This window comes from Anomaloglossus baeobatrachus, chromosome 4 (assembly GCF_048569485.1).
Source record: "Anomaloglossus baeobatrachus isolate aAnoBae1 chromosome 4, aAnoBae1.hap1, whole genome shotgun sequence".
NCBI lineage: Eukaryota > Metazoa > Chordata > Amphibia > Anura > Aromobatidae > Anomaloglossus > Anomaloglossus baeobatrachus.
In genome coordinates this window covers 596770262-596914440 of record NC_134356.1, presented here as the reverse complement: position 1 = coordinate 596914440, position 144179 = coordinate 596770262, and the positions used below count along the sequence as shown (strand labels likewise).

Genomic DNA, 144179 nt, shown 5'->3' with positions numbered 1-144179 from the left:
AAAGTGGAGAAAAAGTGGAGAAAAAGTGGAGAAAAGGTGGAGAAAAAGTGAAGAAGAAGTGGAGAAGAAGTGGAGAAGAAGTGGAGAAAAAGTGGAGAAAAAGTGGAGAAAAAGTGGAGAAAAAGTGGAGAAAAAGTGGAGAAAAAGTGGAGAAAAAAATGGAGAAAAAGTGGAGAAAAAGTGGAGAAAAAATGGAGAAAAAATGGAGAAAAAGTGGAGAAAAAATGGAGAAAAAATGGAGAAAAAGTGGAGAAGTGGAGAAGTGGAGAAGAAGTGGAGAAGAAGTGGAGAAGAAGTGGAGAAGAAGTGGAGAAAAAGTGGAGAAAAAGTGGAGAAAAAGTGGAGAAAAAGTGGAGAAAAAGTGGAGAAAAAGTGGAGAAAAAGTGGAGAAAAATTGGAGAAAAAATGGAGAAAAAGTGTAGAAGAAGTGGAGAAGAAGTGTTTGTTCATGCCAGATGGGAGATAAATAATTTTTTACCGGCGCTGTCATTTACTGTAACGTGATCATCGGTGTACGGTGTATACCTGTGATCACGTGAGCGGGGACCGGAAAAACCGTCCTGAATCATGATCTCCAGGGTCTCAGCTAGCCCTGAAACCCCGGAGATTTTCTGACGCTAGGGGGCACTATTCACTTATTTCTGCCTGCTGTTTATAAACGGCAGATCAGAATAAGGCTACATTAACACGACCGATCCATTTTTGCGGTCTACAAAAAACAGTCCGTTTTTTTCACGGGTGCATCCGTGTGGCATCCGTTTCCGTTCCGTAGACGTATGTCATCTGTTTGTCATCCGTGTGCCTTCCGTTTTTTTTGTGTACTGCAAAAAAACTGAAGATGGGTAAATGCATAAATTTACCCAAGATCCATAGCTTCATCCTACATGAGGCGGTCACATGTTCACTCCAGTGCCATTTTCTACTGCTTTTCACAGCGTAGAGCGCTCTGGTGATTTTCTTGTGCTTGTGCACTTCATATCAGTCTTTTCTGTCATTATAATGGCAGAAAGACACATAATGTCCCACTCTCCTGCATTTTGTAATTTTGCACCCTTTGGTGCCTTTCATGTGGCACTAAGGGGTGCTTAGCTTTGTATTTAGCCAAAAAAATGAAAAAAAAATATGACGTAGGGTTCCCCCTAGTTTTGTAGCCAGCTAGGGTAAAGCAGACAGCTGCAGCCTGCAGACCACAGCTGGCAACCTCACCTTGGCTGGTAATCCAAAACTGAGGGCACCCCACGCTGTTATTTTAAATTAAATAAATAATTAAAAAAAAAAACACGTAGAAGTCCCCCCAAAATTGGATCACCAGCCAAGGTAAAGCAAACAGCTGGGGTCTGATATTCTCAGACTAGGGAGGTCCATGGTTATTGGACTCTCCCCAGCCTAAAAATAGCAGGCCGCAGCTGCCCCAGAAGTGGCGCATCCATTAGATGTGCCAATCCTGGTGCTTCGCCCCAGCTCATCCCGCGCCCTGGTGCGGTGGCAAACGGGGTAATATATGGGGTTAATACCAGATGTGTAATGTCACCTGGCATCAAGCCCTGGGGTTGGTGAGGTCAGGCGTCTATCAGATACCCGACATCACCAACCCAGTCAGTAATAAAAAAAAATAGACGACAAACACATTTTTATTTGAAAAAACACTCCCCAATACATTCCCTCTTTAACCAATTTATTAGAAAGAAAAACAAATCCAGGTCTGGTGTAATCCAAGGGGTTGCCATGACGATCCACACTGTCCCAGTCAATGAAGAGCAGGATGTTCCCCATTGGCTGGGAGAGCAATGCAGTGACCTGAGCTAACATCAATGGGTCAGCCCAGGTCACTGCAGGGCATGACAAGTGCTGCTGTCAGCGAGGTACATTACCTGCACTGATCTCCTGCACACTGACAGCACCTGTCACTGAGTTCAATGACTGCCGCCTTCACAGCCAAGTATCGCGAGAGGCCCGTGACGTCACCGCTAGTCAGTCTCGGGTCGGAAGCGAGAGAAGGTGATGTGACAAGCGGCGGCCATGGAGGACAGTGACAGCGCTGAGGTCGGGACTTCATCACCGCAGGTAAGCCAAGCGGGACCATGTGTGCAGAGTGTGTGTGTGTGTGTATGTGTGTGTGTACGTGTGTACATGCCGCGGGTAGGAGGGGGCGGAGCGAGCTGAGCGGGGAAGTGTGGGCTTCCTGCATGTAACTAGGATAAACATCGGGTTACTAACCAAAGCGCTTTGCTTGGATACCCGATGTTTATCTTGGTTACCAGCTTGTGGCAGGCTGCCAGCGATGGCTCCTGCACACTGTAGCTGTAAAAAGCCCTGCTTTTTGCTGCTAGAACCGTTCTCGAACGTATCTAGAACTATCGAATTTTAGCAAAAAAGCTCGAGTTCTAGTTCGATCTGGAACAGCCCCCAAATCACTCGAACCGCGAACTGGAGAACCGCGAACCGCACTCAACTCTATGTTTAAGTGATAAATTTACTGTAGTAAAATGGAAACATCAGGCATTTAATCAATTAATCAAGCTGTTTAGATAGAACATAAAATATATTTATTGGAATACAACTTTAGAACATAAAAAAAACTTTAATAAATTATATGGCTATTTTCACACTGCATCTTTTCTTTACCACAAAGATGCAACGTTCTCGGCTCCCCCCCCAAAAAAAATCGCTCCTGTGGCAAAAATGCATCAAAAAAGCATTCGTTTTTGACTCGTTTTTACCACATTTTGTCCAAAGTGTTTTTTAAGTCACATCTATTGACTGGAAGGGCTCAAAAATACTGCCAAAAACGCAGAAATAATTGACATGCTGCATCTTGGCTGTATTTTCAAAAACGCAGCCAAAATGCAGCCAAAAAAAGATGGACAGTGTAGACAGCAAAATAGAAATCTCATAGACTTTGCTGGGAGAAGGAAATGCATGCATTTTGGTGCATCTTTGTGACCTCAAAAATACACTAAAAACGCAGTAAAAGGATGTAGTGTGTGAATACAGCCTAAATATGCAATAAAGTTTGCAGTAAGTGGAAAAAGACAGTTTTCAACAAAAACGTACTGAATAACATTTGTGCAGTCTATGAATTTGTTCTGAGAAATAGTATGGCCTGCATCAGATCCTCCTTTATAGATGACCTCAATTCTGACCTAGTTATTTTAAGGCTGAAGAACAACCTCTCTACACTAACTTAGGTTGGTGACAAAGCGTTGACCACATGGGCAACATTTCTAACAATCTCAGGGTATAAAGGAATTGCCTCATGCACAGTCAGTTTTGATGAACAGTTGAACTCATCTACTTGTTTGAGAGCAAGTGAAAAATGTTGCTGAAATCTGGTCAATGTGTTTGCTATGGGAGTGGAATATTTTTCCCTGCGGTAACTCTTTACTGCTCCAGGTCGTCCAAATACTTATGAAAATTAAACCTCTTATCTGATGAGGCTGAAGATGTGGCAGCAGTAGCCCTGGATGACACAAGTCCTCTTGCGCCTGGCAGTCCTGTAGGCCACTCATCCTAACTGCTACCTCAGTCAGAGGGTCTTTTCCTTTAGCAAGCTGTTGATCATTCAGTAATATACGATGACTTGGGTCCAACATACACAGCTGCTAGAATAATTTATTTTCTAACATCAGTGTCTCTCCATTTCATTGATGCAGCAGTGCCATCTGAGATTAAACCTCCTCTTTGGGACTGGCAAAACAGCACGTTCTTCCTCTCCTTCAAGAAAATGCCTGGAGTTAAATCCTTAGCTTTTAATTTTTTAGTCACTGTAATGGGTGAAGAAGCAATTCCTTTAACTAAGCCACCTGTGTCCATTGACCTTCATTTAGGGTTACCTGAGAGCTCCCCATGTCTACAAGAAAGGGTTTTAGCTCAAGCAATAGCTCAATCATTAAAGAAGTGCTGTCCCACCGAGTAGCGTGATCGACAATTGCCCCTTTTCTAGCACGTCTCTTCAAGATGGAATCAATTTTAGGGGTTCTCGCAGCAATAACCAATTTCCTCACTTTGCCACTCAGAGTTCCAGCATGTCCCTCTTACAGACAATCTCTTAGGCCTCTTTCACACGTCCTTGTCTCCGGTACGTGTTTGGTCATTTTCCTCACGTACCAGAGACATGGGCATACGTAGACCCATTAAAATCAATGGGTCTGCGCTCACGTGCATGTTCTGCCATGGACCATGTGTACGTGTGGAGCATACGTGTGTCCGTGTGCTCCACATGTTAACATGTCCGTTTTTCTCCAGCATCACGGGTGTCACACAGAACACAAACGGACCACACGGAAGTGTTCCGCGTGACACGCGCCGGAGAAAACACACGTGTTTGAGAAAATAAAAAAAAAACTTTACTCACCTTCTCCAGCCCTCCTGTCTCTGCCGCTGCTGTCACTTGCTTCCGACCGCCGCTCATTATGCTCATTGAATATTCACTTCACTGCGGCCGGAAGCTGCAGCAGCCGGGAGTCAGCATGACCGGAGACCGCAGATCAGCACCACGGAGAGCGACGCCAGGGACAGGTGAGCAGAAAGTTCCCGTTCTCCGTGTGTGTTCACGGATAACACACACGTAGGCCATAAACACGGCTCACGGAGGACAAAACGCACCTCTGACACGTCCGTGAAAAACGTGCGTGGTTTTTCACGAAAGTGTTTAACACTAGAAGTCCCAGAGAGGGGTCATTTAACATTTCTACCATTGAAACCCTATGAAGCTCGAAATTCCTGGGACTTCTAGTGTTAAGAGGCCTAATTGCCGACTGCTGTGTGTGCACAACAGAGTGCATGTGATAAATAGGAGAGAGAGGTGAAGCAGCTTCAACAAGATCATTAATTCTAAAGTATCATTTTGCTGTTCTTCTGTAGTAATATCTGTTTGTTCCTTAGTTACAGGAACAAGACTGTGGCTCCATCTTAAACATACTCAATTTGATGTTTTCTTCCAGCTGCTGCTCACCTACATTATTTTCATTCATAAATTTCATTGTACTTATGTTTGAAGCACTGACAGTTACAATAGCAAGAACCTGTTCTAACAGTTCTGAGATGAGTGCAGGCGTTCCTTCCTTCCCAGTGTGTTTTTACCCTTATCTGTAGAGGAGGAGCTTCACTACTTATCATGTACAGCACAGATTCATCTCAGCTAAAAGCCTAGATTTTTTGATCAGGAATAGAATAAACATTTATAGCACATTTTCATAACTTTCCCAAATGCTTATGAAAAATATTTAACACAGACAGCATTGAGCTACTGTACCCAATTTATTATATATCGTCAGAGTCGGTTCATTTTATACCAACTCTGACTCCACCAAAATGGACACCAACTTAGACTCCATGACTCTGAATCTGTCTCCACAGCCCTAGCTGTAACCGCACTAACCCGAAGAATAAATTAGTCTTTTACCACAGTGAACCATGCAAAAAAAAAAACAAAAAAAAAACAATAAGTAAATTGCTAGTTTTTGATCATTCATCATCTGAAAAATCTGAATAAAAACAATACATTTTATGTTCCTACAAAATGATGCCCAAAAAAATCTCCAACTCATTGCACAAAAAATAGGGGGATTTACATGGAAACCCTGGCGTAACTGCTCAGCATAGAACAAAGTATGTGCTCCCAGCCATATACTGAAAGCAATCAAAATATGTTCGGTACCCCAAAATGTTATCAATAAAACCCCTAACTTACCCCCAGAAAACCGGCACCCACTGAGGTCCATCATCTGTCACCAGAAATATAGGGGGGTGTTCCACGTTACTGGTATAGCAAAGACTCTGGAAAAGTGATATGGCTCCCACTCCTCAAATAAAATCCAGTGACTTCTACGCTCCCAAATCTTAATGCCCCACTCTTTCTAAGCTCCTCTGTGCCTAAACTGCGGTAAGTAGCCACATGTGTGGCATGATTGTAGTGGGGAGAGTGCAGTCAGGGCCCCCATCAGGGCATTACTACCGTGACTGGTGTACCGGGCCCGGTGAAAAGAGGGGGCCCGGCCAGGCCCGGGGTAATTACTTAGCTTTATTAAGCCCCAGGCAGGATGGGCCCCTTCTCTTCACCAGGACCCAGTCACAGCAGCAGCAGAGGGGCCCCGCAGTGTCGCTTCACTACCAGACATCACTAATTTGCATGTGAGGGGATGGAGCATGAAAATTAGCCATGTGCTGGAGTAAAGGCAAGGTCAGTGGAGCAGAGCAGGGTGTTGGCGCGTCATCGCTGGGCCGTGCAGAAGAGTGGTGAGGTCATCACTTTGAGACCTCATTACACTCCTGCAAGTAGCAGTGGCGAGGACGCAGCAGCTAGCGGGGACAGGTAAGCGCTGTGAGTTGAAGACGATCACCGGGGGGGTGGAGTGGCCCGCCCACTTATCCCAGCCCCGGGGGGGTCACTGATCCCTGCCCGGAGCCAACCGCCGACCGCAGGCCTGCCAACCCCAGCCCCTGTCTTGCTTCAGCAAGATTACTTTTTATGCGGCCCATGGGCACATTCCCGGGGAGCTCAGTACTTGGGCGGCAACTGTGGTTGTCGGCTGCCGGCCCTTTAAATCACAAAGTGTGGCCTGTGCCAGCGTGTTGGTACGTACTTGTGGGCGGGGTAAGCATGCGATGTGCTGCGTTCCCATCCCACAGAAGAAGAGGAGCGGCAGGTTTACTGCCCTCCCAGCTGTACGTGCTGTGTGACTCTTGCCTCCCTGCTGTGAGCCTCCTACCTGCTGTGAGCTACATGCCTCCCTGCTGTGAATGCTTCCCCCTGCTGTGAGTCTCCTGCCTCCCTGTTGTGCAAGCCTCCCTGTTGTGCAAGCCTCCCTGTTGTGCAAGCCCACCTGTTGTGCAAGCCTCCCTGCTGTGCAAGCCTCCCTACTGTACCTTGTCTCCTGCTGCTGTGAGTCTCCTGCCTCCCTGCTGTGTATGCCTCCCTGCTGTGCAAGCCTCCCTGCTGTACCTTGTCTCCCGCTTCTGTGAGCTTTCTGCCTCCCTGCTGTGAGCCTCCTTGCTGTGCATGCCTGCCTGCTGTGAGCCTCCTGCCTTCCTGCTGTACCTGCCGCCTCCTGCTGTGCAAGCCTCCCAGCTGTGAGCATCTTAACCTCTCTGCTGTGTACCTCCTGCCTCCCAATGCTGTGAGCCTCCTGCCTCTATGCTGTGCATGCCTCCCTGCTGTGAGCCTCCTGCCTCCTACTGCTGTGAGCCGCCTGTCTCCCACTGCTAGCCTCTTGCCTCCCTGATGTGCATTCCTCTCTGCTATGAGTCTCCTGCCTCCCTGCTTTGTCTGCCTCCCGATGCTGTTAGCCTCCTTCCTCCCAGTGCTGTGAGCCTCCGGCTTCCCTGCTGTACCTGTCTCCCGCTGCTGTGGGCCTCCTGCCTCCTTCTGTGTCTGCCTCCTGCTGCTGTGAGCTTCCTTGCCTCCCTGCTGTACCAGCCTCCTGCTGCTGTGAGCCTCCTGTCTCCCTGCTGTGAGCCTCCCGCCTCCCAGCTGTGAGCCTCCCGCCTCCCTACTGTGCATGCCACCCTGCTGTGAGCCTCCTGCCTCTCTGCTGTGAGTCTCCTGCCTCTCTGCTGTGAACCTCCTGCCTCTCTGCTGTGAGCCTCCTGCCTTCCGGTGCTGTGAGCCTCCTACCTCCCAGTGCTGTGAGCCTCCTGCCTCCCTACTGTACTTGCCTACCACTGCTGTGTATGCCTCCTGCTGCTGTGTATGCCTCCAAGTTTTGTGTGCCTGCCTCCCAGTGCAGTGTGCCACCCTCCCAGTGCTATGTGCCACCCTCCCTCCAGTGCTGTGTGCCACACCACCCAGTGCTGTCCTGTTCATGTGCCCCTCTAGTGTTGTTCGAACCACCGCTAACCGCTAGTGCTGTCCATGCCGAGCAGTACTGTTCGAGCTCCAGCCTCTCCTGTGATGTATATACATGTCCCATTCCCCTCCTGCTGTGATGTGTGTATATGTCCCCAGCCCCTCCCGTGATGTGTGTATATGTCCCCATCCCCTCCTGTGATGTATATACATGTCCCCAGCCCCTCCTGCTGTGATGTATGCATATGTCCCCAGCCCCTCCTGTGATGTGTGTATATGTCCACAGCCCCTCACGTGATGCATATATATGCCTCCAGGATCCCCTGTGATTCATATATATACCTCCAGCCCCTCCTTTGATGTATATATATATATATAGATATACATGTCCCCAGCCCCTCTTGTGATGTGTACATATATGCCCCCAGCCCCTCCAGTGATATATATATATATATATATATATATATATATATATATATATATATATATACATATACATATACATATACATATATATGCCCCCAGCCCCTCCTGTGATTTTATATATATATATATATATATATATATATACTATATATATGACCCCAGCCCTCCTGTGATGTATGTGCCTTCAGTGTCTCCTACATGATGTACAGTGCAGACCAAAAGTTTGGACAAACTTTTCATTCAAAGAGTTTTCTTTATTTTCATGACACTGAAAATTGTAGATTCACATTGAAGGCATCAAAACTATGAATTAACACATGTGGAATGAAATACTTAACAAAAAAGTGTGAAACAACTGAAAATATGTCTTATATTCTAGGTTCTTCAAAGTAGCTACCTTTTGCTTCGATTACTGCTTTGCACACTCTTGCCATTCTCTTAATGAGCTTCAAGAGGTAGTCACCGGAAATGGTGTTCAAACAGTCTTGAAGGAGTTCCCAGAGATGCTTAGCACTTGTTGGCCCTTTTGCCCTCACTCTGCGGTCCAACTCACCACAACCCATCTTGATTGGGTTCAGGTCTGGAGACTGTGGAGGCCAGGTCATCTGGCGTAGCACCCCATCACTGTCCTTCTTAGTCAAACAGCCCTTACACAGCCTGGAGGTGTGTTTGGGGTCATTGTCCTGTTGAAAAATAAATTATGGTCCAACTAAATGCAAACCGGATGGAATAGCATGCCGCTGCAAAATGCTGTGGTAGCCATGCTAGTTCAGTATGCCTTTGAATAAATCCCCAACAGTGTGACCAGCAAAGCACCCCCACACCATCAGACCTCCTCCTCCATGCTTCATGGTGGGAACCAGGCATGTAGAGTCTATCCGTTCACCTTTTCTGCGTCGCACAAAGACACGGTGGTTGGATCCAAGGATCTCAAATTTGGACTCATCAGACCAAAGTACAGATATCCACTGGTCTAATGTCCATTCCTTGTGTTCTTTAGCCCAAACAAGTCTCTTCTGCTTGTTGCCTATCCTTAGCAGTGGTTTCCTCACAGCTATTTTACCATGAAGGCCTGCCTGCTGCACAAAGTCTCCTCTTAACAGTTGTCTAAAGATGTGTCTGCTGCTAGAACTCTGTGTGGCATTGACCTGGTCTCTAATCTGAGCTGCTGTTAACCTGCGATTTCTGAGGCTGGTGACTCGGATAAACTTATCCTCCACAGCAGAGGTGACAGCTCCAGCCACCACAGTAAGGGTTAATGAATTAATTAACCAAATATATTAGGGTAATTTTCAAGCTAATAATTTTTTGCGGTCCCCGAAGGTTAGTAGAAATTTCCAAATGGCCCCCAGCAGAAAAAAGGTTTCCCATCCCTGACCTAGATGCACGGGAGTGTGCTGAAATGCATCACGGCTCACTGCTTAGTGAAGACTGCTTAGAGAAGATCAGGTTATTTAAGAGCAGGTTATTTAAGAGCATTCACATACTTCAACTCCAGCTTGAGACCGTGAAGAAGGAGGCTTCCTTATACCGCCGAAACGCATAGTCTGATCGGCATGTATCCTGCACTTTACCAATTGAGCTCTGGAATTTTTTAAACTTGCTCAATAAAATTAAATTTTAGCCCTACCACCTGAAGTCTTCCTACCTGCCCTGGAACTACCCATAAGATTACTCCTATTGCTGGACGTGTTCCCAGTCCTGTTCCGTGCAACCAAGCCAGACCAGGTACTACTAAAGCGAAGCTCTGAGGTCAGCTGGTCCACTGCTTAATGTTATATATATATATATATATATATATATATATATAAATATATACCAGGAGGCCCCAAGGATGGGACATATATACCGGGAGGAGGACATACTTGAATTTTTCAACCAATGTTGTCCTAAATGACTGATGATGATAAATATAAGCCACCTGTGTGTAATCTAGTCTCTGTATAAATACACCTGCTATCTGATAGTCGCAGTGTTCTGTTTAAAGCCCAGATAGCATCATGAAGACCAAGGAACACAACAGGTAGGTTCGTAAGGCTATGTGTGCATGCTGCGTTTTTTTGACGCTGCGTTTGTGCGTTTTTGGCCGCTAAAAACGCACAAAAACGCCCCTGCGTCGAAAAAACGCATAAAAAAGTATGCGTTTTTACCGCAATTTGGTGCGTTTTTGGCTGCGTTTTGCTGCGTTTTTCATCTGTGCGTTTTGCTGCGTTTTTCCAATGCATTGCATGGGTGGAAAACAGAAAAACGCAGGAAAGAATTGACATGTCCATTTTTTTTTTTCAAGCTCAAAAACGCAGCTTAAAAAAACAGTTGTGTGCGGACAGCGAAAATGAAAACTCATAGACTTTGCTGGGGAAGCAAAGTCATGCAGTTTTGAGGCCAAAAACGCACCAGAAAAACGCGCAAAAACGCCGCGAAAAACGCACTGTGCGCACATAGCCTAATCCTGTTGTGGAGAAGTTTAAAGCCGGATTTGGTTACAAAAAGATTTCCAAAACTTTAAACATCCCAAGAAGCACTGTGCAAGCGATCATATTGAAATGGAAGGAGTATCATACCACTGCAAATCTACCAAGACCCAGCTGTCCCTCAAAAATTTCATGTCAAACAAGGAGAAGACTGATCAGAGATGCAGCCAACAGGTCCATGATCACTCTGGATAAACTGCAGAGATCTACAGCTGACGTGGGAGAGTCTGTCCATAGGACAACAATCAGTTGTACACTGCACAAATCTGACCTTTATGGAAGAGTGGCAAGAAGAAAGCCATTTCTGAAAGATATCCATATTAAGTGTCATTTAAAGTTTGCCACAAGCCACCTGGGAGACACACCAAACATGTGGAAGAAGGTGCTCTGGTCAGTTGAAACCAAAATTGAACTTTTTGGGCACAATGCCAAATGATATGTTTGGCGTAAAAGCAACACAGCTCATCACCCTGAACACACCATCCCCACTGTCAAACATGGTGATGGCAGCATCATGGTTTGGGCCTGCTTTGCTTCAGCAGGGACAGGGAAGATGGTTAAAATTGATGGGAAGATGGATGGAGCCAAATACAGGACCATTCGTGAAGAAAACCTGTTGGAGTCTGCAAAAGACCTGAGACTGGGATGGAGATTTGTCTTCCAGCAAGACAATGATCCAAAACATTAAACAAAATCTACAATGGAATGGTTCACGAATAAACGTATTCAGGTGTCAGAATGGCCAAGTCAAAGTCCAGACCTGAATCCAATCGAGAATCTGTGGAAAGAGCTGAAAACTGCTGTTCACAAATGCTCTCCATCCAACATCACTCAGCTCCAGCTGTTTGCAAAGGAAGAATGGGCAATAATTTCAGTCTCTCGATGTGCAAAACTGATAGACACATACCCCAAGTGACTTGCAGCTGTAATCGCAGAAAAAGGTGGCGCTACAAAATATTAACTTAAAGGGGCTGAATAATATTGCACGCCCCAATTTTCAGTTTATTGTTTTTTATAAAAGTTTAAAATAAGCAATAAATTTCATTCAACTTCACAATTGTGTCCCACTTGTTCTTGATTCTTCACCATAAAATTAAATTTTTTATCTTTATGTTTGAAGTCTGAAATGTGGGAAAAAGGTTGAAAAATTCAAGGGGGCTGAATACTTTCGCAAGGCACTGTATAATTCTCCAGAATTAGTGGAAACAGAAGTATCCGTTGAAGTGTTCCAGAGTTATAATCTCATTAGGGAACACTGGTCAGATTTCTAAAATTTAGACTGATCATTGAGGTCACAATTGGCTCTGTCACCAAGGGGTTAAAACATGACATACCAACAAGAGACAAAAAGAGCAGCTTCAAACCATAATAAAAAAACACGTAAAAAAATAAAACTCAAAAATGCAATGAGAAAACATAACCTAAGTTACATAATGGGTGTAGAATATCTGTAACATCAAAAAAATTACCAAAATTCTCACTCTGGGAACGTAGGAATATAGCCCAGAGCTGCATTCACTATTCAACATGCTTCAGGGCTGAAATCTCACAGGGTTTCTTGCTGGCTCAAGTTTCAATCATGTCAGTAGTGATAAAAGGTCTTAAAAAAAATGTCGCCAGGTTTAAGGTTTAATTTTGGAGAATTTTAAGAGCGTAATAGGTTAATCAATCACTTCTTATAATATTTTATAGAATGGTGACTAGGACATATTAGTATACTAATTACTAATCTCCTCTCCGGATCAGTGCAGTGTATTCCCAGAGTTATGTACCTATCTATAAAATGGTGTCTGGTAGGCACTAAGTCGTGGTTCAAATACCGGTTGGGAGTTCGCAGTGAACTCTGGGAATGAATATGAACTAGAAAACGTTTCTTATCAGCAGGAGACAGAGATATATTTGTATAGGGACATTATTTACACTAAAATGCTTTTAACAAGAAGTTGTAAAGATATTGTAGATTACAGATTATTGTACAGGAAATACCAGATATAGACCCAAAATGTACTTCTACCAGAAGAACAAGAGGATAAGACATTGAAATTTAACATTCCTCCTTTCCCTTGTTGACTTTTTGGAGCATCGATAAGACCCAATACACATTAGGGGGTTGTTCCCTCTTATCAGCTTTTGTTAACAAATAAGCATGGGGTTCTTTAGCCTCTACTTCTGTAGACATTGCTCAAATAAAGGGATTTTACAGTTTGGGAAAATTTCTTGTCCCAGTGCTACAGGCTACGTGCATACATTCAGTATGTGGTGAGCTTTTACCTCAGTACTACAGGCCACATGCAATCGTTCAGTATTTGGTGAGTTTTTACCTCAGTGCTACAGGCCACGTGCAATCGTTCAGTATTTGGTGAGTTTTTACCTCAGTATTACAGGCCACGTGCAATCGTTCAGTATTTGGTGAGTTTTTACCTCAGTATTACAGGCCACGTTCAATCTTTCAGTATTTGGTGAGTGTTTACCTCAGTATCTGTAAGGTCACGTGTAATTGTTCAGTATTTGGTGAGTTTTTACCTCAGTGCTATAGGCCACATGCAATCGTTCAGTATTTGGTGAGTTTTTTTTACCTCAATATTACAGGCCACGTGCAATCTTTCAGTATTTCGTGATTTTTTCCCTCAGTATTACAGGCCACATGCAATCGTTCAGTATTTGGTGAGTTTTTACCTCAGTACTACAGGCCACATGCAATCGTTCAGTATTTGGTGAGTTTTTACCTCAATATTACAGGCCACGTGCAATCTTTCAGTATTTGGTGAGTTTTTACCTCAGTATTACAGGCCACGTGCAATCTTTCAGTATTTGGTGAGTTTTTACCTCAGTACTACAGGCCACATGCAATCGTTCAGTATTTGGTGAGTTTTTACCTCAGTACTACAGGCCACATGCAATCGTTCAGTATTTGGTGAGTTTTTACCTCAGTACTACAGGCCACATGCAATCGTTCAGTATTTGGTGAGTTTTTACCTCAGTACTACAGGCCACGTGCAATCTTTCAGTATTTGGTGAGTTTTTACCTCAGTACTACAGGCCACATGCAATAGTTCAGTATTTGGTGAGTTTTTACCTCAGTACTACAGGCCACGTGCAATCATTCAGTATTTGATGCGTTTTTACCTCAGTACTACAGGCCACGTGCAATCGTTCAGTATTTGGTGTGTTTTTACCTCAGTATTACAGGCCACGTTCAATCGTTCAGTATTTGGTGTGTTTTTACCTCAGTACTACAGGCCACGTGCAATCGTTCAGTATTTGGTGTGTTTTTACCTCAGTATTACAGGCCACATGCAATATTTCAGTATTTGGTGAGTTTTTACCTCAGTACTACAGGCCACATGCAATAGTTCAGTATTTGGTGAGTTTTTACCTCAATATTACAGGCCACATGCAATCGGTCAGTATTTGGTGTGTTTTTACCTCAGTATTACAGGCCACGTTCAATCGTTCAGTATTTGGTGAGTTTTTACCTCAGTATTACAGGCCACGTGCAATATTTCAGTATTAGGTGAGTTTTTACCTCAGTATTACAGGCCACATTCAATCTTTCAGTATTTGGTGAGTGTTTACCTCAGTATCTGTAAGGTCACGTGTAATTGTTCAGTATTTGAGCTTTTTACCTCAGTGATTGTAAATCAAAACCAGGAGTGGGTGATAAATACAGCAGTGGTGCCCATGTTTCTATTAGGCCTTATGCCCACAGGGCGTTTTTTCTAGAATTTTTCCTTGCTTTTTTTTTAATCAATAAAAAGCAAGGAAAAATCATTCCAGCAAAGTCTATGAGAATCGTGACTTGCTGTGCCCACGTTTCTTCTTTTTAGGTTGCTTTTTTTTTGTTGCTGAAAAAAGAAACAACATGTCAATTGTTTTAGCGGTTTTTCCTGCCTTTTCCCCCATTTGACATCAATAGAGTCAGTGAAAAACGCAGGAAAAAACGCATGTGTAAGGCTATGTGCCCACGGTGCTTTTTTTTCAGCACAAAAAAGCATGTCTTGGCAGGAAAAAGCAGGAAAAAAGTGCTTGTTTTTATGCGTTTTTGTATTTTTTTCATGCTTTTCCACATGCTTTTTTTGTGTTTTTTTTATCATGGCAATCGCGGAGGTTCAGGCGCTGTACCCCTGCACTCGTCGCCAGGTCTCTGGCTGATGTTAAATTGCCGCTCTCGGCAATTTAACCACCTGAATGCTGCGATCAGTGCGATCGCAGCAGTCAGAAGGCAGGGAGAGGGATCTTTTACCTCTCCCTGGCGATCGGGTCCCTGGAATGCGATCACGGAGCCCGATCACTGCCATAGTAACCCTGGGTCATCACCATGATGACCCAAGGCTACTGAAGTACGGATCACCTCACAGACAAGGGCATCTACATCACTGGAGTTTCCTCCAGCAAGGTTCCGCAGTAAAGACTGCGTGGCGTAGGTACAGGGAACCCCGGTGACATCACTGGATGAATTGAGTTCAAGCCAGTAGATCTGCAGGAAACCCTGGTGATCCGCTGGCATGAACGCGATTCACCTTGTGACGCTGATCGTAGCTCACTCTCTGCCTGCACTTACAGCGTTTGATCATGTTCCATGATCACGCTGTAATTTCAGATGTAGCAGAGCTGGAATCGTTGTGGGACCATGTGTGGATTACGTCAGACCTTCAGGGGTGTTTTGGGGTTAATAAAGTAGTGAAAGAGGGTGTTTCTTTTTCTTTTATTTGAAATAAAGAATTTTTCCGGTGTTTATGTTTATTTACTTTCACTTACAGATTAGTGATGGGGGTGTCATAGACCGGGCGGTGGGTAGAATCAAAAGAAGCAGAAGTCCAGCCTCAGGGAGAAGTAGATAAATTAAAACTTGAATTTATTGGTTGCAAATAGCAAAATAAAATCTTACAGATTGTACGGGGAGCACAGAAACACAAAGTGAAAAGCGTGTGGGTTATCCTGCGCGTTTCGACCAGAGGGTCTTATTCATGACATGCTATGGACCTCTGCTTCTTTTGAGGACAATCAGGAAGAGCCGGGTAAAGCACCGAGCTTGTCACATCTAATGGATGCGACAATCCTGGGTGGCTGCAGGTTGCTATTCTTAGCCAGGGGGTCCCAATAACCATGGGACTCCCCAGACTGAAAATACCATCCACAGTTGCCGGGCTTTATCATGCCTGGGTATCAAAATTAGGGGGGACTGCATGCTGTTTTTTAAAATTGTAAAAAATTATTTAAATAAAAGCCGCATGCGGTTCCTCTTATTTTGATATACAGCCAAGATAAGCGCATGGCTGGGGGCTGCAGCCTGTAGGCGGCTTTATCTGTGCATGTATCAATACAGGGGGGGGACCCTATGCCAATTGTTTTATTTATTTTATACCACAAACCCGGAGACAGCGCCTGTGATTCATACCAATCAACAGCGCTGTCTGGGGATGGGGTCTTACTGCAGCCAATCAGATACGCCGGTGGCCAGGGAAAGCAGTGAATATTTATTAGAGAAAATTGTCGAACTCCGAAGTAACGCTGCGGGGACTCAGTAAGTATGTACTGCTTTAACCCTTTTACCTCCTTTTTTTTTTTTTTTTTTTTTTACAGTGGCCAATCACAGCCATGCCATACTTGACATAGCTATGATGAGCAGGGAGAAGATGGTTTTTGCCATCCGATCATTTACCGATCCTTGGCAAGATCTTTTGCGGTAAATGATTGGATGTCCGATCCCGATCCGGCCACAGATCATACGATTGTTTCCAATCATTGATGCTAAGATAACTCATCTCTATTGCAGGAAACCCCAGTGACGTAAAAAGGAACACAAAAAAGCAACATGGGCATTATTACACATGCGTTTATTCCTTCGTTTTTCATTGACTCCATTGAAGTCAATTGGGAAAAAAAAAACAGGAAAAAAAGCTAAAACAATTGACATGCTGCTTCTTTTTTCAGCAACAAAAAAAAGCAACCGAAAAAGAAGCAATGTGGGCACAGCAAAACATGATTTTCATAGGCTGGGATGATTTTTTTTTTTGCTTTTTATTGATTAAAAAAAGCAAGAAAAACGCTGGAAAAAACGCCCACAAGGCCTAATGCCCACGTTGCTTTTATTTGTGCTTTTTGACATCACGTCATCGTTTTTGTTTTTTTTTTTTTAAATTATATTGTAAACATTTAACATGTTGACTGGGGCCTTTATAGTTTGAACTAAAGGTCTTGGTTTTTTTTTTACAAGTTTTGTAAGCCATTCACTGTTTGACTTTGCTAGGACATCCACTTTCCCACTGCAGAAAGATGGACACAAAATTGTTTGGAAATGGCCTTATATCTCTTTTCATAGATTATAAGCTTACGAGCAGGGTCCTCACTCTGTTTTAATATCTATTGAATTCTGTATTACTCTGTAATTTCTTTATTGTCTATAAAAGCATCCACTGAATAGTAAAGTGCTGCCCAATACACTAACAAGCAAAAGGGTAACAATGTTTTGGACCTTTGACTATCAGGCTTCATATTTCACCAATCTTACAGTTTGAGTGTGAGACTACCTTCATTTTATAGACAATCATCTCGACTATATCATACATAAATTTGACTTGCAACTATTTAGCATATGATTAGTTATGCAGATTCTTGTCATGTTACTGCATTGTTACCATTTTGCTCCTGGTAGTGGAAAAATCTTTTTCTTCCTGTATACTTCAAATTACAACTTGTTCTCACATTCCCTCATAGCTCAGTGTGTTATTAGGTTGATTTCAAAGTGAAAGGTCACTGGTTAAAATCAATCTACAGCCATGAAGAAGAAAAGAGTCATAGCATCATCCAACTTATCGATAGCCATCTCTGAACCAACAAAATTGCCAAACTGCATGATGTGAGTGCCGTGAAAGTTGGAAGCATATGAAATCAAGTCCGCTCATCCATTCAAAAGGCAATAGGTGGCCTTCCAGCAAAATATCAGAGTAAATAAATTTGTCTCATCACAAGGTCTATTAGTTCTGGCTCCACAAACACGGCAGTGGAGGCGGCTCGTTTGCTTCATAATATTGAGATCAAAAATGTCCTTGCAAGCACCGTTGACTTGAATTTGCAAAATACTATGAAAAGTGGACAGTAGAAGATTGGAAATGGGTGATTTTGAGCTATGAGACGAAAGTCAATAGACTAGGCTTTGATGGGTGCAAATGGGTCTGGAAGAGACAAGGGAAAAAGGTGCTAACAGATCGAGAAATGGAAGGAACCATCAAGTTCAATGGAGGAAGGCTGATGATATGGGGTTTCACAGCCAAATGCATTGGATACCTGACAAGGATCAATGGTGGCCTCAATCCTGTGCAATACTTGCGTATTCTATAAGATGAGTTACACTTGAGTACTAATTGTATGAAAAGTATAACGACCTGAAGCATACGTCGAGATTGGTTTAATGACACTGAAGTAGAGGTGATAGATTAGCCCCCACAGTCCCCAGACCTCAACCCAATCGAACAATTGTGAATTGAGTTGAAGAAAAAGCTGTACACATACCCAAGTGAGTCCACCAGTATACATTGACATTGGGAACGTGTAGAAGAGATCTGGAATCAGAATTCAGTAGAGTATAGGGTGCTTTACACGCTGCGACATCGCTACCGATATATTGGCGGGGTCACGTCGTTAGTGAAGCACAACCGGCACCGGTAGCGACATCGCGGCGTGTGACACCAAGGAGCGAAGATCAATGATCGCAAAATCGTTCAAAAATGGTGATCGTTGACACATTGCTCCTTTTCATAATATCGCTGCTGCCACAGGTACGATGTTGTTCGTCGTTCCTGCGGCAGCACACATCGCTATGTGTGACACCGCAGGAACGACGAACATCTCCTTACCTGCGTCCACCGGCAATGCGGAAGGAAGGAGGTGGGCGGCATGTTACGTCCCGCTCATCTCCGCCCCTCCGCTTTTATTGGTCGGCTGCTTAGTGACGCCGCAGTGACGTCGCTATAACGCCGAACACAGAGGGATTGTTTGGCGGTCACAGCGACGTCGCTGGTAAGGTATGTGCGTGTGACGCTGCCGTAGCGATAATGTTCGCTACGGCAGCGAGCACCAAATGTCGCACGAACGACGGGGGTGGGTGCTATCACGCTCGACATCGCTAGCAATCGCTAGCGATGTCGCAGCGTGCAAAGCACCCTTTATACTTGAATTTGATAGAGAACATACCCACAAGGATTCAAGCAATGTTGATAGCGAAATGTGGACTTACAAAATACTAACAAAATAATAAAAATTAAAATTCATATTTTTAGAATTAACACAGTAATGGAGTGACGTGACAAGAATCTGCATAACTAATTATATGCTAAATGGTTGCAAGTCAAATTTATGTATGAGATAGCCAAGATGATTGTCTATAAAATAAAGGCAGTCAGTCTCACGTTCAAAGCTGTAGTGGATGGTTAGATATGGAGCCGGAATGTCAAAAGTTCAAAACAGTGTTACCTTTTGCGCATCAGTATATATTGGCGCTATAGAAATAACAATGCTTAGAAATTTTCCCAGACTGATGAGCAGCCACAATTGTTTCACTAAGGTCATTGCTGATGTCTTTCATCCTGACATCATGTTAACTCATGCCTCAATGTTTGAGACCAGCAAACTTCCAAAACGTCTGCTTTTATACAATAATTGAACAATTACTCAAAGACATTTGAGTAGGAGCAACTGGCTGGTAATTACTTTATTAACTTCTTATTGAAGCAGTTTAACCCTTTCACGACCGGCCGATTTTTCGCTTTCCGTTTTTTTTTTCGCCATTCTTTTTCTGAGAGACGTAACTTTTTTATTTTTCAGTCAATATGGTCATGTGAGGGCTCATTTTTTGCGGAACGAGCTGTACTTTTAAATGAAACCATCAGTTTTACCATATTGTGTACTAGAAAATGGCAAAAAAATTCCAAATGCTGAAAAATTGCAAAAAAAGTGCGATAGCACTATGGTTTTTGAGATATTTTATTCACTGTGTTCACTATATGGTAAAACTGATGTGTGGGTGTGATGCCTCAGGTCAGTGCGAGTTCGTAGACACCAAACATGTATAGGTTTACTTTTATATAAGGGGTTAAAAAAAAATCGGAAGTTTGTCCGAAAAAAGTGGCGCACGTTTTACGCCATATTCCGTGACCCGTAGCGTTCTCATTTTTCGGGATCTTAGGCTCAATGACGGCTTATTTTTTGCGTCTCGAGCTGACGTTTTTAACGGTACCATTTTTGCGCAGATGCTACGTTTTGATCGCCTCTTATTGCATTTTGCGCAAAAGTTGTGGCGACAAAAAAACGTCGTTTTGGCGTTTGGAATTTTTTTGCCGCTACGCCGTTTACTGATCAGATTAATTGATTTTATATTTTGATAGATCGGGCGTTTCTGAACGCGGCGATACCAAATGTGTGTATATTTTTTATTTTTTTAACCCTTTAATTTTTAATGGGGCGAATGGGGGGTGATTTGAACTTTTAGGTTTTTTTGTTTTTTTTTAATTTTTTAAAACTTATTTTTTTACTTTTTTTTTTTATTTTACTAGTCCCCCTAGGGGGCTATTGCGATCAGCATTCCGATCGCTCTGCAGTATCTGCTGATCACAGCTGGAAGGCTGTAAACAGCAGATACGCTGTCTTTCTCTTTTGCTGTGCCCCGGGCACAGCGAAAGTGAAACCAATTCATGTGTAGTACAGGAGTCATCACATGACCCTGTACTACCATGACAACTATCGGGAGTCACGTGATCGCGTCACGTGACTTCCGGTTTCGGCGGTAAGTAAAACTTTACCGCGATTGCGCTTATAATGGCGCTGTCATGTATTGACAGCGCCATTATAAGGGGTTAATCGGCACGAGCAGATAACGATTCTGCTCGTGCCTAGCAGGCACACATCTCAGCTGTGAAAATCAGCTGAGATGTGTGCCGATCGCGGCATGCTGCCGCCGGAGGACCGCGGGCAGTAAGATTATGTCATTTAGGACGTAATTTTACGGCCCGCGGTCGTTAAGGGGTTAAGGCTAGTTTCACACTTGCGTTGTGCGGCATCCGTCGCATTGCGTTGTGTGATGGATGTAACGGATGCGTTGCATATAGTGGCACAACTGATGCGAAGGAACCTGCAAAACAACGGAATCCGTTGTAGCTTTTTTCTCAGCAATTTACTTAACTGAGCATGCGGAGTTGTGTAAAGACGGATCCGTCACAGGAATCCGTCAAATGACGGATTCCACCTCCATAGGCTTCCATTATAAAAATGACGGACACCGACGGAATCCAGCACATTGCATTTTTTTGACACTCTGTTAAGCGCAGAAAAATGCTACATGCTGCGTTCTTTCCGCCTGGCGGATGCAACGCAACGTCGGCCAGCGGATACAATGCAAGGCCATCCGTTGCAATGCGTCATCAATACAAGTCAATGGGAAACAGCGCACATCCGTTAACGGATTGCGCTGTTTATCAAAGTGGCGGATTGCAACGGCTGCCAAACAACGCAAGTGTGAAAGTACCCTTACACATTTGTTTCTGCATTTTGGCCTAATTTTTGGTAAATATATCAAGACACTGTAATTTGTCATATGTTCATCTCACATTGTATTTCCCAAATTTTAAAGACCTTTGTGAGGACCAGATGTTTTATTGTGCCCTGATATGTACACCCAAAACTAAGTAAACCATACTTCAGTCAACTAGCAGTCAACAGTTATGAGATAAATTCTCTCTTTTGATCCTTCCATACACATACTGAAACTGTTGGCAGTATACAGGAGACCTAACTTCTCTTTAGCTAGGTTTTTCTTTCCCGGAAAAAAGTTTAGTTTATTGCCCTAGCACTGTAACTAAATCTCGTTGCCAGGCCGGCTGCTCCCTCGTTGCCACTCTGGTCCTCACAGCTACACCCGTGACTCCAGTTTATGTAAACCTGGAGGAATGCTTTAATAAAAAGCCATTTAAAACAAACTTTTGCTTGTCCCAATGAAGTTTCTTTTTGTTTGTGTTTCTCACTCATACTGCCTCCTCCGCCCTGTCCATTCATAACACATGAGATGGTGTTTCTAATAATAGTGGATCAGGGTGTATCAAGTGGCCACGTATATCTATAAATGACTTCCACCACCCTGCACAGATCATTGCTGTTCATTTCATTACAACCAATTATAATGCAAAGTTAATAGATCTGTTTACAGCGCTGTATACCTTTACATTCCTGACAGTTTATGGACTAGGGTATACAGTATATAATACAGATCCTGTATCATGTTCAGTTGGAGTCAGGTTTCAGCCTTCCTCACCTTGGCCATGTTTCTGAGTACTGAACACTTTGTAATGGGTAAAGATGAGCGAACCTTTGGAGATTTGGTTCGCTGGTAGCAAACAAACCGAACCTACACGTGTCCGAACCTTGCCCTCGGAAACACTAATTCGGTAGTTTGATTCTCCGCCTACATACAGCCAGCCATAAATAGATCACTTCCGGGGGAGGGTAGGCGGGCATTTTCCAATCTTTTTCGGGTTGCACACTACATCTAATCAGGCTGTTATTAGCCCCAGTGTGAGCCGATCAAACACTGCAAGTGGCTCTCACAGGACGGAGCACCGAGCGTATTAATCACCTTTTTGTCCTATGAAAAGCACCCACTTTATTTCCCAATACTAAACAACAAACCAGCCCTGGATAAACCCCAGCTGGATAAAGAACTGAACATGCACATTCTTTTTAATCAATTATAAACATCCTTTTATTAAACGCTTTATTACATATATACAAAATCATTTAAAACAGGAAGAGAGCCACCTAGGGGGGACACAATCGTTTCCAGGTATAATTTAACTGAACAGTAGGGTGACCGGATCTCATGGGGGGGGGGGGGATGTCGGAATCTTGTTTGTCTGGACCCCACAAAACGATTCTCCTTTCCAGATATTGAGATAGCCAAAATTTGAGCTCGATCAAACGACGTTAACCCGTGCCGCTCGTTGCTGAAAGTTTGAAAAAAATCCAAATTTTTGGCCAAAAAGCTGACATATGGAGCCATAACTCCAGAACGGTAAATAATAAAAACACGCTTAATATCTCAAAAGAAAGCTAATGTTGTTCTTCAAAATGTATATGTTACACACAGGGTGCATATAATTTCTATTTTAGGGATGGTGATTTTACTTCATCGTACAACCAACCTTTTATTTATTCAGTTTAGTTTCTAAAGTGCCTTTGAGCTGGTTAGATCGAACAATTATCCAGTGAAGATATTTTAACGTTTTTTTTTAAATTTTCCAAGTGTGTGTGTTATTGTTTTTATAGCTATTATAGTATTATTTTAAAAGATATTTGAAAATATTTTATTGAAATTAAAGTTTGTAATATATTTTGTTTCGTTTTTCTAGTTAACTGTTATTTACCTATTGGACACTAAAATGGCATTCACATCAGGTGTACAAAGCCGGAACAAGGATAAAATATTTCTTGTGGGCTATCCCATTCACTAGATCACCGGTTGTAAACTACCCTCAAATCGTCAAGTCTTATGTGCTTTATTTTATAATTTACGTACTGTGAAATTAACTGTAAGAGAATCAGCAAAACTGACCATACGAGAAGTGTTCATTTTTTGGGGGAAAGCTCGAATCCCGACTAAACATGAGCAAGATGCAATTACTAAGCTGGGAAAACTTCACGCCAAGTGGAGAAGTCTTCAAAAAGACCGGAAGAAAACATCGGAAACGACCAAGAACAAATTTAAACAGTTTGTTGAAAAGTTGAATGATCTCTTTGATATTGCTCAACAAGATGCCTTGGCTCGGATGAAATCGGAAGAAGATATGGCGTTTCTCGTGAAACAGAGGCAGAAGGGCCGCCCAGGTTCCATGGCTGGAGTGGATCTCAAGTTGTCTCGAGCTGAAGAAATCAAGGCGCAAAAGGAACTTGCAAAAATGAACCAACAAATCCAAGAAGAAACTTTTGATATTGGTGAGTTTATTTTATTATTATTATTCTAAAAAGTAGATAAACAAATAAGTAAATAGTTTCATTATAATTGAAAGAAAATTGTACATGAGAGCATAATTTGGCATCTTTTTGATTGAGTTTATATTCTTAAAATAATACCTATTGATAATTAGAAGTAGGTAATTTAGTATGTTAGTTTTACCTATGTATTATTACTATTCTGCTAAAACGACAAGTTTTTATAGTCTTTTTTTTTTTCTCTGTCGTTTGTTGCTTCTTAGAGACGGATGATGAAGACAAGCTCGAAGAAGGAAAAGAAGAAGAAGATACTGAAGAGGACAGCATCTATCAGGAACTTGAGAGCTTGGAGGAAATGGACATCCCTGAAGAAGCTGCAGAAGATCCAGGATCATCTGAGAGCAAGAGGATAAAAGCTTCATTTGCAAGGGGCGTTAAAGAGATTTTAAACATGAAATTATCCATTGTGTTAGATCACTGTAAGGCAGGGGTCTCAAACACGCGGCCCGCGGGCCGCATGCGGCCCTTCAGGTGGCTTCTTGCGGCCCGCTGGCCCGTGGACCCGGTAAAGATGGCGACCGGTGCAAGAGGCCGCAGCCTCCAGCTATCTATTTCAGTTTACAGTTTTGCCTTTGCCGGGCACAGTAAGTTCTCGCTGCAGAACACAATAACAGCCGCCTGCCAATCAGAGGCAAGCACCTGCTCCATATGACCTCAGATGCTTACCTGTGATTGGCCAGTGGCTGTTGTACAGTGAGAACTGCTCTGAGTGCTCTGCACGTGCCGGCAGAAAGTTCAGCAGTGACAGGCAGGAGCTGTGATCATTATCGGGTCCACATGCCTGCGTGCTGCTGAGCCGACGGAGGATAGGTGAGCAGAATGTTTTTGTGTGTTTCTGCCGCTGGCTAAGCCTGCACAGGGTGTGTGTGTGTGTGTGTCAGCTGAGGCTGCACAGGGTGTGTGTGTGTGTGTTTCTGCTGCTGGCTGAGGCTGCACAGGGTGTGTGTGTGTGTGTGTGTGTGTGTTAGCTGAGGCTGCACAGGGTTTGTGTGTGTGTGTGTGTGTCAGCTGAGGCTGCACAGGGTGTGTGTGTGTGTGTGTGTGTGTGTGTGTTTCTGCTGCTGGCTGAGGCTGCACAGGGTGTGTGTGTGTGTGTGTGTGTGTGTCCGCTGAGGCTGCACAGGGTGTGTGTGTGTGTTCTGCTGCTGGCTGAGGCTGCACAGGGTGTGTGTGTGTGTGTGTGTGTGTGTGTGTATGTTAGCTGAGGCTGCACAGGGTTTGTGTGTGTGTGTGTCAGGTGAGGCTGCACAGGGTGTGTGTGTGTGTTTCTGCTGCTGGCTGAGGCTGCACAGGGTGTGTGTGTGTGTGTGTGTCCGCTGAGGCTGCACAGGGTGTGTGTGTGTGTGTGTGTGTCAGCTGAGGCTGCACAGGGTGTGTGTGTGTGTGTTTCTGCTGCTGGCTGAGGCTGCACAGGGTGTGTGTGTGTGTGTGGGTGTGTGTGTGTTAGCTGAGGCTGCACAGGGTTTGTGTGTGTGTGTGTGTGTGTGTCAGCTGAGGCTGCACAGGGTGTGTGTGTGTGTGTGTGTGTGTGTTTCTGCTGCTGGCTGAGGCTGCACAGGTGTGTGTGTGTGTGTGTGTGTGTCCGCTGAGGCTGCACAGGGTGTGTGTGTGTGTTCTGCTGCTGGCTGAGGCTGCACAGGGTGTGTGTGTGTGTGTGTTAGCTGAGGCTGCACAGGGTTTGTGTGTGTGTGTGTCAGGTGAGGCTGCACAGGGTGTGTGTGTGTGTGTGTTTCTGCTGCTGGCTGAGGCTGCACAGGGTGTGTGTGTGTGTGTCCGCTGAGGCTGCACAGGGTGTGTGTGTGTTTCTGCCGCTGGCTGAGCCTGCACAGGGTGTGTGTGTGTGTGTGTGTGTGTTTCTGCTGCTGGCTGAGGCTGCACAGGGTGTGTGTGTGTGTGTGTCCGCTGAGGCTGCACAGGGTGTGTGTGTGTGTGTGTGTGTGTGTGTTTCTGCTGCTGGCTGAGGCTGCACAGGGTGTGTGTGTGTGTGTGTGTTAGCTGAGGCTGCACAGGGTTTGTGTGTGTGTGTGTGTGTTAGCTGAGGCTCGTGACAAAAACAGAGATGGAGCTACAAGTCCTCTTGGTTCAGTAGTTGTTGTGACTATCGTTCTCTTAGGTCTTCAAGGGGACAAAACAGTTGTGTCCTAGCTCACACTTTTAAGAAACTGCATTTCTGCAGGAAAACCTGTTGTGCAGTGAGAACTGCTCTGAGTGCTCTGCACGCGCCGGCAGACAGTTCAGCAGTGACAGGCAGGAGCTGTGATCATTATCGGGTCCACATGCCTGCGTGCTGCTGAGCCGACGGAGGATAGGTGAGCAGAATGTTTTTGTGTGTTTCTGCCGCTGGCTAAGCCTGCACAGGGTGTGTGTGTGTGTGTGTGTGTGTGTGTGTCAGCTGAGGCTGCACAGGGTGTGTGTGTGTGTGTGTTTCTGCTGCTGGCTGAGGCTGCACAGGGTGTGTGTGTGTGTGTGTGTGTGTTAGCTGAGGCTGCACAGGGTTTGTGTGTGTGTGTGTCAGCTGAGGCTGCACAGGGTGTGTGTGTGTGTGTGTTTCTGCTGCTGGCTGAGGCTGTACAGGGTGTGTGTGTGTGTTAGCTGAGGCTGCACAGGGTGTGTGTGTGTGTGTGTGTGTGTGTGTTAGCTGAGGCTGCACAGGGTGTGGGTGTGTGTGTGTGTGTTAGCTGAGGCTGCACAGGGTGTGTGTGTGTGTGTGTGTGTGTGTGTTAGCTGAGGCTGCACAGGGTTTGTGTGTGTGTGTGTGTGTGTGTTAGCTGAGGCTGCACAGGGTGTGTGTGTGTGTGTGTGTGTGTGTGTTAGCTGAGGCTGCACAGGGTTTGTGTGTGTGTGTGTGTGTGTGATTACTACAAGAAGACATGCATGGGGCACATTAATACAAGAAAGGGACCTGCATGAAGCACATTACTATAGGAAGGGGACCTGCATATGGGGCACATTACCACAAGAAGGGGACCTGCATGGGGGCACATTATTATAAGAAGGGGACCTGCATGGGGCACATTGCTACAAGGGGGCAAGGATGCGCACATTTTTACAGAATGGGGAACAGGATGGGGCACATTACTACAAGATGTTGGCCAAAATTACTATGCAGTGCTTATTGTAAATAAAACTCTATTACTTACAAAAAAAATGTGTACGTTTTATATATATATATGTCACAAACCACCGGGGGGGTCACTCAGAAATCCCCCGCGCTGGCTACCAGTACGTCACAATCGGGGGGTAACAAGTGGGGGGTCACCCCTCCTTTATACCTCCCGACCGACAGACAGAGCACGAGACGCGCTCTCTAGCGCCCCTCTTATAGTCAGGCCAATTATGGAATTGCCCGACAATAAGCAAGGAGGCCGCTATACTACTTATGCCGATTATTGAAGGGTCCCCGGTGAGAGTAGGGTATATATTCCCCCGACCTCCGCGGGCGGAATATATAAAATCTCCCCGAATCTCACTGGCCTCCCCACAATAATCCTTGGCACAATTCGCTGCCACCAACCGATTTACGGTAACTATTAGCCGAACACACAGACGTGGGATTCAAGATCGAGATAACAGAACAGCCCAAGATTAATTATATAATTTAATCAGCCTAAAGCACACTAGAAACTACAATATATACAATAGGGAATCTACAGAATATACATATGTCAGAGTACAGTTACAATCAAAGCATGGGTTACAAACAGGCATACACAGTTCCAGCAGTTACCTTGTTGCGTCTGGCCACAGGGGGGCGCTGTAGACCAGGTTTCCAGGAACTCCCTCACAGGTCTTTCCCAACCAGGCCCCCGAGCAGAAGAACACTGGAAAATGGCCGAAGTAGGGTTATCAACCTGGGCAGATCCAGGTCCCCTCCTACCTTAGTGACCTCACAGGGAAGCACTGCCACTCCCCCTGCATGGATCAGAATTATCCAGCAAAGGGGATATTGGCCATAACTTTGCCTGGGAGCGTCGTAGGCGGACGCCAATGCTCTCATTGTGACAGTTATGAATTTAGCTACAGAACGAGGGGACTCATGACCTGTCTGCCAGTTCCCCATTGGCTGATATCACGCCTGGGGCATTTCCCAATGTCCTGCTCCCATAAAAAGGGTGTGCCGGCATCGTCTGCATGCGGAGACACCATTTTTATGGTTGCCATATTTATCGGAAATATGGCTTGCGAGATATGAACCATTTTTTACTGGAGTCGTTCTGTCTGCTAGTTCCATAGCCTTGCTAATGAGATACAACTCTTGTTACAGGGTGACGGCAGGGAGTCATCCTGTGTCCTTTGTCCTAAAGCCACCTAATTTCCATATCACAGGACATGGCCATGGAGTTTGTTGCTAAACCAGTTGTGTGAAGGAAAGGGGGGGGGGGGTGACACCAGGAGAGGGCTTCCTGACATACTTGAATATCATGATTTATCGTCATATCTCCGGATTTACCTCACACCTCCCCCCTTTTGAGGGCGCTAGGGGGCAGCACACTCCGGTGTTCCCCCGTGCGCCCGTCCGCGACCTCTCCTTGTCGGGACAGCCCGTCTGCGTTACCGTGGTCACGGCCCCTTTTGTGGCGAATGGTGAAGTTGTATTGCTGGAGCGCAAGGCTCCATCGCAACAATCGCCCATTCGTCCCAGAGACGGTGTGCAACCAGCTGAGGGGATTGTGGTCCGTCTCCACGATGAAGTGGCGCCCGTATAGATAGGGTTGCAGACGCTGCAGGGCCCACACTATGGCCAGGCACTCCTTCTCCATCGTGGAATAGGCAACTTCCCTTGGTAACAGCTTCCTGCTCAGGTACAAGACTGGGTGCTCTTGGCTCGCAGAGTCCACCTGGCTGAGCACCGCACCGAGGCCGAAGTCACTGGCGTCGGTCTGTACTACAAACGGCCGCGTGAAGTCGGCTGCCTGTAGCACGGGCGGGCTGGACAGGGCGTCCTTTAGGGCCCGGAAGGCTGTCTCGCAGTCCATTGTCCAATCGACTGCAGAGGGCAGCTTCTTCTTGGTGAGGTCCGTCAAGGGCTTTGCCAGGCTACTATAGCATGGAACAAACCTCCTATAGTACCCAGCGGTCCCCAAGAAGGACATCACCTGCTTCTTGGTCCTGGGGGTAGGCCAGGATGCGATGGCCTCCACTTTCTCAGGCTCGGGCTTCAGTGTTCTCCCACCTACCCGGTGACCGAGGTACTGGACCTCGCTCATGGCCAGCTGACACTTTCCCGGCTTGATGGTCAAACCTGCCCGGTGGATCCGCCTGAGCACCTGTGCTAGATGCTCTAGGTGGTCCTCCCAGGTGGGACTGAAGACGGCAATGTCATCCAGGTACGCGGCCGCGTACCCTTCAAGTCCCTTGAGCAGGGTGTTGACCATCCGCTGGAAAGTGGCAGGGGCATTCCTCATCCCGAATGGCATCACCGTGGACTCGTACAGTCCAAATGGGGTAATAAAGGCAGAGCGTTCCCTGGCCTTGCGAGTCAGGGGGATCTGCCAATATCCCCGGCTCAGATCCATGATGGTCAGGTACTGAGCCCCGGCCAACTGATCGAGCAGGTCATCGATGCGTGGCATTGGGTACGCATCGGCGACCGTGACCGCATTGAGCCCCCTGTAGTCCACGCAGAACCGAGTGGTTCGGTCCTTCTTAGGGACGAGGACTACAGGCGAGGCCCAAGCGCTGTTGGATGCCTGGATCACCCCCAGCTTCAGCATCTCGTCAATCTCCTGGCGCATGTGTTGCTGCACCTCCAGGGAAACCCGATATGCTGAACGCCGGATCGGGGGATGATCCCCAGTGTCCACGTGATGGACAGCCAAGTCAGTCCTTCCAGGCTGGTTGGTAAACAACCCCCGGAAGGGGAGGAGGGTGGCCCACAGCTGGGACCGTTGGTCCTCCAAGAGCTGGTGGCCAACCTCCACATCCTCAATGGATCCGCCTGCCCTAACCTGGGCTAGCATATCCAAGAGGGTTTCCGCTTCTCCCTCCTCGGGCAGGTTGCACACGGGGAGCGCACATGCCTCCCGCTCATGATGTGCCTTCATCATGTTCACATGGAAGGGCTTCCGCCTTCCACGGGCAGGGTCCAGGGTGACCAGGTACGTTACAGGGTTGAGCTGCTGGTACACGAGGTATGGGCCTTCCCAGGCTGCCTGAAGCTTGTCCTGTGGTACGGGGACCAGTACCCACACCTTTTGACCCACTTGGTAGGTCCTCTCACAAGCGTTCTGGTCGTACCAACGCTTCTGATCGGCCTGGGCTTGAGCCATATTGTCGTGTACCAGTTGCGTCAAGGCCTGCATTTTGTCCCGGAAGCGCATGACATACTCGATAACCGACACTCCAGGGGTGGCCAAATCCCCTTCCCAAGCCTCTTTCACCAGAGCCAGGGGGCCCCGCACACGTCGCCCGTACAGGAGCTCAAACGGTGAGAATCCTGTTGAGGCCTGTGGAACCTCCCGGTAAGCAAATAACAGGTGTGGGAGATACCGCTCCCAGTCACGCCCATGGGAGTCGACCAACATCTTAAGCATCTGCTTTAAGGTGCCATTGAACCGCTCGCACAGGCCATTAGTCTGTGGATGGTACGGGCTGGCCACCAGATGTCGCACCTGGACTTGCTTACAGAGGGCCTCCATCAGCTGGGACATGAATTGGGTCCCCCGGTCAGTGAGCATTTCCTGGGGAAAACCCACTCGGGAGAAAATCTCCAGCAATGCGGTGGCCACCTTGTCAGCCCGAATGGACGACAAGGCCACTGCTTCTGGGTACCGGGTGGCATAGTCCACTACCGTCAGTATGAAGCGTTTCCCGGAGCTGCTGGGGATGGCCAGCGGGCCGACCAGATCCACAGCCACCCTCCTGAAAGGCTCATCGATGATTGGCAGAGATACTAGTGGGGCTTTGGGGTGTGGCCCCGCCTTCCCCACTCTCTGACAGGTTTCACACGAACGGCAGTAGGCAGCCACATCGGCCCCCATTTTTGGCCAGTAGAAATGCTGGTTTAACCTGGCCTTGGTCTTAGCGATCCCTAGGTGTCCGGCCATCGGAATCTCATGTGCGATCCGCAACAACTCCGTCCGGAACGGATAGGGTACCACCAACTGTCGGTCCCTGGGCCACGCCTCCGGTGAACCCTGCTGGACCGTGGCCCGGTACAGCCGTCCTTGGTCCCAGACCACTCGCTCCGGGTCCGAGTCCGAGGGAGGCTGGGCCGCCTGCTCCTTAAGAGCTTTCAGGCTGTCGTCAGCTTCTAACGCTGCCTGAAACCCCTGACTAGATGTGGCCAGAATCGACGAGACTGTCACATCTTCGGTCAGTACCCCGGGACCTGTGTCCTGGCCTCCACCTGACTCGGCTGCCACTTGGTCAGAAGGGGAAGAGCTATCGGACCTCCGGGAGGCCCCTTGGCTTCCAGCACTCCCACTGCGGGTGACAGCGGCCACAGCCGCTGCGACCGTGGGTCGTGCCTGCTCCTCCTCCGTTCCTGACCAAGTCGCCGGTTCAGGCAGACCTACCTGGCTTCCTGACACCCCGGTTGTGGGGGAACCATGCACCGAGATCTTACCTGGGAGCACTTCCGCTCCTGGACCGGCCCCAATCTCACCTGCCTGTTCCCCTCCTGCAGCAACAGAACCCCGCTGTGAAATCTCTGGGGACCCCACATTTGCTGTGGTAGCCCCCACCCCACACACTGGTCCTCCCCCTGCAGCACCCTGCTCTCTGCTTATCCCTGCAGAGGGCAACAGATCCCAGCTCACAGGCTGGTTACTTGTAGAGGCATTGTCACACCTTTCTCTGACCCCCTCCCCTGTCACAGCTGCAGCTGAGTGTGTGTCTATGGTGTCTATGCAAGCAGAAATATCAGAGTTCACTCCCTCCTCCCTTACATCATTCATAGATAACACATTAACATTGTTAGGAGTCATGTCAGTACGGGCTGAAGGTTCAGCCCTTGGTTGGGGCCCAAACTGGGAGGTTATCTGCCCCAAATCTGTCCCAAGTAGCACGTTTGCAGGGATCCGATCAGTTACCCCCACCTCCCTCACCCCTCGCCCTGCGCCCCAGTCCACATAAATGTCAGCAACAGGCAGCGCCGGGTCAGTGCCTCCAATCCCGGAGACAGCGAGGGTTTTTCCAGGGATCAAGTCTTGGGGGGACACCATCTCAGGCCGCACCAGAGTCACCTCCGAGGCGCTGTCTCGCAGTCCTATGGTCACAGACCGGCCGACGGTGACAGGTTGGAAGCTGTCCAGGGACCTACCACCACCCCCACCCACACAATACACCTTGGGCGGCCCTTGGGACGGGGACGGAGCCGGGGCCTTGGGACGCTGAGGGCACATGGCCTTGAAGTGTCCAGGTAGGTTGCACTGGTGGCACCGTCTTGGCTCTGCCACGGGCCTGGAGAGGGGAGTTGAGGGGGACACCCCCTGCAGTCTAGGGGCAGGTGGGGCAGTCGCAGAATTCATCTTACCCCCTCTCCAGGTGCTGCTGGTGGCCGCTCTCCTGGCCTCAGGGGCCCGGTTGTTGGTGTAGTCATCGGCAAGGGCAGCTGTAGCCGTGGACCCCTTTGGCTTCTGGTCTCGGATGAACTGGCGGAGATCCTCAGGGCAGTTCCACAAGAGTTGCTCCGTGATGAACAAGTCCAGGATCTCTGGTCCGGTGGAAAGCTGCAGGCCTTGGGTCCAGTGGTCGGCAGCTCGGGCAAGTGCCCGCCGGTGGTCAGCCCAGGAGTCCTTTGGTCCCTTCTGTAGGCTCCGGAACTTCTTGCGGTAGGACTCTGGAGTGAGGTTGTACTGTTGGATCAGGGCCCGCTTGATGGTGTCGTAGCCCTGATCTGCCTCAGCAGGCAAGTCCCCAAGGACATCCAGGGCCTTACCCCTTAAACGGGGGGTCAGGTATTTGGCCCACTGGTCCTTGTCCAGATGGTGCTGCAAGCAAGTCCGTTCAAAAGCAGTCAAGAAAGAGTCCAAGTCTCCATCCTTCTCCAGCACTGGGAAGTCCTCAACACGGACCTTTGGAAGTTTGGTGTCTCGAAGGTCACATGTGGCTGATGAGGGCCGGAGCTGAGCTAGCTGCAGCTGGTAGTCACGGTCTGCCTGTCGCTCTCGCTCTTCACGCGCTGCCTGCCGCTCTCGCTCCGCAGCCTCACGCTCTGCGTGCCGCTCTGCCCTGCGCTCTGCCAGGAGTTCCTTGTAGCCCTTCTGGTCTCCAGCCTGGAGAAGGGCCATAGCCATTTGAAGAAGGCTATCCGAGCCTCCCAGGCTCGGTGGAATGGCACGTGGTGAACTGCGGCACGCTGCAGAGCTAGGCGATTCACTGTCCCTTTCAGAGCGGAGGGCTGGCATCTGGCTCGTTGAGGAACCTTGGGTGAGCTCCTCCTCATCTTGTCCAGCAGTGCCAGGTTGCGCAATGTCCTCGGCAGAACGGTCTTCTGGCGTCGAGCTCCTGGAGGACTCGTGGGCAACCTCCTCATTGCTGTCCACAGCACCGTCCTCCCTCTCTTCGGCTCCTGCCTTAGCATTGGCCAGTTGCATAGCTCTGCTCCTGGTGCCATCAGCCATTCTTGCAGACTTTTGGTCACTGACACAGAACTGACACCTGATGCCTCCACACACCTTACAGTATCTGCACTCTGACACTCTAGTGTTGAGCTAGTCTGAAGACCCCAGCAGCCACAGCTGCTGCAGGCAGTCTTTAGTGTCTGGGAGTATGGGTCTCACACTCACACACACTATTATCTCGATCCCACCGCTATGCCACCAATATGTCACAAACCACCGGGGGGGTCACTCAGAAATCCCCCGCGCTGGCTACCAGTACGTCACAATCGGGGGGTAACAAGTGGGGGGTCACCCCTCCTTTATACCTCCCGACCGACAGACAGAGCACGAGACGCGCTCTCTAGCGCCCCTCTTATAGTCAGGCCAATTATGGAATTGCCCGACAATAAGCAAGGAGGCCGCTATACTACTTATGCCGATTATTGAAGGGTCCCCGGTGAGAGTAGGGTATATATTCCCCCGACCTCCGCGGGCGGAATATATAAAATCTCCCCGAATCTCACTGGCCTCCCCACAATAATCCTTGGCACAATTCGCTGCCACCAACCGATTTACGGTAACTATTAGCCGAACACACAGACGTGGGATTCAAGATCGAGATAACAGAACAGCCCAAGATTAATTATATAATTTAATCAGCCTAAAGCACACTAGAAACTACAATATATACAATAGGGAATCTACAGAATATACATATGTCAGAGTACAGTTACAATCAAAGCATGGGTTACAAACAGGCATACACAGTTCCAGCAGTTACCTTGTTGCGTCTGGCCACAGGGGGGCGCTGTAGACCAGGTTTCCAGGAACTCCCTCACAGGTCTTTCCCAACCAGGCCCCCGAGCAGAAGAACACTGGAAAATGGCCGAAGTAGGGTTATCAACCTGGGCAGATCCAGGTCCCCTCCTACCTTAGTGACCTCACAGGGAAGCACTGCCACTCCCCCTGCATGGATCAGAATTATCCAGCAAAGGGGATATTGGCCATAACTTTGCCTGGGAGCGTCGTAGGCGGACGCCAATGCTCTCATTGTGACAGTTATGAATTTAGCTACAGAACGAGGGGACTCATGACCTGTCTGCCAGTTCCCCATTGGCTGATATCACGCCTGGGGCATTTCCCAATGTCCTGCTCCCATAAAAAGGGTGTGCCGGCATCGTCTGCATGCGGAGACACCATTTTTATGGTTGCCATATTTATCGGAAATATGGCTTGCGAGATATGAACCATTTTTTACTGGAGTCGTTCTGTCTGCTAGTTCCATAGCCTTGCTAATGAGATACAACTCTTGTTACAGGGTGACGGCAGGGAGTCATCCTGTGTCCTTTGTCCTAAAGCCACCTAATTTCCATATCACAGGACATGGCCATGGAGTTTGTTGCTAAACCAGTTGTGTGAAGGAAAGGGGGGGGGGTGACACCAGGAGAGGGCTTCCTGACATACTTGAATATCATGATTTATCGTCATATCTCCGGATTTACCTCACAATATATATATATATATATATATATATATATATACAGTTAGGTCCAGAAATATTTGGACAGTGACACAAGTTTTGTTATTTTAGCTGTTTACAAAAACATGTTCAGAAATACAATTATATATATAATATGGGCTGAAAGTGCACACTCCCAGCTGCAATATGAGAGTTTTCACATTCAAATCGGAGAAAGGGTTTAGGAATCATAGCTCTGTAATGCATAGCCTCCTTTTTTCAAGGGACCAAAAGTAATTGGACAAGAGACTCTAAGGGCTGCAATTAACTCTGAAGGCGTCTCCCTCATTAACCTGTAATCAATGAAGTAGTTAAAAGGTCTGGGGTTGATTACAGGTGTGTGGTTTTGCATTTGGAAGCTGTTGCTGTGACCAGACAACATGCGGTCTAAGGAACTCTCAATTGAGGTGAAGCAGAACATCCTGAGGCTGAAAAAAAGAAAAAATCCATCAGAGAGATAGCAGACATGCTTGGAGTAGCAAAATCAACAGTCGGGTACATTCTGAGAAAAAAGGAATTGACTGGTGAGCTTGGGAACTCAAAAAGGCCTGGGCGTCCATGGATGACAACAGTGGTGGATGATCGCCGCATACTTTCTTTGGTGAAGAAGAACCCGTTCACAACATCAACTGAAGTCCAGAACACTCTCAGTGAAGTAGGTGTATCTGTCTCTAAGTCAACAGTAAAGAGAAGACTCCATGAAAGTAAATACAAAGGGTTCACATCTAGATGCAAACCATTCATCAATTCCAAAAATAGGCAGGCCAGAGTTAAATTTGCTGAAAAACACCTCATGAATCCAGCTCAGTTCTGGAAAAGTATTCTATGGACAGATGAGACCAAGATCAACCTGTACCAGAATGATGGGAAGAAAAAAGTTTGGAGAAGAAAGGGAACGGCACATGATCCAAGGCACACCACATCCTCTGTAAAACATGGTGGAGGCAACGTGATGGCATGGGCATGCATGGCTTTCAATGGCACTGGGTCACTAGTGTTTATTGATGACATAACAGCAGACAAGAGTAGCCGGATGAATTCTGAAGTGTACCGGGATATACTTTCAGCCCAGATTCAGCCAAATGCCGCAAAGTTGATCGGACGGCGCTTCATAGTACAGATGGACAATGACCCCAATCATACAGCCAAAGCTACCCATGAGTTCATGAGTGCAAAAAAGTGGAACATTCTGCAATGGCCAAGTCAATCACCAGATCTTAACCCAATTGAGCATGCATTTCACTTGCTCAAATCCAGACTTAAGACGGAAAGACCCACAAACAAGCAAGACCTGAAGGCTGCGGCTGTAAAGGCCTGGCAAAGCATTAAGAAGGAGGAAACCCAGCGTTTGGTGATGTCCATGGGTTCCAGACTTAAGGCAGTGATTGCCTCCAAAGGATTCGCAACAAAATATTGAAAATAAAAATATTTTGTTTGGGTTTGGTTTATTTGTCCAATTACTTTTGACCTCCTAAAATGTGGAGTGTTTGTAAAGAAATGTGTACAATTCCTACAATTTCTATCAGATATTTTTGTTCAAACCTTCAAATTAAACGTTACAATCTGCACTTGAATTCTGTTGTAGAGGTTTCATTTCAAATCCAATGTGGTGGCATGCAGAGCCCAACTCGCGAAAATTGTGTCACTGTCCAAATATTTCTGGACCTAACTGTATATATATATGGTACCACTACCAATGTCACTTTGTCCTGAAAAGAATGCGGCCCCTCAAATTATTTTTTTTCTGTGTGCGGCCCATACACCCAGCTGAGTTTGAGACCCCTGATGTAAGGTATCCGACAGAAATGCCACGAGAATTTTAATAGCTACTCTAGAAGCACTAAACCTTGACCCTCTTGAGTACAAAGTCTCGAAAACTTTATTACATTCTAGAAGGCAAATGTTCAGAGAACAATATACTAAAAAAATTTTAGATAAAGTAAACATTCCTGAAAAAGAGCCCGTGGTTGTCCATTGGGACGGTAAACTTTTACCGGGTGTTTTAAAACATGAGCAATGTGAGCGAATAGCTATTGCTATTTCATATGGCGAAAAGGAACAGCTGCTGGGAGTTCCTGTAACAGCAAGCAGCTCTGGAGAGAAGCAAGCCATAGCCGTATATGAATGCCTACAGGAATGGGGTCTTCCCAACACCGTCAAGGCGATGTGCTTCGACACTGCAGCATCGAACACGGGAAGACTCAAAGGAGCATGCGTCCTATTGGAGCAAATGTTAGGAAGAGAATTGCTACACCTAGCTTGCCGTCACCATATCTTGGAAATTGTGTTAAGAGGCGTATTCGACACAAAAATGGGATCAACCACTGGACCCCATCCAGACATTTTCAAAAGATTCCTCACTGCGTGGCCCAAGATAGACAAAGGAAAATACGACACAGGTATCAGTGACAATCTAATACAAAAGCAGCTAACTCCAGAAGTAATTGCAAATGTTATCGCTGAATTCGAGACCAAATTAACTGAGAGCCACCCCAGAGATGACTACAAGGAGCTGTTGCAGTTGGTTCTCGTATTTGTTGGATCACTAGACGGCAATGTTGTGGGTTTTAGAACTCCAGGAGCCATTCATCACGCTAGGTGGATGGCAAAGGCTATTTACTGCTTAAAAATGTTCATTTTTCGTCGTCAATTTAAGATGTCTAAAGAAGAAGAAAATTCTGTGCGTGCCATTTCTGTTTTCCTAGTTAAAATTTATTGTAAAGCTTGGTTCAATGCTCCAAAAGCTCATCTTGCGCCAAAGCAAGATTTAGGTATTTTGCATAGTCTGTTAGACTATAAAGAATGTGACAACGACATTGCAGAAATAGCCCTGACCAAATTTTCGAATCATTTGTGGTATTTGAGTGCAGAGTTGGTGGGATTATCGTTTTTTGATCCCACCATTACAGACGATGAAAAGTTGTTAATGGCTAATAAATTGCTCAGTAGCACAGATGAACCATCAGAGCACGCTAGGGTTGTAAATCCAAAAGTTAGGAAAGAAAAATTAAAAGAAGTAGTTGATGATGGAGGATTGGTAAATTTACTTACCAAAGAAACATTTACATTCTTTGACCGATTTAATATAAAAACAGATTTCCTAAGACAAAATCCAAACACTTGACCTCAAAATAATGACTTCCAAGAAGGATTGAAAATTGTCAAAACATTAAAAGTAGTTAATGATATGGCTGAGCGTGGTGTTAAATTAATAACCGACTTTAACAACCTTCTGACAAAAGATGAAGAACAAAAGCAATATGTCCCGCAAGTTGTAAGCAAATGCCGAGCATTATATTCTGACGTTTCAAAAACTACTTTAACAAAAGCTCTAGAATAGATTAGGTAACTATGTAAAATTATCAACTCATGTATGTACTACGTCTGTATCTTTTCTGTGTCTGTTTTGTATGTATTATATACCTCATTTTTATATTTTAAAATAAAAAATGTCATTAGACTTATCAGTATTACTTGTTTTTTTGTTATATTTCTACTTTAAACTCAAAAATATACCAAAAAAAAACCCAAAATGTATCACTTAATAACAAAATATACGAAGTATGCTCCTAGTGGTACCAGGTCACGTTCTTGGGGCTAAAAGCTGTTGTAACTCAGTTTGACTTAAAATAACAACAATTATGTATAAAATATAAATTTTGAAGAACAACATTAGCTTTCTTTTGAGATATTAAGTGTGTTTTTATTATTTACCGTTCTGGAGTTATGGCTCCATATGTCAGCTTTTTGGCCAAAAATTTGGATTTTTTTCAAACTTTGAGCGACGAGCGACGTGTTAACGTCGTTTGATCGAGCTCAAATTTTGGCTATCTCAATATCTGGAAAGGGGAATCGTTTTGTGGGGTCCAGACGGACAAAATTCCGACATCGATTTTTTGCGGTCACCCTACTGAACACATTCTAGGATCACAGATGAAAAAATTTGTTTCCTTTTTTCATTGATAATTAACCATAACCTTGGATACTATATAGATATAAAAAAGATATTTAAAGACCAGAAAAGGTGCCTTGTGCAATAAATATAGTCACAAAAAAAATAAAAAAAAAATGTCTACACCTAAACACAAAATGACTCGAAGATGATCACTAAATGTACAGAGTGCCTGACATACACTATATAGAGCGCATAGTGCAAAAAGATGTATTGTTATCAATAATTCATTAAATAGTCACACTTTAATATAAAATATATAAAGTGTGCTTAATGAATATTATATAAAGCGCATAGTGCAATAAGTCTGATTTTATCATATATAACTAGTTATTTAACACTCACACTAATGCACAAAAAGATAATAGTATAAATCACTAAAGTGCACGAGCACTATCTATAATGAATATATGTAGTGTAGATCATATAACATTTAAAACGTATAATACAAAGAAGATCCTAGTGAGTCTAACATGACTAATATATGTCACACTTCCTCATAAAACAGTACGGCCCCCGAGGAAGGGTACGAAACGTGCGCGTCGGGGCACGTGACACCGGGTGGTGAACTTGTGATGGGTGAGTTTGAAGGCTAGATGTATTGCTTATTAATATGGGGAATTTTATTCCCTGAAATCTTCACATTGATGGGCTTATGATCAGGTTGGCTTAGGGTATCTATCTATTTGGGGTATTGTCATTTTGGTATTTAGCGTGATATAACAAATTCAGACATATTTAGATTATATCGTAGTGTTTTATATGACTGTTTAACTCCACTTTTTTAGTGGATCTTGTGTCTATTAAGGACATATTTTGCTACATAGCGGTCTATAAGATCTATTTTGATATCCTATTCACCGTACAATTTATTTTTTTTGCCTATCTAATAATAGAACATCTTACTCACTTCACCCATCTCTCCGTTGAGTATTTTTAGGGAATTTTCTATGTACACCTGAATTATATTTATTAGATCTTACACTTTGTATTTTTCCTCTTGCTGTAATGAATTCTTATAATAAAATCTTTTCTATTTTTTGCAATGAGGTTTTATGTGATTTATTTATGTATGAGTCTATTATATGGCTCGGACTACTTTGATCCCATGCTTTCTCTTTGTTACTAAATTCTGTTTGAGGCGTAGTCCTGATTTGTGAGTAACATGGTACTATTTTCTGTCCTACTTTGTCTTATTCTTATAAAAATCACACTAGAAGTTATACATGGTATAAGTAGTGTCTTGCTAAATACCTATAGCAGAATGATTTGTTTCAAAAAACATGAATATTAAACATTCACACTATTGCAAACAATTCAGTGCTTTATATTTCTAATTTACAACACCATTAGACAGTCATAATGGCAATCGGGTGTTGATCACACTATTACCCTAAACTGCCGGGACACGCAACCAGATACTCCAGCAGGAATCACTATAACATCTAAGGTAATTACCGGCAGTTTAGGGTAATAGTGTGATCCAGTAAAACCTAATACCCTTAAGGGGGCTTTACACGCAGCGATATCTCTGGTGAAAGCACCCGTCCCCATCGTTTGTGCGTCACGGGCAAATCACTGTTCGTGGCGCACAATATCGTTAAGAGCCATCACACGGACTTACCTGCCTAGCGAGGTCGCTGTGGCCGTCGAACCGCCTCCTTTCTAAGGGGGCGGTTCGTGTAGCGGCAGAGCGGCATCAGTAAGCGGCCACCCAATAGAAGCGGAGGGGCGCAGATGAGCAGCCGTAACATCCTGCCACCTCCTTCCTTCCTCATTTACGGCGGACGCAGGTAAGCTGTAGTTCGTCGTTCCCGAGGTGTCACACATAGCGATGTGTGCTGAACAATCTGCGTCCTCAACAATCAACGATTTTTTGAAAATGAACGTGTCAACGATGGACGATATGGTGAGTATTTTCCATCGTTAACGACCGCTCGTTGGTGTCACACGCAACGACGTCGCTAGCGATGCCGGATGTGCATCACGGAATCCGTGACCCCGGCGATATATCGTTAGATACGTCGCTGCGTGTAATGGGCCTTTAGGCTATGTGCACACGTTGCGTAATTTCATGCATTTACGCTGCATATTGCACTGCAACGTCCACAGCACAATCTATGAAGATTGTGTATAATCCATCCGCACATTGCGTTTGAGAGCGCAGCGATTTGATTGCTGAAATTTTGATCCAAATCGCTGCGCTCAAAAAAGCAACATGTCACTTATTTGGTGTGCTTTGGATGCTGCTCCCACTCTGTCTATGGGAGATCCAGCATCTAGAGCGCATGAAATCGGTATCTATTCTGCAGACACACTGCATCCATTACACAGTGTTTTTGCACAGATTTGAAGCGCACATGCACTGCCAAATCGCTGCAGATTTTTCAGCATAGACACGACGTAACGTGCGCACATGGCCTTAATTGGGTCACTGGGAATTGGGCTATACTAAGTGTGTTTTATCCTGCTGGACAACTTTTTGAAATACCGATACTGTGGATAACTTATTAATGATAGGTGTATATGTTTGATATCCAGATATTGTGCCTTGCCAAATTATGTTTATAATCAGCAATGTCTATAAGGCCTAAGACACACGGCATGAAAATCGGAGCGAGTTTAATGCGATAAAACATCGTATTCCACTCGGACCAATATTAGCCTATGTCCCAGCACCCATGAGCGATTATTTTCTCAGCCCTAATTGGACCGACAAAGACAATCGCAGCATGCTGCAACTGTAATGCGATCCTGTTTTCTCTGGCACCCATTCAAGTCTATGGGGCGAGAGAAAAATCGCACTGCACTCGCAGTACACCGGTGTATCGGGAGTGCAGGGCAAGAAAGGCAATAGCCGGCAACGGAGGAGAGAGGGAGATAAATCCCTCCCCTCCGCAGCGCTGGCCTGCCACTCCTCAGTGCCGTCCCTCCCCTCCTCAGAGTCGGCCCGCCACCCGCAGCTGAGGTCCGATCGCATGATCGGACCTCAGTCACAGTGACACTCGCATGACACTCGGCTCCCGCTGTGCTGCCAGCGTGAGCCGAGTGTCATGCGACAATCACATTAGTCCCCCGTGTGGCCCCGGCCTAATTGAGAGTCAGTGATCAGTCTTGACCTATAATGCATCATGTGCTCTTGATAGTGGTTGCTTTATAACACTACATATATATATAGTTCCTCATATACACTGGTGGTTGTTAATATAAAGTGGTTTGTAACTTTAACACACTATATCCCTTACTAATGGTGTTGTGCACAAGTTCACCACCCGGTGCCCCGACGTGTCCCGACACGCACATTTCGTACCCTTCCTCGGGGGCCGTACTGTTTTATGATGAAGTGTGACATATATTAGTCATGTTAGACTCACTAAGATCTTATTTGTATTATACGCTTTAAATGTTACATGATCTACACTACATATATTCATTATAGATATTACTCTTGCACTTTAGTGATTTATACTATTATCTTTTTGTGCATTAGTGTGAGTGTTAAATAACTAGTTATATATGATAAAATCAGACTTATTGCACTATGCGCTTTATATAATATTCATTAAGCACTTTATATATTTTATATTAAAGTGTGAATATTTAATGAATTATTGATAACAATACATCTTTTTGCACTATGCGCTCTATATAGTGTATGTCAGGCACTCTGTACATTTAGTGATCATCTTCGAGTCATTTTGTGTTTAGGTGTAGACATTTTTTTTTTTTTTTTTTTTTTTTGTGACTATATTTATTGCACAAGGCACCTTTTCTGGTCTTTAAATATCTTATTTATATCTATATAGTATCCAAGGTTATGGTTAATTATTAATCAAAAAAGAAAAAAAAAAAGTTTTTATCTGTGATCCTAGAATCTGTTGAATTAAATTATACCTGGATTCTATTGTGTCCCCCCTACGTGGCTCTTTTCCGGTTTTAAATAATTTTATACATATGTAATAAAGGGTTTAATAAAAGGATGTTTATAATTGATTAAAAAAAAAAAATGTGCATGTTCACTTCTTTATCCAGCTGGGGTTTATCCGGGGCTGGTTTGTCGTTTAGTGCTGAGCACAAAGCGAACCTGAGCACAGCGTTGCTTGTGCGAGTTAAGTTCGCAGGTAAAGCATTCAAACACTGAACCCGTACTCTGGTTTTTAAAGTTGGTGTTCAGTTCGAAAACCGAACCTCAGGTTCGCTCATCTCTAATTCTGGGCACTCCATGGAGGCATATAACCTTCAGCACCAAATCTGCATCTCTTGGCAAATGAGGTCCCCTGAGGTCAATTTACCTGCGGTCACAGGTGGGATACCCTGGGAACCTCCAGCTGTGACCACAGATTAAATGAGTAATGTCACCACTCAAAGCAGTGGCACAGTCAGTCTCTGCCTGAAGCCACAGTGTGCAGTCATGTTTTCTAATGTGCCTGCACGGTGCGATTACAGGATGTAGCAGAGCCAGAACCATTGTGAGACCTCGTGTGGATTATGTCGCACCTGGGTGTTTTGGGTCTTAATAAAGGGGTGAAAGAGGGTGGGGTTTTTGTATTTTATTTCAAATAAAGGATTTTTTTGGTGTTTGTGTTTACTTCTCATTTACAGATTAATAATCGGGGGGGGGGGGTCTCATAGACGCCTCTCATTACTAATGTAGGGCTTAGTGGGAGATGGGAGCTGACATTATCCCCTTATACAATCCCGATTTTTTCTTTTTCCCATATTATATATATATTTATTTTTTTATTTATTTGTTTTTAATTACCCGGGTGGCCAGATCCGGATAGTTACCAATACTTCCCTTGAGAACTCCGGGCCTGGGGTCGGTGCATGGGTACTAGGTATCCAGTGCAGATACAGACTTTTAGGGCTAGGACACACTGAGTAAAACAAACCGAGGGGAGTGCAATTAAAAAAAAAGAAAAAAAAATTGCATTCCACTCACACCAAGGTTTCTCTATGGGGCTGTTCCCATCTGCGATTTTTTTCACAGCCCTAATCGGACCGAGAAAGCAAATCGCAGCATGCTGCGAGTGGAATTCGATCTGTTTTCACTCACACCCATACAAGTCTATGGGTGCGAGAGAAACATTGCACTGCACTTGGATGACACCGGAGTGCTGTGCGATAAATGTATCAGCTGATAATGGAGAAAATAGGGAGATTAGTCCATCCCTCTCCTCCGCAGCTGTAGGATCGCATCACAGTATAATGACACTCGGTTTACACTCGCAGCAGAGCGGGAGTTAGAGGTCATTACATAACACATCTGATCCATTCGCATCGGATGCTAAATGCTTGTGTGGCCTTAGCCTTAGGCTGCGTGCACACGATCGTGGTTGCAGCATTTTGGATGTAGTGTGTTTTCGCTGCGTCCAAATTGCAGCGTCGTACAATACAAGCACAGTGGATGGGATTTCTAGAAATCCCGTGCCCACTGTGCTTGTTTTTCCGCAGCAAACACTGATCTGCGGTGCGTCTTTCCAGACCGCAGCATGTCAATTGTTTGCTGTGGATTCGCATGCATCCTCCGTAGGGAGAACACAAGAGAGAGACCACAGCGCACGGAACCCTGATCATGGGTACAAGCAGCTGCGGTCTCCTGCAGAGGACACGCATGGCCCCGAGGGTCAGGTCCTGCTGCATCCCTGATGCAGAGAGTCCTGATAGTGGGCACATACCCTTACAGTCCGGGTTCGCCCATCACTAATCATGATTTAACACATTTTGACTTTTCAGAGTCAGTTAATCTTTTTTTTGGCCCATTTTGCTTGAGGAAAACAAGCTGCCAAATAATTCTGATAGTGTTATGTAGCCTTAAGGCCCAGTCACACACAGCGACTTACCAACAATCCCGAAAACGATGCGACCTGATAGGGATCACTGGTAAGTCGCTGGAAGGTCGCTGGTGAGATGTCACACAGTCACACCTTACCAACGATGCAGGAACAATACAGGTCGCAGTAGTGACCTGTATAACGATCTCGGCAGTCACTGTGACCCTGTCACACAGCGTCAAACACAGCGATGTGACCTGCCCAGCAGGACATCGCCTTTGAAGAAAATGGCCTGGACCATTCGGCAACGACCGGCACCTGATCACTGGTAGGTGTCACACATAACGAGATCGCTACTGTGTCACAGAATCAGTGACTCAGCAGTGATCTCGCTAGTGATCTCGTTATGTGTGACGGTACCTTTAGATCTCACCATCCTAATTACACAAATACACAACACCTGATCTGCTTTATCCAATAAGCATTGAGCAGCTTGGGGCTGGAAAATCTGCGATATGGTCAAAATACTCATTGCCTAAAAATTCTGCACAAAGTGGAAATCAATTGGGGGCTCTTCTGTTTGGCACAGGACTGCTCAGGATTCTAATTCCATTTTTCTGTTATAAAGGGAACAAACAAACGGAAAAGATAAATGGACAAGAGCCTAAATGAGATTGCAACAATCCAATCTTTCCAATTGTTGTAGATCTCTTATATTGTTGGGCACTCGTCCAGATAAGAGAGAATACACAAAGCTTTTGGATTCTGGGGCAATTTGATATGCATATGTTAAAAGGACTTGGGATAGGCACAACAGGCAGCCACCTTGGTGCCATAGTACCAGAGGGGCTCCAATAGATTTAGAAAAAAGTAATTAAATCCTAACTACGTATGGTTTATTGTTTAACCCGATGACAAAAAAGGTATAGAAAATATTTGCAAGATTGTCAATCATTTTCAAAAAGGAAAGTTATTCTAAGCAGACAGCTTTCACTTAGGCTACGTTCACACATCAGTTTTTTTTCCATCGGGCACAATCCGGGAAAAAACGGATAAAACTGATCTGGCGCCGGATCTCTTTTATCCCCATTGAATTGTATTAGCGCCGGATTGTGCCTGATGGCCTTGCGTTGCATTCGGCTTTTGACAAATCCGGCATAATTACTCAATACGGCGGCCGGATGGAACGTCTCATTGAACGTTTTTTGTCTCTGAAAAAAAAAAAACGTATCCCACCGGATCCGGCACGATACGGCGTGATTTACAATGGAAGCCTATGGATGCCGGATCCGCCGCAATGCGGCAAAAAACGGATGCGGCCACCGGATCCGTTTTTTTAAACTGAGCATGCTCCAATTTATTGAAAAAAACGGATCCAGCAAAAAAACGGACGAAACGGATGCAAAAAATGGATGCGCCTGATCCGTTTATTTGACGGATCAAGTATACCGGATCCATCCAAAAAAAGGATCAGGCACATCCGTTTTTGCATATTCTGCGCCGGATCCGTTGCATCAGGCACACGCCGGATTGTGCCTGATGCCAAAAAACTGATGTGTGAACGTAGCCTTAGCATTCCTTTACAAATGATCTGTAAATTGTGGAGCGTAGACCTACAGTATATATACAGTCAGTTGTAGTTATACAATTAGAATCAGATAACGCAAAAGTCATTAATCATAGTTTAGAGGTGTCGGAGACGAGTCCTCCCAGCCGTCTGGGGGTATTGTTGTAGAGAATAGGTTACATGATCATATCTGTACAAGTGTTTGCGTAGTAGACTCTCAATCAGGTTACATTGTCAAGATGTGACTGTCCACAAACACCCTCCCTTTACTCATTTTCTCTCAGGAGAATGTTCACAGCCAAAGAAGAAAAGTATGTTTGTTGGAGTGACGAATGCAGACTGGAAAGAGGCGCAGAAGACCCAGCCCTTACTGAGCGCAGGCTTGAATAACAAAATTTACCAGCACACGGAGTCCAGACTGACTCATGGTTAGGACTAGACGTTTATACGCAATGATGGTAACAAACAGCGAGACGAAATTAGGAAATGTGTTCAGGATCAAACATATTGTGATGCCAAGTGTCAAAAATATAGGGATTTTCCTCAAAAAAAGGAAGAAAGCACTAAATTGATGTTCCGGCATGTCCAATATGCGGAGACACGGACCCCATGACATTATGATGTGCCACCTATATCCATTTTCAGAGTACTAACTGTTCACAATGAAAATTCCCAGATAGAAGCAATGTTATAGATCATATAAATGCCACTTTTGGGGGCTTATTATGAAACACTAGTTTTTTTTCTTCAATGATTTAATTTCATGAAAAAACCACAAGCTGCTGCAATGTTGGGAGAGGGGAGTGTGGGAGCTGAGAAAGGTTGGGATACACCAGTGAAATAAGCAGCTCATGGAGGAGGACGTCTAGACAGGATATGATAAGGATGACCTATAGTGTTCTTGCTGATGCTGTATACTGGAAATGCTAAAATACATGTTAACAAGATAAGTTAGAATAAATATTGTACATACAGTATGTCACAAAAGTGAGTACACCCAGTATATCTCTGGAAATATTTTATTATAACTTTTCATGGGACAACACTGAAGATATGACACTTTGATACAATGTAAAGTAGGCCGTGTACGACTTGTATAACAGTGTAAATTTAGTGCCCTCTAAATAACTCAACATACAGCTATTAACCCCCTTCACAACCTATTACATAGTGGTACATCATAGATCGTGTGTGTCCCTTCAAGCCCCCATGTTTCCCCACACATTTCGGCTGATCTGATCAGCAAAACAGATGCGCGCGGGGGGGGGGGGGGGATCAAAGACAGCCGCAAGCCTTTTAACTAGATAAATCCCACTGTCAATCTCTGACAGCGGGATTAACGCTCTCCAGCAGGAACTGCGTCATTCTCCGCCGACATTGGCGCCCCCGTGACGTGTCTTTTGCTTACAGTCAAGTATGGTGGAGGCAGTGTCATGGTTTGGGGCTGCATGAGTGTCTTTTTACTCATTTTTCACATTAGCTATGTATTTTTGTCCAATATCCTTATAGCAGTAATGCAATGCCAATGTACCCTTATATTATTGAGTGACACTGAATATGCTTTTGTAGTTATATTGTTTTTTTCAGTTGGCGCCTGTTCACATTTGTGGAAGCTGCTGGTTATTATTTATGTAAATTCAGATCACTAAAAGGCTTTACAATAACTTAGAAATTCTTGATGAACTTACAATAGCAATTAGCGAAACCTAAGAATATCTACAAAGTTGTAAGGTTAGTGGTATGTACCCAATCCAGGATGACCTGTACCTTTACTGGGTCCATCTGAAACCCCGATGAAGAAACCAAATAACCCTAAAAATGTACCTGTTGAGCCTCAAATTGACATTTCTCCAGTTTGGCAAATAAATGATAGTCACAAAGAATCTGAAGAGCCTGTTTAACATGCTCATGATGCACCTCACGAGAACAAGAGTAAGGCTTTGTGCGCACTAGAAATGTGAAGTTTCTCAAGAAAATTTCTTGAGAAACTTCTGGGAGTGGAAGATTTCCGGACCTCCGGAAAAAAATCCGCACCAAATCCGCATGCGGATTTGCCGCGGATTAGCCGCGATTTTCCCGCAGGTTGTTCCCTGCGGATTTTGCAGGCTTTACTGCCGAAATCCGCAGGGTACCTGCGGAAAAGAATTGACATGCTCATTTTCTCAAGAACTTTTCTCAAGAAATTCTTCTCAAGGAAATTTCTTGAGAAAAATCCGCAGTGTGCGCACAGCTATTTTTTTTTCACATAGGATTTGCTGGGAAATGTCTGCACAAAGATTGCAGACATTTCTCAAGAAATTTCCGCGGCAAATCCGCGGGTAAATCCGCGGGTAAATTGGTCTAGTGCGCACAGAGCCTAAATCAATATGCAAACAAAATAAATCACAACAAATCTACCTACCTATCAGAGGGCAAAAAAATATAATTAATGAAGTTCTGAAAAACTGCTGGTGCATTAGTCAAACAGAATAGCATCACCAAATTTTCAAAGTGTCCCTCGGGTGTATTGAATGCGGTTTTCCAGTCATTACCTTGCCGAATCTGTATGAGGTTATATGCCCCGAAGATGAAGTTTGGGAAACCATTTGGCTCCAGCTAGTTGATTAAATAGGTCAGATATAAAGCCAGCTTTACACCTTACAATTAGGTGTGCGATCTCGTATGCGATGTGACACGCCCAGGTCGCATATGCGATTGAATGAGATTGCACGTAGGTCGTTCATTTGCTGTCACACGTGCGTTAGTAGTCTATGTTAAATTGATCAATTTTTTGTGCGATCCTTTAGATCATGTGTTCTGTAACGTATGCATTGGGCACCCTTTTTTTTTTATTTTTTTTTATTTATTGACTTGCCAACCGTGTGTAATGTGTAGGGATGCGTTTTTACTATGTCATCTGCCATTCAGCTCTGCTACATGGCCGCTGACAGCAGCCACAGACAGCCATGTAGCAGAGCTGAATGGCAGATGACAGCAGACACAGACAGAGCCGCACTGTCAGAATGAACTCGGGTGAACCTCACCCGACTTCATTGTCATGCTGCGGCTCTGTCTGTGTCGCGTCCTGATTAGCGGTCACCTGTGAAGGATTCACCGGTGACCGCTAAACTCCTGAGTAACTGAATTGAGCAGCCCTCTCTCATACTCACCGATCCCCGATCCCCGGCGCTGCACGGCGTTCACACTGCTCCGGCGGCTTTTACTGTTTTGAAAAAGCCGGCCGCCCATTAAACAATCTCGTATTCCCTGCTTTCCCCGCCCACCGGCGCCTATGATTGGTTACAGTGAGACACGCCCCCACGCTGAGTGACAGGTGTCACACTGCACCCAATCACAGCAGCCGGTGGGCGTGTCTATACTGTGCACTGAAATAAATAATTAAATAATTAAAACAAACGGCGTGCGGTCCCCCCCAATTTTAAAACCAGCCAGATAAAGCCATACGGCTGAAGGCTGGTATTCTCAGGATGGGGAGCTCCACGTTATGGGGAGCCCCCAGCCTAACAATATCAGTCAGCAGCCGCCCAGAATTGCCGCATACATTAGATGCGACAGTTCTGGGACTGTACCCGGCTCTTCCCGATTTGCCCTGGTGCATTGGCAAATCGGGGTAATAAGGAGTTATTGGCAGCCCATAGCTGCCAATAAGTCCTAGATTAATCATGTCAGGCGTCTATGAGACACCCTCCATGATTAATCTGTAAATTACAGTAAATAAACACACACACCCGAAAAAATCCTTTATTAGAAATAAAAAACACCTGGTTAACCACTTTAATCAGCCCCAAAAAGCCCTCCATGTCCGGCGTACTCCAGGATGGTCCAGCGTCGCATCCAGCGCTGCTGCATGGAGGTGACCGGAGCTGCAGAAGACACCGCCGCTCCGGTCACCTCCACACAGCTAATGAAGACAGCCGCGCGATCAGCTGAGCTGTCACTGAGGTTACCCGCTGTCACTGGATCCAGCGGTGGATGCAGCGGTGGCCGCGGGTAACCTCAGTGACAGCTCAGCTGATCGCGCTACTCACCGCCGCTACTCTCACCTCCACGCAGCAACTGAGGTGAGTTGCGCGATCAGCTGAGCTGTCACTGAGGTTACCCGCGGCCACCGCTGGATCCAGTGACAGCGGGTAACCTCAGTGACAGCTCAGCTGATCGCGCGGCTGTCTTCAGTTGCTGTGTGGAGGTGACCGGAGCAGCGGCGGTGTATTCTGCAGCTCCGGTCACCTCCATGCAGCAGCGCTGGAAGCGACGCTGGACCATCCTGGAGTACGCCGGACATGGAGGGCTTTTTGGGGCTGATTAAAGTGGTTAACCAGGGTATATGTTTGTGTTTTTTATTTCTAATAAAGGATTTTTTCGGGCGTGTGTGTTTATTTACTGTAATTTACAGATTAATCATGGAGGGTGTCTCATAGACGCCTGACATGATTAATCTAGGACTTATTGGCAGCTATGGGCTGCCAATAACTCCTTATTACCCCGATTTGCCAACGCACCAGGGCAAATCGGGAAGAGCCGGGTACAGTCCCAGAACTGTCGCATCTAATGTATGCGGCAATTCTGGGCGGCTGTTGGCTGATATTGTTAGGCTGGGGGGCTCCCCATAACGTGGAGCTCCCCATCCTGAGAATACCAGCCTTCAGCCGTATGGCTTTATCTGGCTGGTTTTAAAATTGGGGGGACCGCACGCCATTTTTTTTAATTATTTAATTATTTATTTCACTGCACAGTATAGACACGCCCACCGGCTGCTGTGATTGGGTGCAGTGTGACACCTGTCACTCAGCGTGGGGGCGTGTCTCACTGTAACCAATCATAGGCGCCGGTGGGCGGAGAAAGCAGGGAATACGAGATTGTTTAATGGGCGGCCGGCTTTTTCAAAACAGTAAAAGCCGCCGGAGCAGTGTGAATGCCGTGCAGAGCCGGGGATCGGGGATCGGTGAGTATATGAGAGAGGGGGATAGACTGACATGGACAGAGAGAGAGGGACAGAGATAGTGACGGACTGACAGAGATTAGTGAATGACAGACATTGTGAGGTGCTTCAGAACGCAGCTTTTCAGCTGCGCTCTGAAGCAGACCTTTTTTAAGCTGCGGTGCAGAGCGCACACCTGCGCACATAGCCTCAGACATCAAAATCGTATGAGGGATGTCACACGTTTCAATTGACTAGGTTCATACAACAAAACGTCCAATGTATGAGGAATAAACGACGTGTATGCGATCACCGTATGTTCGTTCAATCTTGATTGCACGTAGGTGTCACACGCAAACACGTCACGAACGATGCAGGATGTGCGTCACTTACAACTTGACCCCGACGACGGATTGAAAGATTTATTGAAGCGTGTAAAGCAGACATTAGAGGTAAAGGATATAGATTGCAAACAATGATCTTATTAGGTCCTGTGCGTACTGGATAACGGAATGTTCTTAAGAAAATTCAGCAGGGTCTGAAAGATTACCGCACCCGCGGTAAAAAACTGCGGCAAACCGCACCCGAAAACCGCATGCGGTTTGCTGCGGTTTTACAGCGGTATTGTTCGCGGTATTGCCGCGGTTTTGCCGCATGCGGGTTGGTACATGTGCTTTAATGCATTCAATGCAATAAAGCACATTGAAAAAAAAAGAAAAAAAAAAGTAATTTCCTTCTGAGATAGATAGCAGACAGATAAATAGATAAATAGACAGATAGAAGAATAGATAGAAGGACAGATAGAGGGATAGATAGATAGAGTCCCTGTGAGCACATGCTGCATTTCTCCCGAGCGGTAATGTGTTGTTCACATTACTGGCCGTGGGAAATGCCCTGTGGTTACCTCTGCTGTCTCGTTACGAGGCTGCATTCAGCGCTGTGTGTCAGTCGCGGCTGGATGCAAGCATCAGAGGACGTGGATTACGCCGGAGCGGTGTGTTTCGGGGAGGGGGGGGTTTAATAAAGGGGTGAACCAGGGGCTTTTTTGTGTTTTATTTAAAATAAAGGATTTTTCGGTGTGTGTTTTTTTCACTTTACTTACGGGTTGATCATGTCAGCTGTCTCATAGACGCTGCCATGATCAAGCCTGGACTTAGTGGCGGCGATCCACTGCCATTAACTCCTTTTATTACCCTGATCACCACCGCATCACGGCATCTGGAAGAGTCAGGACACTCCGGGACTGCCGCATAATGGATGCGACAGTCTCGGGGCAGCTGCGGGCTGATATTCTCGGCTGTGGGAGGGGGGGGGACAGTAACCCTGGCCCTCGCCCTCCCCAGCCTGAGAATACCGGGCCGCCGCTGTGTGCTTATCTCGGCTGGACGGTAAAAATACGGCGGAGCCCAGGTGTTTTTTTTCTTATATGTCCGTTTGATTTGTATGTGTATTCTACAGTTAGGTCCAGAAATATTTGGACAGTGACACAATTTTCGCGAGTTGGGCTCTGCATGCCACCACATTGGATTTGAAATGAAACCTCTACAACAGAATTCAAGTGCAGATTGTAACGTTTAATTTGAAGGTTTCAACAAAAATATGTGATAGAAATTTTAGGAATTGTACACATTTCTTTACAAACACTCCACATTTTAGGAGGTCATAAGTAATTGGACAAATAAACCAAACCCAAACAAAATATTTTTATTTTCAATATTTTGTTGCGAATCCTTTGGAGGCAATCACTGCCTTAAGTCTGGAACCCATGGACATCACCAAACGCTGGGTTTCCTCCTTCTTAATGCTTTGGCAGGCCTTTACAGCCGCAGCCTTCAGGTCTTGCTTGTTTGTGGGTCTTTCCGTCTTAAGTCTGGATTTGAGCAAGTGAAATGCATGCTCAATTGGGTTAAGATCTGGTGATTGACTTGGCCATTGCAGAATGTTCCACTTTTTTGCACTCATGAACTCCTGGGTAGCTTTGGCTGTATGCTTGGGGTCATTGTCCATCTGTACTGTGAAGCGCCGTCCGATCAACTCTGCGGCATTTGGCTGAATCTGGGCTGAAAGTATATCCCTGTACACTTCAGAATTCATCCGGCTACTCTTGTCTGCTGTTATGTCATCAATAAACACAAGTGACCCAGTGCCATTGAAAGCCATGCATGCCCATGCCATCACGTTGCCTCCACCATGTTTTACAGAGGATGTGGTGTGCCTTGGATCATGTGCCGTTCCCTTTCTTCTCCAAACTTTTTTCTTCCCATCATTCTGGTACAGGTTGATCTTTGTCTCATTTGTCCATAGAATACTTTTCCAGAACTGAGCTGGCTTCATGAGGTGTTTTTCAGCAAATTTAACTCTGGCCTGTCTATTTTTGGAATTGATGAATGGTTTGCATCTAGATGTGAACCCTTTGTATTTACTTTCATGGAGTCTTCTCTTTACTGTTGACTTAGAGACAGATACACCTACTTCACTGAGAGTGTTCTGGACTTCAGTTGATGTTGTGAACGGGTTCTTCTTCACCAAAGAAAGTATGCGGCGATCATCCACCACTGTTGTTATTCGTGGACGCCCAGGCCTTTTTGAGTTCCCAAGCTCACCAGTCAATTCCTTTTTTCTTAGAATGTACCCGACTGTTGATTTTGCTACTCCAAGCATGTCTGCTATCTCTCTGATGGATTTTTTCTTTTTTTTCAGCCTCAGGATGTTCTGCTTCACCTCAATTGAGAGTTCCTTAGACCGCATGTTGTCTGGTCACAGCAACAGCTTCCAAATGCAAAACCACACACCTGTAATCAACCCCAGACCTTTTAACTACTTCATTGATTACAGGTTAACGAGGGAGACGCCTTCAGAGTAAATTGCAGCCCTTAGAGTCCCTTGTCCAATTACTTTTGGTCCCTTGAAAAAGAGGAGGCTATGCATTACAGAGCTATGATTCCTAAACCCTTTCTCCGATTTGGATGTGAAAACTCTCATATTGCAGCTGGGAGTGTGCACTTTCAGCCCATATTATATATATAATTGTATTTCTGAACATGTTTTTGTAAACAGCTAAAATAACAAAACTTGTGTCACTGTCCAAATATTTCTGGCCCTGACTGTATATGTCTGTGTGTGAGTGCAATGTGTGTGTGCTATGTCTCGGTGTGTATTCTATGTCTGTGTGTGTGTCTGTGATGTCTGTGTGTGTGTGTGTGTGTTTACTCTGCTCCGCCTCCTCTTCCTGTCATAATGACATCACTTCCTTGCAAACCGCAGGGCAGCGATGAACATTACCGCAGGTAAACCGCGAAATACCGGAGGGAATAACGCAGGAAAACGCAATGAACTGCACAGAATTTGCTGCCTGCGTTATTCCCTGCGGGATTTCACGATTACATGGCAGTCAATGGAGTGAAATCCCGCAGCGACGTGCGGAAAAGAAGTGACATGCAATTGTTTTTGCTGCTGGAATCCCGCAGCAAAACATGCAGCTGTCAAAATCCGCATAGTGCGCACAGCATTTTTTTTTCCCATAGATTTTGCTGGTGAATCACTGCAGAGATGTTATGAACATAACATGCAGCGAAACATGCAGCAAAACCGCAGGAAATCTGCGGCAAAAAACGGCAAGTGCACACAGGGCCTAAATCTCTCTAAAATCCAAGCATGGATGCAAACGTCCATCTTTTTTCTTAACAAAGAAAAACTCCATGGCTACTGGAGAGGTGGATGGTCGTATATACCCATGGACCAGACTGTTTTGGATATACTTCTTTCAAGGCATCTCTTTCTGGAAGAGAAATTAAACACCAGACACAGGCATTTTACCACCTGGTATGGAATTGATCGTGCAATCATATGACCAATGCGGACAGAGAACTTCACACTCAGCCTCAGGCCTTAAACACACTTCCGCAAAAATAACGTACGTGTCTTATGGTCCGTTTTTCGGGTCCGTGTTCCGTTTTTTAGGGGCGTTTCTCCGGTACGTATGGCATCCGTGTGATGGCTTATGCGAGCTGTGTGTGCGTATGGAATGTCCGTATTGACATAAAATACGTACGTGTGCAGTCCGTGTGCTGTCCGTTTTTAAAGGCCCGTATTCTTACCCAATTAACGTTGTTAATCATTCATCATGAGATCCTGGTGTTGTTGTTTGCCTTCAATTGACCTGATAGATTGGTAACAAGTGTTTCAGATTTTGTGATTAAAAACGGACACGGACGATACGTGCTGAACACGGACATATTCCGTGTGCGGTCCGTGCAGGCACGGACCCATAGACTAAAGCGGGTCCGTGCCTGCGTGCTGCCGGCCAAAAACGGACATGTCGTCCGTGTAGAAAAGCGCACACACGTACTTACCACACGGACACACGTTCCGTGTGATTTTACGTGTGTGTGCCATCTACCATTGAATAACATGGGTCTCCGGTTTGTGCAAATACGTACCGCACACATACAAATTAAACGGATGTGTGTTGCGGGTCTCAGAAACACATCCTCAAAATCCTGAATATATCCAGGAAGATGAGATCTCACAAATGCCAAGGACATGGATAAGCACCTGTAGGAACAAAATTTCCCCCAAGATTTTATCTGGGGGAGGATTGATGGTAGGATTGTGTTTAACCAACAAGGGCATACCCAACACCAGTTTAGCAGGTAAAGAAGGAAGGACCACAAGAAAAATGGATTCTGTGTGTAACTCTCCCACCTTCATGCCCCCATTCTTGACCTTAAAAGAAACATGACTTTGAGCAAGGGGAGAATTATCAATAACTTACACCTGAATAGGATTTTAGAGAGTAGAAATACTGTGCCCACATTCAATAGCAAAATCACTGTCAATGAGATCTAAGGTGGAGCCTGAATCTACAAAGAAGAGGAAAAAGATCCGCCACAACCTCCTCTGAATAAAACATCCAAACTTTATTAGCAAATATTAAAAAGATTCCATCCGTGAGAACAAAAGGAGGGTATTAACCCATGGAAACTTTACGCGTTTCGGACTTCCACATTAAAAGAAAAAAGAGTCCTTAGTCATAAGTGAACCATGTATACCACACGGCTACTAAAATAGACTGTCTCACTAGGCGGACCCAGAGGAAAAGCTGGTTATCACTAATTGCAAACAACTGGCAATGGGTGTTGACCATCATACATAATTACAAATAGTAAGTCAGCTAGGCAACATGCGGTTAAAAACCAAAATTGAAATTGAATACATGCCTATCAAATTAAGTATAAACAAACATATACATATATAATATCGGAAAAATTACTCCGACCAACCATATTAATGAAATCACATATATACAGTTAGGTCCAGAAATATTTGGACAGTGACACAAGTTTTGTTATTTTAGCTGTTTACAAAAACATGTTCAGAAATACAATTATATATATAATATGGGCTGAAAGTGCACACTCCCAGCTGCAATATGAGAGTTTTCACATCCAAATCAGAGAAAGGGTTTAGGAATCATAGCTCTGTAATGCATAGCCTCCTCTTTTTAAAGGGACCAAAAGTAATTGGACAAGGGACTCTAAGGGCTGCAATTAACTCTGAAGGCGTCTCCCTCGTTAACCTGTAATCAATGAAGTAGTTAAAAGGTCTGGGGTTGATTACAGGTGTGTGGTTTTGCATTTGGAAGCTGTTGCTGTGACCAGACAACATGCGGTCTAAGGAACTCTCAATTGAGGTGAAGCAGAACATCCTGAGGCTGAAAAAAAAGAAATAATCCATCAGAGAGATAGCAGACATGCTTGGAGTAGCAAAATCAACAGTCGGGTACATTCTGAGAAAAAAGGAATTGACTGGTGAGCTTGGGAACTCAAAAAGGCTTGGGCGTCCACGGATGACAACAGTGGTGGATGATCGCCGCATACTTTCTTTGGTGAAGAAGAACCCGTTCACAACATCAACTGAAGTCCAGAACACTCTCAGTGAAGTAGGTGTATCTGTCTCTAAGTCAACAGTAAAGAGAAGACTCCATGAAAGTAAATACAAAGGGTTCACATCTAGATGCAAACCATTCATCAATTCCAAAAATAGACAGGCCAGAGTTAAATTTGCTGAAAAACACCTCATGAAGCCAGCTCAGTTCTGGAAAAGTATTCTATGGACAGATGAGACAAAGATCGACCTGTACCAGAATGATGGGAAGAAAAAACTTTGGAGAAGAAAGGGAACGGCACATGATCCAAGACACACCACATCCTCTGTAAAACATGGTGGAGGCAACGTGATGGCATGGGCATGCATGGCTTTCAATGGCACTGGGTCACTTGTGTTTATTGATGACATAACAGCAGACAAGAGTAGCCGGATGAATTCTGAAGTGTACAGGGATATACTTTCAGCCCAGATCAGCCAAATGCCGCAAAGTTGATCGGACGGCGCTTCATAGTACAGATAGACAATGACCCCAAGCATACAGCCAAAGCTACCCAGGAGTTCATGAGTGCAAAAAAGTGGAACATTCTGCAATGGCCAAGTCAATCACCAGATCTTAACCCAATTGAGCATGCATTTCACTTGCTCAAATCCAGACTTAAGACGGAAATACCCACAAACAAGCAAGACCTGAAGGCTGCGGCTGTAAAGGCCTGGCAAAGCATTAAGAAGGAGGAAACCCAGCGTTTGGTGATGTCCATGGGTTCCAGACTTAAGGCAGTGATTGCCTCCAAAGGATTCGCAACAAAATATTGAAAATAAAAATATTTTGTTTGGGTTTGGTTTATTTGTCCAATTACTTTTGACCTCCTAAAATGTGGAGTGTTTGTAAAGAAATGTGTACAATTCCTACAATTTCTATCAGATATTTTTGTTCAAACCTTCAAATTAAATGTTACAATCTGCACTTGAATTCTGTTGTAGAGGTTTCATTTCAAATCCAATGTGGTGGCATGCAGAGCCCAACTCGCGAAAATTGTGTCACTGTCCAAATATTTCTGGACCTAACTGTATATAAATAAATGAACAAATGCACGTATGAGCAAACGATCAGATATAGAAAACAGCTTATATATGAGCATGTAAACAAATGGGCAAAAAACCCCATGAAAAAGCATGTATGTGTCAAGAGGAAAATCCCCGATTGTAAGTACATGAATTCCAAAAAGTGTTCATGGACCATATAAAAAATATATATATATATATATTCATCCCCAAAAAAGAGAATTTTCGGCCCAATAGAATTCTTAAATCCAAATATACATGCATTTTCATCCATGTGACCTGCTCACCTAGAAAAAATCATTCCACTGTCACAAGATTACTTATTTCAAACAAAATAAATACCAGCATTATAACCACATTATGGCAAACATATACTCATGCACTCCTTAAATAGAAGAGAAACTCCCCAACCAGATATGAGATAGCAGACAACACACCGAATGTCATCAGCAGGTAAAAAAAACATAAAATACCAGAGTCAAAAAATATACCGCAGATCCGAGCGATAATTAAAACCGCCAGGGTATCTTGAATCCAACCGCAGGATCCACTTGGCCTCGGCCAGGAAAAGAGCCTGAAACCAATCACCCCCACGGGGGGGTCTAGGCACAGACTCCACACCCGTGATTATCAGGGATGAAAAGTCTGCTGAATGACATTCGATGTAATGTCTGGTAAGACCAGACAGTGAACGCTTCCTAACCAATGCTACATAATTTAAGGAGGTACTATCTAGGGCTGCTGACGGGATTCTGACATGTTCAGAGATCCTAGCCCTCAAAGCTCTTGAAGTGCAACCTACATAATTTTTGACGCATAATGTGCATGTGGCTACTGTGAGGCAGTGACAGGGGTAATATTTGAAGACCGCTATGTGTCCCCCAGAATGTGTCTGGAAACCCTCTGAGTTTGCTATAGCTATTACTGGGAGTATAGCACAAAGGGTAACAGGGAGACAGATCCCTCCTCCCAGTCCAGGTTTTGTAGCAATCCTCATGTCCGGCATTTTCGTTTAAATCATGCAGAGCACAGCAGGGTGTGTCTCAGTTGAGAGCCAGGCTTGGTGAAGCTAACACATGCTGTGTGAGCTGGGCTGGCTCTGTGTGGAGTGAACACAGGCCAAGAGTGTGAGCCTAGGAGAACCTTACACAGATCCCTGCGGTTAACGGGGTCCTAAGGTAACAAGACTTTTTGATGCAAAGAATTTGTCTATATGCACCGGCTGTGATCCGGAAGAGACTTTGACAGTGGGAAATTGGATCTATTTATGCTGCAACAATAAATAGACTGTTGGTGTGAACACGCTGCTGCCTGACTGCCTCACGTTTTTGCCCAAGCAACGCTGCTACCTCACATTATGGTGGAGAATGCGGGCATGGCAGCCTGGTTGCTAAGGGCAATGGCCTAAGAGGTACTTACCCGGGAAAAAAAAACAAAAAAAAAAACATTTTTTACTGACTGTTTGCGGTGGATCGGCGGGTCCACGAAGCTTACAGGCGTTGCAGCCTGGTTGCTAGGGGCAACAACCCAGTTTTCACATGTTTATGATCAAGCCTGCAAAGTTACAGTTTAACTCAGCAGCCACTATGGAGGATCTTGTAAAGCAGCTGGCCCAGTCTACTGCTCAACTACAGCAGGCTTTTGCACAAACCAGTGCACAACAGCAACAGGCTAATGCTCAGCAGCAACAGGCTAATGCTCAGCAGCAACAAACCAATGTCCAGCTCCAGCGGGCGTTAGTTCAGCAACAGGAGACAAACAGCTTGTTGACTAAGCAGCTTTCTGCTCTGCGAGAAGCGCTCCCAGCGGTAACTCCAGGTCATCCAGTCCTTCCTGCGGCCCAGGACAGAGTAAGGGCAGCACTTACGAAGATGAGTGCAGAGGATGACCCAGAAGCCTTTCTCTCCGTGTTTGAGAGGACCGCTGAGCGAGAGAAATTGTCTATCGACCGTTGGACTGATGTCGTGGCCCCGTTCTTGGTAGGTGAACCCCAAAAAGCCTACCTGGATCTCAGCACGGAGGATGCCAAGGACTATAGCACACTGAAAGGTGAGATCCTTGCACGAATGGGGGTTAACACTTATCTCCGGGCCCAACGAGTGAATCAGTGGTCCTTTGAGGAGGGAAAACCTGCACGCTCACAGGCCCATGTCTTACTGGACCTTGTAAAAAAATGGCTGCAGCCGGAGACCTTGAACCCCGGACAGATGATTGAGCGGGTGGTGATTGAACGGTTTGTGCGGACTTTGCCAGCCCCCATTCAACGGTGGGTGGGACAGGGGGACCCCGGTACCCTAGACCAGCTAGTGAATTTGGTGGAACGCCACACAGCTACCCAGGAGTTGGTCCGGGACTCACGGCGGGCACTCCGTAGGGATACGCCCCCTTCACAGTTGGTAAAAGACTCCCGTCCCTCCTCGGGTGCTGCCCCGTCTTCAGCCCTGGCAGAGAGCAAACCCCAGACTAAGGTCAGCCGGAGTCCCGGTTCCCCAAAGTCAGACACCCGAAACAGGGACACCTCTGCTGTTATGTGCTGGCGGTGCCATCAGCTCGGGCATGTGATGGCACAGTGCCCACTCACATCAGAACCCATGGACTGCCGGTACGCTCGCCGGGTATCAATGTATGCCCATACTGTTTGTACCGTAAGCACTGTTACTATGGGGGAGGAGCCCCATCTCTGCAAAGTACGTGTTAATGGCTATACAGCAGAGGCTTTGTTGGACTCAGGAAGTGTAGTGACTCTTGTACATGCCTCCTTGGTCTCCGGGGAAAACCCTACGGGACATAAAGTAGGGGTACTTTGTATTCATGGCGACCTACGTGAATACCCTATGGAAAGGGTCACCATTGCTACCTCGTGTGGAGAGGTTCAACATGAAGTGGGGGTGATAAAAAGACTTCCATATGCTGTTATTTTGGGAAGAGACTTGCCCCTGTTCTGGACATTATGTGGGAGGCGACCTAGCCCTCCGAGGTGTATGATTGAACCAGGCCCTGAGCCGGACGATCCCGACTCAGGGATACCTGCCGTAGGGGTCACCAGTATAGGGACAGAGTGTAACCCTGCCAGGTTCCCCCTAGAGGTAATGGCAGGAGAGGTTGAGCCACCCTAGGCAATCCCGGAGTTGAACGTGTCTCCAGATAATTTCGCAACAGCACAGCTCCGGGACCCCACATTGGCTCCTGGACGTGGAAATGTACAGGTAATTGATGGGGTACCCCAGCGGCCTGGTGCCAGGCTGGAAACTCCCTACATGGCTCTAAAGCGAGAGTTGCTCTATCGGGTTGATACAATCCGGGGGGAAATAGTGGAACAGTTGGTGGTCCCTCAGCCGTACCGCCGTCAGACCTTGGAATTGGCTCATAACCACCTAATGAGTGGGCACCTAGGTGAATAGAAAACGCGGGAACGCATGTTTCAGCGGTTTTACTGGCCAGGGGTCGGCGCAGAAATTAAGAGGTTCTGTGAGTCCTGCCCAGTTTGTCAGTTGACCGCACCAACGCACCGTTTCCGTAGTCCTCTGATACCTTTACCCATTATAGAGGTGCCTTTTGAGCAGATTGCTATTGATCTGATCGGACCCATTGTAAAATCAGCCCGTGGTCACCAGCACATCCTGGTAGTGATGGATTACGCGACACGTTATCCGGAGGCCATTCCACTACGTCACACCTCGGCGAGGCTTATTGCTCGGGAGTTGTTTGCTATGTTCTGTCGCGTGGGGTTACCCAAAGAAATCCTGACCGATCAGGGCACTCCCTTTATGTCTAAAATTACAAAGGAACTGTGCAAACTCCTCCAGATCAAGCAGCTACGCACGTCAGTGTACCATCCCCAGACTGATGGTCTAGTGGAACGTTTTAATAAAACTCTGAAGGCTATGTTGAAAAAGGTGGTCTCCAAAGAGGGGAAAGATTGGGACATGTTATTGCCCTATTTAATGTTCGCTATCCGCGAGGTCCCACAATCTTCCACCGGGTTCTCGCCATTTGAGTTACTGTATGGCAGACATCCGCGGGGACTGCTGGATATAGTTAAGGAAACTTGGGAACAGGAGCCCACCCCTCACAAAAGCACAGTGGAATACGTTATGGGTATGCAGGATCGTATCACGGCAATAATGCCCATTGTTAAAGAGCATTTGCTGGATGCTCAGGCAGCCCAAAGTACTCAGTATAATAGAAAGGCCTCCATCAGGTCTTTTAAACCGGGAGATCGTGTCTTAGTCCTAATACCTACTGCAGAAAGTAAGTTCTTAGCCAAATGGCAAGGTCCCTATGAGATCCGGGAGAAAGTGGGGGAAGTAAACTATAAGGTGTATCAGCCAGGTAGAAGAAAACCAGAGCAAATCTACCATGTAAACCTGCTGAAGGCGTGGAAAGACGGAATGTATGGTGGCTGACGTAACGTTGGACCTAACCTTTTCAGGAGCCTTGACAACAACAAAGGAGGAGTCCCCTGATGATGAATTGGGAGTGAGGATAGGGGATTCTCTCTCAAAACAGCAGAGACAGGAGTCTCTGAGGTTAGTGCAGCAGAATACGGATGTGTTCTCAAGCCTACCCGGCCGAACAACCGTAATCCACCATGATATTGTCACCGAGCCTCAAGTAAGGGTACGCCTGAGGCCATACCGGGTACCAGAGGCTCGTAGGCAAGCCATTGCGGAGGAGGTAAAAAAGATGCTCCAACTAGGGGTTATTGAAAAATCCACGAGCGAATGGGCCAGTCCCATTGTGCTGATCCCGAAACCAGACGGTTCTTTAAGATTCTGTAATGACTTCCGAAAGTTAAATGAGGTTTCGAAATTTGATATGTATCCCATGCCCAGGGTCGACGAGCTGATAGAGAGACTGGGACGGGCCCAGTACTTCACGACTCTCGATCTCACTAAAGGTTACTGGCAGGTGCCGCTGACAGAGGCGGCAAAAGAAAAGACCGCTTTTGTCACGCCAGGGGGGCTCTATCACTATGTCGTCTTGCCATTTGGCTTACATGGGGCTCCGGCCACGTTTCAGAGATTAATGGACATAGTGTTAGAACCCCATCAACCATATGCCTCCGCATATTTGGATGACATCATCATCTATAGCAGTGACTGGAGCACCCACTTATCTCAGGTACAAGCGGTAGTGGATTCGCTCAGAGCTGCTGGTCTGACGGCGAATCCAAGCAAATGTGCTATGGGTCTCAAAGAAGCCCGTTACTTGGGGTATGTGATAGGCCAAGGGGTTATCAAGCCACAAGTAAACAAAATCGAAGCCATTCAAAACTGGCCTCGTCCCCTTACCACAAAACAGGTAAGAGCCTTTCTGGGTATAATGGGGTATTACCGACGATTCATACCCAATTTTGCTGGAAGGTCGGCGCCTTTGACCGATCTCTTAAAGGGGAAGAAGTCGGTTATGGTCCACTGGAATACACAAGCAGAGGAAGCCTTTCAGGCGCTAAAGGTTGTCCTATGTGGTCAGCCTGTCCTTGTCAACCCTGACTTTCAAAAGGAGTTTATAGTACAGGCAGATGCCTCCGAGGTGGGTCTGGGTGCAGTTCTGTCCCAGGAGGTAGAAGGAGAAGAGCACCCGGTCACCTATTTGAGTAGAAAACTCACCCCGGCAGAGAAGAACTATAGCATAGTGGAGAAGGAGTGCCTGACCATAAAATGGGCTCTGGAATCCCTACGCTACTACCTGCTGGGGCGACACTTTCGCCTGGTGACAGACCACTCCCCTTTGGTCTGGATGAGGAATGCTAAGGAGAGAAATGCTAGAGTCACCAGGTGGTTTCTCTCCTTACAGAACTTTCACTTTTCTGTGGAACACCGGGCTGGTAGGTTGCAGGGCAATGCGGATGCCCTGTCCAGAGGTCCCTGTATGTTGGCAAAAGTTCATCCCCGCCCGTTTGAACTGAGGGGGGGGGATATGTGAGGCAGTGACAGGGGTAATATTTGAAGACCGCTATGTGTCCCCCAGAATGTGTCTGGAAACCCTCTGAGTTTGCTATAGCTATTACTGGGAGTATAGCACAAAGGGTAACAGGGAGACAGATCCCTCCTCCCAGTCCAGGTTTTGTAGCAATCCTCATGTCCGGCATTTTCGTTTAAAATCATGCAGAGCACAGCAGGGTGTGTCTCAGTTGAGAGCCAGGCTTGGTGAAGCTAACACATGCTGTGTGAGCTGGGCTGGCTCTGTGTGGAGTGAACACAGGCCAAGAGTGTGAGCCTAGAAGGAACCTTACACAGATCCCTGCGGTTAACGGGGTCCTAAGGTAACAAGATTTTTGATGCAAAGAATTTGTCTATATGCACCGGCTGTGATCCGGAAGAGACTTTGACAGTGGGAAATTGGATCTATTTATGCTGCAACAATAAATAGACTGTTGGTGTGAACACGCTGCTGCCTCACTGCCTCACGTTTTTGCCCAAGCAACGCTGCTACCTCACACTACATAAACTACATGTGTCGAAGCACAATTAATAAAAGATCGAATGTTGAAAGAATCCCCACTATTGCTCAAAAAGGATTTGTTATTGCGCATGAAGCGACAAAGACCGCAACGATTAGATCCACATTTGTATGAGCCGGTGACATTCAACCAGGTTTTATTAGTTTTCTTGGAGGAAAACAGACTAGGAGCTATTAAATTACCAATGGTACAGGCTTTTCTGGCCACAATATTAATCCCCGGATGGAGGATCGTATTCAAGGTAGCATCCTGACACAAGAGGGGAACAAAACGCTGGATAATTCGTTTTATCTGGAAAAAGTCGGTACTGAATGGGGTAGAAAAAGTAACCCGGTTTCTGGTGGTGGTCATTATTGAGCGATCCTTCAATAGATCAGATCTATTCCTGCTAGCTGCAATGGAAGTTGCTCTGTTAAGGACACGATTGGAATAACCCCTCTCACTCAGTCTATGCTTAATACGGGCGGCCTCATTATTATAAGACCCCTCCAATGAACATGACCGTTTCGCCCGCAAGAATTCCCCCACGGGTAAATTAAGCAAAGTGTGAGGCATATGGCAGCTGTCAGCATGGGGGGAATTGAGACCATCTACCCTACATATTAGGGTAGATGGTCACAATTCCCCCCAGCAGGCCATGGAGGCTCTTAATGTTTATTTTAATGGTAATTCTCTCAATTTGAGATTTATTATGAACTTGCACATGGAATCGGCCCCCTTTTTGGACATCTTTCTGTCTGGCGATCCATTATCTGGGGTTATTCATTCTTCCCTGTATAGAAAGCCTATTTGTGGGAATACCTCCCTTCATGCTGACAGCTGCCATATGCCTCACACTTTGCTTAATTTACCCGTGGGGGAATTCTTGCGGGCGAAACGGTCATGTTCATTGGAGGGGTCTTATAATAATGAGGCCGCCCGTATTAAGCATAGACTGAGTGAGAGGGGTTATTCCAATCGTGTCCTTAACAGAGCAACTTCCATTGCAGCTAGCAGGAATAGATCTGATCTATTGAAGGATCGCTCAATAATGACCACCACCAGAAACCGGGTTACTTTTTCTACCCCGTTCAGTACCGACTTTTTCCAGATAAAACGAATTATCCACCGTTTTGTCCTCTTGTGTCAGGATGCTACCTTGAATACGATCCTCCATCCGGGAATTAATATTGTGGCCAGAAAAGCCTGTACCATTGGTAATTTAGTAGCTCCTAGTCTGTTTTCCTCCAAGAAAACTAATAAAACCTGGTTGAATGTCACCGGCTCATACAAATGTGGATCTAATCGTTGCGGTCTTTGTCGCTTCATGCGCAATAACAAATCCTTTTTGAGCAATAGTGGGGATTCTTTCAACATTCGATCTTTTATTAATTGTGCTTCGACACATGTAGTTTATGTAGCCACATGCACATTATGCGTCAAAAATTATGTAGGTTGCACTTCAAGAGCTTTGAGGGCTAGGATCTCTGAACATGTCCGAATCCCGTCAGCAGCCCTAGATAGTACCTCCTTAAATTATGTAGCATTGGTTAGGAAGCGTTCATTGTCTGGTCTTACCAGACATTACATCGAATGTCATTCAGCAGACTTTTCATCCCTGATAATCACGGGTGTGGAGTCTGTGCCTAGACCCCCCCGTGGGGGTGATTGGTTTCAGGCTCTTTTCCTGGCCGAGGCCAAGTGGATCCTGCGGTTGGATTCAAGATACCCTGGCGGTTTTAATTATCGCTCGGATCTGCGGTATATTTTTTGACTCTGGTATTTTATGTTTTTTTTACCTGCTGATGACATTCGGTGTGTTGTCTGCTATCTCATATCTGGTTGGGGAGTTTCTCTTCTATTTAAGGAGTGCATGAGTATATGTTTGCCATAATGTGGTTATAATGCTGGTATTTATTTTGTTTGAAATAAGTAATCTTGTGACAGTGGAATGATTTTTTCTAGGTGAGCAGGTCACATGGATGAAAATGCATTTATATTTGGATTTAAGAATTCTATTGGGCCGAAAATTCTCTTTTTTGGGGATGAATATATATATATATATATATATATATATATATATATATATATATATATATATTTTTTTTTATATGGTCCATGAACACTTTTTGGAATTCATGTACTTACAATCGGGGATTTTCCTCTTGACACATACATGCATTTTCATGGGGTTTTTTGCCCATTTGTTTACATGCTCATATATAAGCTGTTTTCTATATCTGATCGTTTGCTCATACGTGCATTTGTTCATTTATTTATATATATATATATATATATATATGTGATTTCATTAATATGGTTGGTCGGAGTAATTTTTCCGATATTATATATGTATATGTTTGTTTATACTTAATTTGATAGGCATGTATTCAATTTCAATTTTGGTTTTTAACCGCATGTTGCCTAGCTGACTTACTATTTGTAATTATGTATGATGGTCAACACCCATTGCCAGTTGTTTGCAATTAGTGATAACCAGCTTTTCCTCTGGGTCCGCCTAGTGAGACAGTCTATTTTAGTAGCCGTGTGGTATACATGGTTCACTTATGACTAAGGACTCTTTTTTCTTTTAATGTGGAAGTCCGAAACGCGTAAAGTTTCCATGGGTTAATACCCTCCTTTTGTTCTCACGGATAGAATCTTTTTAATATTTGCTAATAAAAGTTTGGATGTTTTATTCAGAGGAGGTTGTGCCGGATCTTTTTCCTCTTCTTTTTATTACCTTTAACCGGTTGGGACTTACCGGTGGATCCCAGGCACCCGCAAGGACCAGCAGCCCGGGTAGCAGGTGAGCTGAAGATACCTTCGATTTCTACCTGAATCTACAAATGCAGAGGTGATAATAAACCCAGATTTTGTATTCAAAAGACACACGTAGAAAAACAAAACCCAGATGCATGCATGAGAGATAATTTGAGACTCTAAGGCGTACTTTGCACACTACGACATCGCAGGCCGATGCTTGCGATGCCGAGCGCGATAGTCCCCGCCCCCATCGCAGCTGCGATATCTTGTGATAACTTCCGTAGCAAATATTATCGCTACGGCAGCTTCACACGGACTTACCTGCCCTGCGACGTCGCTCTGGCCGGCGAACCGCCTCCTTCCTAAGGGGGTGAGTCGTGCGGTATCACACGGCAGCCGGCCAATAGAAGCGGAGGGGCGGAGATGAGCGGGATGTAAACATCCCGCCCATCTCCTTCCTTCCGCATTGCCGGCGTGAGCCGTAGGACGCAGGTAGGAGATGTTCCTCGCTCCTGCAGCTTCATACACAGCGATGTGTGCTGCCGCAGGAACGAGGAACAACATCGTAACATCCTTCCGAAATTATGGAAATGACCGACGCTACAACGATGATACGATTTCGACGCTTTTGCGCTCGTTAATAGCATCAAAAACGATTTACACACTACGATATCGTCAGCGACGCCGGATGTGCGTCACTTTCGATTTGACCCCACCGACATCGCAGCTGCGATGTCGTAGTGTGCAAAGTACCCCTTAGAACCTGTGTATTTAAACCTTAAAATTCCTTTTGTTTTTTCCTTTAAGATATTAGTTCTTTTGCTTGTAACACTGAGTTATAACATGACCAGAATGACCACAGTACAAGCAAAAGTTAGCAGGGCTTCCCAGTTCAGTTCCCTCCTTGGATTCTCGGCAGGCACCAATTTGCATAGGTTTGTTCCTGTCCCTTAATGAGGGAAAGAGTAACTGACACACCCTTAAATGTGGCCTTATCCCCAAAATGTCTATCTAAATGAATAGCCAGTGACATTGCCTCCTCCAGTAAACACGGGGAGGGATTATAATCTATCATTCTCTGATCTTACTAGAAGTCCCTGACAAAACTGACTGCAGAGAGCTAGACCATTCCATGTGGTGTCCACTAACCAACGTCTGAACTGGGAGCAACAATCGTCCAACTTTTGATTATCCTGAGTCAACTTGCGGATCACTGACTCAGCAACATTAATCTTATCAAGGTCATTGTAAATTAAGGCCCAGTCACACACAACGACTTAAGCTGGTGTCACACACAGCGCCAGCGACAACGACCTGGCCCCTGCTGTGAGGTCGCCGGTCGTTGCTGAATGTCCAGCTTCATTTTTTGGTCGTCACTCTCCCGCTGTGACGCACAGATCGCTGTGTGTGACAGCGAGAGAGCGACGAAATGAAGCGAGCAGGGAGCAGGAGCCGGCGTCTGGCAGCTGCGGTAAGCTGTAACCAGCGTAAACATCGGGTAACCAAGGGAAGGCCTTTCCCTGGTTACCCGATATTTACCTTCGTTACCAGCCTCCGCCCTTGCTGCCAGTGCCGGCTCCTGCTCTGTGCACATGTGGCTGCAGTACACATCGGGTAATTAACCCGATGTGTACTGTAGCAAGGAGAGCAAGGAGCCAGCGCTAAGCAGTGTGCGCGGCTCCCTGCTCTCTGCACTGTGACATGTAGCTGCAGTACACATTGGGTTAATTAACCCGATGTGTACTGTACCTAGGAGAGCAAGGAGCCAGCGCTAAGTGCGGCTCCCTGCTCTCTGCACATGTAGCACAGCGACGTTATGATCGCTGCTTCTGCTGTGTTTGACAGCTAAGCAGTGATCATAACAGCGACTTACAAGGTCGCTGTTACGTCACAGAAAATGGTGACTTAACAGCGACGTCGTTGTCGCTGTCGCTTAGTGTGAACCCAGCTCTACAAGCGATCCCGACAACGATACGACCTGATAAGGATCGCTGATAAGTCGCTAGGAGGTCGCTGGTGAGATGTCACACAGTCAGACCTTACCAACGACGCAGTAACAATGAGCGACCTGTATAACGATCTCGGCGGGCTTTGGGACCCTGTTAGGAGGTCGTTGGTAGGCGTCAAACTCAGCCATGAGTCCTGCCCAGCAGGACATCGCCTTTGAAAAAAATGGTTCTGACCATTCGGCAATGACTAGCGATCTCACAGCAGGGGCCTGATCGCTGGTAGGTGTCACACATAACAAGATCGCTGGCAAGATCTTTGCTATGTCAAAGAAACTGTGACTCAGCAACAATCTTGTTTGCGATTTCGTTGTGTGTGACGGGGCCTTCAGACCTAGTGCTGAATGTCTACAATGGACAATATTGGAGAATCCGTAAGGCAAAGAAAATACCCAAACCTGAGGATCCACACACAGCAAAGACATAACAATGCTCAATAGTTGCCCCTTCCCTCCCCAGAGGACACTGGATGCAGATGAAAATATAGTTTACATGAAGAAAAAAATTGAAAGGGGGTAAGTCATGCACGCGGAGCCACCTCTCCACTGACTGCGGTGCATGGCAGAGCCTCATTTCCTACGGTGAGAACGCATGTATTATATATCAATCTCTCTCTCTGTACAAGCTGTATAGATCTGTTATATGACCATCATAGAAGTCTAAGGCCCTTACTGTAAGCCCATATGCCTAAAATTTCATACAGGTTATACAGAGGCTACAGTGGGATTCATATAAAATGCAACAGAAAAGAAGACACTGTGGCATTTTTCATTAGCTTTTTCTCAACTAGATGCATTGCCTCTAGGGTAAGACATCTTTGCTATACAGAACTGTACAAGGGCGGTATACAGAGGAACATAGAGTGCCTAGAGCTCAGCGTCCAGAACCGCAGGGACTCGTGCTGTCATACAAGCTTTGTGCAGACCTTTAACGTGTCCTGACACATCACTGCCACAAACGAGCTGCTCTTCATGCTTAGCATTATATACAGTGCAGTGAAAGTATTTGGCCCCCTTGAATTTTTCAATCTTTTCCCACATTTCAGGCTACAAACATAAAGATAAAAAATTTAATGTTATGGTGAAGAATCAACAAGTGGGACACAATTGTGAAGGTTAACAATATTTATTTTTATTTTAAATTTTTGTAAAAAATGAAAACTGAAAATTGGGGTGTGCAATATTATTCAGCCCCTTTATTTTCAGTGCAGCAAACTCACTCTAGAAGTTCATTGAGGATCTCTGAATGATTCAATGTTGTCCTAAATGACTGATGATGATAAATATAATCCTCCTGTGTGTAATCAAGTCTCCGTATAAATGCACCTGTTCTGCGAAAGTTTCAGTGTTCTGTTTAAAGCACAGAGAGCATCATGAAGACCAAGGAACACAACAGGCAGGTCTGTGATACTGTTGTGGCGAAGTTTAAAGCCAGATTTAGTTGCAAAAAGATTTCGTACCGAATACAAACATTTTTTTTTTTTTGTATTCGGTACGAACAGGGAGTGGCCCCCTTCTCAGCGAGCTGGACATTTCATTCTGTGAATCCCCCTGACTGTGTGTGTCCTGTTGGGACCCGGTCGCTCTCAGCCCTTAGCCACATTGAGGCCTATTTTAGACCCATGGTAAGGTTTTAATATTAGAGAGTGTAGGTACTATCCCAACTGGGTACACCTTGGCGGTGGTGGGATAGCTTTATGCTTTTTTTGATCAAAAACAGTGTTTACTAAGTACCCTATGTTTATATGCACTATGCTTTTATTTAGTTACAGTAGGGTATGTTTTTCACATTTTTTTCCTTGGTTTCTCTTTGTCTCATGGCCAGTGTGAACATAGTCTCACAAGTTCCATGTATACCATCTCATACTCCGGCTCACTTTTTTGTTTTTATATAGCGTAAATAGAGCACGGCTTCTACTGTGGGTTTTTTTTGTCATTAATTACTGCATTTTTAACGGTCCAGTTTTTGGAACATTTTTCCTCTATAGGCTTATATGGGAGCTTGAAAATTAGTTGCAGAATCAAAACTAATTCTTGCAGTCCAGATTGGAAGCAGGGCTAGGTACATACCATATTTCTCCGAAAATAAGATACTGTCTTATATTATTTGTGCCCAAAAAAATGTGCTAGGTATTACTCTCAGGGAAACAAGGGTTAGGCACAAGTTTACCCCTATAGGAGAATCATATTTACCAGACTTTGGACATCTACGTCGCTCCCAGGTTCTCATGTGATTCTCGGTGATCCCACTTCCAGTCAGCATTCACACACACACACACACACATCAGATCACACACACAGTGATCCCTATTGGTTCCGGCCGACAGGGGAACCTGGGTCGCAGTGCGGACCTGTGGTGGAATGCATTGAGGACTTGCGGTGGAAGCTGGTAGAAATGACTAGGTATTAAAGTTGCTCAGGCACCTCCCTAAAGGGGAAGGTGCCATAGTGTATATATATATTATATATATATATATCTATATATATAATTGCCTTATTCTGTCTGTCTGTCGGTCTTGCTCCAAAATTGTGTCCTTACAGTGACAATTGTGTCCTTACAGTAACAACCGTCGGATTGGCCGCTGGGCTCGGCCTGGCCCCGCCCCACCACAAGGATTGGCCTCTGGGCTCGGCCTGGCTCCGCCACACTGATTGGCCGTTTGGCCAGGCCACGCCCTGCACGCTGTGCCGCTAGGCCACGCCCCTCACACTATGCCGCTAGGCCACGCCCCGCACGATGCAGCTAGGCCACGCCCCCTCATACTATGGCGCTAGGCCACGCCCCCTCACACTGTACCGCTAGGCCACGCCCTCACACTATGCCATTAGGCCACGCCCCTCACACTATGCCGCTAGGCCACGCCTCCGCACTATGCCGCTAGGCCACGCCCCTCACGAGGTGCCGCTAGGCCACGCCCCTCACGTGGTGCCACTAGGCCACGCCCTCACGTGGTGCCACTAGGCCACACCCCTCACACTCGCTAGGCCACGCCCCTCACTGTGCCGCTAGGTCACGCCCCTCACACTATACCGCTAGGCCACGCCCCCTCACGCGGTGTTGCTAGGCTACGCCCCTCACGCGGTACCGCTAGGGCACGCCACCTCACTATATGTCGCTAGGCCACGCCCCCTCACACTATGCCGCTAGGCCATGCCCCCTCACACTGTGCCGCTAGGCCACGCCCCCTCACACTATACCGCTAGGCCACGCCCCCTCACACTTTGCCGCTAGGCCACGCCCCGCACGATGCCGCTAGGCCACGCCCCCTCATACTATATCGCTAGGCCACGCCCCCTCACACTGTTGCTAGGCCACGCCCCCTCACACTGTTGCTAGGCCACGCCCCCTGACACTATGCCACGCCCCTCACTCTATGGCGCTAGGCCACACCCCCGCAGTATGCCGCTAGGCCACGCCCCCACTAGCCTGCTAGGCCACGCCCCCCACACATATTGGGCACCTGTACACCTCCCCCCAGGACAACTCCTCCCATTATACTCCTCCTATTATACTCCTCTCTGAGGGGTTTGCAGCATGGGGGATGGAGCACGATGGGGGGTGAAGCATGGGGGATGCAGCATGGGGGGTGGACCATGATGGGCGGTGCCCAGAATGGGGGGATGAAACACGATAGGGGTTCGCACTATGGAGGATGGAGCACGATGGGGGTGCAGCATGGGGGATGGAGCACGATGGGGGGTGCCCAGAATGGGAGGTTGAAACACGATGGGGGGTGTGCAGCATGGGGGATGGAGCACGATGGGGGGTGCAGCATGGGGGGTGGACCATGATGGCGGGTGCCCAGAATGGGGGGATGAAACACGATGGGGGGTTCGCACTATGGGGGATGGAGCACGATGGGGGGTGCAGCATGGGGGATGCCCAGAATGGGAGGTTGAAACACGATGGGGGGTGCCCAGAATGGGGGGGGATGAAACACGATGGGGGGTGCGCAGCATGGGGGATGGAGCACGATGGGGGTGCGCAGCATGGGGGATGGAGCACGATGGGGGTGTGCAGCATGGGGGATGGAGCACGATGGGGGGTGCACACCTCCCTCCAAAACACACACACACACAGCCACATACGCACCGCACAACACACCACACACACTGGGAACCACAAACACCCCCCTACACAGACACCCACAGACAACGCCGCACACACACAACACACAAACACCGCGGCACACACAAATATACGCACATACCGCGCAACACACACACATTGCACAAAATATACCTCCCCCCAAAACACATACACGCACCCCACACCCACACCCACATAAACTGCGCAACACACACAGCACCACACACAGACAACACTGCAGACACAGCGCTCCACAAACAACGCAACACACACAACGAAACACACAAACAACACCGCTCTCACCCCCCCACACCCAGACAACACCCAGAACATTTACAGCACCCTACACAAACACTTGACAACTACACACAACAACATCTATATATATTATATATATATATATATATATATATATATATATATATATATACACACACACAGTTAGATCCAGAAATATTTGGACAGTGACACAAGTTTTGTTATTTTAGCTGTTTACAAAAACATGTTCAGAAATACAATTATATATATAATATGGGCTGAAAGTGCACACTCGCAGCTGCAATATGAGAGTTTTCACATCCAAATCGGAGAAAGGGTTTAGGAATCATAGCTCTGTAATGCATAGCCTCCTCTTTTTAAAGGGACCAAAAGTAATTGGACAAGGGACTCTAAGGGCTGCAATTAACTCTGAAGGCGTCTCCCTCGTTAACCTGTAATCAATGAAGTAGTTAAAAGGTCTGGGGTTGATTACAGGTGTGTGGTTTTGCATTTGGAAGCTGTTGCTGTGACCCGACAACATGCGGTCTAAGGAACTCTCAATTGAGGTGAAGAAGAACATCCTGAGGCTGATAAAAAAGAAAAAATCCATCAGAGAGATAGCAGACATGCTTGGAGTAGCAAAATCAACAGTCGGGTACATTCTGAGAAAAAAGGAATTGACTGGTGAGCTTGGGAACTCAAAAAGGCCTGGGCGTCCACGGATGACAACAGTGGTGGATGATCGCCGCATACTTTCTTTGGTGAAGAAGAACCCGTTCACAACATCAAATGAAGTCCAGAACACTCTCAGTGAGGTAGGTGTATCTGTCTCTAAGTCAACAGTAAAGAGAAGACTCCATGAAAGTAAATACAAAGGGTTCACATCTAGATGCAAACCATTCATCAATTCCAAAAATAGACAGGCCAGAGTTAAATTTGCTGAAAAACACCTCATGAGGCCAGCTCAGTTCTGGAAAAGTATTCTATGGACAGATATATTATATATATATATATATATATATATATATATATATATATATATATATATATATATATATATATATATATATATATATATATATATATATATATATATATATATATATATATATATACATATACATATATACACACACACATACACATACATATATATACATACACAGTTAGGTCCAGAAATATTTGGACAGTGACACAATTTTCGCGACTTGGGCTCTGCATGCCACCACATTGGATTTGAAATGAAACCTCTACAACAGAATTCAAGTGCAGATTGTAACGTTTAATTTGAAGGTTTGAACAAAAATATCTGATAGAAATTGTAGGAATTGTGCACATTTCTTTACAAACACTCCACATTTTAGGAGGTCAAAAGTAATTGGACAAATAAACCAAATTTATTTTCAATATTTTGTTGCGAATCCTTTGGAGGCAATCACTGCCTTAAGTCTGGAACCCATGGACATCACCAAACGCTGGGTTTCCTCCTTCTTAATGCTTTGCCAGGCCTTTACAGCCGCAGCCTTCAGGTCTTGCTTGTTTGTGGGTCTTTCCGTCTTAAGTCTGGATTTGAGCAAGTGAAATGCATGCTCAATTGGGTTAAGATCTGGTGATTGACTTGGCCATTGCAGAAAGTTCCACTTTTTTGCACTCATGAACTCCTGGGTAGCTTTGGGTCATTGTCCATCTGTCCTATGAAGCGCCGTCCGATCAACTTTGCGGCATTTGGCTGAATCTGGGCTGAAAGTATATCCCGGTACACTTCAGAATTCATCCGGCTACTCTTGTCTGCTGTTATGTCATCAATAAACACAAGTGACCCAGTGCCATTGAAAGCCATGCATGCCCATGCCATCACGTTGCCTCCACCATGTTTTACAGAGGATGTGGTGTGCCTTGGATCATGTGCCGTTCCCTTTCTTCTCCAAACTTTTTTCTTCCCATCATTCTGGTACAGGTTGATCTTTGTCTCATCTGTCCATAGAATACTTTTCCAGAACTGAGCTGGCTTCATGAGCTGTTTTTCAGCAAATTTAACTCTGGCCTGTCTATTTTTGGAATTGATGAATGGTTTGCATCTAGATGTGAACCCTTTGTATTTACTTTCATGGAGTCTTCTCTTTACTGTTGACTTAGAGACAGATACACCTACTTCACTGAGAGTGTTCTGGACTTCAGTTGATGTTGTGAACGGGTTCTTCTTCACCAAAGAAAGTATGCGGCGATCATCCACCACTGTTGTCATCCGTGGACGCCCAGGCCTTTTTGAGTTCCCAAGCTCACCAGTCAATTCCTTTTTTCTCAGAATGTACCCGACTGTTGATTTTGCTACTCCAAGCATGTCTGCTATCTCTCTGATGGATTTTTTCTTTTTTTTCAGCCTCAGGATGTTCTACTTCACCTCAATTGAGAGTTCCTTAGACCGCATGTTGTCTGGTCACAGCAACAGCTTCCAAATGCAAAACCACACATCTGTAATCAACCCCAGACCTTTTAACTACTTCATTGATTACAGGTTAACGAGGGAGACGCCTTCAGAGTTAATTGCAGCCCTCAGAGTCCCTTGTCCAATTACTTTTGGTCCCTTTAAAAAGAGGAGGCTATGCATTACAGAGCTATGATTCCTAAACCCTTTCTCCGATTTGGATGTGAAAACTCTCATATTGCAGCTGGGAGTGTGCACTTTCAGCCCATATTATATATATAATTGTATTTCTGAACGAACATGTTTTTGTAAACAGCTAAAATAACAAAACTTGTGTCACTGTCCAAATATTTCTGGACCTAACTGTGTGTATATCAAAAAACATACATTAACTACACAATAAATTCTAGAATACCCGATGCGTTAGAATCGGGCCACCTTCTAGTATATATATATATATATATATATATATATATATATATATATATATATATATATATATATATATATATATATATATATATATATATATATATATAAAGGATGCAAACCCAGTTTTTTTCAGTAGTTGCAGGCAATCGCAAAACGGGAAAAAAAAAAAGAAATTAGAAATAAAACACATTGCAGCCTCAACATGTGAGCACAGCATTAGGCTACATGCGCACACTGCATCTTTTTGTGTTCGTTCACAAACTGCAGCCAAAACTGCACGTTGTCAGAGAGAGCCTGGAAATGTCACAAAAAATGTTTCTAATTGTAGGTGCGTTTTTGCTACGTTTTCGGTGTGTTTTTGGTGCGTTTTTCACAACATTCGTTTTTGCTGCGTTTTTGTGACAAATGTTGACAAAAAAACAGGAAGACTGAACATGCTGCGTTTTTTTTTGTCACAAACTTTTGACAATTAACCCCTTCACGACCATGGACGGATCTTTCCGTCATGGATCGTGTCTCGGTAAGCCCCGCCCCCTGCCGCGGGCAGGCGGCGTGGATCGGCACACATCAACTGTTTTCAACAGCTGACATGTGTGCCTACATGTTCCGAGTGGAATCGCATTCCACCCGGAACATTAACCCCTTAGATCTCGCTGCCAAAGTCTGGCAGCGAGATCTATATGCGCGCGGCCATCTTTTTTACTTACCGCCGCCCCCTCCGGACGTCACGTGAGTGATCACGTGACGTTCGGTGGTTGCCATCGTAGCACAGGGTCATGTGATGACGCCTGGTGCTATGAAGTTTCACTTTCATTCTTCCTCGGCACGGAGCAGAGGAAGAAAGAAAGTGACTATTTCTGCTGTTTACAGCGGTATAGCTGTGATCAGCAGATAGCGATCAGCAATCGGATTGCTGATCGCTATAGCCCCCTAGGGGGACTAGTAAAATAAAATAAAAAAAAGTAAAAAAAAAAAAGTTTTAAAAAATTAAAAAAAAAAAAAACAAAAAACCTAAAAGTTCAAATCACCCCCCTTTCTCCCCATTGAAAATTAAAGGGTTAAAAAATAAATAAATATACACATATTTGGTATCGCCGCATTCAGAAATGCCCGATCTATCAAAATATAAAATCAATTAATCTGATTGGTAAACGGCGTAGTGGCAAAAAAATTCCAAACGGCAAAATTACGTTTTTTGGTCGCCGCAAGTTTTACGCAAAATGCAATAACAGGCGATCAAAACGTAGCATCTGCGCAAAAATGCTACCATTAGAAACATCAGCTCGAGACGCAAAAAATAAGCAGTCACTGAGCCATAGATCCCAAAAAATAAGAACGCTACGTGTTTCGGAAAATGGCGCAAAACGTGCGCCACTTTTATTGGACAAACTTGTGAATTTTTTTTAACCCCTTAGATATAAGTAAACCTATACATGTTTGGTGTCTACAAACTCGCACCGACCTCAGGTATCATACCCACACATCAGTTTTACCATATAGTGAACACCGTGAATAAAACATCCCAAAAACTATTGTGTCATCACACGTTTTTTGCAATTTTTCCACACTTGGAATTTTTTTGCTGCTTTCCAGTACACCATATGGTAAAACTTATGGTTTCATTTAAAAGTACAACTTGTCCCGCAAAAAACAAGCCCTCATATGGCAAGATTGACGGAAAAATAAAAAAGTTACGGCTCTCGGAAGAAGGGGAGCAAAAAACAAAAACGCAAAAATGGAAAGTGCCCCGGGGCTGAAGGGGTTAAAGCGCTGACAAACTGCAATGTGTGCACAGCAAATCTGACTTCTCATAGACTTTACTGGGAAGTCGAATGTCAAAAAGTTCTGACAACAAAACTACAGCCAAAAATGCAGCAAAAAACGCAGCGTGCGCATGTAGCCTTAGAGTCATGATAATACTATTTTTTTTTGCCAGGGGCTGTAGAAATGCTTAATAGGTATAGATCTTATCTGTGACTCTCACCCACTAGGGGAAGGCTGGCACTTCGACACAATTTGGTCTCCATTAATGTCTTCAAGGCCTGCTTACGTCTATAAGTAGTCCCTATACATTAATAGAACAGACTGCTTGGCCACTTCTTTGTGTTGAAGTGTACAGATAATGCGGCCGCTGGAAACTGACGTTCAGTAATCATCCAACTTTTATTTCCCCAATAGTTGAGGATCCTAGACTCTGTATAGCATATCCTCTGGATATCTGGCAATAATTTTAATGTCTGTATTTCAAATTTGTGTAATTTATTAGGAGCATGCTTGGAAAAAACAAACAACTGAACACTAGTAGACAGACCTACCTATTGAGGCACCAATTATAATTATTCGAGATTCACAACTGCAAAACCACAGGAGAGCTGCCGCTCCAGACTGTCACCCTGAATATCCAGAGGGGAGTCCAAATGTGTTACCACTTCTGCCCCGCGCCCCCCCCCCCACCCCCCTCCTGAGCATCAAATCACCAATTGTGCATCAGTAGCGCAACATGTCCTTTATACAGTATATGGTAGTAATGACGAGATAGACCTGAGTCTGTGACAACAGGTAAGGTGATGTCAACAACGGATTTTATTTTACACTTTAACTGATAAATAATTCAGCAGAACAGTAACAGGGGTGCATGATGAATATAAATGTGCGCTTCTCTAAAATACCTAGTCAGCTGTCCCCACAAAACACACAGTCATCAGCACTATGGGTTTCACATAAGCGTTGTGGCTTCCCATCACAGCCAACCAAAGCCCAGCAATCATTTTCTAAACTGCACTGTGCAAAAAAAACTCCTTAGCTTTGATTGGCAACTTGAAAGGCCGTGTATATTAGAGGCCCATGATGGGAGTAAGACGACGGTGTATCAGTGGTGGCACAATGGTCTCCATCATCAGGAAGTTCAAGAAGTAGTGGGTTCTTGTCTAACTTCATCATCGTCATCGGTCACCTAAAAAAAGAAGTTCATTTTTTTAAAGAACCTGGTGATACATGTATGATAGTGTGTGTAGTGGTTCACTGAAAAGGAGACATACGTGATACTGTAATCCTCATTAAGAGCAGCCAGGCTTATTGATATCGAAGAATAATCCAAGAGCAGTCACTGAACGAGGTTTTAGCAGTGGGTAAGCCGCACGCTATATAGTGTTCGTGCGCGCAGGCAGACCGCACGCTATATAGTGTTGGTGCGCGCAGGCAGACCGCACGCTATATAGTGTCGGGGCACGCAGGCAAACCACACACTATAGCGTCAGTGCGCACAGGCAGACCGCACGCTATAGTGTCGGTGCGTGCAGGCAGACGACATGCTATAGTGTCGGTGCGTGCAGGCAGACCACATGCTATAGTGTCGGTGCATGCAGGCAGACCACATGCTATAGTGTTGGTGCGTGCAGGCAGACCGCACACTATAGTTTTCTCACATTTGTTTGTACTACTTTTTGGAGTAAATTGAGCCCCCAAAATGCAAAATTGCAAACTGTGCAAAACAATTTAATCTGCCCTTTGTGCTAAAAAAAAAAAAAAATTATATATATCTATATATTAAAGACTGAAGTAAAGAATACTAGTCATAATAAATCCCCCATATTAGGTGGAAAAAGTGGACATTGTTATCGCAGAGTGTGTCGCCCACAATTTTAAGGTACAGCTAAAATAAATATTTTTACACTTACTCAAATGTGCCAAATTTATAGTAACTTATGAGCCCATTTCATTAATTTTCACACAAATGACAGCGAATATTCTATTTATAAAATCAGGCTAATATTCAGCAGATTTGGTCTGGTGTATGATAATAGACACAATGAAGAACAAGCGCAAAATGTGACCGCCCCAGGAGAGATTTCAAAGGTGCATGTAACATGGTGAGATTTATTGGGACCTGACATGAAAGAATGTGTCTGTGTATAACGCTGCACAAGTGAAATCAATGGTGATTTATAGAGCTGTCATATACGGATCACCTGGGAGAACGAGTTACCAGCTGATCTGCTGGAGATTATTATATTAGAGGATTACTCATTCTTTTTATTAGAGTTCATGGGATTAATAAACAGAATTACAGATCTGTATTGTTCACAATAAACAGGGCTTGCAGACTGATCCGGCAAGCTGCAACGCTGACACCTAGAGGCCACTGTGTGATCTGCGATACAAAGATTAAAGGGGTATTCCCAAAAATTCCCCCTCAGCAGTCCTATAGACAATGAAGCAGAGGCCGAGCACGCGCACCTTTGTTCCATTTAAGACGGTTCTGCAGAGTCCTGTTATCCCGATTCTAAAGCACCGATCCCAGGATCACTTGGGGCAACAGCGGTGAGAACCCCAGCGATCAGCAAGTGAGACCTGATCAAATGATGGGAGGGTGTGTGGGGGTGAGTAACCCTTTAACGCGCATTTACAGATCATGAAAAATCATGGGAGATAAGAAAAGGATCGATTCAATCAAATTAGCACGAAGGAGGGATAACTAGGGGGTCATTCCAATCTCAGCCGGTCATGACGTGTCGGCCATAAGAGGAGGTGGGGTTACATTCATAGAAATGAAAGGAAGTTACAGAATCAGCGTGACAACCAGCTGCCCAGTTTCGGTAATTATCATCCACTTTTACACCTAAGGCTGCTTTCACACATCCGGTTTTTGCAGTGAGGCTCAATCCAGCTCAAAAACCTATGCAACGGATGCAGCGAAAAAACGGATCCGTTGCATAAGTTTTTCAATGCGGCCCGTCCGGTTTTTGACAGATGCAGCTTGATACTGAGCATGCGCAGTGCAAAAAAACGCATCCGGCGGCCGTATGTGGTTTTTGCCACAGGACGCCGCATCCGGTGTCCATAGGTTTGCATTGTAATATGCGGTTTTTTCATTGCCCAAAAAAACGTGCCAGGCAACGTTCCATCCGGCCGCCGCATGGGCTAAATATGCTGCAACTGGCAAAAAACGGACGCAACGCAAGGTCATGCGACACAATACGGCGCTAATGCAAGTCTATGCAGAAAAACGCACCCAGAGGCAAAAAAAAGGTTGCGTTTTTTCTGCAAAGCGCAGTATTGTGCCGCTCAGCAAAAACCGGATGTGTGAAAGCAGCCTTATGTGGCCGCCACTTGGATTCATTATTTTGGTGTCAGCCATGGATGGTGGAGATGGATATTACCAGGCGGGGACACAGGAGTTTCTCCATATCTACACTATATATTTCCTCATTATGCATTTTTCCTGCTGTGGCAGGTGATGCGTCTTCCTGAGCAATGTTACGTGGCCACAGCGTTTCACAGCATTTAACTATGATCTATTGGGTGACGTGCTCGGGTGAAGGATCAGTGTATCATCCCTACAGAGGACATGTTCACACCAGCATCATAATCCATCATAACAATGCTTTTCTCATCAGATGATCTTGTTCCCTTTTAGAAATCCTCTTACCCGGGGTGATTTGTTTAAACAAAAAAAAAAAACAATCGATACTTTATTCACGTTCCTGGGTCCAGCGCCAAGTCTCCACCAGTGCTGATGTCATGTTGATAGCACAGCAGCCAATCACTGAGCTCAGTTGCTCTGATGGTGTAAATGCCACGCCCCTGCTCATAGCTGCTGAGCTCACCAATTGGCTGGACTGAAAATACATCAGCGTTGCTATCAATCACTAATATTTGGAGCAGCAGCATAGACTCAGCGCTGCAACCGAGGAGAGCAAGTAAAGGTGTGGTCTCTTTTTGAAACTGCGCCCAGGGTCCGTGATTTTCTGAAAGGGGACGACCTCTTTAGAGGGTTGTCCAAAAAAATGAAAATCTATTACGTCTCCACAGAGTTGCTGATAAGTGTCAGAGCTGGGAATCCCACCACTGGAGCCTTCACCGAACAGGAGGCCCTTTGTCCTCCGACTCTACAGCGGCCAGTGCCTTTGTCCTCCGACTCTACAGCGGCCAGTGCCTTTGTCCTCAGACTCTACAGCGGCCAGTGCCTCTGTCCTCAGACTCTACAGCGGCCAGTGCCTCTGTCCTCAGACTCTACAGCGGCCAGTGCCTCTGTCCTCAGACTCTACAGCGGCCAGTGCCTCTGTCCTCAGACTCTACAGCGGCCAGTGCCTCTGTCCTCAGACTCTACAGCGGCCAGTGCCTCTGTCCTCAGACTCTACAGCGGCCAGTGCCTCTGTCCTCAGACTCTACAGCGGCCAGTGCCTCTGTCCTCAGACTCTACAGCGGCCAGTGCCTCTGTCCTCAGACTCTACAGCGGCCAGTGCCTCTGTCCTCAGACTCTACAGCGGCCAGTGCCTCTGTCCTCAGACTCTACAGCGGCCAGTGCCTCTGTCCTCAGACTCTACAGCGGCCAGTGCCTCTGTCCTCAGACTCTACAGCGGCCAGTGCCTCTGTCCTCAGACTCTACAGCGGCCAGTGCCTCTGTCCTCAGACTCTACAGCGGCCAGTGCCTCTGTCCTCAGACTCTACAGCGGCCAGTGCCTCTGTCCTCAGACTCTACAGCGGCCGGTGCCTCTGTCCTCAGACTCTACAGCGGCCGGTGCCTCTGTCCTCAGACTCTACAGCGGCCGGTGCCTTTGTTCTCCGACTCTACAGCGGTCGGTGCCTTTGTTCTCCGACTCTACAGCGGTCGGTGCCTTTGTTCTCCGACTCTACAGCGGTCGGTGCCTTTGTTCTCCGACTCTACAGCGGTCGGTGCCTTTGTTCTCCGACTCTACAGCGGTCGGTGCCTTTGTTCTCCGACTCTACAGCGGTCGGTGCCTTTGTTCTCCGACTCTACAGCGGTCGGTGCCTTTGTTCTCCGACTCTACAGCGGTCGGTGCCTTTGTTCTCCGACTCTACAGCGGTCGGTGCCTTTGTTCTCCGACTCTACAGCGGTCGGTGCCTTTGTTCTCCGACTCTACAGCGGTCGGTGCCTTTGTTCTCCGACTCTACAGCGGTCGGTGCCTTTGTTCTCCGACTCTACAGCGGTCAGTGCCTTTGTCCTCCGACTCTACAGCGGTCAGTGCCTTTGTCCTCCGACTCTACAGCGGTCAGTGCCTTTGTCCTCCGACTCTACAGCGGTCAGTGCCGCTCCATGCGATCATGAGACTGATGAAGATAACGGAGCACTCTATGGCTATTTCTAATGCACTACTTGTGTGCCTTTTGAACAGGAGAAAAGGAACCTCTGTTTTCGTGGCAAGTGGGACCTCCAGTGATCAGACACTCATTACCAATAGAACAATCGACTGTAAATTTCTCCCCCCCCCTCATGAAACATTTTCAGAAAGCAGAATCTAATAGAATAATCTGCTGAGAACCTCCCTGACATTGGCAGCACTGGTTCCTACATATACTCCATCATGGGCAGTATCCCCCCATATGATCACAGAAGCATGAATAGTTGGGGTACCTGCTCTACGCCCTCCACCTCTGGGATGTAGAACTGCAGCATATTCTGGATGCCGCTCTTCAGGGTGATAATGGAGCTTGGGCAGCTGGTGCAGGAGCCCTGGAGCTTCAGCTGAACAATACCATCCTGGAAGCCTCGGTACAGGACGTCACCACCATCTTCTTGAACCGTTGGTCTGTGGAGATGGAGAGATTGGGACAAATGATCAGGATTCCATATGTAATAAACATAATACGATCATCACAAATTCCTGAGAAGTCTAATCCGTGCAGGGAACAACAACAGGCACCCTACAGATCCATAAAGAGAGCATGTGGGTGAAAATATCACATGTATCAATTACCATGCCCTAATCATATAGTACGCACCTGCCATCTACCTATAAAGACTCAATCCATGGGTTATCATTAAAGCTCCCATTTCTGCTCATCAATGTCTTATATCCAGTGTGCACACTGCTGTAATCCAGGCGTCTACATTGTTCCTCTTTCGGAGCTTGTCCCAATATTTTTTTTTAAATTATTTACAAAAAATTCTATGTTATTACAGATTTATTCTTTGTCATCTGTTGTGTTCTCTGTGATTAAATCTACAGCACAGATTCTGAATTGGTTCATGTGTTTGAAGCACTTTGTTGGATTACTTATGGGACATTATTAATGAAGGGTCATTACAAAATGGAGAGTGTGGAATGATCATGGACTGGTTTTCAGCCACAGAACCACAGTGGGACTGGAACTTCCAGGACGGGGGGCAGAAATCAGCCCAATGGGTATTTATCCATGTCCACTAGGGAGAATTAGGTAAAATTAAGTGATTTACCTTTTGGGCAAGAACCATAAAATGGTCTTAATCTATTAAGACGAGTTCCCTTGTAAAGCTCCCCATATGGATGACATAGCTGCAGACTGACTGATTGTTTGGCTGTCAACTATCAGTCCAGACTGCTCTGTACACAGTAAAGTCCCATCACCCAATAATACACAAACTAATGTCGGCCAAACCCACTGACACTGACTTGTTCGGATGACTGTCTAATCTATAAGGAAGCCCCTGGACAGATGCTTGTCGGGGAGCTAAAGGGGTTGTCCACTACTTTGACATCGATGGTCTATCCTTAAGATAGGTCACCATGGTCTGATCCGCCAGGGTCCAACACTCTGCTCCCCCGCCGATCAGATGTTCTTGGTCCCGGTGGCGGCAGCTGGAAATGCTTGGTTCCGGCGCTGCTCCATCTTCTGATAGCGGCTGCAGCTGGGTACTGTACATCCGCCTCCCATTTTAATCAATGGGAGGCAGATATGCAGTACCCGGCCACTGCCACTATCAGAAAACGGAGCAGCTCTGGAACTGAGCATTTCCGGCTGCCTGCTGTCGCCATCGGGACTGTGAACAGCTGATTGGCGGGAAAGCAGGGTGTTGGACCCCGGCCGATCAGACATTGATGACCTATCCTAAGGGTAGACCATCGATGTCAAAGTAGTGGACAGGCTCTTTAAGGATCTGATTGTGGACAGTGATCCCTTTGTTCTCTGTGGAGATAAGCTGATGCTAAAGATGTCTGGCAGATACATTTTTATCAGGACTGTTGCCTTTAGGTGGATTATGACAGGCTGAGAATCTATGTACGAGCATAGGTAAGAAGGAGAGTTCCTGATAGTCGGCCAATGTAAACATGCACAACACAAATTGTATGCTGGGTGGATCATTTATGTTGGCATAAAAAGCATTGTTGACAGCACCTCGCCCTGTTATATCCAGATGTTACAGGTCACAGCTTAATAGCATTAAAAAGAATCTGTCAGCAGGTTTTTGCTACCCCGTCTGAGCATGATGTAGGGGCAGAGACTCTGATTTCTAGCTTTATATCACTACCTTTATTGGCTGCTGCAGATCTACCAGTTCTCTCAATGCGGAGCTTTGTATAACTGTGCCCACACCACTGATTGGCAGCTTTCTGTTAACACAAGGCAAATGCAGAAAGCTGCTAATCATTGGTGGGGGATGGGGTTTGACTAAATGGTAGCAGGTTTACTAGTCCTTTAGTGGTAATCTCCATCTGATACAAAAGAGATTTTATAAAATCTACAGTAAGAAACTAGTAAGTGACATCGCTGGAATCAGGGTCTCTGTCTCTACATTACGCTGCTCTCAGATTAGGTAGAAAAAACCTGATGACAGATTCCCTTCAGTGATCATTCAATCAGTGATGCAGCACTGATCAACCAGTCCACGGCCCATCTTATGAACCCTCGGGCTAGGTTCAGATGGGCGTTTTTCAGCCCTTACACAGACCACAATGCCCAGAGTGACTGCGGGTCTTTGGCTACGGGATTATAAATTCAGGTCCAAATATATTCAATCCAGGCATTATGGACAGTGAAACAGTATGTCTGAGCCCGGCTTCAGCTTTTCCTTTCACATTCCAGATTGCTTAATTGGCGAGTGATTGTACAGCATGGCACGCTGCCCGATATAGCGCAGGGTGAACACAATTACATGTAATGAGGTGCAGCAGAGATTTTATTTTTAATCTCGGTAGACTCATCATTGATGAACCCGTCCTGCCACTCCTGGGACAGCTCTCTCATTACGGAGTCATGAACCTGACCTGAACGACACCTCCCCAGCCATTATACTGGATCCGCGCCCTCAGGGTGCAGCGTCATAAATTCCATGCGAGGATTAACCAAGTCTATAACATCACAGGATACTGAAACCACAATGTGCCAGGGCGGGGGGTCCGGAATAGGATCTAAACTAAACACTGCACATATGTGACGCAATAGGAAGTATCGGTTCTGCTAGAAAAGTAGAAGCTCTAATTCTCACCGGGACACAACAGTCTGTGCAACCACAGAACCGTGAACCTTTCATGGCACACTTACTTGGCAGTCATTCTCATACAATTTTTTACTCCAGTTTTCCCAATACTTTGCTTTAAAGTGAACCTGTCAGCGGCAATCTGCAGCCCGAACCATGAGCAGCTCTGGGTGCATACTGCTAATCCCTGCCTAACTGTCCCAGCATATACCAACTCACTTTTTATAAAGATCTCTATGTTTTTCTAAAAATCCTTTATGATATGCTAATGAGCTCAGGGACTAGTCGCAAGGGTGTTAGTTCCTGCACTCATTCCGCCCCCTCAGCATGTTAGGACGCCCACAGGGGCATGCTAAGAGGGCAGGATGAGCGCAGGAACTAACGCCCTTGCGACTAGTCTCTGAGCTCATTAGCATATCATACAGGATTTTTAGAAATCCGTTTACATATGTTGGTATATGCTGGGATAGTTAGGCAGGGATTAGCAATATTCACCCAGAACTGTTCGTGGTTCTTTGTGCATAGGGGACGTTACATTCACACTTCAAGGGTTTCATATATCTACAATATTATATATGTATATATATATATATATATATATATATATATATATATATATATATATATATATATATATATATATATATATATATATATATATATATAATTGCCCTATTCTGTCTGTCTGTCTTGCTCCAAAATTATGTCACGTGACAGTGTCACCGTAAGTGTAATAAAAGTGACAACTGTCGGATTGGCCGCTGGGCTCGGCCTGGCCCCCCCCCACGGATTGGCCGCTTGCCTCGGCCTGGCCCCGCCCCCTGCATGGATTAGCCGCTCTGGGCTCGGCCTGGCTCCGCCCCCCCACGGATTGGCCGCTCGCCTCGGCCTGGCTCCACTCCCCACATGGATTAGCCACTCACCCCGGACCTCCGCACGCACCCCCAGAAGAGAGAAGACAGAAGAAAGAAGACCCCGCAGTCATACTCACCAGACGCCGACCGGGTGCAGGTGAGCGCATCAAGGTCCTGCAGCGGCGGAACACACACACACACACTCACTCTCACACACACATCAGATCGCATCCACACACAACAACATCCAGTGATATCGCTTAATTCTCGACGGCGATACTGTGCGTGCAGTGACCTTCCAGGACCTGCCGGAGGATCACATGGCCAGAAGCATGTGGTATCTCCGGATGTTGTGAGTGCGTATGTGCGATATCGTCAGTGTGTGTGTGCGTGTGTGCGTGTATGCGATCGGGTGTGTGCGTGTATGCGATCGGGTGTGTGCGTGTATGCGATCGGATCTGTGAGTGTCGGCAGAGGAGCACGGCGTGCAGCACAGCTGCTGGGACCGCCCACTGGAGGGCACAGGGAGAAGTGGGGTGTGGGTGTATGCGATCAGATGTCTGCGTGTATACTGTCTGATGTGTGACTGTGGAGCACGATGGGGAGTGCGCAGCATGGGGGATGGAGCACGATGGGGGGTGCGCAGCATGGGGGATGAAGCACGATGGGGGGTGCGCAGCATGGGAGATGGAGCACGATGGGGGGTGCGCAGCATGGGGGATGGAGCACGATGGGGAGTGCGCGGCATGGGGGATGGAGCACGATGGGGGGTGCGCAGCATGGGGGATGGAGTACGATGGGGTGCACACCTCCCCCCATAACACACACACACACACACACAGCACCACACGCGCACCGCACAACACACCACACACACACTGGGAACCACAAACACCGCCCTACACAGACACCCACAACGCCGCACACACACAGCACCCAACACACAAACACCGCGGCATACACAAATATACGCACATACCGCGCAACACACACACAGTGCACAAAACATACCTCCCCAAAACACACACACACGCACTCCACACCCACACAAACCGCGCAACACACACAGCACCACACACACCGAACGCTGTAGACACACAGCACTCCACAAACAACGCAACACACACAACGCAACACACATACAACACCGCTCTCACACACACCCCCACCCAGACAACACCCAGAACATTTACAGTGCCCTACACAAACACTGGCAACTAGACACAACAACATAGATATATATAACAAAAAACATACATTAACTACACAAATTCTAGAATACCCGATGCGTTAGAATCGGGCCACCTTCTAGTATATGTATATACATATATATATATTATATATATATATAATGTGTATGTATGTACATGTATATATATGTATGTATGTATGTATGTATGTATGTATGTATGTATGTATGTATGTATGATATGGTGTGTGTGTGTGTGTGTGTGTGTATATGTCCGCTAAAGGAATCCGCACCGTCACAATCACGAAATTTTGCACAGACACCCCATGTGACTCAGGGAACATCATAGACTATGTTTTGATGGCAAAATGTAACCCTGCGCTTTACAGTTACTCTCCAAAAAACCTGCCTTCATTATAGTCAATAGAGCTGCGAGCTAAAGGTTATTAATAGCGGCTGTGATTGGTTGCTATAAGAACAAAGGACATTCATAGTATAACAAGCTTATGTGTGAAGTAATAAGATGTCGGTGGGGAGACGGATAGCGAGAGACAGAGACAGACATAGGCACAGACAGAGTAAGAGGCAGACAGGGAAAGAGAGAGAGAGATAATCAAAGAGACAGACAGAGGCAGACAGACACAGGCAGACAGGCACAGACCAGGAAAGAGAGACAGACCGGGAAAGAGACAGACAGGGAAAGAAGGGAATTTTGTTTACTTACCGTAAATTCCTTTTCTTCTAGCTCCAATTGGGAGACCCAGACAATTGGGTGTATAGCTATTGCCTCCGGAGGCCACACAAAGTATTACACTTAAAAGTGTAAGGCCCCTCCCCTTCTGGCTATACACCCCCAGTGGGATCACTGGCTCACCAGTTTTAGTGCCAAAGCAAGAAGGAGGAAAGCCAATAACTGGTTTAAAGACCAATTCAATCCGAGGAAACATCGGAGAACTGAACCATACCACATGAACAACATGTGTACCCGAAAAAAACAGAAAAACCCAGAGAAAACAGGGCGGGTGCTGGGTCTCCCAATTGGAGCTAGAAGAAAAGGAATTTACGGTAAGTAAACAAAATTCCCTTCTTCTTTTTCGCTCCTAATTGGGAGACCCAGACAATTGGGACGTCCAAAAGCAGTCCCTGGGTGGGTAAAAGAATACCTCGTGATAGGGCCGTCAAACAGCCCTTTCCTACAGGTGGGCAATCGCCGCCTGAAGGACTTATCTACCTAGGCTGGCGTCTGCCGAAGCGTAGGTATGCACCTGAAAATGCTTGGTAAAAGTATGCAGACTCAATCAGGTAGGTGCCTGACACACCTGCTGAGCCGTAGCCTGGTGCCGTAATGCCCAGGATGCACCCACGGCTCTGGTAGAATGGGCCTTCAGCCTTGAGAGAACCAGAAGCCCAGTAGAACTGTAGGTTTCAAGAATTGGTTCCTCGATCCCCCGAGCCAGGGTGGATTCAGAAGCTTGCGACTGTTTACGCCGACCAGCGACAAGGACAAAGAGTGCATCCGGGTGGCGCAGGAGCGCCATGCGGGAAGTAGAACCTGAGTGCTCTCACCAGAACCAACAGATGCAAATCGTTCTGAAATTGATGGACTGGACGAGGACACAAAGAAGGTGAGGTGATATCCTGATTGATATGAAAGTGGGATACCACCTTAGGGAGAAATTCCGGAATCGGACGCAGAACTACCCTGTCCTGGTGAAGGACCAGGAAGGGAGATTTGTATGAGAGCGTTGCTAGCTCGGAAACTCTCCTAAGAGACGAGACCGTTACTAGAAGGCCACTTCCCGAGAAAAGCGGGAAGGGAGACCTCTTTCAAAGGCTCGAAAGGCGGCATCTGGAGAGCAATTAGAACCTTGTTCAGATCCCAGGGCTCTAACGGCCGCTTGTACGGAGTGCTGAGACGACAAACTCCCCGTAGGAACGTGCGTACCTGAGGAAGTCGTTTCTGAAAAAATACAGATAGCGCTGAGACTTGTCCCTAAAGGGAACTGAGCGACAACCCTTTTTCCAACCTAGATTGCAGGAAGGAAGGAAACATAGACGATGCAACCGGCCAGGGAGAAACACCCTGCGCCGAGCACCGAGATAAGAATATCTTCCACGTCCTGTGGTCAATCTTGGCGGACGTTGGTATGCTAGCCTGTCTCATGGTGGCAACCACGTCCTGAGGTAATCCTGACGACACTAGGTTCCAGGACTCAATGCCACACCATCAGGTTGAGGGCCGTAGAATTCAAATGGAAGAATGGCCCTTGAGACAGCCAGTCTGATTGGTCTGGTAGTGCCCCCGGTTAGCCTACCGTGAGGCACCACAGAACCGGGAACCACAACATCCTCGGCCAATCTGTAGCGACGAGGATGGCGCGGCCGCAGTCGGTCCTGATCTAGCGCAGCACTCTGGGCAACAATGCCAGAGGTGGCACATAAGGTAGCTGGAACTGCGACCAATGCTGAACTAAGGCGTCTGCCGCCAGAGCTCGATGATTGTGAAACCGTGCCATGAAGCTGGCACATTGTTGTTGTGCCGTGACGCCATTAGATCGACGTCCGGCCTCTGTCAGCGGCGCCAGATCTCCCGAAACCCGTCCGGGTGAAGAGACCATACCCTTTCGGCCACACCCCGGCGACTTAGGAAGTCAGCTTCCTAGTTTTCCACGCCTGGGATGTGAACTGTGGATATGGTGGATGCCGTGTCTTCCACCCACATCAGAACCTGCCGGACTTCCTGGAAGGCTTGCCGGTTGCGCGTTCTTCCTTGGTGGTTGATGTATGCCACCGCTGTGGAGTTGTCCGACTGAAGTCGGATTTGCTTGCTGTCCAGCTGCTGTTGGAAGGTTTGTAGGGCAAGATACACTGCTCTGTGTTCAAGAACATTGATCTGAAGGGTGGACTCTTGCTGAGTCCACGTACCGTGAGCGCTGTGGTGGAGAAAAACTGCTCCCCACCCTGATAGACTCGCGTCTGTCGTAACTATCGCCCAGGATGGGGATAGGAAGGACCTTCTTTTTGACCATGAGGTGGGAAGAAGCCACCACCGTAGAGATTCCTTGGCCGCCTGAGAAAGAAAGACGACTCTGTTGAGGGAGGTCGACTCCCCGTCCCATTGGCGGAGAATGTCACATTGTAGTGGACGCAGATGAAACTGCGCGAAAAGAACTGCCTCCATTGCTACCATCTTACGCAGGAAGTGCATGAGGCGTCTCAATGTGTGCGACTGGTTCTTAAAGAAGAGATTGCAGCCCGTAGTGAATGCTGTTTGTCTAGCGGAAGCTTCACTATCGCTGAGAGAGTATGAAACTCCATGCCTAGATATGTTAGCGATAGGGTCGGGGTCGGATCTGACTTCAAAAAGTTGATGATCCACCCAAAACTCTAGAGAGTCTCCAGCGCAACGTTCGGGCAGTGTCGGCATGTTTCCTAAGAGAGTGCCTTGACAAGTAGATCGTCTAAATATGGGATCACAGAGTGACCCTGAGAGTGCAGGACTGTGACTACTGCTGCCCTGACCTTGGCGAAGACCAGTGGGACTGTCGCTAGCCGGAAGGTAGAGCTACGAACAGAAGGTGTTCGTCTCCTATAACGAAGCGTAGAAACGCTAGTGCTCTGGATCAATCGGCACGTGTGGATAAGCATCCTTGATGCCTAATGATGCTAGGAAATCTCCTTGGGACATTGAGGCGATGACATGGCGGAGGGATTCCATCCGGAACCGCCTGGTGTCCACGAGCTTGCTGAGCAGTTTTAGATCCAGAACGGGACGGAACGGCCCGTTCTTATAGGCACCGCAAATAATTTGGGGTAAAAACCGTGACCTTGTTCCTGAAGAGGAACGGGGGTCATCACTCTTTCTGCCTATAGAGTGCACCCTGTTTGCAGAAGAGCAGCGGCTCGGCCGGGAGGTGGAGAAGTTCTGAAGAATCGAGTTGGAGGACGAGAAGTGAGCTCTATCCTGTACCCGTGAGACAGAATGTCTCACACCCAACGGTCATTGACCTATGGCAGCTAAATATCGCCAAGGCGGGTGAGCCTGCTACCGACCGAGGATGCGGAGAGAGGAGGCCGCAAGTCATGAGGAAGCCGCCTTGGAAGCGGGTTTTCAGACTGTCTCTTTTTTGGGCGTGACTGAGCCCGCCAAGAATCTGAGCTCCTCTGATCCTTTTGAGTCCACATTGGACGAGGAAAAATGGGACCTGCCCGAGCCTCGAAAAGACCGAAACCACGACTGCCTCCTGCTCTGTTGGGGTTTGTTGTGTCCGGGCTGAGGAAAGGATGAATCCTTACCCCTGGACTGTTTAATGGTTACATCCAAACGCTCACCAAACAGTCGGTCAGCAGAAAAAGGCAACTGGTTAAGCAACCTTTTTTGGAAGCAGAATCTGCCTTCCATTCACTTAACGAGCAGACCAGGCTCTGCTTAAAAACACGGAGCAGCGGAGGCTACTGCCGTACGGTTCGCAGAGTCTAGGGCAACCTGAATCGCGTAAGAAACAAATGCAGACATTTGAGAGGTTAAGGATGCCACCTGCGGCACAGATGTACGTGTAACCGTGTCAATCTGTGTAAGACAAGCTGAAATAGCTTGGAGTGCCCCAAGGGTGAGAATGCTGGAGCCAACGGTGCGCCGACAGTCTCATAGATGGATTTAGACCAGAGATCCATCTGTCTGTCAGTGGCATCTTTAAGTGCAGCTCCATCTCCCACTGCAACTATGGATCTAGCTACAAGCCTGGAGATTGGAGGATGCCGCTTGGGACACTGGGTCCAGTCCTTGACCACGTCAGGGGGCAGGGATAACGTGTATCCTAAGCCGTTTGGAGAAGCGCATATCTGGATAAGTGTGGTGTTCCTGGACTGCCTCTCTGAAGGCAGAGTGGTCCAGAAAAATACGTGAAGCTGACTCCTCCACTGGAGGAGCTGGGTGAGAAATAACCAACATTCTATTGATGGACGCTATAAGATTATTCACTATGGCGTCACCATTAGGTGTATCCAGATTGAGAGCGGTCTCAGGATCAGAATCCTGGGCCGCTACTTCCGCCTCATTACACAGAGAGTCCTTCTGCTAGGACCCTGATGAAACCGAGGGCCGCTCATAGTGAGCCCGCTTAGGCTGTCTGGGACTGACGTCTGTGCAGAGCCATGACTCTGGGATGCGTGTGACATTCCCGGAGCTGTTAGTTGTTCACACTGAGGGGGGCCATGGATCAATGATTCAACAGTGCCCATGTTGTGAGAGACATGTCCGGACTGCTAGGCTTCTAGTATCATAGCCATAGTCTCAGAAAATCTGTCAGTAAATACTGCAGACACCGTCCTCATCCTCTGGCCATTAGCAGAGACTCCGGCTGAGTTGGATATAATGGGGGTCTATGTAACCTGCCGGCCGTATAGCCGTACATGCTGTACCGGCTGCATAGAAAAACATGTGGTTCTGCACCTTTGTTTTACACAGAGAATATGCTGATAACTCCTCCGCACAATCCAGGAGGGTATATACAACGTGCGACCAAACAGTGCAATGTATATAGTACAAGCATATCTATAAGTGCACTTCTGCACTAGTGGGGTTAGCACCACAGGTGCTGCTTAACGCCTGTTGCAGCGATTGTGTGACTAACAGAATGCCAGGGTCTTCCACACTTGTCTCTGTATCGTACAGAAACTGACACTAATGGCTGCCGGCGTCCTTGTAGAGAAGGAAGCCGTGGGCGTGCCTGAGAAAGTGCGGGAATCCGGTTTCACAGTGCACACAGTGAGAGGGGTGGAGTATGCAAAACATACTCCAGCTCTCAGCGCTGCTGTGCTATGCAGCGTCACGCCCCTACCCTGACTGTCAGGCCTGTGGGCGGTAACGAAGGGAGACTAGGCCCAGAAGCCGGGGACTCGAGTTAATAAGCGCGGCCGGCATATCAGTGCTGGCCGGCGCGGAAGTCCCCGGCGCACCACAAATCCCAGCGGCGCCTTAAATAACAATGGCAGCGGCGGTTAGCGCAGTAGTCACCCAATACACTAACACACCCAGCAACGCTGTGGTGTGCGATGGCACTAGTGCGGACAGCGCCGCTGTCCCTGGCGCACTAACACACCCAGCAGTGCTGCCGTGTGTCTGCGCGGTCCCCACAGGGACACAGAGTACCTCCATGTAGCAGGGCCATGTCCCTGAAGATACTCCGCTCCATGTCCAGCAGATACCAGGGGCTGTGGATGGAGCACGGTCTCAGTGCCTGGAGACCGATAGAATCCCACTTCACCCAGAGCCCTGTAAAAAGGGATGGGGAAGGAAGCAGCATGTGGGCTCCAGCCTCCGTACCCGCAATGGGTACCTCAACCTTAACAAACACCTCCGACATGAAGTGGGGTGAGAAGGGAGCATGCTGGGAGCCCTGTATGGGCCCTCTTTTCTTCCATCCGACATAGTCAGCAGCTGCTGCTGACTAAACAGTGGAGCTATGCGTGGATGTGTTGCCTCCTTCGCACAAAGCACAAAACTGGTGAGCCAGTGATCCCACTGGGGGTGTATAGCCAGAAGGGGAGGGGCCTTACACTTTTAAGTGTAATACTTTGTGTGGCCTCCGGAGGCAATAGCTATACACCCAATTGTCTGGGTCTCCCAATTAGGAGCGAAAAAGAAAAGACAAAAACAGGGAAAGAGACAGGAAAAGACAGACAGACAAGAAAAGAGAGAGAGACGGGGAAAGAGACAGACCTAGAATGAGACAGACTGGGAACAAGACAGCCGGGGAAACAGACTGACAGACACAGAGAGAGAGACAGAAAGACAGACCGAGATAGAGAGAGAGACAGACACAGAGAGAGAGACAGACACAGAGAGACACACACAGTTACTATACCAGGTACCACCCAGGTACTAGAGCTAATATGTTTGTGTGTATATATATATATTATATATATATATATATATATATATATACACACATACATACACACACACACACTTTTTTGTGCATTTAGACAAGTAGATAATCTGTGAGTGTAGGAGTGCTTGTTCCCTATTATCCTCTTTACAAGCATGTACCGGACAAGCAAATAAGACGTTTCTTCATTGGGTCTTTGGATCATTTATGCTGGCGAATAAAAAAAAAAAAAAAAAAAGTTATTGGTAGCACACCACCCCTCGTACAGAGGACATGTGATGCCAATAACATAATTCTGCCCAGTAGTGTTTCCAAAACTCAAGTCCTCACTGCCCCCTCCCTAAAAGATCATGCTTTCAGGATTTCTATAGTATTGCACAGGAGAGAGAGCCTGTGGCAATGTCTGATGCCTAATAATTCCCTCATCTGTGTAATATTAAGGAAATCCTGACTGTATGATCTGTTGGGGGCTGTGGAGACTGGAGTTTGGGAAATGCTGCTGTACGGGGACTGAATGATGATATTAGCACCGAACTACATACATAGTCAATCAGTGCTCGCTTAGTGGCCTGATATCTGCCTGTGTACGCACACCATAGGATTTTTTTCTCCACGGACACACTAGTATGCCTATTGTCCATTGTAGATTCAGTAAAGGCCCCGTCACACACAACGAGATCGCTAACAAGATCGCTAACGACATTGTTGCTGCGTCACCGTTTTCGCAGCAGCGATCTCGTTATGTGTGACACCTACCAGCGATCAGGCCTCTGCTGTGAGATTGCTAGTCGTTGCTGAATGGTCCGGACCATTTTCTTCAAAGGCGATGTCCTGCTGGGCAGGACGCATCACTGTGTTTGACGCCTACCAACGACCTCCTAACACAGTCCCAACGCCCGCCGAGATCCTTATACAGGTCGCTGATCGTTACTGCGTCGTTGGTAAGATCTGACTGTGTGACATCTCACCAGTGACTTACCAGTGATCCTCATCAGGTCACATCGTTTTCGGGATCGCTGGTAAGTCGTTAAATGTGACAGGGGCTTAAGGCTATGTTCACTGAGACTTCCATTCATAAGAGAATCCAGACTCACCATAACTGAGCCCAATGCTCCTAATGGATGCTATAGATTTATTGGAGGTAGGCCAATGGTTAGGACCCACACCAATATTGAAAATTGGCTCCCTCTTCTTTATCCGCAGAGCCACTGTTATTAAAAAGGTCACTTTTATAAAGGGTTTGCATGCATCAACAGAGTGAGTGAATAGTAAAAGATATAAATAAAAATGTATATAAAAAAACAAAACAAAACCCTTTGTAATACATTTGCTACTTTCTCCACTTATGAGCCACTTCTTGCCCTGCTTCCAGAGCTCGGGGGGGGGGGGGGGGGAACTCCTCAAGTCAAGTATAATTGTAAGGTGTGGTGTGTGTCTTCTTTTTGTCTAAAGAAAAGGAACAGAGAGGAGGCGTGATAGACAAAAAGATATGCGCAGATGGAGCAGCAGCTTCCAGGAAATGTATTTCACTTTGGTGGTGGATTACAGCCACATAGCTCAGTAATGCTGCATGAGGTCTTCCTTGTTACTTTCTTTGTGCTACAAATGAATGTCTGTGTGTGCTGTGTATGGAGACATCATGGTAGTTAATCTCCACCTACTAGCTCAGAGAGGAATGAAAATGAGTGATAGAGCCTATCGACGAGAAACTGATGAAAACACAGGATTCCAGTCGTATAATTACCAAAAAAAGTGTTATTCCTCAAGTACAAGATGGCCATATAATAACCTAAGGTGTTTGGAGCCATGTGCAGACTGTCCCAGTAGACAGAATTGGCTGAAAATTGGTATGTATGCTATTCAAGGCATGGGGAAGCTGAAGGAATCCTTAAAAAAAACAAACAAAAAAAACCAAACAAATTATACCAAAACAAAATTCCCCACCAGGTGAAAAAGTGGCGCTGTACCGGGAGAGCACCTTGCAACTCAGTCTGCAGGATGCCTGCCTCTTTGCTGGATCATGCGCGGTTAGTTCGGTTGTTATATGAGAATGCCAGGAATGCTACAGCTGCACTGAAAGCCTTTCGTCATTTGAAAGACCTTCACACACATAGTGGTCCAATGGCTGTCAATTCACTGAGACAGATGATGACACGTTTTGAGGTAACAGGGTTACTGACTGTTCAGCCAGGGAGCGGGTGACGACCGGTAAGCAGAGAGGTTGTGGAGGACATTGCCACTGCCGTCGTGGAACAGGGCACGAACAACCCTGCCGGGAACAGCAGTGCACGCGGTGTTTCCAGGCAATTGGGACTCCCGTACAGCACAGTGTGGAAGGTTCTCCGAAAGGTCCTGCAGGCATACCTGTACAAAATTAGTCATTATCAACAACTTCTTCCTCGTGACAATGATACCCGCATGACATTTGCATTCATGTTTCTGGCGAGAGTGGAAGTGGACGGCAATTGGCCATGGAGTGTTCTGTGGTGAGACGAAGCGCATTTTTACCTGAATGGAATGGTGAAAACACAAAACTGTCACATATGGGCTACCGAAAATCCACATGCGGTTGAGGAGGTTCCGCTGCATCCGCCAAAGGTAACCGTTTGGTGTGGCGTCACCTCATCATTCATCCTCGGATGGTTCTTTTACGAAGAAATGAGGCCAACTGCGGTTACTTCCTGTTCTATGACAGGAGCGGGATACCAGACAATGCTGGAAACAGTGGTCATTTCGCAACTCCAACAGCGGCAATGTCTTCAGACAACCACCTTCATGCATGATGGAGCACCGCCTCACATCGCAAATCATGTGAAGAACATTCTGCGTGCACATTTTCCCGATGAAAGGATTTTGAGCTGCTCCTTCTCTAACGCATGACCATCGCGTTCACCCGATCTCAATCCTTGTGATTTCTGGTTGTGGGGACACTTGAAAGAGCATGTTTATAGGGGAAATATTGACACCCTGGCTGACCTCAAAGACCGCATCATTTTGGAAGTGTGCAGCAACCCACCAGACATGTTACAAGTGTCGAGCATGTTTTGCATAGGATGAACGTGATCACCATGCATGATGGCGGCCATATTGAACAGTTATGCTAGTCTGTGAAACAATTGTGACATCTCCAATTATCAGCACACAGTTTTTGGGCCGCTCGCTCACTGTACAGCGCCACTTTTTCCCCCGGGGGGGGGGGGGGGGAGAGTATACCAATTCTCAGCCAATTCTCTACACTGGGTCAGTCTGCACATGGCTCCAAACACCTTAGGTTATTGTATGGCCACCTTGTACACACAAATGACAACCTTTTCTGAAAAGTCACCTAAAATGACATGTAAGCTTTAAAGTGAATCTGTCAGCAGGATTTCACCCACCAAAGTATTTATATGTAAATGTACTCTCTTGCATAAACAAGTACATTCTATCCCAATGTTAGGCTATGTGCGCACGTTGCATAATTACATGCAGTTACGCTGCGGTTTGTAGCGCAGCGTAACTGCATGCATCCTGCGTCCTCTGCATAATCTATGGAGATTGTGCAGGGGCCGTGCGCACGTGGCGTCTTAGAGCGCAGCGCTTCGGCTGCTGCCCGGGGAGCACGTTCTAAGAAGTGACATGTCACTTCTTCCGTGCGCTTTGCCGGCAGCCCCCGCTCTGTCTATGGCAGGAGCTGCAGTCAGAGTGCATGGAATCGGGGGTTTTTTTTCCACTACGGACATTTTCTGCAGCGATTTGAAGCGCACGTGTGCTCTTCAGATCGTTGCAGAAATTTCTGCAGTGACTGTACGTAACGTGCGCACATAGCCTTAAAGACAATGCTGCATTTGAATGAATATGTAAATGAGGCTGAAGTGCTTTGGGTTTGTGGAAGCTCTTCCCAAGCATGGGTTCACCATAGCTTTATCCACAGTCCAGTGCTGGTGGCTGACGGCTCCTTTCACCCAGCAAAAGTAATCAGCAATTTTCATCTCTCAATATAGTCCATGGTAGTTTATAGAAATAAAGATTAATTTACACAGACAGGCCGACGGCACGATACGGCTGCCGATTGGTAATCTTTTACCAAACAAACAAATGATTGGCGGCCAGTTTACCAGGTACAGGACATGGGGTAGTCAGAGTAGGCACCCGCCTATGCTACCATTTGCCTCCCCGATATGGGCACAGTTTGACAAAAGCCCCTAAAAATGGACATTGCTGAATGCCTGGTGCCGTCCTCTGGCCGCAAGGATTCAGCACATTGACAGCAGAGGTGCAGGCACACAAGTGAGTGGTGTCAGTGAGTTATTGCCACTGCTTACTGTGATCCCCGCTTGCACCCCTCTCCACACTCAATTGTTTTTGTGTCCTTAAGACGAAAAACTAGATTTTTGGTGCTCACCATAAAATCTGTTTCTTGTAAGTCTTCATTGGGGAACATAAAACCTTGGATGGTTAATATAAGCCACGGCCATGGCTTTGTCTGACTGAATCTTGATTAGCAAACCTTGAAATAGATACTGCCAATGGAGAAGAGCCCGACGGACCATCCAGGTTCACAGTCCCAGGGATTTCCTACAGGTGGATGGGGGTCACCTCCTCCTCTTTCACGAGGCATGCTTGGGGCAGTCAGCGATCTTTGGGTCAAAAGTAGTCACTTCAGGTTACTGTCACGCATGCGACTTGCTGGGTTTTCCTAGTACCTGGTAAACCCCTAAAGGATGTTACCACACTCCGGGAACACAGGGGTCACGATACAACAGAGGTCCCAGCCACTAGGGAGAGGGGTGAGGGGGCACCTCCTGAACTCAAATCAAGCTGACTCCTGTCCGCTATTAAAGAAAATGAATATTCACTGCTCCCCATGCCAATAATCCCAGGTGTGGGGAGCAGTAAATATTCATTTTCTTTAGTAGCGGACACACTGAATGCCCCAACTTCCAGCTTACTGCAGCGACTGGGTCAATTACTTGTGTCTGCTATTTAAGAAAATGAATAATATTCTCATTGCTCCCCGTGCCCGGGATTATGGGCATGGGGAGCAGTGAATATTAATTTTGGATTACCTGGTAGCGGACATCTGCAAAGCTCCTGAGGGCACATGGCAGTGAACTAATGTGCTGAATGTCGCACACATGCCAAAGTCAGTTGCCGGCACCAGAAGAGGACGCCGCACACTTGGAGAGCGGATGGAAGAGGAAGAGAAACATTTAAAACATGTTTTATGCGTGCGACATAGCAGGAGGCATATATACCAGGAAGGGCCCATGATTCAGCATAAATACACTAGAATGGGGATCATATATATACCTGGAAGGGGCCCAAAATGGAGAACATTAGTACAGAATTGGGGGACACTACCCACATACCGTATTTTTCAGACTATAAGACGCACCCTGGTTTTAGAGGAGGAAAATAGGAAAATAAAATTTTAAGCAAAAAATGTGGTCATGACACACTGATATGGGGCGAGGATCTGCTGCTGACACTGTTATGGGGGTAATGTCCCCAAATTCTCTACTAAGGTGCCGCATCCTGGTAATGATCCTCCCTGCCTGGTATATACAGTATATGTCCCTCATCCTGCTATATACCGTAATCCTGCCATATGTCCGCATCCTGCTATATACTGGCATGTGGCCGCATCCTGCTATATACTGGCATGTGGCCGCATCCTGCTATATAACCCATCATGGCATATGCCCCCATCCGGCTCATAATATGCCCCCATCCGGCTCATAATATGCCCCCATCCGGCTCATAATATGCCCCCATCCGGCTCAAAATATGCCCCCATCCGGCTCATAATATGCCCCCATCCGGCTCATAATATGCCCCCATCCGGCTCATAATATGCCCCCATCCGGCTCATAATATGCCACCATCCGGCTCATAATATGCCACCATCCGGCTCATAATATGCCCTCATCCTGGTGTATGGCCGCATCCTGTGGCACATAAAAAAAAATAAACGTTCATACTCACCTCACTTTACCTCACTCCCTGCAGCATCGCTCGTCCTCCCGTCTGTGTCAGCGGCAGCGCTGATTGGAGCCGTCCCCATTACCCTGCTGGATCGCGATCATCTCCTGTGTCTGTGCCAGTGTCCCGGCGGCTGCGTGTGGACACGTGCGCACAGCGATGACGTCATCACTGTGCGCGCCGCTAGTCTCCACTCAGCCGCCGGCACAAACACAGGAGATGATCGCGATCCAGCAGGGTAATGGGGCGGCTCCAATCAGCGGCGCTGCCGCTGACAGAGACGGGAGGACGAGCGATGCTGCAGGGGAACGGTGAGTACTGTACACTGATTCACTGCTCCCCGCGCTGAGGATGATGCACGGGGTGCAGTGAATACAGCCGCACATGATCACTCCAGGCCGTAATTGCCAGGGGTGATCATGCGAGCCGGCTGTTTATCCCCCGTCCATCATCCCGCCCACCTGTCAGTGCCTGCTTCAGCGCTGAAGGATGATGGGCGGGGGATGGGCATGCATATTAAATGAGCGGGTCCACGTGGTCACGGCAGGCTGCTACAGCCTGCTCGTCCCCCCGATGACCCGCTCCACCGCAGCACCCACATTCCCCGCAGCCACATTGAGACCATAAGACGCACCCCCCACTTTCCCCCAACATTTGGGGGAAAAAAAGTGCGTCTTATGGTCTGAAAAATACGGTAAGTGTTTCAGCAAAAAAGCCGTCCATAAAAGTGCATTATGACAACATTTTTTGCTTACATTTTTTCACATTTTCAGCCTCTAAAACCTAGGTGGATCTTATGGTAGGGTGCGTCTTGTAGTCCCCCAAAAATATGGTGCTTCTACAATAGACTAAACCAATATAAAAGCCATTGTTCAAGTTACCTGATTCTGGTATCTAGAAGTTCTTTGATCATCGACACAACCTCGTCGTCATCTTCGGAAGTTGCTTTGGCAGAAATATAATAAAAGTTAAAGTTAATCAAGGATTCTTGGCATTCTTTACTAACTGCTCGTACAAGGAAATAAATGACAGCACGGAGCTGGGCTTGTGAGTTATTCTGCAGGTGACCTGCCTCTCATTTTGTGCACGTTTACACTGCACAATTGAGGTCATTCAACGACCTCCTTCAAGCCCCATGCAAGCCAGTATATATTATATATATATATATATATATATATATATTGGTGTTCCCTATATTTTTTTGAGCAGTATATTAATATATATATATATATTATATATACAAACACACTTCTGCCATGTTTTTTGGGGGGAATTCTGTTCACAGTGTACATTTTGTGGTAAAGAAAACGACTTCACAATATTAGAGCAATTACAGCAGTACCAAAGATGTCCATTTAGCAAGCGGTCAGTGTTAAATGCCGCAGTCAGTTTCGCAGCGGGAACTAACAGACCAACAGGGATCTCTGCCCGCAATTGTTAGCGGCAGGTCCTGGCTGTAAGGGGCACTTTGCACACTACGGCATCGCAAGCCGATGCTTGCGATGTCGAGCGCGATAGTCCCCGCCCCCGTCGCACATGCGATATCATGGTGATAGCTGCCGTAGTGAACATTATCGCTATGCCAGCTTCACATGCACTCACCTGCCCTCTGACGTCGCTCTGGCCGGCGACCCGCCTCCTTATTAAGGGGGCGGGTTGTGCGGCGTCATAGCGACGTCACACAGCAGACGGCCAATAGAAGCGGAGGGGCGGAGATGAGCGGGACGTAAACATCCCGCCCACCTCCTTCCGCATAGCTGGCGTGAGCCGCAGGACGCAGGTAGATGTTCCTCGCTCCTGTGGCTTCACACACAGCGATGTGTGCTGCCGCAGGAGCGAGGAACAACATCGTAACATCGGTCATTCCCAATTCATGGAAATGTTGGACCCTACACCGATGATACGATTACGACGATTTTGCGCTCGTTAATCGTATCAAAAAGGCTTTACACACTATGATATCAACTGCGACGCCGGATGTGCTTCACTTTCGATTTGACCCCACCGACATCGCACCTGCAATGTTGTAGTGTGCAAAGTGCCCCTAATACACAGCGATTACCTGCAGAGTATGGGGAGAGCTCCCCTATGAGCCTGATCCATACACCCGCTTCCAACGTGCACTGTTCCATACGGCTTGATTTCATGAAGATGTTAAAAAGGGAACCAGTTACCAAATTTTCACTTCTATAAAATAAGTGCAACAGCTTTAAATCCTCTTACACAGCCACAATCCAGCAACATGGGTAGAAGCCCCCAGCTCCCCCACAGAACAGAGAAAATAAGGTGCATAATACTCACATGCCATATGCTAATCACCGCAGTCGGGAGCACCACTGTCTGTGCCGGGTGCCCCTATTCTCCCCCCAATAGTTGGCCTTCTTGCTTTGATCTCCTACATCATCCACCCTGCTACAAATCTCAAGCCTGTGGAGTTGAAGCACAGATCTGTGCAGGAACGCTTCACCATGCTGAAGGCTGAGCAAAGTCCTGTAATACAGACGAGCCAGCTTCACAGCTCTGTGTTACAACTGTCAGGCTATGCAGCATACACCAGCACTGCCCAGGCTAGGAGCCCCTTCTCTCCCCACAATAGTTGGACTTCCTGCTTTGATCTCCTACATCGTCCACCCAGTGCTACAAATCTCAAGCCTGTGGAGTTGAAGCACAGATCTGCGCAGGAACGCTCAACCCTACTGAAAACAGAGCAAAGTCCTGGAATACAGCCAGCTTCACAGCTCTGTGTTTCACCTGTCAGGCTATGCGGCATACTTCGGCACTACCCATCGGACTGCGCCGTGGTGATTGGCTCATAGAGTGGAAGCATGATATAAGGTGGGGGAGCTGGGGGCTTATACAAATGGTGCTCGATTGCTGTGCAAGAGGGCTTAAAGATTATAATATTAGATTATATGGGGAAAACCTGGTGACAGGTTCCCTTTTAAGCCTAACGTCTTCGTCTTGTCATTTGCCTAGCACAATATGGCCAAAAGGGGCTGATATGCAAAAAAAATGAGGCATTGTGCAAATACATAATATTAAATTCATGCTATTACATTTTAACTTCTAATGGATGAATAACCGCCCCTACCCGTCTCACTACGAGGAGCGTCCTCTGTTATTACAGGTAGGCCTGAAGAAAAGAAGTCCATGATGGTGGCGTAGACATCAGGCTTGATCAAGTTCCAGTCTAGCTCTTCACTTTCCTAGTAATGAGGCCATTGTTATTACGGAGATCATTGCATACGTCCCTTGTGCCCCCCACCCGCTGCCCCGTCCCCCCCATACTTATCATTGATGTTACCTTTGTAACTGTAATAAAATCAGGCCCGAGGAAAACACTTTTAACTCCTTCAACTCTAAAGAGATGCCTGCAAATAATAAACAATACACATTACAATATAAAACACTGGTAATGCCTAATAAAATAGTTCTAGTTACATGTGACTACTCATTTATGGTGGTCTGAGCTTTGTTCTTCTGATACAGACCTCCAAATCCCCTGCATAGACTTAAAGGGAATCTGTCACCAAGTTGCTGCTACCTGACCTGAGAGCAGTATAAGAATGTGGGAGAGAGGTCACTGACTGAGCTGCAGTTACAATAAAATCATTGTTTTCTCTGTTGTCCGAATGCTGAACTATATATAACCTCACCCACGTCACTGATAGGCAGCTTTCTGTGTACACTGTGCATAGGCAGAAAGCTGCAAATCAGTCGTGCGGGCATAGTTGGACCCCCTGGCAGCAGATTCACTAGCTCTGGCTAATGATAAAATCAATGTTTTATCGACAGGAGATTATCAAAACAACAGCAAGCAGCCCAGTAATTGGCATTGCTAGAATCAGGATCTGCTGCTACATAATGCTGCTTTTAGACTAGGTGGCAAAAACCTGCTGACAGATTCCCTTTAAAGAGTTCCTGTCATTTCAGAATAAGCTATCCTGTGTGCATATGAGGAATAACACTATTTCTGGTGATTGAATATCTTGTATTCTGCACGTTTCACTAGTTTCCCCCTCTCTGGACTCTAATTTTCATATGTGCACAACCTAGTTGGGGAAAACCAGCTGTTGTGATCGCTCCTATACACAGAGGGATTCTTTCTCTATGTATCACATGTCCAGAAGCAGGAGCAGCATGAATGAGATTATATACAGCAGCATGGAATATAATCTACAGCAGCACTGAGCTGGGTGACTGTGAATCCAACTCTGTACTAAGCTGGAGCTGCAGCACCAGTCTGCGAGTCTCACTCCACACTCATGCTCCGTCTTCTGATAGGAGCTGCGGCCTGCATATCCGCCTCCCATTCAAATCAATAGGATGCAGATGTGCAGTACAAGGCAGCCATCAGAAGACGAGGCACCTCGGGAACTGAGTATTTCTAGCTGCCTGCTGCCACCACCGGCACTGACAACAGCTGATCGGCGGGGGCGCTGAGTGTCGGACCCCAGCCAATCAGACATTGATGAATTATCTTAAAGGGAACCTGTCAGGTCAAAAAAGCGTTCTGACCTCCAAGCAGCAGCCTGTGTGAGCTGCTCACCCCTTCCTACCCATCCCTGTGTTGTTATATTGTGTAATATGAAAGTAATAAAATACGTTTTATTACTTTAATATGTCCTATGTAAATAAAAAAAAAAAAGGAGAAAATGCGAGTATAATTGCAAATACAAGAACTTTATTAATAGAGATCACACACAAAAAGACAGCAGACAGCACAAAATAATACTTAAAATACTACCGAAATATCAATACATCAAGGGGGGTACACAGTGTAGAATCTATTAGTGATACCAAAGTTTCCTATCAATCTCAAATAGCCGTGGGAGAGATGGTTTTATTCCGAATAAGACAGGTAAATATGGTGTAATATAGGAAACATAATGACAGGACTCAGACTCCATTGCATGGTTCAATAAGGTTGCTGTCATCAGCCATGCAAGACAAGGGGGAGTATGACCCAAGTCATAGGTAAACACAGAATGGATATGGGAATGCAATGCAAATCGGGACCCTGGTATATTACGCAGGTGTAAGTGTTAGCCTACCCTAACCCAAGGTGTACCACATATAACAGGGGAAACCTAGATAGGTCACAATATTATTATAATAAATAAGGTGCAAGTGCACATAACCATACTGGCATCACAGATAAAGTGGTACACTGTAAGGGGTACTTTGCACACTACGACATCGCAGGTGCGATGTCGGTGGGGTCATGTCGAAAGTGTCGCACATCCTGCATCACAATCGATATCGTACTGTGTAAATCCTAGGTGATACGATTAACGAGCGCAAAAGCGTCGTAATGGTATCATCGGTGTAGCGTCGGAGAATTCCATAATTACGCTGACGCGACGGTATGATGTTGTTCCTCGCGCCAGCAGGCAGCACACATCGCTGTGTATGAAGCCGCAGGAGCGAGGAACATCTACCTGCGTCCCAGCTGCAATGCGGAAGGAAGGAGGTGGGCGGGATGTTTACATCCCGCTCATCTCCACCCCTCCGCTCCTATTGGCCGCCTGCCGTGTGACCCACCCCCTTAATAAGGAGGCGGTTCGCCGGCCAGAGCGTCGTCGCACGGCAGGTAAGTGCGTGTGAAGCTGCCGTAGCGATAATATTCACTACGGCAGCTATCACAAGATATCGCAGCTGCGACGGGGACTATCGCGCTTGGCATCGCAGCATCGGCTTGCGATGTCGCAGCGTGCAAAGTACCCCTAAGGGGTTAAGAAGCATTTCCTAAAACTAGAGTAGTTAAGGTAGTAAAACAGGATAACCCGAACCATAGAAACACCTATGTACACATACCCAAAGAATAGGGATCACCACCACAGGTATACTTGCATTTTCTCCTTTTTTTGATTGAATTTGAGTAGTGCAGACACGTTGTCAGTATATATATGCTGGCAGCGTGTCCACCTGATAGGATAAGTACAATTCCTAATTAACGAGCTATGTAAATAGCATATGTCTCTAGCCCCATGGGCGTCTCATCTCCCTGTGGGCGTGATACTATGGATTTACATCAGCGACGTGACCGTCGCTACTTTAGAATCTCGCGTGCGCGCGCTTACCATTCTTGCCGCAGCCTCATCCTGGTGCTTGCTTCTCTGCTTCTGACGCACACTGCACATGGCCGAAACAGCAGGAGTCTTCTGAGCATGCTCAGTGCGCGTCAGAAGCAAGCACCAGGATGAGGCGGTGAGAATGGTAAGCGCGCACGCGAGATTCTAAAGTAGCAACGGTCACGTCGCTGATGTAAATCCATGGAATCACGCCCTCAGGGGAGTGATACCATGGAAAGCATGTAGACGCCCACAGGGCGATGACACACCCAGGGGACTAGAGACCCTTCTCATTTACATAGGGACTATGAAAGTAATAAAAATGTTATTTTATTACTTTCATATTACACAATATAACAACCCAGGGATGGGTAGGAAGGGGTTAATAGCTCACACAGGCTGCTGCTTGTAGGTCAAAACGCTTTTTTGACCTGACAGGTTCCCTTTAAGGATAAGCCATCAATGTAAAAGCAGTGGACAAACCCTTTAAGTACAAGTCTGCAGAATGTGTCAACTTCAGTGGGATCGGCTATAAGAGAAGGATTCAGCCATTGGAAGTTCATTGGCCAATTCTTTTGTTTAGTGGGTATATAAGACACTGCCAGAAGAGGCTGGCAGCGGCTCTCTCATAGGGAACGTGGCAGCACTCGGCCAAGAGTTCTTGTGAATGGGGGAGTCAGGAGAGATCGCCGTCAGTCAGACAATTGTTCAGCAAACACAGCTACCTGATGTGTGCAAGGCTTATCCACTCCAGATGACGGAAACATTCACATTGGTGATATTCACACCCGTGACAGGCCACCGACACAAGAAAGCACCATTTATGCAAATGGATTTTCATATACTCACAAGATTCTTTTTCATGACTACAGTGTCCCACAGGGCATCACTCCTGGAAGACGTCAGGAACAGAGGGGAACATAAGTTGGGGGAGGGGGTTGGGAAGGAAAGGATTGAGTGAGCCTTTTCTGTCTATTAATTTCCTGAGATTGACGCTTTCAAATGGTATAAATTATACTCAGTGTTATGACACTTAGGCGAGAGCTACAAAGCAACTTGTGGCCACGCAACATAAGATCGCAATTCTGCGGCTATATCATTAATGAATGTGGCCACGGTGAGCCACAAATTCCTGCAGCACCACAATCTCCAGAATTGTAAATCTGTGGTGCGACCACATCCACCATCATCCGCTGTGTTGTCAGTGATGGCACATTGTGTTCCGGTTGCGGGGCAGTCACAATCCGACTGCCGATGTTCCCATGCTCCCTCTAGTGGTGGCTACAGGGAACCACCCTGTGATATTGTAATTATGCTGGGGATTCGGAGCGCTGTATCAGATAAACTGAGTTTGGGAAACTATAAAGAGATGGTCAGGACAAAACTTTAGACTTAAAAACAGCATGACAGCAAAAAAATAATAATAATAAAAAAAATATAAATGGAGATTTACATCAAAGAAAATCTGACACAACCGGCAACTTAATGAAGATGGGTTTTGCATTTTCTGTAACTCTCATGGGGTTTAATTGATAGATACAAAGATACACGTCTACCTTTTGCCTTTCCAAGTGTGCCCCATAGGCCGAGTTCTTCCTAATGTCCATTACCTGGCTAAAGGGGAGCAGAATGCAGCAGCGCGGTTTGGGAAATCCATGGTCCTCGCTTCCAAAACTGCTCTTCCTGGGATGAACTTGACGCTGTTGGGATTTGGCGTATCCTGTGTTTGGATGAACATACATCGTGCTACGGGAAGGAAGAGGAAATCTATGAACATGGCATTCAATGGTGGCTCACTACAACATGAACATCTGCGGTCAGTACTGCGAAAAATGGACAGAAACTAACCTGGGAATAGGAGGATATTGCTGACGACTGTCAGTCATGGGGGAATGTAAAGGGCTTGATCAACACAGGTTAGGTGGTTTCAATACATACTGTATATAAAACATTGTTTGGTGTGGTTTTTTTTTGTATTACAGGATAGAGATAGATATATATATATATATATATATATATATATACACACACACACACATACACATACATACACACACACCGTTTTTCCCCGAAAGAAGGGAATTTTGTTTACGTACCGTAAATTCCTTTTCTTCTAGCTCCTATTGGGAGACCCAGACAATTGGGTGTATAGCTACTGCCTCCGGAGGCCACACAAAGTATTACACTTTAAAAAGTGTAACCCCTCCCCTCTGCCTATACACCCTCCCGTGCATCACGGGCCCATCAGTTTTGGTGCCAAAGCAGGAAGGAGGAAACTTATAAATTGGTCTAAGGTAAATTCAATCCGAAGGATGTTCGGAGAACTGAAACCATGAACCAAAAGAACAATTCAACATGAACAACATGTGTACACAAAAGAACAAACAGCCCGAAGAGAACAGGGGCGGGTGCTGGGTCTCCCAATAGGAGCTAGAAGAAAAGGAATTTACGGTAAGTAAACAAAATTCCCTTCTTCTTTGTCGCTCCATTGGGAGACCCAGACAATTGGGACGTCCAAAAGCAGTCCCTGGGTGGGTAAAAGAATACCTCGCTAAAAAGAGCCGAAATAACGGCCCCCTCTTACAGGTGGGCAACCGCCGCCTGAAGGACTCGCCTACCTAGGCTGGCATCTGCCGAAGCATAGGCATGCACCTGATAGTGTTTCGTGAAAGTGTGCAGACTCGACCAGGTAGCCGCCTGACACACCTGCTGAGCCGTAGCCTGGTGCCGCAATGCCCAGGACGCACCCACGGCTCTGGTAGAATGGGCTTTCAGCCCTGAAGGAATCGGAAGCCCAGAAGAACGGTAGGCTTCAAAAATCGGTTCCTTGATCCACCGAGCCAAGGTTGACTTAGAAGCCTGCGACCCCTTACGCTGGCCAGCGACAAGGACAAAGAGCGCATCAGAGCGGCGCAGTGGCGCCGTGCGAGACACGTAGATCCGGAGTGCTCTCACTAGATCTAACAAATGCAAATCCTTTTCACATTGGTGAATTGGATGAGGGCAAAATGAAGGTAAGGAGATATCCTGATTGATATGAAAAGTGGACACCACCTTAGGGAGAAAATCCGGGACCGGACGCAGAACCACCTTATCCTGGTGAAATACCAGGAAAGGGCCTTTGCAAGACAGCGCTGCAAGCTCTGACACTCTACAGAGTGAAGTAACCGCCACAAGAAATGCCACCTTCTGCGAAAGACGCGATAGAGAGACATCCCGCAGCGGCTCAAAAGGTGGTTTTTGAAGAGCCCGTAGAACCATGTTGAGATCCCAGGGTTCCAGCGGACGCTTGTAAGGTGGGACTATGTGGCAAACTCCCTGCAGGAACGTGCGGACCTGCGGAAGCCTGGCTAGACGCTTTTGAAAAAACACGGAAAGCGCCGAGACTTGACCTTTGAGAGAGCCGAGAGACAAACCCTTGTCCAATCCCGATTGAAGGAAGGAAAGAAACCTGGGTAAGGCAAACGGCCAGGGGATGAACCCCCTCTCAGAGCACCAGGCTAAGAAGATCCTCCAAGTTCTGCGATAGATCTTGGCTGACGTTGGTTTCCTGGCCTGTCTCATAGTGGCAATGACATCTTGAGACAACCCTGAGGACGCTAAGAGCCAGGACTCAATGGCCACACAGTCAGGTTGAGGGCCGCAGAATTCAGATGGAAAAATGGCCCTTGAGATAGCAAGTCTGGTCGGTTTGGGAGCGCCCACGGTTGCCCCACCGTGAGATGCCACAGATCCGGGTACCACGACCGCCTCGGCCAATCTGGAGCGACGAGGATGGCGCGGCGGCAGTCGGACCTGATCTTGCGCAACACTCTGGGCAGCATTGCCAGAGGAGGGAATACATAAGGCAGTTGAAACTGCGACCAATCCTGAACTAAGGCGTCCGCCGCCAGAGCTCTTTGGTCCTGAGACCGTGCCATGAATGCCGGGACCTTGTTGTTGTGCCGAGACGCCATGAGATCGACGTCCGGCGTTCCCCAGCGGCAACAGATCTCTTGAAACACGTCCGGGTGGAGAGACCATTCCCCCGCGTCCATGCCCTGGCGACTGAGGAAGTCTGCTTCCCAGTTTTCTACGCCCGGAATGTGAACCGCGGAGATGGTGGAGGCTGTGGCCTCCGCCCACAGCAGAATCCGCCGGACTTCTTGGAAGGCTTGACGACTGCGAGTGCCGCCCTGGTGGTTGATGTACGCAACCGCCGTGGCGTTGTCCGACTGTATGCGGATCTGCCTGCCCTCGAGCCACCGATGGAACGCTTTTAGGGCTAGATACACTGCCCTTATCTCCAGAACATTGATCTGAAGGGAGGAATCTGTCGGAGTCCAGGTTCCCTGAGCCTTGTGGTGGAGAAAAAACGCTCCCCATCCTGACAGGCTCGCGTCCGTCGTGACCACAGCCCAGGATGGGGGCAGAAAGGATTTTCCTTTCGACAGAGAAGTGGGGAGAAGCCACCACTGAAGCGAGGTCTTGGCTTCCAGAGACAGAGAGACGTTCCTGTCTAAGGACGTCGGCCTCTTGTCCCATTTGCGGAGAATGTCCCATTGGAGAGGACGCAGATGAAATTGCGCAAATGGAACTGCCTCCATTGCTGCCACCATCTTCCCCAGGAAGTGCATGAGGCGCCTCAAGGGGTGCGACTGGGCTCGAAGAAGGGATTGCACCCCTGTCTGCAGCGACCGCTGTTTGTCCAGCGGCAGCTTGACCATGGCTGAGAGAGTATGAAACTCCATCTCGAGGTACGTCAGTGACTGGGTCAAAGACGATTTTGACTTTGGAAAATTGATGATCCACCCGAACCTCTGGAGAGTCTCCAGAGCAACGGTCAGACTGTGTTGACAAGCCACCCGTGAGGGTGCCTTGACCAGGAGATCGTCTAGGTAAGGGATCACCGAGTGGCCCTGAGAGTGTAGGATCGCTACGACGGATGCCATGACCTTGGTGAAGACCCGTGGGGCTGTCGCCAGGCCGAAAGGCAGTGCCACAAACTGAAGGTGTTCGTCCCCGATGGCGAAACGCAGGAAGCGTTGATGCTCTTGAGCGATCGGCACATGGAGATAGGCATCTTTGATGTCGATTGAAGCTAGGAAGTCTCCTTGGGACATCGAAGCGATGACAGATCGGAGGGATTCCATGCGAAACCGCCTGGTTGTCACATGTCTGTTGAGCAATTTGAGGTCCAAAACGGGATGGAATGAGCCGTCCTTCTTTGGCACCACGAACAGATTGGAGTAAAAACCGCGACCGCGTTCCTGAAGGGGAACGGGGATCACCACTCCTTCTGTTTTCAGAGTGTCCACCGCCTGAAAAAGCGCAACGGTCCGCTCGGGAGGCGGAGATGTTCTGAAAAAACGAGTCGGAGGACGAGAGCTGAACGCTATCCTGTAACCGTGAGACAGAATGTCTCTCACCCATCGGTCTTGGACATGTGGCCACCAGGCGTCGCAAAAGCGGGAGAGCCTGCCACCGACCGAGGATGCGGTTTGGGGCGGCCGCAAGTTATGAGGAGGCCGCCTTGGAGACGGTGCCTCCGGTGGTCTTTGGAGGACGTGACTTAGACCGCCATGCAGAAGAGTTCCTCTGGCTCTTCTGTGGCCTGTTGGACGAGGAGGGTTGGGATCTGGCTGAGGGCCGAAAGGACCGAAACCTCGCTTGAACTTTCCGTTGCTGAGGTCTGTTTGGTTTGGGTTGGGGTAAGGACGAGTCCTTTCCCTTGGATTGCTTAATAATTTCATCCAATCGCTCGCCAAACAGTCGGTCGCCAGAAAAGGGCAAACCGGTCAAGAACTTTTTGGAAGCAGAGTCTGCCTTCCATTCGCGTAGCCACATGGCTCTGCGGACTGCCACAGAATTGGCGGATGCTACCCCTGTACGGCTAGCCGAGTCCAGGACAGCATTCATGGCGTAGGATGCAAATACTGACGCCTGAGAAGTCAAAGATGTTACTTGTGGCGCAGCGGTACGGGTGACCGCATTAATCTCAGACAGACAAGCTGAGATAGCCTGGAGTGCCCACACAGCTGCAAAGGCTGGGGCAAAAGACGCGCCTATGGCTTCATAGATGGATTTCAGTAGGAGCGCTATCTGCCTGTCCGTGGCATCCTTGAGCGATGCATCGTCAGCCACTGCTACTACGGATCTAGCCGCCAGTCTAGAGACTGGGGGATCCACCTTGGGACACTGAGCCCAACCCTTAACCACGTCAGCGGGGAAGGGGTAACGTGTGTCATTAAGGCGTTTAGTAAATCGCTTGTCCGGGAAAGCCCTGTGCTTCTGGACAGCATCTCTAAAGTTAGAGTGATCGAAGAAAGCACTCCGGGTACGTTTAGGAAACCTAAACTGGTGTTTGTCCTGTTGAGAAGCCGAATCCTCTGTAGGCGGAGCTGGGGGAGACAGATCTAGCACCTGGTTGATGGACGCTATAAGGTCATTTACTATGGCGTCCCCTTCAGGTGTATCCAGATTGAGAGCAACATCAGGGTCAGAGTCCTGAGCTGCGACCTCCGCCTCCTCCTCTAGAGAATCCTCAAGCTGAGACCCCGAACTGCGTGATGAAGCCGGAGAAGATTCTAAGCGAGCCCGCTTAGCTGGTCTGGGACTGCGGTCCGTGCCGGAGTCCTGCACGTAATAACTAGAGGCCACACCGGGGACACGCTTAGTCGCAGACAGAGAGGTGCCTGGGGGAGATCCCGCAGTGCCCGGGGCCTGTGTAAGGGCCGGTCTGGACTGCAAAACCTCTAGAAACTTAGCAGACCATTTATCCATAGACTGAGTCATGGAATGAGAAAGCGACTCAGAGAGTTTGTCGGCTAAAACAGCAAACTCTGTCCCTGCCATCTGGACAGGGGGGGCCGGCGGTTCTACCTGGGCCGAGGGACCCCCTAGTGCCTCAGGCTCCGGCTGAGCGAGTGACACAGGGGCCGAGCATTGCTCACAGTGAGGGTAGGTGGAACCTGCAGGTAACATAGCCGCACAAGAGGTACAGGTAGCAAAATAACCCTGTGCCTTGGCCCCCTTGCTCCTTGTGAACGACATGCTGTTGTCTCCCAGGAGCGTGATCACTGAGGGTATATAGCCACAAGTGAACAGTATAGCTGAACCGGAAAAAGTATACAAATATAATGTATCTATATACAGTTCAGCACCCTAGGGGTACCAGCACCGGTAACCGGTGTGGCTTACCAACCGCTCCAGCGGTGTGTGGCCACCAGATTCCCTGCCTCGGGTCTCCCAGAGCTGCAGCCAGAAATCCTCCACCGGCAGGATGTGTTAGAACATGGCTGTCGGCGTTCACAGGGGAGGAGGGAGCCGTGGGCGTAACTCACAAAAGTGCGGGAACTGGTGCCCCATAGGGATTAGTGAGGGGGGAGGAGAACAGCAATGTGTGCTCCAGCCCTCACTGTCGGCGTCAGACCGACCGTCCCGCCCTAGCCCCTGACTGGCAGGCCCGTGGGCGGGCGTTTAATGTACTAGGCCGCAAAAGCCGGGGACTAAAGTAGAAACCGCGGCCGGCCAGCAGGCACGGTCGGCGCGGTAGTCCCGGACAAAAAAACAATACTGCAGGCGCTGCAGTGTCTGAGGCCCAGGTGCTCCATGCACCGTCCCAAAGGGGACACAGAGTACCTGTAGTTGCAGGGCCTTGTCCCTGACGATACTTAGACTCCTGTCCGGCAGATACCACCAGGGGCTGCGGAGGGAGCCCGGTCCCAGTGCCTGGATGACCGGTTAGGATCCCACTTCACCCAGAGCCCCTAAGGGATGGGGAAGGAAAACGGCATGTGGGCTCCAGCCTCTGTACCCGCAATGGGTACCTCAACCTTAACAACACCGCCGACTCAGTGGGGTGAGAAGGGAGCATGCCGGGGGCCCTTAGGGGCCCTCTTTTCTTCCATCCGAAATAGTCAGCAGCTGCTGCTGACTAAAATGTGGAACATTGTGTGCATGTGTGCCTCCTTCAACACAAAGCAAAAAACTGATGGGCCCGTGATGCACGGGAGGGTGTATAGGCAGAGGGGAGGGGTTACACTTTTTAAAGTGTAATACTTTGTGTGGCCTCCGGAGGCAGTACCTATACACCCAATTGTCTGGGTCTCCCAATGGAGCGACAAAGAAATAAGACCAGGTCTTATATTATTTTATGCTCTGAAAGACACTCTAGGGCTTATTTTCAGAAGAGGTCTTATATTTTCTCATGAATAACAATCCACATTTGTTGTTGAATTAAAAAAAAAAAAAAACAACTAACATTTATTCAAATCTAGTCAGGTCATCACATTTTGGAACATCAACATTTTGTGTTACTCCTATTATTGGTCAGATGCACATTTTCTAATCTGATCCGTTACTCTCATGGTCCAGTCCTATACTGGTGGGAACATACCATATTTACAAAGGTTTAAATTAACTGTTATAAAGAGAATTTTGTTTACTTACCGTAAATTCTTTTTCTTATAGTTCCGACATGGGAGACCCAGACCATGGGTGTATAGCTACTGCCTCCGGAGGACACACAAAGTACTACACTCAAAACGTGTAGCTCCTCCCTCCGGGCTATATACACCCCCTGGATGACAATCTAACCAGTTCAGTGCAAAAGCTGAAGGAGGACATCCACCCATAAGTAGAGATAGAGTAAAACTCGGAAAAACCGGAACTCTGTCTACAACAACAGCCGGTGAAAACACACGGAACAAAAACTGCCAACAGGCAACAGGGAGGGTGCTGGGTCTCCCATGTCGGAACTATAAGAAAAAGAATTTACGGTAAGTAAACAAAATTCTCTTTTTCTTCATCGTTCCTTATGGGAGACCCAGACCATGGGACGTTCCAAAGCAGTCCATGGGTGGGAAATAAACCAAACTGAGAAGTAGGCAAAACCTAACTTCACAAATGGGCGACAGCCGCCTGAAGGATGCGTCTGCCCAAACTCGCATCTGCCGAAGCATGAGCATGCACTTGGTAGTGCTTCGAAAAAGTGTGCAGACTGGACCAAGTGGCAGCCTGACAAACCTGCTGAGCCGTAGCCTGGTGCCTGAAAGCCCAGGAGGCACCGACAGCTCTGGTCGAGTGCGCCTTAATCCCTGGCGGAGGGGGCACCTGAGAACACTGGTAGGCATCGGCAATAGCCGACCTAATCCAACGAGCTAGGGTCGGTTTAGAAGCAGAGAGACCCTTGCGCTGACCCACGGTTAGCACAAAAAAGTGAGGTGCACCGCCTAAAAACGGCGGTGCGTGACACATAGATTCGGAGCGCCCGCACCAAATCCAAGGAGTGCAACGCCTTCTCAAAGCGATGCACAGGGGCCGGACAAAAAGAGGGCAATGAAATGTCCTGGTTAAGGTGGAAAGAAGACACCACCTTAGGGAGAAAGTCCGGAGTCGGACGAAGAACCACCTTGTCTTGGTGAAACACCAAGAAAGGGGAATTCCGAAGAGAGCGCAGCCAAATCAGAAACTCTCCTGAGAGAAGTTATGGCTACTAGAAAAACAACTTTCTGTGAAAGTCTAAACAAGGGAACCTCCCTAAGAGGCTCAAAGGGGGGTTTCTATAAGGCCGTGAGGACCAAATTAAGGTCCCAGGGATCCAAAGGCCGCCGGTAAGGAGGAATGATGTGAGCTGCGCCCTGCATGAAGGTGCGCACCTGAGCCAGTCGGGCGATACGCCGCTGGAATAATACCGACAGAGCCGACACCTGTCCCTTGAGGAAATTGAGGGACAGACCTAGCTGTAGATCAGACTGTAGAAAAGACAGGATGGTCGGCAAGGAGAACGGCCAAGGAGCATGGTCGGAAGAGCGACACCAGGACAGGAAGATCCTCCAAGTCCTGTGATAAATCTTGGCCGAAGAAGACTTTCGAGCCTGAGTCATAGTGGAGATGACCCCAGAGGGAATGCCTGAAGCCGTCAGGATCCAGGACTCAAGAGCCACGCCGTCAATCTGAGAGCCGCAGAATTCTGGCGGAAAAACGGACCTTGAGAGAGAAGGTCTGGGCGGTCCGGGAGATGCCACGGCACCTCCACGGACAGGCGGAGCAGGTCTGGGTACCAAGCTCGCCTGGGCCAGTCCGGAGCTATGATTATGACCCGACGGCCCTCCATTCTGATCTTGCGCAGAACCCTGGGCAAGAGAGCTAGAGGGGGAAACATTTAGGCCAGACGGAACTGGGACCAATCCTGGACCAGCGCGTCCGCTGCGAAGGTCTGAGGATCGTGGGAGCGAGCCACGTAAACCGGGACCTTGTTGTTGTGCCGGGATGCCATTAGATCCACTTCCGGAGTACCCCACTTGCGGCAGATTGACCTGAACACTGCCGGGTGCAGGGCCCACTCGCCGCTGTCCACGGTTTGTCGGCTGAGATAATCGGCCTCCCAGTTTTCTACGCCTGGCATGTGGACTGCTGATATGGTGGACTTGGAGTCCTCCGTCCACTGGAGGATTCGAGGAACCTCCAACATCGCCAGGCGGCTGCGAGTTCCGCCCTGGTGATTGATGTAGGCAACCGCCGTCGCGTTGTCCGACTGGACTCGAATGTGCCTGCCCGCCAACAGGTGGTGCAAGGCTAGGAGAGCTAGAAAAACAGCTCTGATTTCCAGCACATTGATCGAGAGGGCTGATTCGGACGGAGTCCAAGTGCCCTGTGCTCGGTGATGGAGAAAAAACTGCTCCCCAACCGGAGAGGCTGGCATCCGTGGTGAGGATCACCCAGGACGGAGTCAGGAAGGAGCGTCCCTGTGACAGAGAGAGGGGCCGAAGCCACCACTGAAGAGAGCTCCTGGTCTGTGGCGACAGAGCCACTAGCTTGTGCAAGGAAGAGGTCCGCTTGTCCCAACAGCGGAGAATGTCCAGCTGCAGGGGACGCAGATGGAACTGTGCAAAGGGAACCGCTTCCATGGACGCCACCATCTGACCCAGCACCTGCATGAGGTGCCTGATGGAATGACGGCGGTGCCTCAGCAGAGAGCGCACCGCTAGCTGAAGGGACTGCTGTTTGACTAAGGGCAACTTCACAAGTGCCGGCAGAGTCTCGAATTGCATCCCTAGGTACAGAAGTCCCTGGGTCGGGGTCAGAGTGGACTTAGGCAGGTTGACAAGCCACCCGAACTGAACAAGCGTGGCGAGAGTGAGCGAGACACTCCGCTGGCAGTCTGTCCTGGATGAGGCCTTGACTAGAAGGTCGTCCAGGTAGGGGATTACTGCCAACCCCTGAAGATGCAGGACCGCAACCACTGCTGCCATAACCTTGGTGAAAACACGAGGGGCCGTGGCTAACCCGAAGGGGAGAGCCACGAATTGGAAATGTTCCTCTCCGATTGCAAAGCGGAGCCAACGCTGGTGTGAAACCGCGATAGGCACGTGCAGATAGGCATCTCTGATGTCGATGGATGCTAGAAAATCTCCTTGGGTCATTGATGCAATGACCGATCTCAGAGATTCCATGCGAAAACGCCGCACCTGAACATGCTTGTTCAGAAGCTTGAGATCCAGGATGGGCCGGAAGGAACCGTCCTTCTTGGGGACTAGAAAGAGGTTTGAGTAGAAACCTCTGAACCGTTCCCGAGCGGGAACCGGAACAATAACACCGTTGGCCTGCAGGGATGCCACGGCCTGGAGAAGGCGGCGGCTTTGGAGCAGGGAGGGGTGGACAGAAAAAATCTGTTTGGCGGGCTGGAAGAAAATTCTATCCTGTAGCCGTGGGAGATGATATCCCGCACCCACTGATCGGAGACGTGTTGAAACCACACGTCGCCAAAGTGGGAGAGCCTGCCACCGACCAAGGACGTTGCTGGCGCAGCCAGATAGTCAAGAGGGGGCTGCCTTAGTGGCAGCGGCTCCTCCGGACTTCTGAGGACGCGGCTTCGCGCGCCAGATGGGCTTACGATCCTTGGCTGCAGTAGTGGACGAGGCTGAGGGCTTAGAGGATGACCAGTTAGAGGCACGAAAGGAACGAAACCTCGATTGGATCCTGCCCTGGACAGGTCTCTTGGCTTTAGCTTGTGGCAAGGAAGTACTCTTCCCGCCAGTAGCTTCCTTAATTATTTCATCCAGTTGTTCACCAAACAGCCGGGACCCAGCAAAAGGGAGACCCGCAAGATACTTCTTAGAAGAAGCGTCTGCTTTCCACTCTCGAAGCCACAAGATCCTGCGGATCGCAAGAGAGTTAGCGGAGGCCACCGCCGTGCGGTGAGACGCCTCCAGAATGGCAGACATGGCGTAGGAAGCAAAAGCCGAAGCTTGAGAAGTTAAGGCCTCCATCTCAGGCATAGAGTCCCTGGTGAGAGAATGTATCTCCGCCAGAGAGGCAGAGACTGCCTTAAGAGCCCACACTGCCGCAAAAGACGGGGAGAAGGAGGCTCCTGCCGCCTCATATACAGACTTGGCCAGAAGGTCAACCTGGCAGTCAGTGGGATCCTTAAGAGAGGTGCCATCGGCCACCGCTACAACTGTGCGGGCTGAGATTCAGAGAATGCATGTGTGTGTGTGACCTCCTGAAACACAAAGCATTGAACTGGTTAGATTGTCATCCAGGGGGTGTATATAGCCCGGAGGGAGGAGCTACACGTTTTGAGTGTAGTACTTTGTGTGTCCTCCGGAGGCAGTAGCTATACACCCATGGTCTGAGTCTCCCATAAGGAACGATGAAGAAATTTATTATTCTCTATGTACTGCTAAGTTTACCCCCAAAATAAAGCAAACACCGCCTAAAAGAATTGCACTTACTAGACCCCAATTAGAGTTAGCAAGCGAATGGGCTCTCACATACAAATCTGTATTGCTGTCAGGTCCCTCTGTGTTCTATAGCAGTTGATGAGCGATTTTGAACATTTTTGCGACGATTCAAAATAGCTCATAGGTGTCACACGCAACGACATCGCTAATGCGGCCGGATGTTCGTCCCGAATTCCGTGACCCCAACGAGATCGCTTTAGCGATGTCATAGCGTGTAAAGCGGCCTTTAGGCTTATTCTTGCAGTAGGGCTTAAATGTTAAGCATACTCCAAAAAGCCCTAAAAAAATTGTAATAGGGCCTATTTTTGGAGTAGGTCTTATTTTCGGGGAAACAGGGTATATGTGGATTTTACATTGGTGCACAATACTTGAAAAACTGCTTGTAATAAGCCAAAACATCCCACCAGATACTCCCGATCAAATGCGCATCTTAACATCAGTTGGGAAAATTTGCAAAAAAGATTAGACAGTCATTCTGACATCAAATCTTAAAGTCAGCTGAAGAATAAGGGGTACAAAAGTCCAACTCCAATCAATGTGACGTGATACAACATCAACATTGTACACCTACAAACCTCTATATAACAGGGAACTCGTCTCCCGATTCATCCTGCCTAAACCACCGCGAGTGCAAATCAGAGCCTGGCGGCACGATTGTGGGCAGATATTTCTCTTTATAGAATCTAAGTAAGCAAAAGCTTTGGGATCGCCATGTAAAAGCCTAGATTTGAAATAATAAATGGGCAAAAAAAAAAAATTACACAAAAATTAAAACTCATTTAAAAAGCCTATCTGCTATAGCAGGGGTGGGGAACCTTTTTACTGCCGGGGGCCATTTGGAATTTCCTACTAACCTTTGGGGGCCGCACAACATTATCAACCTGAAAAATAACCCTGCTATATTTGGTCAAACGATTAATTAACTCACCCCTACTGTGGTGGCCGGAGCTGCTTCTCTTTGGTGCGATTGTGATGTTCGGTGATATTGATCATCTTGTTTCTCACAGCTGCTTTTCCAGGTTTGTCTCTGTCTGGAGATGCTGGGGGCATACACATCACAGGAGGGGCCAGGGCGCATAAATTACAGGAGACACTGGGAGTACACATCACAGGAGGGGCTGGGGCATATACATCACAGGAGGGGCTGGGGCATATACATCACAGGAGGGCCTGGGGCATATACATCACAGGAGGGCCTGGGGCATATACATCACAGGAGGGGCTGGGGCATATACATCACAGGAGGGGCTGGGGCATATACATCACAGGAGGGGCTGAGGCATATACATCACAGGAGGGGCTGGGGCATATACATCACAGGAGGGGCTGGGGCATATACATCACAGGAGGGGCTGGGGCATATACATCAGTAGGGGGCATGGACAGCCCTGGCGGTGGCACAGACATGACTGGGGACACGCACAGCACTGGGTGGCAGCACGCACTGCACTGGGTGGCAGCACGCACTGCACTGGGTGGCAGCACTAGGGAGACAGACAGGTCTGGGGGAACATAGACATCAACAGGAGAGCACGAACTGGGGAGCATAGAAAGCAGTGGGAGGGTACAGACAGCAGTAGCGAGTTAAGAGCACTGAGGGGTGGCACACAGCACTGGGGAGCATGGACAGCATAAGGGGGCACAGGCAGCACTCACCGTGGCATGGACAGCACTGGTGGCAGCATGGACAGCATTAGGTGGTGCGGACAGCACTGGTGGGGGGGCATAGACATCACCCAGGGGGTACAGACAGCACTAGGGGGGCACGGACAGCAGTGAGGGGTTACACCACGCTGAGGGGGTACACAGCACTGGGGTGTACACAGCATTAGGGGGTACACACAGCACCTGGGGGTACACACAGCACCTGGGGGGTACACACTGTACTAGGAGGTACACAGCATGAAGGGGTACACAGCACGAGGGGGTACACACAGCACGAGGGGGTACACACAGCACGAGGGGGTACACACAGCACGAGGGGGTACACACAGCATTAAGGGGTACTCACTGTACTAGGGGGTACTCACTGCACTAGGGGGTACACACTGCACTAGGGGGTACACACTGCACTAGGGGGTACACACTGCACTAGGGGGTACACAGCACGAGGAGGTACACACAGCATTGGGGGGTACATACAGCACTGGGGGGTACACACTGTACTAGGAGGTACACAGCATGAGGGGGTACACAGCACTAGGGGGTACACAGCACTAGGGGGTACACAGCACTAGGGGGTACACAGCACTAGGGGGTACACAGCACTAGGGGGTACACACAGCATTAAGGGGTACACACAGCATTAAGGGGTACACAGCATTAAGGGGTACTCACTGTACTAGGGGGTACTCACTGCACTAGGGGGTACACACTGCACTAGGGGGTACACACTGCACTAGGGGGTACACACTGCACTAGGGGGTACACACTGCACTAGGGGGTACACACTGCACTAGGGGGTACACACTGCACTAGGGGGTACACACAGCACTGGGGGGGTACATACAGCACGAGGGGGTACACAGCACGAGGGGGTACACACAGCATTGGGGGGTACATACAGCATTGGGGGGTACACACAGTACGAGGGGGTACACAGCACTGAGCGGGGGGGGGGGGGGGGGGCAGCGATGGGTTGAGTACTCGCAGTGAGGGGGAGGGAGAGTCACACACACACACAGCAGGTCCGGGAGGCTGGTAGACCTGCTGCAGCTCTTCTGTGTGACTTTATCGCAGCGTGCTGCTTACCCGCCCACCAGAGCACACAGGCCGGGGATAAGCCTAGAATGTATGGGCTGCAGTCAGGTCCTGGAAGTCAGGATCTGGAGAGAGCCCGTACATTCTAGCATCAACCCACAGGGCATAAGGCTGTGAGATTTAAAGGGCCGGGAGCCGGGAAAAGCGCGGCTGCCACCAAAGCACAATGGTCCCCGGGAATGTGCCCGGGGGCCGCATAAAAAGTCGTCACGGGCCGTATACGGCCCGCGGGCCGGAGGTTCCCCACCCCTGTGCTATAGGTACAAACACAAGGCGCGCCTGTAATAACACTGCAACCAATCCTCATCTGTCTAAATATTTGGTTCCTTTTCTGGATATCCGGGTTAGGCAGATGAGGACCGGTTATAGTGTTATTACAGGGCACCTCATGTTTGTACCTAGAGCAGATAGGCTATTTAAATATTTTTTTGTGTCATTTTTTGCCCATTACGGTTATCTCAAATATAGGCTTTTATACCGCGATCCGAAAGCTTTTGTATACTTCTTTCCCTTCTTCATTGGAAATTTTCCCAGTATGCGCTTTGGCTGAGCCGGGCTGATTTGGTAGTGCCATCTTTTTCCTTGATCTAAATACAGGTATATTTCCATACTATATAATATAGTCTAAGGACCTGACTGGGAGTATTCTACTCACTTACATACCACCATTAAAAAGGGAATCTGTCACCAGGGTTTTGCCACCTAATCTGAGAGCAGCGTAATGTAGGGGCAGAGACCCTGATTCCAGCGATGTGTCACTTACTGAGCTTGTGTAGCTTTGATAATCTAGTGATGATTAAACAGTGATTTATCATTAGAGGACTACTTGGCATGCTGCCAGGTAGTCCAGCATATTCATGAGCTCTGTATAACTGATCTGCAAAAGAGAAAACATTGATTTTAATCAAAATGACAGCAAACAGCTCAGTAAGTGACACATTGCTGGAATCAGGGTCTCTGTCTCTACATTATGCTGCTCTCAGATGGGGGAGCAAAAACCTGGTGACAAATTCCTTTTAATTCCACAATACTTTACGGATGTGATCAACACTGTCCCCATTGGGGCTCAAAATCTAAATTCCCCATCAGTATGTCTTTGGAATGTGGAGGATACCCAAACACGGGGAAAACAATGTCCTTGCAGATGGTGTTCTTGGTGGAATTTGAACCCAGGACCCAAGTGCTGCAAGACTGCCGTGCTAACCACTGAGCCACCATGCTGCTCAATGGAGTATATGGAGGGCTATGACTAGTCCGGCGCTGTCCCTGGCAGGGTTCTCTCCACCTCACTCCACAGGACTGACAGGCCTCTCCCTATGTATATATATATATTGCTCATAGTTTGGGCAGCAAGAATATAGAGTGACAGGCTCCCTTTAAATTTCCAAGCAGCACTACCACTACTGACTAGTATAAGACGGTCCCCGAGTCTGGAATCACAGCACCTGATGCGGGAACAGACATCAGGCAGAATCCATCATGTCATCCAAGCTCCAGAGATCTCTATGAGAAAGGTCCATCTCTGCACCAAACAAAAGCATCGAAACTCAAACTGGATCCCTTTTCCCACTGACCTCACCTGTCAGGGAAGAGTTGGGAGACCCCCATACACACTGGATGATCGGCTGAGCCTGGTGATATCTATGGGCTTCTATGACCATTATATAATGTGTGTGTGTGTGTGTGTGTGTGTGTGTGTGTATGTATGTATATGTATATGTATATGTGTATGTGTGTGTGTGTGTGTGTGTGTGTGTGTGTGTGTGTGTGTGTGTGTGTGTGTGTATGTGTGGACGATTAGGCCAGATATCTAGGTGAGCTGGTGAAGCACACACCCGGCCTGTAGATAATACCTGGATTCTGAAGAACCTTGAATGATAGCTGAGGTTTCCTTGCAGCAAATGGATAAAGCGCTGGGGCGGCGGTGGAATAAAGTGAAGTCCTCGTATGACGATAAAGCCTGAAATAGGAGAATAGCAGGTTCTAGGTCAAACGTATATATTAAGAATAGAAAAGAAAGGCTAGAGGTATAAAAGGTAACTTACACTATGAGGTCATTTAAAGGGGCAGAAACAAAAAATAGCAGCTGAGGTTGGACATTTATACATATAAAGCTTCATAGATTGTCATTTCATTGTGAAGAAGGAACTGTTCCCTTTGTCTGACCTTGGCATCTATTACAGAACCTAAATTTACTCTACTCTATTTCCTCTTATGTTGGCCTTGTAATGATCAGCACTTTACAAGAGGGTGACCCTCTGCATGTAGGATGGGTGGGGTGCAGTATGGCGGCAAAATCATACAGCACCGAAGACTGGAAGGCCCCATGGCATCATAGGTAGCAGATGAGTACACTGTGGCGCCAGAGACACCAGCATTTTCTCTGGTTCACTCAACCAGTCATATGGTGCAGAGGATAGATGAACCGACAAGACGCTGTCTACCTCTAGTTAGTTCCATCACAGTAGTCAGACCCCGGACAAGAAGACATTACGGCCAGATACCACAATATACCACCAATGTCTACTCTGAGAATATAATAATATTTATTCACTTATATAGCGCCATTAATTCCATTAATTCCACAGCACTTTGGCATCACTGTCCCCATTGGGGCTCACAATCTACATTTCCTATCAGTCTGCCTCTGGAGTGTGGGAGGAAACCGGAGGAACATACAAACTCCTTGCAGATGTTTTCCTTGGTGGGAATTAACCCAGGTCCCCAGCTCTGCAAGACTGCAGTGCTAACCACTGAGCCACTGTGCCGCCCCAGACTCCTTATGTGTATACAGCGCTAACATAGTCTGCAGTGCTAACCACTGAGCCACCGTGCCGCCCCAGACTCCTTATGTGTATACAGTGCTAACATAGTCTGCAGTGCTAACCACTGAGCCACCGTGCCGCCCCAGACTCCTTATGTGTATACAGCGCTAACATAGTCTGCAGTGCTAACCACTGAGCCACCGTGCCGCCTCAGACTCCTTATGTGTATACTGCGCTAACAGTCTGCAGTGCTAACCACTGAGCCACTGTGCCGCCCCAGACTCCTTATGTGTATACAGCGCTAACACAGTCTGCAGTGCTAACCACTGAGCCACCGTGCCGCCACAGACTCCTTATGCGTATACAGCGCTAACACAGTCTGCAGTGCTAACCACTGAGCCACCGTGCCGCCCCAGACTCCTTATGCGTATACAGCGCTAAGACAGTCTGCAGTGCTAACCACTGAGCCACCGTGCCGCCACAGACTCCTTATGTGTATACAGCGCCAACATAGACTGCAGTGCTAACCACTGAGCCACCGTGCCGCCACAGACTCCTTATGTGTATACAGCGCTAACATAGTCTGCAGTGCTAACCACTGAGCCATTGTGTTGCCCCAGACTCCTTATGTGTATACAGCGCTAACATAGTCTGCAGTGTTGCACACAGTTAACATAAATGTGTAATATAGTGATTTAGAAAAATGATTATACTGCAGAGCCCTGTACTGGAATGGTTTTCTTGTGAAAGTAGATCTACACTTCAGGGGTCCACAACCTGCGACTCGTGGCTTTTGCCAACTTGGTGCGTTAGTACCGGGTCTAGCAATCAGTTATAAAGAGAAGGTCTCAAGATGGGGACTTTTAGGAACCGCCCTAAATAGAAGAGCAAATCTGGATGTCTGGATGTGGCTTGTGACCATCTCGCAATCAAATGTGGCTCTCAAAGTAAGAACAGTTGGAACGCTACTCTAAGTGCATTACAGCAAAGGCTTTCGTTACATAAAAACTATATACAGTGCATTGCGAAAGTATTTAGCCCCTTTGAATTTTTCAACCTTTTCCCACATTTCAGGCTTCAAACATAAAGATAAACATTTTAATGTTATGGTGAAGAATCAACAACAAGTGGGACACAATTGTGAAGGTGAACGAAATTTATTGCTTATTTCAAACTTTTGTAAAAAAGAATAAACTGAAAATTGGGGCGTGCAATATTATTTATCCCCTTTACTTTCAGTGCAGGAAACTCACTCCAGAAGTTCATTGAGGATCACTGAATGCTCCAATGTTGTCTTAAATGACTGATGATAAATATAAGCCACCTGTGTGTAATGAAGTCTCCGTATAAATGCACCTGCTCTGTGATAGTCTCAGTGTTCTGTTTAAATGCACAGAGAGCATCATGAAGACCAAGGAACACAACAGGCAGGTCCGTGATACTGTTGTGGAGAAGTTTCAAGCCGGATTTGGTTACAAAAAGATTTCCACAACTTTAAACATCCCAAGGAGCACTGTGCAAGCGATCATATTGAAATGGAAGGAGTATCATACCACTGCAAATCTACCAAGACCAGGCCGTCCATCCAAACATTCATCTCAAACAAGGAGAAGACTGATCAGAGATACAGCCAAGAGGCCCATGGTCACTCTGGATGACCTGCAGAGATCTACAGCTGAGGTGGGAGAGTCTGTCCATGGGACAACAATCAGTCGTACACTGCACAAATCTGGCCTTTATGAAAGAGTGGCAAAGAGAAAGCCATTTCTCAAAGATATCCATAAAAAATGTTGTTTAAAGTTTGCGACAAGCCACCTGGGAGACACCAAACATGTGGAAGAAGGTGCTCTGGTCAGATGAAACCAAAATCGAACTATTTGGGCACAATGCTAAATGATATGTTTGGCGTAAAAGCAACACAGCTCATCACTCTGAACACACCATCCACACTGTCAAACATGGTGGGGGCAGCATCATGGCTTGGGCCTGCTTTACTTCAGCAGGGACAGGGAAGATGGTTACATTTGATGGGAAGATGTATGGAGCCAAAGATAGGACCATTCTTGAAAAAAACCTGTTGGAGTCTGCAAAAGACCTGAGACTAGGACGGAGATTTGTCTTCCAACAAGACAATGACCAAAACATAAAGCAAAATCTACAATGGAATGGTTCACAAATAAACATATCCAGGTGTTAGAATGGCCAAGTCACAGTCCAGACCTGAATCCAATCGAGAATCTGTGGAAAGAGCTGAAAACTGCTGTTCACAAACCCCTCCATCCAACCTCACTCAGCTCCAGCTGTTTGCAAAGGAAGAATGGGCAAGAATTTCAGTCTCTCGATGTGCAAAACTGATAGAGACATACCCCAAGTGACTTGCAGCTGTAATCGCAGAAAAAGGTGGCGCTACAAAGTATTAACTTAAAGGGGATGAATAATATTGCACGCCCCAATTTTCAGTTTATTGTTTCTTATAAAAGTTTAAAATAAGCAATAAATATCGTTCACCTTCACAATTGTGTCCCACTTGTTGTTGATTCTTCACCATAACATTAACATTTGTATCTTTATGTTTGAAGCCTGAAATGTGGGAAAAGGTTGAAAAATTCAAGGGGGCTGAATACTTTCGCAAGGCACTGTATAACCACACTGGCACTACTGTCTATTTCACAAGCTGCAATGTGATAAGCAAAAATCTGCTCTTTGCAATATTGGATAAAAATCCAAAAACTATTTGTGCTAAATTAAATAGGTGAAATTAAACACTGCTAACTTGAACAGATCGGGATGATACATTATATCACACCTGAAGTATACACTTGTCCTGTTGATAAGCCATTATGTGTGCAGATATTTATATTAGTACAATTCCCCTTGGATTGATCATCTTTATTGATGTGTGCGTTCCACTGTGGTTCTAACCTGCTTATTGTTATGTGCACATTTGTCTCCCCGGCTGATGCATTCCATAGTGGAAAGCATAGACTTATTCTGCCGCTTAGCAGGTGCTCCTGGGACTCCCATAGCGGTAGATTTTGCACATCACGCACACATATGGCATCAATAAAATAGGTAATCCTTCCTTTATTCTGATCACCTGTCGCTCTATGTTTAAATCTCTTGTTGTTCGGTGCTTGAGCAGCTTTCCCTGAGGAAGCCACAAATGGTGGAGTAATGCGTGAGGCTGCATTGTCTATTACCCTCTCATGCTTTATAGCCCTTCTTTATTTCTAGGATGGTTGTTCTAAGTAATCTGATCAGGTAACTAAACCATGTATACTATATGCAGATCTACATCCATGTTATTGCATTAGTGTATTATCATGCTTGCCAGGATGTTATAATATGATTGTTTTGGAGGTATGGGTTACATTATGGTTCTATCACTACTTTAGTGGCTGAACCTTTTAAAATGTTTTTATATTGTACTAGCCGTACTACCCAGCGTTGCCCGGGATAGTAACTGTCTCTATCTCTCTCCCAGTCTCTCTGCCTCTTTCCCTGTCTGTCTGTGTCTATATCTCTGTGTCTCTCTCTGTCTGTCTCTATCAGTCTCTTTCTATCTCTGTGTCTGTCTTTTTCCCTGGTCTGTCTTTGTCTCTCTGTCTCTTTCCCCATTTGTCTCTCTTTCCCTGGTCTGTCTCTTTCCCTGTCTGTCTCTTTCCCTGTCTGTCTGTGCCTGTCTGCCTCTCTCTCTGTCTGTCTCTTTCCCTGTCTGCCTCTCTCTCTGTCTGTCTCTTTCCCTGTCTGCCTCTCTCTCTGTCTGTCTCTTTCCCTGTATGCCTCTTACGGTCTGTGCCTGTCTGTCTGTCTCTGTATCTCTCTGTCTCCCCACCGACATCATATTACCTCACACATAAGCTTTTTATACTACCGTATGAATGTCTTTTGTTCCTATAGCAACCAATCACGGCTCCTATTAATGACCTGTAGCTTCCAGCTCCATTGACTTTAATGGAGCAAGGATTTTTGGAGAGTAACTGTAAAGCGCGGGGTTACATTTTCCAGTCAAAACATAGTCTCTGACGTTCCCTGGACCACATGAAGTGTCTGTGCAAAACTTTGAGATTGCAAATGCGGCGGTGCGGTTTCCTTTAGCGGAGACACACACACACAGCTTTACATATTAGATGTCAGCACATAATTCTTTGACTTAATAAAGCTATGCACTTCTTCAGATCTTTAGGTGATCCGGCTTTGTTGTCCATGTATGCAGATTGTATGCAGCCATTACTTATCTACATACACTATTGAGGTTTATTTAGAGACTGATGCAGTATACAGCACTTTACGTTTGTTTTTTTTCTAGTTTAACTCTTGCAGCGCTTGCACGGTCTCTGCATTGTAGTAAACGCAGTGCCCTCCACACTTTTCTCTGATTTGTTGAAATCCAATGGATAATAACAGATCATAAAGTCTTTTTGGTTCAGAGAACAAAAATAAATTCTAAATAAAAGGCAAGAAGGATGACAGGAGAGGAAACCGGTCCAATTCTCCCAGACTTGGATGTGATAAATGTTGTCGGGGGATTGCTGAACAGCGGACGGATGGTGCGAAGTAAAGTCAGTGCACGTATTAACAAGAGGCGCCCTCTGCTTATATACTGATGCCCTGTCCTACGTATCAGTCACTTTGCCCTATAATTTGAAAGTTCCTCAAAAGTGGAAGAGCCCTTTAAAAAGGAACCAGACAGCAGCCTGAGCCACAGGAAGAATGACAGCTGGCAGGTTCCCTTTAAATGTGCTAAAGTGGTTTTTTTGCTTTCACTTCTAGGGGAAATGACCCCCTCTATTTATACAAGGGCTGCTGAGGACCTAATATGCGACATTCAGTAGTCAGGGAAAGCTGGGTGACAACCTACAGAGGTCACACTGCAGAAGTAAACCAACGAGACGCCATCTGCGGCACAGGACGCCTGCGCAGGATGACTGCTGCATAATACACAGCCCGACGGGCACATGTACGCATCTATTACATGAGCTCTGCAAAAGATCACCTACCGGCCTCCCAACTGCGCTGCGCAACACAACCACCTGCCTGTGGGCGCCGCCATCTTTGTTGTGCTCCTTCAGGACCCCGGCAAGCCGCAGCGTAGAGCTGTCCCGGGCAATGCCTGAGTGGAGGCCGGTGTGAAAGTACAGCTCCTGGCAGTGGCACAGACCTCATGGGAGCAGGCGTGAAGGGAGTTGTGGCTGCACACCACTGATAGAAAAGGCGATACCTGTGTTTATTTATAATGGGGCCTCTATGGGATGTCCACACAGAGCAGGAATACAGCTGAGCAATAGCCTCCATAACAATCATACCAGTGACCCCCAGTGTCCATGGTGACCATGCATTGCTGTGAGAGTAGGGGGGCTGTACATATATATCATGGTGGACATACTTTTAGTGTAAAGTTGTTTGAAATTTTAGTTACACTTTAACATACACAGAGTAGCAGGGACCCCAAGAAAGTGCTGCCCTGGCCCATGCACTAAGGTGGCCCTACGCACAGTAGCCATTCTGGTATATGTGTATATTATATACACCATACCTCCCAACTTTTAAAGAACGGAAAGAGGGACAAAGTTTGCGCAATTTTTTAGGCCACGCCCATGGCCACGCCTCTTACCACACCCAGTCAGCAATGACAATCATTGTTTTAGAAACAATAATTAAAAAAATATACCGTATTTTTCGGATTATAAAACGCACTTTTCCTCCTAAAAATTTGGGAGGAAAATGAGGGGTGCATCTTAAGAATACAGCTTACCGGGGTGCTGTTTGTGCGGCGACCGGGTGTGTTCTGGTGGCCGGGTGCCTGTGGCTGCGTGCAGGCAGCCGGGTGCCCGTTGGTGCCGGCTGCCTTTGTGTACGTGCGGGCAGGCGGATGTGCGTCCGGGCAGCCGGGTGCCCGTAGGTGCCGGCTGCATCTCTGTACGTGCGTGTGGGCTGCCTCTCTGTGCGTGCCGAGCGGCTGTGCGGCAGGTATCCCAGTGTGTCCGTGGTCCCAGTTTCAAATGATGGCGCCGGGAGTCAGCACGTGCGCAGATGGATCTCTTGGATGAGCGATCCATCTGCATGCGTCGCTCCAGGCGCCATCATTTGAAGTGGGACCACGGACACACTGAGACACTTGCTCCACCTGTCACCTGCTGCCACGGAGCCACCGCGGCTCCCACCACGGACGCCGCTGTCACCACGGACCCGCTGCGGCTGATGCTACTAACCCCCCGCGGCTGCCAGCACAACCTCTGCCTCCTGTGACCCCGCTTCACCACCACTGCTGGCCCCCTCCGGTAAGAGAACACCGGATTATAAGACGGACCCCATTTTTTTTTTTTTACCTTTTTTTTAGCTCTAAATTTGGGGTGCGTCTTATAATCCGGTGCGCCTCATAAAACGAAAAATACAGTACATAGATTTATTTCTAAGTAGTAAATTAAAATATAAATGCAAACTTGGCCGTGTTACTTTTAAACTAGAATATTTTAAACCACAAAATTCTGTTTTAAGGCAGATCTGTCCCCTTAAAATCTGCCCCATGTACAAAACTGCAGACTTCATGACAGATCCGCTCTATTAGATAAAATATCTGTAATAATACTGTGCTTTTGGTTAATGGGAGGAATTAGTGAATACGGGCGACTTACTGTTCTGATTGTTCCAATTGTGGAGACACGGGGGTCAGTGGGTGCTCTCCTGTGAAGACACGGGGGTCAGTGGGTGCTCTCCTGTGGAGACACGGGGGTCAGTGGGTGCTCTCCTGTGGAGACACGGGGGTCAGTGGGTGCTCTCCTGTGGAGACACGGGGGTCAGTGGGTGCTCTCGTCCGCTGATCCGGCCGCCTTTAGAAAGACCGCATGGCCCAGGGCTCATCCCAACTGAACGCCTGAGATCCTTAATCCCTCCCTCTCCTCCTCAGCTGTGATCCGATTGCAGTATCAGATTACAGTGTAATGGCTCACGCTCACAGCACAGCAGGAGCCGAGGGTCATTAGCATATCGCATCACATCTGATATGCCAGTGTGACCTCAGCTTGGTATGTGCGCTCGTTGTGTTCTGTGCAGTGCGGAAAAGAACACACCCTCTGGCAGACTGGACAAATGTAAACACTGCATTTGTAAAAAAAAAAAAAATGCACCCAAAACTCCTGCGTTTTGGATGCATTTTTGACAGTGCGTTCCCCAGTCAATTCAGCTCTGCTACATGCCCGCTGACAGCAGACACAGACAGAGTTGCGAGATGAGAATGAACTCAGATGAACTTCACCCGACTTCATTGTCATCCCGCGGCTCTGTCTGTGTATCGCGTCCTGGTTAGCGGTCACCCTTGAAGGACGCACCGGTGACCGCAAATCCCCTGAGTGACTATAGTGAGCAGCGCCATCAGCGGTGCCGTCACTCAGGTTACCCGCGGCCACCTGGAGTCCTCCACCTTAGACCGCAACTCACCTGTGATGTCATCGCTGATGGCGCAGCTCACTTCAGTCACTCGGGCGACTTGCTGTCACGGAGGATCCAGCAGTGGCCGCGGGTAAGCTGAGTGATGTCATCGCTGATCGTGCGGCTCACTTCAGTTGCTGCGTGGAGCTGAAAGAGAGCAATCATGGTCTGTGGCCGCTCCTGTCCGCTTCATGTAGCAGGGCTGGATGCGTCGCGGGACCTCATATGGATTACGTCGGACCTGGAGGGGTATTTGGGGATTTAATAAAATGGTGAAAGAGGGTTTTTTTTGTCTTTTATTCCAAATAAAGGATTTTTGCGTGTATGTGTTTATTTTCTTTAACTTACAGGTTAATCATGGTAGATATCTCGGGGAGCCGCCTGCCATGATTAACCTAGGACTTAGTGGCAGCTCTGGGCTGCCATTAATGCCTTATTACCCCGATTGCCACCACACCATGGCAATTCGGGATGAGCCGGGTAGAGTTCCAGGACTGTCTAATCTAATGGATGCGGCAATTCCGGGCGGCTGCTGGCTGATATTGTTAGGCTGGGGGGCTCCCCATAACGTGGAGCTCCCCATCCTGAGAATACCAGCCTTCAGCCGTGTGGCTTTACCCTGGCTGGTATCAAAATTGGGGGGGGGGACAGTTTTTTTTAAGATTTATTTATTTTACTGCATGATATAGACCCGCCCACCGGTGGCTGTGATTGGTTGCAGTGACACAGCTGTCACTTAGTGTGGGGGTGCGTCTAACTGCAACCAATCTTAGGCGCCGGTGGGCGGGGAAAGCAGGGAATATGAGATGGAATAATGAGCGGCCGGCATTTTCAAAAGAGGAAAAGCCCCCAGAGCAGTGTGGCAGCCGTGCAGCGCCTCGCCCGTGATAGGTGAGTATGAGAGAGGGGGAGAGACTGACCGACGGACAGAGAGACAGAGAGAGAGAGACAGATAGACAGAGAGACCAACTGACAGAAAAAGAGACCAACCGACCGACATTGACAGAGAGAGACTGAAAAGACCTGCGTTTTGTTTGTCAAAAAAGCATGCGGAACGCAACAAAAATACAGTCCAAGTGCATTTTGGTTGCGTTTTGACCCATATCATTGATTTTTCAATGAGGAGAACGCAGCTACAACGCACAAAAGAAGTGACATGCTGCTTTTTTTTCCGCAGCGATTTTTGGCATCCAAAACGCTGCGTTTACAAATGCAGAGTGCGTATTGAATTTTCGGACTTCTCATAGACTTTGCTGGGGAAGCAGAACACATGCGATTTGGCACTGAAATGCTGCAGTTCAAAACGCAGCGTTAACGCGGGGAAAAAACGCAACGTGCGCACATAGTTGTAGTTCGCCGATGCATCGCGACAAGGAAGGAATCCTCGCGGCGAACAACAAGACCCAGGAGGCCGGCAATGGAACAGAAGGTAAGGTGAGCATATAATATGTGTACCTTCCGTTCCATCACCGGCCTCCTGGGTCCTGTAGTTCGCCGCTCCACGCTGTGTATCGGTAACCATCGGCGACGAAGCAGGAACTTCCGCTGTCAGACGCTACTCAAACGCAGCGCGCTGACCAAACAGAGGCTCCTGCCTTTGACGTCAGCTCTCTGGGTGCGGAAGTTCCTCCCTCGTCGTCATGGCACCCGATACACAGCCCATGCTAGCGAACAGCAAGTCCCAGCAGGCCGGCGGTGGAACGGAAGTTAAGGTGAGCATATATGTGTGTGCTTGTGTGTGTGTTTGTGTGAGTTTGTGCATGTGTGGAATGGCACAACAGGGGACCAGGATGGGACATTTAACAAGTTGTGGAACGAATTGTCTGCATTGCAATGATTTCCTATACATACACATTACTGGGGCCTGTGGAGCCTAGATAGTGGTGGCCTGTGGGGCATACATACTGGCCCTAGGGATGCTTAGCGCACAGGCTGGCAGCGGTGGAAGACGCTGAGGGCCCAAGCTGGCAGCACTGGAGGGTGCTTAAGGTATAACCTGGCAGCACTGCGGGGGGCACTGAGGGAACATGCTGGCAGCACTGTGGAGGACACTGAGGGCACAGGCTGGTGGGGCGCTGAGGGCACAGGTTGGCAGCACTGGGGGGGGGCACTGAGGGCACAGACTGGCGGGGCGCTGAGGGCACAGGCTGGCAGCATTGCAGCACCAGAGCCTGAGAGCTCCTCTGGCTGCTTTCTCCGAGTCCCCTGTTTGTCTGCTTTTAATATTGCAGGCACAGGGGGGACCTGAGAAGACAAGTCCTGGACTCTCCCCTGCTCTCCCCTCCTGAAAGCACACTGCTCTCCCATCCTGCAAGCACACTGCTCTCCCCTCCTGCAAGCACACTGCTCTCCCCTCCTGCAAGCACACTGCTCTTCCCTCCTGCAAGCACACTGCTCTTCCCTCCTGCAAGCACACTGCTCTTCCCTCCTGCAAGCACACTGCTCTTCCCTCCTGCAAGCACACTGCACTCTCCCTCCTGCAGGCACTCTGCACTCTCCCTCCTGCAGGCACTCTGCACTCTCCCTCCTGCAGGCACTCTGCACTCTCCCTCCTGCAGGCACTCTGCACTCTCCCTCCTGCAGGCACTCTGCACTCTCCCTCCTGCAGGCACACTGCACTCTCCCTCCTGCAGGCACACTGCTCTCTCCCTCCTCTCTCCCTGCTGCAAGCACACTGCTCTCTCCCTGCTGCAAGCATACTGCTCTCTCCCTCCTGCAGGCACTCTGCACTCTCCCTCCTGCAGGCACACTGCTCTCTCCCTGCTGCAGGCACACTGCTCTCTCCCTCCTCTCTCCCTACTGCAAGCAAACTGCTCTCTCCCTGCTGCAAGCACACTGCTCTCTCCCTCCTGCAGGCACTCTGCTCTCTCCCTCCTGCAGGCACTCTGCTCTCTCCCTCCTGCAAGCACACTGCTCTCCCCTCCTGCAAGCACACTGCTCTCCCCTCTGCAAGCACACTGCTCTTCCCTCCTGCAAGCACACTGCTCTTCCCTCCTGCAAGCACACTGCTCTCTCCCTCCTGCAGGCACTCTGCACTCTCCCTCCTGCAGGCACTCTGCACTCTCCCTGCTGCAAGCACACTGCTCTCTCCCTCCTGCAGGCACACTGCACTCTCCCTCCTGCAGGCACACTGCACTCTCCCTCCTGCAGGCACACTGCTCTCTCCCTCCTCTCTCCCTGCTGCAAGCACACTGCTCTCTCCCTGCTGCAAGCATACTGCTCTCTCCCTCCTGCAGGCACTCTGCACTCTCCCTCCTGCAGGCACACTGCTCTCTCCCTGCTGCAGGCACACTGCTCTCTCCCTCCTCTCTCCCTGCTGCAAGCAAACTGCTCTCTCCCTGCTGCAAGCACACTGCTCTCTCCCTGCTGCAGGCACTCTGCTCTCTCCCTCCTGCAGGCACTCTGCTCTCTCCCTCCTGCAAGCACACTGCTCTCTCCCTCCTGCACGCACACTGCTCTCTCCCTCCTGCAAGCACACTGCTCTCTCCTTCCTGCAAGCACACTGCTCTCTCCCTGCTGCAGGCACTCTGCTCTCTCCCTGCTGCAGGCACTCTGCTCTCTCCCTGCTGCAGGCACTCTGCTCTCTCCCTGCTGCAGGCACTCTGCACTCTCCCTCCTGCAGGCACTCTGCTCTCTCCCTCCTGCACGCACACTGCTCTCTCCCTCCTGCACGCACACTGCTCTCTCCCTCCTGCACGCACACTGCTCTCTCCCTCCTGCACGCACACTGCTCTCTCCCTCCTGCAAGCACACTGCTCTCTCCCTCCTGCAGGCACTCTGCACTCTCCCTGCTGCTGGTGCACTTACCTCAGTTGCAGATCTGACTGTTTTGAAGCAGCCGCTGTGCAGATGAGTCGGTCACATGTGAGCAGCATCCTGGGTAGATGGGGCAGGCAGAGGGGGCGTGGCCAGCTTCGAGAGCAGCAAGAGGGGACAGGGAGAGCATCCAGGAGTGTGTGTGTCCAGCATAGAGAGGGGGCGTGGACGACCGCAAAGGGGCGTTGGCAGCAGTATAGATGCCAAAGAAGGCATCCAGAGAGTGTGGCAGGCATCCGGAGGGGGCGTGGTCGACAGAGTGCGGGGGCGTGGCAGCTGCGTCTCACTGCACTGTGGGACAGAGAGCTTCCCGGGCGTGAGACGGGACTAAAGTTTAAAATCGGGACTGTCCCGCTAGATCCGGGACGGTTGGGAGGTATGTATACACACACTTCTAAGTCTGGGCTTCTTGCTACCAGAATCAAGCTGGTACCACACATGGCGTCCGGTCACATGCAGCCAAAACTAAACCAATCACGATAGCCGTGGAGCTAATGATGAGTGAGTTTCGCAATACTAGGATTCGCGATACTCTTAATGAGTATTGTCTAATACTCACGTATGTGCCGTACTATTAGTGCGAGAAGCAAATAGTGCAGCATTCGGGTTGTTACTTTGCGAGTTTTCCCCATTGACTTACATTGCACACACTATTCGTTTTGAGTATCGCGAATCCGAGTATTTTGAAACTCCCTCATCGTTATGTGGAGCGTTATCTGCACCATCACCCACAAGTTGTTTATGTGCCACACGGGACAACTGGTTGGTCCAAGGATTCCGTATGGTTGTGGCATGTCCCGTTTAGGCCTCAATAACACAACCGTGTTTAAACAAGTACATAAAAAAATGTTCCCGATGTCATCAGTGTCTCATCAGTCTGACATCCATGTGTCCGTTTTTTACCATCAGTCATCAGTGTTTTTCAAAGATGTGTCAATAACTATGTAAATGACAAAGCTCTTCTATACTGTGGGATGTTAAACACGTACAGCGCACAGATTGTACACTGATGTCATCCATGTGCTGTCCGTATTTATATGGACCCATAGACTTGTATCAGCCCTTGTTATCAGTGCTGCCAGTGTGGCGCCCCTCACCTGGTCAGGCACCACTGAGTACTGCACCCACGCCTGGGGGCAGTACAACACAGGTAATCACAGAGGCTAACTAGGGTGTGAACTACACAGACACTTAGAACCAGGACACACACACACACAGCTTAGAGGGGACCCCTGGGCGGACCCAGGGAGGGGGCGTAGCCCTCGCATCCCAGCTAGTGGTGGGTGGTGGGCCTGGAGACGAGGAGTGTGCAGAGGCAGCTGAAGGAGCAGGAGGTGTGGAGCCGCGTCTGGAGGGCAGGGCAGAGGAGCAGGGCCCTGCCAGACACTGCACCTGTCAGTGGCTGCTGACGGGGGAGAAAGGCTACCTAGCGGGGCCGCCTGAAATCCACCTAGGCAGAAGCAAGAGGTGGCTGAGTAAGAGGACCGCCGGTAGTCCAAGCCCGCACGGGAAAACAGGTCCCCAGAGCAGGGGCCCATTCAGTTGGCCTGCCAAACCTGCTGAGGAGGGCACTTTATGTGCCTCACCAACCACACAGAGTCCGCAGCTACAGCAGCAACGAGGGGGCCCATAAGGAGGATTGAGCCAGGAGCCATCTTACCTTGGTCCATGCTGCCCGCAAACGGGCCAGAAAGGGGAGAACGGCAGAAGCGACTTCCCTGGGTGATCCCCGAAATACTACAAGTAGGAGTCACCTCAAAACAAGAAGGGCTAGGAAGGCGAGTCAGCAGTCACCCCTACATCAGCCGAAGGGATATCTAGTTCCTCCTGGTTCATCATAGCATCGCCCGGGTTGACTCACAGCTGCCATCTAAAAGTGAGTAAAAACCCTGAAAGACTTTGCTGCTTGTGTGTGAGTTCTTCTGCGACCTGTGGTGCTACACACTTACACCGGGCCCAGGGGCCAGCCTCACTCTCGGGAGGCCACAACATCTAACTGCACCTACTATCAGCCCCAGGCGCTCCCTAAACTGCAGTGGCGGTCACCCTCTGACCGCAATACCGAGAGTGGCGTCACGATTCCCATTGAAGTCAACCCGACCTACCTGTGGCCAGAAGATTCCCTGCACTGCGGCGTCCCCGAACAGGATCAGCGCTCCTGAGGCGTCACAGCTTTCTGGCATCACGAACAAGATAAGGACTAGACCTGTTAAGACAGGTGACCATGGCGGTCTGCATGAAAAATTTGAAGCGCCGCCATATTGCCACCATGGAAAGCGCGCCAAGAAACAACAGCAGCCCACGCAAGAAGGAGTAACCGCCCACAAAGAGGTGTGGCTACCCAGAGAACCCCTGCAGCGCTCTGACCTCGAGAGAGATGAGGGGGGATCTGTCCCGAGATGGCGGGAAGTGAGTAGGCGGCAAGGAGAAACGAAACTCAGCAGAGGCAGAGAAGATAGGGTGAGCAGCGACGACGTAGGGAAAATGGCGTCCGCACGCAGTGACCCAGAGCCAGGCTCCGCTGCCTGGTGGGACTGGGAGCTCGCCCAGTTCTGCGACCGTCTGCAGGCGAGAGTAATGCAGCAGGTGATGGAGGGATGCACAGAGCTCCGGGAGATGGCTGCAGCAGTTCGGGCCTATGAAAGGTGGACCGCGAAGCAAGTACCAAGCAGAGAAGTGACCACCCAGACCCCTATGCTGATGCATAGGGTGAGTACCATGTTGCCCCTGCCCGCTCGAGTACAAGTACGCTGACCCCGCCGGCGCTGTTCCCAGAGGCCGCTGTGATGCCCACGCTGCGCCATGCTGCCACGCCCGCGAAGACCCCGACTGAGATCCCTGCTGCGGTCCCGGAGGCGACGCCCGCGATGATCCCTGCTGCAATCCTGGAGGCGATGTCTGCTATGATCCCCGCTGCGACCCATGGTGCAACGCCACGCCCGGCCAGACCAGACCAGGCCGCAGTAGCGTCCCGTCTGGCCAGACCAGACCAGGCCGCAACACCGTCTACCCCAGCCGGCATAGCAGAGGCAGCCACCGCGCCCCAGCCACCGCCCAAGGAACCATGTCCTGCGTCCCCGCCGGGAGAAAACCCAGTATTCCTGAGGCTCAAAGAGGAGCTGAGTGCCCGCTACCCCAAAGACCTGGTGGACACGTACTTAGTCCCCAGGCGGCTACCCGGACCCTGAGCAGTCCCAGCAACTGCCAGGGCTAGGAAGAGCCCACAACCCTGGCCTTCTGATGAACGCCTGCCCCCAGCGCTGCTGCCGGACCCACCAGAGGAGGGCTCAAGAGCACTAAGGGGGAGGAGGAGAGGCCTGGAGGCTGAGATGCCGATCCCTGAGCAGCCGGGGGAGGACGCCGCACCCTTTGAAAGTGAGGGAGGCCCGGAGGCCGAGATGTTACCTTACTCCCGCTGGGAAGAGGTTGCAACACCCCCCGCAGAGGAAGAGTTAAGAGTCTACATGCCCAGCCTGCACGTGACGTGGGAGCCTGCAGACAGCGAGGTGGCAGAGAAGAGGAGGCCAGGCAGCAGAGTCCAGCGCCACGCAAGAGCAAGACCACCCCCTGTGCAGCACTTCCCGGACCGGCAGAAGGAGGAAGTGACAGCCCGAGATTTGGAGGAAAAACAATCCCTCAAAAAAGCCACGTACCAGGTTAGAGGTCCTCTCTACCACGGAGTGGTTGAGGAATTCAGCCTGAAGACCGGCTATGGCTTTATAGTGGCACCTGGCATAAAGGAGGGCATTTTCGTGAGTCGACGAGATGTCAGATCCCATCTGCCTAGATGACACCCTGGCCGTGATCTACACACGGGAGACCTGGTCGAGTTTACCAGACATCAAGGTAAACGAGGATGGTATGCACTGGACGTAGTGCCATGCCCTAGGAATCCCAGCTACAGCCCTGCTGCTCCCACCAAATCCCCACAACAAGAACAAGACAAAGAAGAGTACAGCAAAGTTAAAGTTATCAGTTCTGCAACGTTAAAGAAAAAGTTCAAAAGAAAGTGCCCACATGAACTGATGTGAGAATTTAAGTCTGCTTTTGCACCTGGTTTGTGCACTTTGAAAATAAGGACCATAGGCTATGAACTGGCTCTAGCCACAAACTCTCGCAGTGTTGATAGTTACCTCAAGAGGTACCAACCAGAGCACGCCTGTTTATGGGGCCTGGCTCTGCACCACCAGGAAGCACGCCTGTAATGGAGCCTGCTATCCTAGACCAGAGCACACCTGTTTATGGGGCCTGGCTCGTCTGTGACCAGAGAGCATGCCTCTTTTTGGGGCCTGGCTCTCCACCACAAGAAGTGACTCTGACTGTGAATGCCGCCTCTACAGTCCTGCCAGAAGTGGCCGAAGGCGCTGCTTGACAAGGGAGGCTTACCCTTTAACCACCATCCCTAGAAGAAGATCAGAGGGTTTTGGGTGGGTTAATGGACTTGTGAGTGGAGGGTGGTGATGTATGGTACATGGTATGTTTTATGATGTTTTAAATGTTTTTACATGTTTTTGCATTTTAAAAGTTTTGACTTTGCAGCCCGAGGACGTGCTGTTGGTAACTAAGGGGGAATGTGGTGCCCCTGACCTGGTCAGGCACCACTGAGTACTGCACCCACGCCGTGGGGGCAGTACAACACAGGTAATCCCAGAGGCTGACTAGGGTGTGAACTACACAGACACCAGGACACACACAGCTTAGAGGGGACCCCTGGGTGGACCCAGGGAGGGGGTATAGCCCTCGCATCCCAGCTAGTGGTGGGTGGAGGTACTGGAGACGAGGAGTGTCCAGAGGCAGCAGAAGGAGCAGGAGGTGTGGAGCCGCGTCTGGAGGGCAGGGCAGAGGAGCAGGGCCCTGCCAGACACTGCACCTGTCAGTGGCTGCTGACGGGGGAGAAAGGCTACCTAGCGGGGCCGCCTGAAATCCACCTAGGCAGAAGCAAGAGGTGGCTAAGTAAGGGGACCGCCGGTAGTCCAAGCCCGCACGGAGAAACAGGTCCTCAGAGCAGGTGCTCATTCAGTTGGCCTGCCAAACCTGCTGGTGAGAGCACTTTATGTGCCTCACCAGCCACACAGAGTCCGAAGCTACAGCAGCAACGAGAGGGCCCATAAGGAGGATTGAGCAGGAGCCATCGTACCTCGGTCCACGCTGCCCGCAAACGGGGCAGAAAGGGGAGAATGGCAGAAGCGACTTCCCTGGGTGATCCCCGAAATACTACAAGTAGGAGTCACCTCAAAACAAGAAGGGCTAGGAAGGCGAGTCAGCAGTCATCCCTACATCAGCCGAAGGGATATCTGGTTCCTCCTGGTTCATCATAGCATCGCCCGGGTTGACTCACAGCTGCCATCTGAAAGTGAGTAAAAACCCTGAAAGACTTTGCTGCTTGTGTGTGAGTTCTTCTGTGACCTGTGGTACTACACACTTACACCGGGCCCTGGGGCCAGCCTCACTCTCGGGAGGCCACAACATCTAACTGCACCTACCATCAGCCCCAGGCACTCCCTAAACTGCAGTGGCGGTCACCCACTGACCGCAATACCGAGAGTGGCATCACGATTCCCATTGAAGTAAACCCGACTTACCTGTGGACAGAAGATTCCCTGCGCTGCGGCGTCCCCAAACAGGATCAGCACTCCTGGGGTGTCACACCAGAAAAGCATGGACATGTGAGCAGCCCCATAGGTTTATAATGGCCATGTCTGGTAGCTGTGGAAAAAAAAATGGATCCCTCACTCACTGGAAACATGGACATGTGAAGGAGGCCTTCCAAAGGCCACACCCCTGACCACACCCATTTGCCATTTCTCTCCACCTTGGCAGGAGATGGGCGGTGGCAGTGAGGGACATTCACCAGACACCAGTAGGGCATAGACCCAAATCCAGGACTGCCCCGCTACATCCGGGACATTGGGAGCCTGTGGATGTATTTTGGTTCATTCACTCATAGTTGTAGCAGCCAGAATTTTTCTTGCTTTTTTTATGAGATGAGCTGTAGTTTTTTCATTTGCCATTTTGCTAAGCCTTTGTAAGATTGTGTTTACACGTAGAGTAAATACCTTTTTCTTCTACTGCTTTTTATCTGCCCATTTTCTGCACCAAACTACGCAATGTCAATCTTCTCTGGTTATTGCATTCCTTCCCCCTTATTTCCTGTATTTTTGGTGCAGATTTGAGGCAGTATTTTGTAATACTTCTTATTTATAGTACAGCTTCAAGTCATTGACTCTGACTTGAAAATTCAGTATCGTTTTCTCCAGATATCCGCACCACATTACACAATAACAATCTTCCTGACTATTGCGGGGTTTTTTTTCACTCATTTGATGTGGGATTTTTTTTTTTTCATAGTACAAAAAAGCTTTGGTACTGTACTTAAAAATGCAACTGCGACTTTTTTTTTTTGCTCCGCCTTCTAGGTGGCCATCCCTTTTGGTGTCTGACTAGCCAATTACCCCAGGTGTGTAGTGGAAACTGAGATTTTTGGTGTGTGTGGATGTCACTGACACTGGTGTTCCAGGTCCCTGGGGGTAGGCCCTGCATCCCGGTGAGGATGCAGTACCTAGTAGTGCCTTGAGTGGTTCAGGGGCGCTACATTTGATTCATGTGCACTGGCCACTTTAATATAATATCCTTACTGCCTTCTCATAATATTTGCCTGCATGTATTTATTTGTAATATGACTGTACTCTTTATATATCCATATGATTTAAACTATGTGTAAATTGTGCATTGCATGCCAATACCTAGTCTTTTCCTTTTGCTGTATGTTTCTAAACACCTAATCCTTTTATATGTGTATTCACCAGAACCCTTTCCCCCTTGTTTGATAATAAAAGTATTTGCACAGCGTACTCCTTTTTCCTCTGTTTTCATTGTCCTCTTCTGTGCAGGAGTCAGTGCCCCGGAGACTGAAGCAGAGCGCCAGGGAGAGTGGAGGACAGAAAGAAAGTATGTAGTGTGTTGTATTTTTTGTGTATATTATATTATATATATATATATATATATATATATATAATATATATATATATATAAAATTACATATACAGTTGTGCTCAAAAGTTTACATACCTTGGCAGATGTTTTACTTTCTTGGCATTTTTTCAGAGAATATAAATGATAACGTAGTCTTTTTTTCCCACTCATGGTTAGTG

General features: G+C 47.6%; 1 protein-coding gene across 1 annotated transcript; it reads right to left on the bottom strand.

Moving 5' to 3' along the window:
- Positions 1-78911: 78911 nt before the first annotated feature.
- Positions 78912-130885, bottom strand: NFU1 (NFU1 iron-sulfur cluster scaffold). The gene is made up of 8 exons (XM_075342911.1): positions 130785-130885; positions 124873-124979; positions 109145-109280; positions 104765-104831; positions 104552-104666; positions 102342-102405; positions 83741-83915; positions 78912-79318 (listed from the first exon to the last, which is right to left on the bottom strand). The coding sequence occupies exons 1-8, from the start codon at positions 130835-130837 to the stop codon at positions 79271-79273; spliced, it is 765 nt and encodes a 254-aa protein (XP_075199026.1). The 5' UTR covers positions 130838-130885; the 3' UTR covers positions 78912-79270.
- Between the last annotated feature and the right edge of the window lie 13294 nt (positions 130886-144179).

What these genes read in the sequence shown, in the direction of transcription:
- NFU1 (XM_075342911.1), bottom strand. Translation starts at nt 130,837, where the DNA reads ATGGCGGCGCCCACAGGCAGGTGGTTGTGTTGCGCAGCGCAGTTGGGA. An exon ending in CAAGGTTCTTCAGAATCCAG is followed by an intron (nt 109,281 to 124,872) that starts GTATTATCTACA and finishes TCCTTCCCGTAG; the next exon opens with CACGATGTATGTTCATCCAA. An exon ending in CGCTCCTCGTAGTGAGACGG is followed by an intron (nt 102,406 to 104,551) that starts GTAGGGGCGGTT and finishes TTTCTGCCAAAG; the next exon opens with CAACTTCCGAAGATGACGAC.